This window comes from Eubalaena glacialis, chromosome 10, assembly GCF_028564815.1.
Source record: "Eubalaena glacialis isolate mEubGla1 chromosome 10, mEubGla1.1.hap2.+ XY, whole genome shotgun sequence".
Taxonomy (NCBI): domain Eukaryota; kingdom Metazoa; phylum Chordata; class Mammalia; order Artiodactyla; family Balaenidae; genus Eubalaena; species Eubalaena glacialis.
This window is the reverse complement of record NC_083725.1, coordinates 20,882,651-21,026,829: the sequence shown is the minus strand read 5'-3', so window position 1 is coordinate 21,026,829 and position 144,179 is coordinate 20,882,651. Positions and strand designations below refer to the sequence as shown.

The window sequence follows — 144,179 nt, the reverse complement described above, 5'->3', positions numbered from 1 at the left end:
TTAATTCTAGGAAACAAAACAAATGCAAGAAAGTAAAAGTAATTTTAGTATACTACAAGGCTCAACTGAGAATAATGTCTACATTGTCATACTAATGTAAGTACTGAATGCTGGTTTAATCATAACTTGTTACAATCATTTCAGAAAAATGAGGCACAAATACAGTGGAGAGCTAAATCCTCATCTTCCATAGAACCATAATCATTAATACCAAAACCCCCCTAAATTAAAAAGTGGTCCAATAATCATGTTACTTATAGATGTGGAGGTAAATAGTGAAATAAACAACCAAACAAATTTAGAGTGGTTGCCCCTGGGAGCAGGAAATGGGCAAAGTGTTGGGCAGATGACAGCTGTTTTGTTTAGTTTAATTTTGTTTCAATAATAATAATTATGGAAATTTTGAATTTTTAAACTGTGTGCATTTATAGCTCTGATAAAAATAAACATTAAGTTAAAAAAAGATTAGAAAGAATAAGGACTAGCCCAGAATAGATAAGTCTCTAGCAAATAGTAATATGATAACCTGGGTTTAAAGGAGACTGACAGTATTTGGGGGCAGTTTTATAGGACCTATCCACATTCAAGAAGTGGAGATTAATTACTTTAAGGATTCTCAGACACAGGTGCTAAATGATAAAATGATAATCAATAAGCCAGATGTACATTTATGTTCTTGTTTCATCAAGTGCAAGAGTCATTCTGATAGGAGGGGTTATGTTTACTACTAATCCAGCATGCTCTCCTCTACTCTTCTTCAGCACATCCAGCAATCCTCATCTAAGAAGAGCACATGGGAGAGGCAGAGTAAGGAACATCTTCCGTGGTATGAGCCCTCACTGGAATACATCCACCATAATAAGCAGAGACTTTGCTCATTGCTAAGAACAAGATTCTTTAATCTACCCTATTTATAGAGTCTTTGTCATTAGCCATATGAATCAAGAGAAGTCTAAGGTGTTGTCAAGTTTAGAAATCCTGGCAATGTGTAATTTATTTGGAAAACAAATAGTCTGAATCTTATATAGTTAGAATGCTGGCTTTGTAAGCATTTTAGAGATGTAGATGGAAATGGAGATAAGGAACACACAATATATTAGAATGATTTCATTAACTTCTTGACACATTAAGCAAGAAATAAAATTTGTCCCTAGCCAAAGGGGCTGATTAAGATAAGGTTAAGTGATTAACTAGAGGAAATGTGCTCCATGTGCTTTAAATATTCTTCTAAGGCTCAGCAAACACATTGGTCAGCAAACATCATGAACCTGTGAATGCAGGATGTATATAATAGATTCAAGGGGTGTCTATATAGACAGGATGTATGTATAGGAGGGGTGAGGTGAGAGTGGGGGCTGAGAAGGTAATAAAATCATTATCCAGGTTTTAAATATACTTTCAAAGGTATTTTACTATATAAATTGTGATTCTGGAGATTGGTTCAAGATGGCGGAGTAGAAGGACGTGCATTCACTCACTCTTGAAAGAGCACCAGAATCACAACTGACTGCTGAACAATTGACAGGAAGACACTGGAACTCACCAAAAAAGATACCCCGCATCCAAAGACAAAGGAGAAACTGCAATGAGATGGTAGGAGGGGTGCAATCACGAAAAAATCAAATCCCATAACCACTGAGTGGCGACTCACAAACTGTAGAACAATTATAGCACAGAAATCCACCCACTGGAGTGAAGGTTCTGAGCCCCACGTCAGGCTTCCCAACCTGGGGGTCTGGCAATAGGAGGAGGAATCCCAGGAGAATCAGACTTTGAAGGCCAGCGGGATTGGATTGCAGGACTTTGACAGGACGGGGGAAAACAGGGACTCCACTCTTGGAGGGTACACACAAAGTAGTGTGTGCATCAGGACCCAGGGGGAAGGAGCAGTGACCCCATAGGAAACTGAACCAGACCTACCTGCTAGTGTTGGAGGGTCTCCTGCAGAGGTGGACAAGGACATTTGCAGCAGAAGTTATAGGAAGTACTCATTGGCATGAGCCCTCCCAGAGTCTGCCATTAGCCCCACCAAAGAGCCTGTAGCCTCCAGTGCTGGGTTGCCTCAAGCTAAACAACCAACAGGGAGGGAACTCAGCCCCACCCATCAGCAGACAAGCAGATTAAAGTTTTACTGATCTCTGCCCACCAGAGCAAAACCTTGCTCTATCCACCACCAGTCCCTCCCATCAGGAAACTTGCACAAGCCTCTTAGATAGCTCATCCACCAGACAGCAGAAAGCAGAAACAAGAAGTACAATCCTGCAGCCTGCAGAACAAAAACTACAATCACAGAAAGACAGACAAAATGAAAAGGCAGAGGACTATGTCCCAGATGATGGAATGAGATAAAATTCCAGAAAAACAATTAAATGAAGTGGAGATAGGCAACCTTCCAGAAAAAGAATTCAGAATAATGATAGTGAAGATGATGCAAGACCTCGGATAAAGGATGGAGGCAAAGATAGAGAAGATGCAAGAAATGTTTAAAAAAGACCTAGAAGAATTAAAGAACAAAAAAACAGAGAAGAACAATACAATAACTGAAATGAAAAATACACTAGAAGTAATCAATAGCAGAATAACTGAGGCAGAAGAACGGATAAGTAACCTGGAAGACAGAATGGTGGAAGTCACTGCCACAGAACAGAATAAAGAGAAAAGAATGAAAAGAAATGAAGACAACCTAAGAGACATCTGGGACAACATTAAACACACAAACGTTCGCATTATAGGGGTCCGAGAAGGAGAAGAGAGAAAGGACCCAAGAAAATATTTGAAGAGATTATAGTTGAAAACTTCCTTAATTTGGGAAAGGAAATAACCAGCCAAGTCCAGGAAGCACAGAGAGTTCCAGGCAGGATAAACCCAAGGAGAAACATGCCAAGACACATATTAATCAAACTATCAAAAATTAAATACAAAGAAAAAATATTACAAGCAGAAAGGGAAAAACAACAAATAACATACAAGGGAATCCCCATGAGGTTAACAGCTGATCGTTCAGCAGAAACTCTGCAAGCCAGAAGGGAGTGGCAGGACATATTTAAAACAATGAAAGGGAAGACCCTACAAGAAAGCATACTCTACCCAGCAAGGATCATATTCAGATTCAATGGAGAAATGAAAAGCTTTACAAACAAGCAAAAGATAAGAGAATTCAGCACCACCAAACTGGCTCTACAACAAATGCTAAAGGAACTTCTCTAAGTAGGAAACACAAGAGAAGAAAAGGACCTACAAAAACAAACCCCAAACAATTAAGAAAATGATAATAGGAACATACATATTGAGAATTACCTTAAATGTGAATGGATTAAACCATCCAACCAAAAGACACAGACTGGCTGAATGGATACAAAAACAAGACCTGTATATAAGCTGTCTACAAGAGACCCACTTCACATCTAGGGACACATACAGACTGAAAGTGAGAGGATGGAAAAAGATATTCTATGCAAATGGAAATCAAAAGAAAGCTGGAGAAGCAATACTCATACCAGAAAAAATAGACTTTAAAATAAAGAATGTTACAAGAGACAAGGAAGGACACTGCAAAATGATCAAGGGATCAATCCAAGAAGAAGATATAACAATTATAAATATATATGCACCCAACATAGGAGCACCTCAATACATAAGGCAAATGATAAGAGCTATAAAAGAGGAAATCAACAGTAACACAATAATAGTGGAGGACTTTAACACCTCACTTACACCAATGGACAGATCATCCAGACAGAAAATTAATAAGGAAACACAAGCTTTAAATGACACAGTAGACCAGAGAGATATATGTTACATATATACAATGGAATATTACTCAGCCATAAAAAGGAATGAAATTCTTCGTTCGGGTCATTTGTAAGGACATGGATGGATCTAGAGACTGTCATACAGAGTGAAGTAAGTCAGAAAGAGAAAAACAAATATCGTATATTAATGCATATATGTGGAATTTAGAAAAATGGTATAGATGAACCGGTTTGCAAGGCAACAATAAAGACACAGATATAGAGACCAAACATATGGACACCAAGGGGGGAAAGCAGCAGGGGGGGTGGGATGAACTGGGAGATTGGGATTGACATGTATACACGAATATGTATAAAATAGATAACTAATAAGAACCTGCTGTATAGCACAGGGAACTCCACTTCACTGTACAGTAGAAACTAACACAACATTGTAAAGTCACTATACCCCAATTAAAAAAAAAATTGTGATTCTACCACGTCTAAACTAGATACAGTGAATTCCAATACATAGTCAAAATCATCTGAGAGTGAAATATTTCATTTCTTCAGGTAAGTGGTAAGTAAGTATGGGTTGGGGTTTGAAGTTAGCTTTGTAATATAGCAAAGAGTAGAACAATTGTATCAATTTTAATAGACTTAACCTGCTATTTTAAATAATACTAGTCCTCTTTAATCTTGGAATAACCATATGAGTGAATACTAGCTCAGGAGCCAGATAACTGTTCCTCCTGGGAGAAGTCTCATTCCCTAATGCCAACCTCTGATTTTCAAACCATCTTATTTGACTTCAATCAATATCTCAGATTTGGCCAGTATTTTTAAAGTGCACACATTCTGGTATTGCTTGGAAGCTTTTCTTAGCTACTAATCCTTCTTGGAACCTTTATTTATTTCACATTTTGAAAATGATACACAAGATAAACTCACAGGGACCATCCCATTTATTTGTTGAAACATTTTATTAGCTTCATATCAAATGTCTTTCAATTAAAACACTTGTGATAGAGCCATTTTCCTCCTCAAAGTTACAGATCAAAAATAATTTTAATTGTCTGTAGATCTTTTTCTATACTGTGATGCCAGTTCACTGAAGGGATAAAGGATAGGACAAGGAAATATATACGTATATTTAATGTTAGTGATAAACTGAGTGGCTCTGCTGAGGAGAAGAAGAGAAGACAATAGTATAGCCAAAGAATTCCTTCTCTTGACAAGAAAGAATATCCAGGCAGATGGTTGTCATGGAATGAAATTGCATCTTTTCTTTAACTGAATCTCAGGTGGAGAAAATATTCAAAGACCTTCCCTCCAGTGGCAGCATCTTCCCCCAGCAGTTTATTGTAGGCTGCTATGAATTTTGTAAACCGTTCCTACCCCACAACTTCCTCTACAATTGCCCCTGACCCAACAGAAATCAGACCCAAATGTTGATTAGAATTCAGCTCTCAGGACGAAGGAGGATTCATGAGGGAATTATAATTTAGGATGGTAGGTATCTTGTATTTTAGCTGATAATAAGGAATCATTTTTTTGTACTAAGAAAACCATTTGTAGGTTTTCAGACTTGAAAGGGAATATATAATTCCTTCAGTTCCCTTTCCCTTTCACCCTACCTTAATAAACTCCCTTTCATATCTTTTTCAGATCAGGCTCACTTGGATGCTTGAAATGTCAGGGTGTTCCTTCCACTGGTAGCCTGTTTATTCACTTGGCTCCCAAAAGTGGATTCAGAATTCAGCAGATGAAGTCTTTCTATTGTGCTCTCCAGATAGTGAGAGTAGCAGGCGGGGCATCCTTTTTTTTTTTTTTTTATAAATTTATTTATTTATTTTTGGCTGCGTTGGGTCTTCATTGTTGCACGTGGGCTTTCTCCAGTTGCGGTGAGTGGGAGCCACTCTTCATTGTGGTGGGCGGGCCTCATTGAGGTGGCCCCTCCTTGTTGCGGAGCATGGGCTCCAGGCACGTGGGCTTCAGTAGTTGTGGCACACGAGCTCAGCCGCCCCATGGCACGTGGGATCCTCCCAGACCAGGGCTCAAACCCGTGTCCCCTGCATTGGCAGGCAGATTCTTAACCACTGCACCACCAGGGAAGTCCCCAGGCCAGACATCCTTACAGTTTCAACTAATGAGGAAACAAAATCGAAGAAGTAGCAATTCACTCAAAATAGAACAAGATTAAGGTAAGTAGAAAATATCTATATATTTAAGTTTTATGTCCCTAAATCCATTCCTTACTGGAACTAACCCCTTCCTCATCTCCTTATGGTTCTATGGAGTTATTAATCAAGGGATCTTACCATTCTTACCACAATGGTAGATACGTGACCTAGGCTTGCCAATCAGAATATCCCATCAAAGTTTGGATAGGATTGGTCAAAGATAGGCACATAACCCAATCAGCATCCTTTTGGGGTATTGATATAGATATTGGGAAAGAATAAATCTGTGGAAGCCCAGAGCTTTCAAGGTCCACCTTTGCTACTCCTTAGGGATAACCTTCCAGAAACGGAAACTGATCAGAGAAAAACAGCCAAGGGAAGAAGAAATAAAGTCCTGTGTGAGTGCTTGGATCTGGCTGTGCTTTCCATTAAATAAGCCAATACATTATCTTGTTTTAAGTTACTGTACATTTTTCCCTTAAGGGTTTCATTTCCTCTCTAGGGCATGTGTTGTAGTCTAGATTGCCTTATAACTCCCAAGATGAAACACATATCTTAAAAGAATAATGAGAGGCAAGTACCACTGAAAATAAATATTATGCTAAAATATCCAGTGAAACCTATTATACTTCTAAGTGGGGTCTCAGACAAAAAAAATCAGATAGACTAATTCTTACAAGACTTCAAAACAAGACTAGACAGCTCTCTAGAAAGAAAATCAACAGGGAACCCTAGTCTCAGCAGGGGGAAATGGGATAAATGAACAAATCTCTTCAGTCTCTGCTTACAATAATTCTATAATAATTGTTTGAAGCTGTTCTTAATTAGATTCAATTATGGGATTAGTCTGAATTATATTATGAGACACTGATTTACAGAATATAACCACTGAAGACCTAGGTGCTGAATGCAGTAAATGTGTTACAATCCTGTGTAACGAAATTACAGCAGGGACCAGAGGGATTATTGATCTATTTATAATGAATTTATGTCCAAATTGCTTTTTATTTCCAGTTAATAAATCTAACGTGGGTAGGGAAGAATTTATTTAGAAGTGGTGCCCATTCATTAAGAAGGGACAGAGAAATGTGCTGGGGAAATCCAGTTGCAGGAGCCTCTGAACTTGCAGGTTTCTGGAAAGGCAGTCTTAGAGGAGAGAACTGGAGAAGTAATATTCACCACTTACTTCATGAATTTAGTATAAAAATTTCTACAATCTTTCTTTGAGGAGTTTCTCAAAATGACATATGTGATAAAGTGCAAGGAGACATAAATATGGTATAATCTGGAAAGCAAATCAGATTCATTTCAAAAGCCATGGCTAATTCCTAGGGTGTATGTTAGTGATACTCCAATGTTGAAAAGCTGAAGGAGGTATTATGAGGGCATTTATTTCAACCTAACCCAAGAAGAAATAATATTGATAACAGTTAACTTTTGTCAAATGGTTACTATGTGCCAAGCTGTGGGCTAAACAATATACTCCTCTTAATAATATCATTATTAGCCATATATTGTAGACAAAGAGGTTGATAAAGTAAAGATGGCTAATCTTCTGGGACATAAATTTTACATCCAGTTGCAGGGAAAAATGAGTTATTTGCCTATGTATTTAAAACATGTTTATACTCATGGTGGATTGCATTAATGGCTACGATTCTTCACCATCCTGCAGCCATGATCTTTGCTAGTGATTTTGCAATTACTTTCACTGAAAAGATGTAGTATATTACTTTGCCCTGACTTTGGATTTAGCCATGTGACTTATTTTGACCAAAGAAATGTTAGTGGACTGGACATGAGCAAAAGCTTAAAGACTACTTACATGATGGGACTTACTTTCTTGGATCCCAGTTATTGTTCTTCTTCCTCACTGGTCACAAGAGGAAGATGAGAGACAGGTGGATTCCAGCTGAGCTGCCCCAGCCAAGTCCTGACCATGTCGGTCAACTCCTATCTACCTGGGAGTCCCTTAGTCCAATCAAGTTGACACATAAAATTAACTATTATAGGGTTAGATTACAAAATTTGGTGTCAGAGAGACTTGGATTCAATTCTTTTCTCTATCACTTTTTAAACTGTGGGAACTTCTGCAAATCACTTGAATTGTTGTTTCCCCATCTGAAAAAAAGGGGCTCCATCTCCCTCATGCTCTAGCTGGAAGGAGTAAATGAGTTACATGTGTGAACTGTTTAGGCTGAGATTAACACATAACTATTTTGATAATTTATAGTTATTATCATTATCCTCATTATTTCTGGAATAAGCATAAAATCTATACCCATGCTGTCCCATCATCAAATTTCTTACACCTGTTGGGATGTTAAACATACACCCTAAGAGTTAGTTATAGATCTTGCAATACCACTCCTGGGCATATATCCAGAGAAAACCATAATTTGAAAAGACACATGCACCCCAATGTTCACTACAGCACTATTTACAATAGCCAAGACATGGAAGCAACCTAAATGTCCATTGATAGATGAATGGATAAAGAAGATGTGGTGTATATATATATATATATATATATATATAATGTAATACTACTCAGCCATAAAAAAAGAATGAAAAATAATGCCATTTGCCACAACATGGATGGACCTAGAGATTATTATACTAAGAGATTTCTATACTAAGTCAAGTAATCCAAACAGAGAAAGACAAATATCATAATATCTCACCTATATGTGGAATCTAAAACAAGATACAAATGAATTTATTTACAAAACAAAAAGAGACTCACAGACATAGAAAACAAACTTATGGTTAACAAGGAGAAAGGGCAGTGGGGGGAGGGATAAATTAGAAGGTTGGGATTAACATATACACACTACTACATATAAAGTCGATAACCAACAAAGCCCTACTGTATAAAACAGGAAACTATTCTCTATTTTGTAATAACCTAAAGCTATTAGGGAAAAGAATCTAAAAAGTCATATATATATATATATATATATATATATATATATATATGACTGAATCACTGTGCTGTACACGTGAAACTACCATGATATTATAAATTAAGTATACTTCAATTTTTTAAAAAGTAGCCTCTGAGAAGAGAACTGGGATATAAAGAAGACGTTGTATGCTTTTAAAAATACTGATTTAAGGGGGCACCTTCAAGATGGTGGAGGAGTAAGATGTGGAGATCAACTTCCTCCCCACAAATATATCAAAACTACATCTAAATGTGGAACAATTCCTACAGAACACCTACTGAATGCTGGCAGAAGACCTCAGACTTCCCAAAAGGCAAGAAACTCCCCCACATACCTGGGTAGGGCAAAAGAAAAAAGGAACAACAAAGACAAAAGAATAAGGATGGGACCTGCACCTCAGGGAAGGAGCTGTGAAGGAGGAAAAGTTACCACACACCAGGAAGCCTCTTCACTGGCAGAGATGGAGGGGTGGACAGGGCGGAAGCTTTGGAACCATGGAGGAAAGCACAGCAACAGGGGTGCAGAGGGCAAAACGAAGAGATTCCTGGACAGAGGATTGGTGAAGACCAGCACTCACCAGCCTGAAAGGCTTGTCTGCTCACCTGCCAGGGTGGGTGGGGGCTGGGAGTTGAGGCTAGGGCTTCGAAGGTCAGATCCCAGGGAGAGAACTGGGGTTGGCTGAGTGAACATAGCCTGAAGGGGGCTAGTGCACCACAGCTAGCTAGGAGGGTGTCCAGGAAAAAGTCTGGACCTGGCTAAGAAGCAAGAGACCATTGTTTTGGGGTGCACGAGGAGAGGGGATTCAGAGCACCACCTAAATAAACTCCAGAGATGGGCGTGAGCCTTAGCTATCAGCGCAAACCCCAGAGACAGGCATGAGATGCTAAGGCTGCTGCTCTAGGCACCAAGAAGCCTGTGTGCAAGCACAGGTCACTATCCACATCTCCCCTCCCAGGAACCTGTGCAGCCCGCCACTGCAAGGTTCTGTAATCCAGGGACAGCTTCCCTGGGAGAATACACATTGTACCTCAGGCTGGTGCAACATCACGCTGGCCTCTGCCACTGCAGTCTCGCCCCGCATTCCATACCTCTCCATCCCCCCGACCTGAGAGAGCCAGAGCCCCCTAATCAACTGCTCCTTTAACCCTGTCCTTTCTGGGCAGGGAACAGATGCCCTCAGGCGACCTACATGCAGAGGCGGGGCCAAATCCAAAGCTGAGCCCCAGAGCTGTGCAAACAAACAAGAGAAATGGAAATTTCTCCCAGCAGCCTCAGGAGCAGGGGATTAAACCTCCACAATCAACTCAATGTACCCTGAATCTGTGGAATACCTGAATAGACAATGAATCATCCCAAAATTGAGGCAGTGGACTTTGGGAGCAACTGTAAACTTGAGGTTTGCTTTCTGCATCTAATTTGTCTCTGTTTTTGTTTATCTTAGTTTAGTATTTAGAGTTTATTATCATTGGTAGATTTGTTTATTGATTTGGTTGCTCTCTTCCTTTTTTTAAAATATATATATATATTTTTTTTTTTCCTTTTTCTCTTTTTGTGAGTGTGTATGTGTATGGTTCTTTGTGTGATTTTGTATGTACAGCTTTGCTTTTGCTATTTCTCCTACGGTACTGACTGTCGGGTATTTTTTGTTTCTTTTTTTTTAGTATAGTTTTTAGCGCTTATTATCATTGGTGGATTGTTTTTTGGCTTGGTTGCTCTCTTCTTTCTTTCTCTCTTTCTTTTTTTTAATTACTTTTTTATTTTCAATAATTTTTTTCTATTTTAAAAACTTTATTTTCTTTCTTTCTTCCTTTCTTCTTTCCTTCCTTCCTTCCTTCCTTTCTTTCTTTCTTTCTTTCTTTCTTTCTTTCTTTCTTTCTTTCTTTCTTTCTTTCTTTCTTTCTTTCTTTCTTTCTTTCTTTCTTTCTTTCTTTCTTTCTCTTTCTTATTTTCTCACTTTGCTTCTGAGCCGTGTGGCTGACAGTGTTTAGGTGCTCCGGCCAGGTGTCAGGCATGTGTCCCTGAGGTGGGAGAGCCGAATTCAGGACATTGGTCCACCAGAGACCTCCTGGCTCCATGTACTATCAAACGGCGAAAGCTCTCCCAGAGATCTCCAATTCAACACTAAGACCCAGCTCCACTGAACGACCAGCAAGCTACAGTGCTGGACACCCTATGCCAAACAACTAGCAAGAAAGGAACACAACGCCACCCATTAGCAGAGAGGCTGCCTAAAATAATAATAAGTTCACAGACACCCCAAAACATACCACCAGACGTGGTCCTGCCCAAGAGAAAGGCAAGATTTAGCTTCACCCACCAGAACACAGACACCAGTCCCATCCACCGGGAAGCCTACACAACCCACTTAACCACCTGAACCCACTGGGAGCAGACACCAAAAACAATGGGAACGATGACCCAGCAGCCTGTGAAATGGAGACCCAAATACAGTAAGTTAAGCAAAATAAGAAGACAGAGAAATACACAGCAGATGAAGTAGCAAGGTAAAAACCCACCAGACCAAAAATATGAAGAGGAAATAGGCAGTCTCCCTGAAAAAGAATTCAGAGTAATTATAGTAAAGATGACCCAAAATCTTGGAAATAGAATGGAGAAAATACAAGAAACGTTCAACAAGGACCTAGAAGAACTAAAGAGCAAACAGACAATGATGAACAACACAATAACTGAAATTAAAAATTCTCTAGAAGGAATCAATAGCAGAATAACCAAGGCAGAAGAACGCATAAGTGACCTGGAAGATAAAATAGTGGAAATAACTATCACAGAGTAGAATAAAGAAAAAAGAATGAAAAGAATTGAGGACAATCTCAGAGACCTCTGGGACAACACTGAATACACCAACATTCAAATTATAGGGGTCCCAGAAGAAGAAGAGAAAAAAAAAGGGACTGAGAAAATATTTGAAGAGATTATACTTGAAAACTTCCCTGATATAGGAAAGGAAATAGTCAAGCAAGTCCAGGAAGCACAGAGAGTCCCATACAGGATAAATCCAAGGAGAAACACGCCAAGACACATATTAATCAAACTATCAAAAATTAAATACAAAGAAAAATTATTAAAAGCAACAAGGGAAAAGCAACAAATAATACACAAGGGAATGCCCTTAAGGTTAACAGCTGATCTTTCAGCAGAAACTCTTCAAGCCAGAAGGGAATGGCAGGACATATTTAAAGTGATGAAAGGGAAAAACCTACAACCAAGATTATTCTACTCAGCAAGGATCTCATTCAGATTTGACAGAGAAATTAAAACCTTTACAGACAAGCAAAAGCTAAGAGAATTCAGCACCACCAAACCAGCTTTACGACAAATGATAAAGGAACTTCTCTAGGCAGGAAACACAAGAAAAGGAAAAGACCTACAATAACAAACCCAAAACAATTAAGAAAATGGTAATAGGAACATACATATTGATAACTACCTAAAATGTAAATGGATTAAATGCTCCAACCAAAAGACATAGGTTGACTGAATGGATACAAAAACAAGACCCGTATATATGCTGTCTACAAGAAACCCACTTCAGACCTAGGGACACATACAGATTGAAAGTGAGGGGATGGAAAAAGATATTCCATGCAAATGGAAATCAAAAGAAAGGTGGAGTAGCAATTCTCATATCAGACAAAATAGACTTTAAAACAAAGACTATTACAAGAGACAAAAAAGGACACTACATAATGATCAAAGGATCAATCCAAGAAGATATAACAATTGTAAATATTTATGCACCCAAAATAGGAGCACCTCAATACATAAGGCAAATACTAACAGCCATAAAAGGGGAAATCAAGAGTAACACAAACATAGTATGGGACTTTAACACTCCACTTTCACCTATGGACAGATCATCCAAAATGAAAATAAATAAGGAAACACAAGCTTTAAATGATATATTAAACAAGATGGACTTAATTGATATTTATAGGACATTCCATCCAAAAACACCAGATTACACTTCTCAAGTGTACACAGAACATTCTCCAGGATAGATCACATCTTGGGTCACAAACCAAGCCTTGGTAAATTTAAGAAAATTGAAATTGTGTCAAGAATCTCCTCCTACCACAACGCTCTGAGACAAGAAATAAATTACAGGAAAAAAAATGTAAAAAACACAAACACATGGAGGCTAAACACTACACTAATAAATAACCAAGAGATCACAGAGAAATCAAAGAGAAAATCAAAAAATACCAAGAGACAAATGACAGTGAAAACACAATGATCCAAAACCTATGGGATGCAGCAAAAGCAGTTTTAAGAGGGAAGTTTATAGCAATACAAGCCTACCTCAAGAAACAAGGAACATCTCAAATAAACCACCTAACCTTACACCTAAAGCAATTAGAGAAAGGAGAACAAAAAAACCCTAAAGTTAGTAGAAGGAAAGAAATCAGAAACATCAGATCAGAAATAAATGAAAAGGAAATGAAGGAAATGATAGCAAAGATCATTAAAACAAAAAGCAGGTTCTTTGAGAAGATAAACAAAATTGATAAAGCATTTGCCAGACTAATCCAGAAACAAAGGGAGAAGACTCAAATCAATAGAATTAGAAATGTAAAAGGAGAAGTAACAACTGACACTGCAGAAATACAAAGGATCATGAGAGATTACTACAAGCAACTACATGCCAATAAAATGGACAACCTGGAAGAAATGGACAAATTCTTTGAAAAGCACAAACTTCTGAGTTTGAACAAGGAAGAAATAGAAAATATAAACAGACCAATCACAAGCACTGAAACTGAAACTGTGATTAAAAATCTTCCAAGAAAAAAAAGCCCAGGACCAGATGGCTTCACAGGCAAATTCTATCAGACATTTAGAGAAGAGCTAACACCTATCCTTCTCAAACTCTTCCAAAATATAGCAGAGGGGGGAACACTCCCAAACTCATTCTATGAGGCCACCATCACTCCTATACCAAAACCAGACAAAGATGTCACAAGAAAAAGAAAACTACAGGCCAATATCACTGATGAACATAGATGCAAAAATCCTTAACAAAACACTAGCAAACAGAATCCAACAGCACATTAAAAGGATCATACACCATGATCAAGTGAGGTTTATCCCAGGAATGCAAGGATTCTTCAATATATGCAAATTAATCAATGTTATAAACCATATTAACAAATCGAAGGGAAAAAACCATATGATCATCTCAATAGATGCAGAAAAAGCTTTTAACAAAATTCAACACCCATTTATGATAAAAACCCGCCAGAAAGTAGGCATAGAGGGAACTTACCTCAACATAATAAAGGCCATATATGAAAACCCACAACCAACATCCTTCTCAATGGTGAAAAACTGAAACCATTTCCACTAAGATCAGGAACAAGACAAGGTTGCCCACTCTCGCTACTATTATTCAACATAGTTTGGGGAGTTTTAGCCACAGCAATCAGAGAAGAAAAAGAAGTAAAAGGAATCCAAATCAGAAAAGAAGAAGTAAAACTGTCACTGTTTGCAGATGACATGTCACTATATATAGAGAATCCTAAAGATGTTACCAGAAAACTACTAGAGCTAATCAATGAATTTGGTAAGGTAGCAGGATACAAAATTAATGCGCAGAAATCTCTTGCATTGCTATACACTAATGATGAAAAATCTGAAAAAGAAATTAAGGAAACACTCCCATTTACCATTGCAACAAAAAGAATAAAATACCTAGCAATAAACCTACCTAAGGAGACAAAAGACCTGTATGCAGAAAACTATAAGACACTGATGAAAGATATTAAAGATGATACAAACAGATGGAGAGATATACCATGTTCTTGGATTGGAAGAATCAACATTGTGCAAATGACTATACTACCCAAAGCAATCTACAGATTCAGTGCAATCCCTATCAAACTACCAATGGCATTTTCATAGAACTAGTGCAAAAAATTTCACAATTTGTATGGAAACAAAAAAGACCCCAAATAGCCAAAGCAATCTTGAGACAGAAAAACAGAGCAGGATGAATCTGGCTCCTGGACTTCAGACTATACTACAAAGCTACAGTAATCAAGGCAGTCTGGTACTGGCACAAAAACAGAAATATAGATCAATGGAATAGGATAGAAAGCCCAGAGATAAACCTATGCACATATGGTCACTTTGTCTTTGATAAAGGAGGCAAGAATATACAATGCAGAAAAGACAGCCTCTTCAATAAGTGGTGCTGGGAAAACTGGGCAGCTACATGTAAAAGGATGAAATTAGAACACTCCCTGACACAATACACAAAAATAAACTCAAAATGGATTAAAGACTTAAATGTAAGGCCAGACACTATAGAACTCTTAGAGGAAAACATAAGCAGAACATTCCATGACATAAATCATAGCAAGATACTATTTGAATCACCTCCTAGGGAAATGGAAATAAAAACAAAAATAAACAAATGGGACCTAATGAAACTTAATAGCTTTTGCACAGCAAAGGAAACCATAAACCAGATGAAAAGACAACCCTCAGAATGGGAGAAAATATTTGCAAATGAAGCAACTGACAAAGGATTAATCTCTAAAATATACAGGCAGCTCATGCAGCTCGATATCAAAAAAAATAAAAAACGCAATCCAAAAATGGGCAGAAGACCTAAATAGACTTTTCTCCAAAGAAGATATACAGATTGCCAACAAACACATGAAAGGATGCTCAACATCACTAATCATTAGAGAAATTCAAATCAAAACTACAATGAGGTATCACCTCACACAGGTCAGAATGGCCATCTTAAAAAAATCTACAGACAATAAATGCTGGAGAGGGTGTGGAGAAAAGGGAACCCTCATGCACTGTTGGAGGGAATGTAAATTGATACAGCCACTATGGAGAACAGTATGGAGGTTCCTTAAAAAACTTAAACTCGAACTACCATATGACCCAGATTTCACTACTGGGCATATACCCTAAGAAAACTATAATTCAAAAGGAGTCATGTATCACAATGTTCATTGCAGCTTTATTTACAATAGCTAGGACATAGAAGCAACCTAAGTGTCCATCGACAGATTAATGGATAAAGAAGATGTGGCACATATATACAGTGGAATATTACTCAGCCATAAAAAGAAATGAAATTGAGTTATTTGTAGTGAGGTGGATGGACCTAGAGACTGTCATACAGAGTAAAGAAGTCAGAAAGGGAAAAACAAATACCATATGCTAACACATATATATGGAATCTAAAATAAAAAAAAAAGGTTCTGAAGAACCTAGGGGCAAGACAGGAATAAAGACCCAGATGTAGAGAATGGACTTGAGGACACGGGGTGGGGGAAGGGTAAGCTGGGACAAAGTGAGAGAGTGGCATGGACATATATGCACTACCAAATGTAACATAGATAGCTATGTTATGGGAAGCTGCCGCATAGCCCAGGGAGATCAGCTGGGTGCTTTGTGTCCACCTAGAGGGGTGGGATAGGGAGGGCGGGAGGGAGATGCAAGAGGGAGGAGATATGGGGATATATGTATATGTATAGCTGATCCAGTTTGGTATACAGCAAAAACTAACACACCATTGTAAAGCAATTATACTCCACTAAAGATGTTAAAAACAATATTTATTAAAAACAAAACCCTATGAATGTTAAAAAAAAAAAGAGTTAGTTACAGCCCATACTAAGGTTACCAATGTGTTTTCCTAGAATATACATTGTAACAGGCCAAATTCTAATATTTTTGCCTTCTCACCCTGAGTATATGTAGGACACTATATGATCATTCTTGAGTATTGTTTCCACGGAAAGGGAGAAATTAGAAAATCACTTTGCCTAGGTCATTTTTTTTTTTTAGGTAGCAAAGCAGCCAAGAGGGGGAACAACTGTCCCCTACTCTCCAAATCTATGTCTCCTATAGACAATTTCTCTGAGAAATAAACCAAGGCCCTTTGTCTCACGTCTGTCATACCTTTTAACTAAGGTTTACAAAATAATATTTTCAATGCCCTTGAAGGTGTGATCTTCTCTCTCATATGCCAAGCACATCTGTTGAATACAAAGGGACCTGATTGCTTTCCCAAAGTTGACTCAGCAAGAGCACTCAGAACTCAGTTAAGGCCCCAGGAAGGCAAGTGTCGGGAGTTCATGCTTTGCCCTTGGGAAGAAATCTCCTCCTGCTTACATTATTAGAAAATAATTCCTAACTGGAAAAGCAGTAAAAGGGCCTCAGGAGCCCAATCCTCCTCCATCTTGAGAAAAGAGGTTGGAATGAAATCAATGCTAATGTTACAATAAAGTTGTTATTCAATAGAAGAAAAATTGGAAGTTTGAATAACGAGTATTACAGCCGCTGCCTGTTCCTAAAAGCATGTTCATACAGGGCAGATACTGATTACAGCATGCTGTATTTATGTAATCTAACAGAAATAAGTTAATTTATTGACAGAGAGAAGAGAATGGATCTCAGAAAACAAGAGCCAGTGACATGTTACAACTTTTCTTTCTTTCTCTTGGTTTAACATATTTGTAAGCTGCCACTCGTTATAATAATTGACAAAACTGTGCAGACGTTTTGCTTTCTGGAAAGTTGGATGTCATATGTCATGCTTAAGATCCATCAGTAATGAGTTAAATTGCGCTATTGGACTTGTGGAGGCACTTCTGTTCTTAGCCTAATGATTTGTTTATTTAACCATTTTTGTTAGAGACAGCCCATAAAAAAGGAGATTTGATTTTAAAAATTAATCTTGAGAATTAAAAGTGTAAATACAAATACAGTGTTTTGTGGCCAATTCAGTTCTCAATCAATACCATTTTGAAATGCTAACTGTAATGAAGACAATGGACACTAATTAAATAAGCAAGATACACATCATCATGAAAAGGCCAACTTAACAGACCCAGCTTATTAATTTTCTGATGGTTATATTTAGAACAATAGCAACAAAATAAGTCTTTTGCATCCATCGAACCTCTGCGCAGGCTTTCAGTACTAGATGTTATAAAATAGACAAATCTTCTAAACATGCCAGTCAATCGGAGGTATATTTACAAGATGATTAACTCTCAGGTCTTTATAAGGTCTTTGGAAGCCTTCAGAAATTAGCTTCCCCCTATGTTTTCTTATAAGACATTGCTTAAAATAATCTCACCCACTAATAATTAATATTTCTTGACCCTTCTATGCCTAAAGTTAGATAGCCCAGGGTTCAAGTGCAAAGTCTCCCACTTGTTAGCTGTGTGATTCTGATATCTTTTATACCTCTGTAAGCTTGGCACAAATAAGTATTAACATCTATTAGCTTCTATTATTATATTATTATTATTACTATAACAGCCATCCATGCTGGCTGTTCAATGATGGTTTCATCACTTCTTGTTCTACTCTGATCCCTCTATCTGACCATGCATGTGCATTCAATCTTACTTTAGTTTGTGCACTTACTCAGTGCTTATGCTTGGGTCAGAGTGTGCCTTGCCACTCTGCACTTCAACCTTGTCACTTGGTAGATGGAAGATTGCAGAGGGTAAAAAGGGTCATCGTTATTTTGTGAGCCCATTATACAGCAGACATCTCACTAACCATGTAGCAAATGTTATCTTATCATCATTTAACTCTTATAGAACTGTTAGGTAGGTGTTATTACCTCCATTTTTAAAATGAAGAAATTGAAATTTTAAAATGGCAAGGTAACTTGCCCCAAGTCACAAAGGAACAATTGGTAAGATTCTGACTCAAGTCAAAGTCTCCACATCATGAAAACTTACTTTATGATGTCAGACTGTTTTCAGATGTCAGGAGCTCAGTCCATTAACTAACTCAGTGCCTAAGATAACACTAAATGTTTAGTAAATAATATTTCTGATGGCTGTTACAGTAATAATAATGATATAATAATAGAAGCTAATAGATATTAACACTTATTTGTGCCAAGCTTACAGAGGTAAAAAAGATATCAGAATCACACAGCTAATAAGTGGGAGAATTTGCACTTGAACCCTGGGCTATCTAACTCTGAAAACCATATCTTAAATTCCTATGTCATAGTACTCCCCTAAAGCCTTAGCAGTATAAATTAACATCCTCAGAAGGAAGGCTGATGGGAAGGCCAACACGCTTTAAAAATAAGCTTTATTTTGCTAAGGTCCTTGAGGATCTGTATATTTCATAATTGGAACCGCATCTGCACTCCCTGTGACTGGTTTTCAGTGAGTGTAAAGGTTGCTAGTCCTGTTCGTATCCTGACGTTGTTTGTTCATGATTACACATTCCATTTAGGTTGATTTCTCAACACTCAGCATCCTGTGGGTGCTCTATTGGAACTACCAACTGACTTACAAATACAGAAATTTCTGTTGGTTTTGTGATTTTCTTTATTCACAGACATATTTTGGTCACATTTTAGCCACTTACTCCTTAGCCTCTGCTTGCATAATTACTCCTCCTTATATATAGGACCTTGCAATTTTTTTTTTTCTGCTACGTATCTTTATTTATTTATTTTTTATTTATTTTTCTTCCATAACTGAGATTTTATTGGTTGTTTTGAGAATCAGTACTCAGACATTTCAATTTGTACACAATTCTTTTTTTTAAAGTTAATTAATTAAATAATTTATTTTTGGCTGTGCTGGGTCTTTGTTGTGGTGCCTGGGCTTCTCATTGTGGTGGTTTCTCTTTGTTGCAGACCACTGTCTCTAGGCACGTGGGCTTCAGTAGTTGCAGCATGTGGCTCCGTAGTTGTGGCACACGGACTTAGTTGCTCTGCGGCATGTGGGATCTTCCCGGACCAGGGCTCGAATTCCTGTCCCCTGCATTGGCAGGCGTATTCGTAACCACTGCACCACCAGGGAAGTCCCTGTACACAATTCTTAGCATACGTACCAAAAATCTAAAAAATCATGTAGTTATGGTTCTTTTCTGAACAGTTATTGCAGTGACTTTCCAGCTTAAAATTTGGAGGCAAATTTTCCTTAACAGGATAGCAAGTACCAATATCTTCAAATATTGATATGCTGTTCCATCATAAGTCCCACTAACTCACAATTTAATATCATATACTGTACATACTCAAATTGTCAATCGTTCACAGTACATTAACAAAGTTACTAGAACTGTACTACCGCGACCAAAGATGTTACAGAGCACACAAAATTCTGACCAGGAGAACCAAGATCAAGGAGTGAGTGGTTTGCTTTAGGAAGAATTCTACCAAAAACAATATGGGAAGAGAAGTAATTTAAAGTTGGGGGTGGGAGGATGGGATGAATTGGGAGATTGGGATTGACATATATACACTACTGATACTATGTATAAAATAGATAGCTAATGAGAACCTACCGCACAGCACAGGGAACTCTATAACCAGTGTTCCGTGGTGACCTAAATTAGAAGGAAATCCAAAAAAGAGGGGATGCATGAATATGTACAGCTGATTCACCTTGCCGCACAGTGTAAACCAACACAACACTGTAAAGCAACCACACTCCAACAAAAATTAAAAAAGAAAAAAAGTGTTCAAGACATTAAATGCACAACTGACTCCAAACTGCCATTCAGTATGCTTTGTATTATAGGATATAAAAGCTACCCCCATTTGTGGAATGTTAAGCTGACACCGAAGACAATCAAAGCCTCCCATATTCAATATCCCACTATTTTCTGGTTGTACCAAAAAATAAACAACTAGCAAATGATTTCACCTCTTAAAAAAAAAAAAATTTACCCTTAAAAAAATTTTAAGGGTAAAAAATTTGGGATGAGGGGGGATTCCCTCCTTTTTAAAAATGTTTCTAGAGCTACTAAAAAACTGGCAAAATAAACTCAAAATGGATTAAAGACCTAAGTGTAAGGCCAGACACTATCAAACTCTTAGAGGAAAACATAGGCAGAACACTGTATGACATAAGTCACAGCAAGATCCTTTTTGACCCAGGTCCTAGAGAAATGGAAATAAAAACACAAATAAACAAATGGGACCTAATGAAACTTAAAAGCTTTTGCACAGCAAAGGAAACCATAAACAAGACCAAAAGACAACCCTCAGAATGGGAGAAAATATTTGCAAATGAAGCAACGGACAAAGGATTAATCTCCAAGATTTACAAGCAGCTCATGCAGCTCAATAACAAAAAAACAAACAACCCAATCCAAAAATGGGCAGAAGACCTAAATAGACATTTCTCCAAAGAAGAGATACAGATTGCCAACAGACACATGAAAGAATGCTCAACATCTTTAATCATTAGAGAAATGCAAATCAAAACTACAATGTGGTATCACCTCACACTGGTCAGAATGGCCATCATCAAAAAATCTAGAAACAATAAATGCTGGAGAGGGTGTGGAGAAAAGGGAACACTCTTGCACTGTTGGTGGGAATGTAAATTGATACAGCCACTATGGAGAACAGTATGGAGGTTCCTTAAAAAACTAAAAATAGAACTACCATATGACCAGCAATCCCACTACTGGGCATATACCCTGAGAAAACCATAATTCAGAAAGAGTCATGTACCAAAATATTCATTGCAGCTCTGTTTACAATAGCCAGGACATGGAAGCAACCTAGGTGTCCATCATCGGATGAATGGATAAAGAAGATGTGGCACATATATACAATGGAATATTACTCAGCCATAAAAAGAAATGAAATGGAGGTGTTTGTAATGAGGTGGATGGAGTTAGAGTCTGTCATACAGAGTGAAGTAAGTCAGAAAGAGAAAAACAAATACAGTATGCTAACACATATATATGGAATCTAAGGGAAAAAAAAAAAAAAAAAAAAGAGGTCATGAAGAACCTAGTGGCAAGATGGGAATAAAGACACAGACCTACTAGAGAATGGACTTGAGGATATGGGGAGGGGGAGGGGTGAGATGTGACAGGGTGAGAGAGTGTCATGGACATATATACACTACCAAATGTAAAATAGATAACTAGTGGGAAGCAGCCGCATAGCACAGGGAGATCAGCTCGGTGCTTTGTGACCACCTAGAGGGGTGGGATAGGGAGGGTGGGAGGGAGGGAGATGCAAGAGGGAAGAGATATGGCAACATATGTATATGTGTAACTGATTCACTTTGTTGTAAAGCAGAAGCTAGCACACCATTGTAAAGCAATTATACTTCAATAAAGATGTTTAAAAAAAAAAAAACTGGCATTTACAAAATAGTTGATAAAAATATTCCTCTGGATTGTGCAAGAGAGACAGGGACCACTGATAAGACCAGGTGTGTGATATTAATCAGACATGGCTTCTTTCTTTCCGGCTTCATGAGAAGCTGGGCTCTCCTCGTTTTTAGTTTCTCCATTTTTGCAGGTACCTCTTCTTTAGTCTCTTGGTTAGCCGCTTCAGCCTGTTTTCCCTTTGCTCCCCTTTTCCCTTTTGTTTGCACGTTTGTCTGAAGATTTATTCTTTCCTGCCGCCTTTTTGGGCTTCGTTTCCTCTTTTGCAGGAGCCGGTTTAGCTGACAACCTCGCCGATCTCCTCTTGGGCTCCTCCTTCGCCGCCCCATCGGCAGAGCTGAGCTTCCTCTCGGGCACCGTGGCGGCGGTGAAGCTGCCGCTTCCCGCCGCCCTGCTGCATATCGCGGCTGCCGGGCGACTCGGCGGAGAATGCCGGCGGGGACAAGAGCTGCTGCGGCCGAGGGGGTGGCCCGGCCCACCCAACCTGACAAAACCCGCCGGCCCAGACCTTGCACTTTCCTTCTTCTTCTCTCCGGTCATCTTTTATGTTGGTCAGATCATCATGGTCACACACAAGCGGTCACTGGTGTTATGACCTTTAGCATCAGAAGAGTCATTCAGGGGCAGTAAAAGTAAAAGTTAAAAATCACTTGCCACTTTCAGTAAAGGAAGAAAAATGTAGCTTAAAAAGACGTTTATGAAGTAAGCTAAGCTTTTAAAAATTTCTGTATGGTTCAGACTGGGATGGTGTAAATATACTGTACATCCATGGGCAATTATAAATTAAACCTGAGCTGTGAAATGTGACCTCTTTACCTACCTGATCATGAACAAACGTGAGAAAGAAAAACACTTAGATTTGAATTTCTTTTTTAATTCTTCTACATCTCACAGTTTGGCAGAATTGCTAATAAGGAGTGAAATGTCCAAAGAGGTTGCCTCAGAAAGGCAGAGAAGCAAAGAGTCTGTATGATCCACACTGAATAATTATCTCTCAAGAAATCAGATGTGCGATGTGCTGCCTAATTATAGGAAATGGCAAATTGAGAAAAACACTGTAGTCATGAAAAGTCCCCAGAAGATATCTGACAATGTCCCAGAAATCTGTTTCCATTCCAAATGCTGCCAATTCTTAATGTGGGGGAAATGGGAGAAGAAAATCAAACTTTGAATCTCCTTGTAAGTCATGAAATCAAACTCAATGGACAAAAGGTTGCTCTTGCCTGGGTTATGACACCAGCTGTCTGAAGGGACTGTTCTAATTATCGCTAGTCCTATTCGTTCCAAGGTTATTTTTTTTGCTTAAACGTGACCATATATGGACATGTTCCCCTGAGAACTGCAGTTAATGCGTTTTCTTTCCCTAGGTACACAGCTGATATTAAGAAAGTATGCTGTGTTCCCTGCTAGAATCAAAAGGATAAGAGGGCATTGAGAATAGTGATAGAAATTTTATATAACCTAAGGGAGTGTTTTGGAGTCTGAGGCACAAAGGTCCCTGATTAAGCACTGAATTAAGAGCATGCCCTAGACAATTACTACTTGAAGGAATGGGCAGAACATCTGCAGAATGGGGGTCACTGTAGCAGGTTAGCCCATGAGAGCTTCAATATCCAATGACTAAAAGCAGTTCTGAGATTGAGGACCAACCGTGTTTGCACAATAGAATCTTCTAGGGAATTTTTTTTTAAAGTACTTATGCTTAAACTTCACCCCAGATCAATTATATCATAGTTTTTGAAGTGGTACCCATATATTTTAAAAACTGTCTAATATGCAGTCAAAGTCATGAACTATTGGATGAAAGTCTACAATAAAAAGATGCAATGATTTCTTAACTCTTTTTGAAATTCTGATGAAAGTCATAGATTATTCATCTTACCAGACCAAATTAACATAGGGAGATATATGGTTAGATAGATAAAACTAGGATTCATGAATACTATGAAAGATCACTCATAAACCTTGTAGGAGCCAATGAACCTCAGACTAATAACCACTGGTTAGAGTTCTAGCAAAGCTAGAGGCTCAGGTGGCATAATTTACCCATCAGCCAATGTGTTTATTGTTTATTTTCTTCGTTAAACACATTGGCCTGGAAACCCTTGGAGTAGGGTTCAAAAATTACATTTAACGGATCTTTAAAGGGTTCACTACCTACTGTGGGACATAGGACATCCACACAAATACTTCACTACAAGGGAGTAAAAAGCACCCAGATGGTTAGCACAGATTAGATCTGCTCCAGTAGTTTAAAAGAACAAGCAAGTCCTTCCATCTGGGAAAATGAGGGAGAATTCCATCAAGAAGGCAGAATGATCATCTCAGAAGGGAAATATCAAATGCACTGGAATTATAGACTTCCCTCACTGTAAAGACTCTCTTCCAGAAAAGCGTGCTGACTCAAGGTGGGAAAGAGGTCTGGCACAGTTAACACTTTATGCCTTTCAGACAAATCTAGTTTTGCATGATTATTTTTTATCATTTGCACATTCTTCCTCACCCTACCCCATCCCCAAACAAACAAAAATGCTTGATCATATCTCTAAGCATTTTTGAAATAAAGTGATAACTAGTATTGATGGACAGTTTTTATTTTTTGATCCTGAATCTACACCTCTTCAAGCAGAGCATGAATTTGAGAGCCCACCCATAGTATGGCACATCCATAGCAGATAAAACTACTGCCCCCATCTCTTCTAGTCTAACACTGTAGGTATGAAGTCTTCACAGTACTTCTAAATGTGGTTAATGTTTTTCACAAGTGTCCCTTAAAAAATGAAATAGTACTATCATTTTGTGTGTTTAAATGCATTTGCATTTCATTCAAGGGAAATGAGTTTTCCATTTTAATTTCATCTCAGTTCCACTTAAAGCCTAGCTCATTTTGTCATTGAACACTTTCTTAAGTGTTAGTTTTGCTAAATCACTCAATGTGAATTTGAAATTTGGGTAAGATTTTTCAAGCTATGAATAAATTTGCATCTGCTGCTGATTCTCAAATCTATAGATTCCCTTCTCCACCCCTAAGTTAATATTAATGCTTTGTATTTCTCAAGGTAAATTTTCATACATTATTTCACATGATTTTTGCAATAACTCTACAAGGCAAATAAATCAAGTCCCATTATCTGTATTTTACAAACAGAATACTGATATTCAGACTTACCTGAATTGGATGTAGGTTTGCCACTAAATTAGAGTTAGAACCAGATCTTCTGTTTACTAGTCCAGTGCATTTTAAATGTATTGTTCTCTCTTTCCTTGCATCCATTTTGTTAAGAAAATATGCAAATTTATCATTTCTCGACACTGAAAAAATATCTTATAATTTGGTTGCCATATATATTAGGAGATTCAAGCTGAATTCTGATGATTCTAATGCCTATCGTGTGACAAGCACTGGGGCATGTGCTTACCAATATTATTTCTAATCTTCATCTTCATCTTCATTTTACAGAAGAAAAAATGAAGCTCGCAGACACTAAGTAACTTGTTAAAGTCACATACCTGCTAAATTTCTGTCCTTCTTGGTTCTCCCTCAGACTATGGTTGACTTGGCAAATCCATCTAGCCTAGCCTCTACTCGAGAACCCATGGCCAGATGTCTTACCAGATTCCCCCAAATATCCTCTAACAACATTATTATTGTTGTCATTGTCAAGACAAATACTTTACTGTTTATATCTAGAAAACACTTCCTTAGACACTAAAACAGAAATATGAGTGCAGTGTTTGCCTTCTAGAAGTTTAACATCCAAAAAAGGGATATAGTGCATACATAACAGCACAAAAATCAAACAATAGAACAACAGGGGGTCGCATTTCCCAGGTATAAGATAAAAGTTTCAAACTTTAGGCTGTAAATACATCAAAATAGAAAGGGGATCAATGTAGACTAAGATAATAGAATCTCTCAGAAAGGAGATAATATTTAACAAAAGATGGAATTCAGATAAGAGGAGAGAAATGAGAGGGAATTATATGTAGGAATTATATGTATCATTTTTATATTCTAAAAAGATTAAGGAAGTCAGGAAATATAGTATGTTCAGTGGATTCTAAGATGATTCCTTTGGTTGATTTATCTGTTAGATTGGATATGGCTGCAAGTAACTGAAACCTCCATTTACAGTGGCTTAAGCAAACAAGGGTTTGTTTTTCTTATATAACAAGATGTATAACCATTAGAAGGTGGTTGCTGGAACTGTTTCAGCTGCTCAATGATGCTGTCATTTAGCATGTTAGCTTTCATTGTTTATGTCTGCAGCATCATGGTCATGTGAAAGCTGCCGCCATTTGACATATCTGTTCTTATTTGAGGCAGGAAAAGTGTGGTGAGAGAGAACACATCGGCAGCATCTGCTCTTTTCCTCTGGGAGAGGCTGTGACATAGGGAACCAGATTGCTGTGCTTGATTTGGATCATAGAAGCACATAACTGTCCCAACTAAAGCCAGGGTTTCAATAGTAGGGAAAAAGGGGAAATTAACATTGAGTAGCTAAATAACAGTGTCTGTAGCACTTGATTATCAATAATAGAAATGTACTCAGTTCCTTCAGTTAGTGGCATTTTTTTGCACAAAATCATGAAGCAGTAGAAAGCCAGGGTAACAGTCTCAACAGAGCATAGAGTTCCTAAGGAACTGGGATGTTATTAGGGGTACCACAGCATCCTTTTCACATAGCAGCAGCTCTACTGGTTGGGTCATCTTTTAGTTCCTCCAGGAATAGGTGACGATAGCTTCCTATTTATGAATTCCATCCATTTTCTCATCTCTGTCTCTTCTCCTATTACTTCTGCTGTTTTTTTCTCTATTACCGTGTAACTTTCTACATTAAGCTCCAATCTGGCTAGAGTTGCCAGATGAAATACAGGACACTCAGTGAAATTTGAATTTCTGATAAACAGCAACTATACTTTTGTATAAATATGGCCCATGCAAATTTGTGACGGACTTACACTAAACAATACTGTGTTATCTGTCTGAAATTCAAATTTAATTGGGAGTCCTGTATTTTCTTTTGCTAAATCCAATAGTCCTAAAGCAGATCTATTTCACTAATCACCAGTTAAGACTGTCTCTGGTGGAATACTTCTAATATCATTCCACCTGATAGACCTCTGGCTAGCACATAGATAGCAGCCTCTGGCTTAGAAATCTATCCTTAGCACAGTCATCTTAGATCACTATGGTAGGCTCATGTGGGCAATGCATGGAAACATATACTTAAGGAATTTCTTGATTCTTCAGCTCAGTCAAGCCAGTCTGTGGGAACAGAGTTCCCAGAGTACTGAGTCTTGTTCAACAAAAAAACATATTTTTACCCTATGCTGTTTCTTTTAGATAGAAGATACGTGGGTTCAGGTGTGCTGGTTTCCCTCCATCTCTTTCACATTTGTTTGTATCAGTCGAAGATTCCATAACATCTTTTTTTCTAGGCACAAAATCAGCTTATATTCCAGCAGGCATTTGTTGACCTCTACAATGGGTAGGGTGTGCATAGAATAAAATGTTTTCTTTTGCATTATGCACATAATTCCCTCTAATTTCTCTCCATTTATCTGAATTCTGTCTTTTGTTAAGTTTTATCTCCTTTCTGAGAGATCCAACAATACCTTCTCTGTGCCAAGAATACATGGTAGATGCTGGACTGGACAAGTAGAAGAAAAAGACATAATCACTAAGCTCAAGGAACCCTAAAATCTACCCTAACTGATTTCAGTTTTATAATCTAATTACACAATCTAATTGTCTAATCTTGTCATTGTCCCTCCTGTTTCTGTTTTTTGCTTTGATCTAGAAGTATAGATTTCTTTTTTGTTGTTGTTAACAAACAAACCATTGTAATCAAATTTGCTGTGATAAAAAATAAAAATTAAATTAAAAATACGAACAAGAAGTAATGAGACATAAACTTAAAGGGCTTTTTCCTGGCCCACATTCCATTCTTTTTTTTTTTTTTAATCAGTCATCAATTTTATACATATCAGTGTACACATGTCAATCCCAATCGCCCAATTCAGCACACCACCATCCCCACCCCACCACGGTTTTCCCCCCTTGGTGTCCATACATTTGTTCTCTACATCTGTGTCTCAACTTCTGCCCTGCAAACCGGTTCATCTGTACCATTTTTCTAGGTTCCACATACATGCGTTAATATACGATATTTGTTTTTCTCTTTCTGACTTACTAGAAGTATAGATTTCTAAACCGTTGATTCTTAGGTTTCAAAACTATCTAATGTAAGAAGGCAGCATCTTTAGAAATCCCATTTCTGACTGGCCTTCCAGACTAGATCAGTCTTTTACTCATGTTCTTTTTGGTGTTCATTTCTCTGCATCATCTCTCTTTTTGCTCCAGGACTGCTGATACCGATAATACTTCTACACCAAAAGCAAAAAACCTTAGATCCCACAGAATTATAATCATAGAATCAAAGAATAATGGTGGGTGCTACAATGAGTTCAACTCATCCTATTCTCTGCCCAGTACAGAAGTTCCCTTTCAGTCTCTCAGACAGGATTGTTAAACCTCTGTGTCAACAACATATCATGTAGCCTATTAGGTTTGGAAATATTATCAAATTACAATAAATCATTTCTTATGGTGGGCTGACATTTTCCTTTTTCTAACAGTTATCCATTCATCCTCAGAATGTGTGCAATCTTTCTGTCCTATATAAGCCCTTCTTATATTAAAGATGCTCATCAAGCTCCTTGATCAGGACTCCTCCATTTCCTCCCTTTCTTTGACTTTTCCTTATGTCAAAATGTCCAGATTCTTCCCCATCCTGGTCACCCTTCTTCAAAATGACCTTCAATGTTATTTATCGAGCCCCCAAATGTAGAATACAAGAAAGTCTATCACTACATACTCTGCCGCAGGAGTGTCACCTTAGAATTGCAACTCTTACAATTGTTTATAATGAGGCAAGCAATGAGTCTAGTTTTTCTTATGTGTTAGCATGATATAGAGGAGAGAAAATGGCTTCTAGAACTAGTCTGATCTGTGGTAGTATTTGAACTCTATTTTCTTGAGACCATGTACACGTTTCTTTACCACTTATAACTTCAGTTTCCTCTTCTGTAAAATGGAAGTAATAAAACCTATCTCCTATGAGAATAAAGAAAAGTATGCTAAGTGCCTTGAAAAACACTAAGTTGGGGCTTTGTAAATAATTCTTGCTTCGTCCACTTGGGGACCACAGAATAAAATGGCATACCCATAGAACATCATGGGAAAAAACACCCTAGCTTCTCCTATATTTCTGATCTTGATGGGAAAGTTCATGGTTAAGGATTTTCTGCCCATTCTGCTGATTTTCGGAGCCTTAAAAGGCAGGTTTGTGGGTCTAGTAGTCCCCTATGATTGTGGTCCCCGCTTCTTATTCATGTCCATTAATGCAATGTGCCCTATTTGGCCTGGGATGCAGCTATTCTCCAGTCCTGCAGAAAATCACAGAAGGAATTATTTTCCGTAGCTCATCTCTTTACTTCCCCCCACATGACTGGTTTCAGCAGGCATTAGCCACAAGGAAGAAGAATGATTGTCATTTCCCCTCTCACTTGAGGAAGCAGTATATGCTGCTGCCATGAGAACTGGTCACTACAGGTAATAGAGGTAGCATACCAGTAACTAAATAGTAATGGGATGACAGCCTCAGCTTTTTAAATGACTGTGAGAGCCACCCTGGTTATTTTCTTAAAGGAGGTGAGATGTAAATATTCTAGCACATGTTTTGCATAACTGTGCTGAATCCAATCCATTTTTAAACTCAAACAATTTCTTTTTATTTTTTTTTAAATTGGGCCGGAGGGCAAAAACTCAGGACCTGGTGAGGAAGTTTTTTTTTTTTAATTAATTAATTAATTTACTTATTTTTGGCTGCATTGGGTCTTCATTGCTGCGTGCGGGCTTTCTCTAGTTGTGGCGAGCGGGGGCTTCTCATTGCATTGGCTCCTCTTGTTGCGGAGCACAGGTTCTAGGCTCATGGGCTTCAGTATTTGTGGTCAAGCCATTTCTTATTGTATATTTTAGTGAATCAAAGTCTCATTTTTTCCCCAGAGATAACATATCTTTAAACAATTGTGCATTATGTAAAAGGAAACCCTATTATTCTATGCATGTCATCGTGGAGCATGGTGAAAATTATCCCAGAGTCTGTGTTAAAGAAACAGTATCTGAAATGTGCCTAAATTCCCTAGTGATGAAATTTGTGGCTATATTTTGATAATATCAGTGAAATTTATTTGCTCTCCATGATCTCTTCCTCTGGGGAACAATGTAGAACTCCCTTTTCCAATTCAGAACAGATCCTGCTTTCACTATGCCAGAATGGAAAGAGTTTGAGGGCTGTGGTGGCCACATGGTGGCTCTGGGATTTGTGCCAAAGCTGTGCCTGGCATGGGGCTATGACAAAACCCTGTTCATTTGGGATTCAGAACACAGGAGCAAGAAGATACATTTACCCTCAGGCTGTTCCTATGTGGCACTAAAACAGCTAGTCAATCCAGTCAAAAATATAGCCCTGATGCTTACTTGGCAACAGGTCGTCCAAGCCCCTGTCACATTAGAGCTGGAGTTGGAAGATACTCAAAACTTGCGTATGAACTATTGGGCACAGGAGACTATTTTCTGGTTGAATATATTGTCCTAATGACTTGAGTGTCTTGGTAATGATCAATTTAAAATTGTGTGCAGACTGCTAAACACTGCATGCATATTTTCTCTTGCCTGTTTTGTCTTCTATGTGTGAGGCAGCATGGGTTATGGACAGAATTATGTCTGAATCCTGACTTTAGTTTTGCCACTAAAAGGCTATAGGCAACTTGCTTAATCTGTCTGAACATAATTTTCTTAATCTGTAACATGGACATAATGATATCTTTATGACACCTTTCTCTTAGGTTTTGAGGATAATATATATTATATATAAAAGATGTATATATGATAATAGCTAATAAAGAATAGTGTTTATATATAGAATAATAATATATAATATATAGGATAAAATATGTGTAAGAATATATATAACATGCATATATATGTATGTGTATATATGTGTGTGTGTGTGTGTGTATATATACATATATATATATATGCAAAACGCATAACAATATGCCTAGCACACATTTAAGGTACTCAATAAATTTTATTTCCCTTCCAAATTCCCTTCTCAGATATCCATAAATGAACTATAGTGGACTCATGTCATATGTGCAGTTTATTTAACTGACCGCAGCTATAAGCACTCAGAAAAAGGAGAGGGGGAGAGAGAGAGAGACAGACAGACAGACTGTCATTTGCCAGTTTTCATTTTACTTCTTTTAATGCAAGGCACGAACATGCACCACTGAAAATACTTGATTTCACATTTTCTCTAGCAGCAAGGGAACGGCCATGTTCTGTTTAATACGATCTCTGAAAAAGTCCTTGGGGAGGGCATCTACACAGCCTCTCTGGAAAAGGTACTTTTTCCTCTTAACCTTTTTGCCCTTCTTCCTTTTCTGCCTAAGTGTGAACGTGAGGCCTGAGCCCATGTCATCTTTAGCGTACGTGGCTCTAAGAATAAGGACAAAGGTCAATGTGCTAAGGACAGTGGAGTGAAGAGTTAAAAACCAGGTCTCTGGTTGTGTGGCTGAGCCCCACAAAACCAGCTCTAGACTTCCTATGGAGCTCTTCTTATCACATGGAGAAAGTCAGTTCCCATTTGCTTACGCCACTGGAGTATCTTTGTCTTGTGTTGTTCTAAGTTGAGGCAAACACAATCCTAACAGAAACATGTAGATGATTTCACCTGCCAGTCCTTTCAGTGATCATTTGCTCTGCATGATAGGAGATAGGAGAGAGGCAGATCTGACTCTGCCTTTCGTAGTATATGCATCTCACTAGGCTGCTGTGAGTCTAGTTTTTAGGTCTCGTATTTTTCATATAGCTTGACCCTCAACACAAGCCATGGTTTCCTGGGGTGCTCATCTGAGAGCAGAATCTGTTCTGATACTGGAGGAAAACCTGCTGTGTTGGACTTGCTGAGCGGTGCAAGTTGCCTTCCCAAGGGAATTTTCATGGATAGTTTTCCCCATAGGGAATTCTGGAATCATGCCCTGAGCCTAAATCTAACTCTTGGGTAAGAGGTGGAAACAGTGCATTGAACTGGGGAGCTGAGTTGGCAGTGGATGAAAGCAGAGAACAAAGCTGAGGTGTGTGTGCATTTGTGTACTTATCTGAATCCATCCAACCCTAGATGTGTGTAATTCCAAAATACTACAGTAAAGTAAATTTTTCTTACAAGAAAAAAAGGAAAAAGTGGAAGATATACTGTAAAAAGATTTTAAAACCCAGTTTATGTTCTTTTATGTATTAACATAAAAAGTAAACATTTTCAGGAGGTGGCACATGGGATTATATAATGATGTATCCTGAAATAAACAAAAAAATGTTACCAAAAATGCCCAGTGGTATTGCAGAAAGCATTAGTATATAATCTTCAGTTCGCTGTACAGTAGAAACTAACACAACACTGTAAAACAGCTATACTCCAATTAAAAAAAAAAAAAAAACTTCAACAGTGTTGTTCTCTACTTTCTGCATTACAAGAGTCCCTGATTAGTTCAATATATATGGAATCCTCATATTCAATGTGTTTGAAAATTTTCACTCTTCTAAACCTAAAATTTCTTTAAATTCTTTAAAAAATATTTTATTGAAAATGATGTCCCCATATAGTTGCTTCTTCTAGAGCAATGTTTTTCAGATGGCAAGTTGTACCACATTAAACATGAAATATTCAGATGGTTGTGATTCTCACTTAAGAATTAAATAGAATGTAAAATTGCATGTAATAAGGGTATTATTTTGTGATGTTTGTTTTGGTTTTATATATGCATGTATATATTTAATGGGTCACAGTGTTAAGTATATTCTTAATTGTAGATTTCCCTCAAAGTTTGAAAGCCACACTGTTCCAGAGGGTCAGTACACACCCAGGTATGAAGAGCCCTCTAGAGGTGGTGCCCAGCTTGAATAAGATAGTAATTTGGCGCTGTCCAAACACAGAGGATATTTGAGGAGGCAAGAAGCATCACGGATACTATAAGAGCATCTAGTAGCTGATCCTACCTAGAGCAGTTGGGATTGCCACATTCTGGGAGTTACTATGGACATGAACAGCTATATCTAGAATATCAGACCTAAAGCCTCCTTACTCTTTGGCCTCTTACCTTTCAGACAACTCAGAATAAGTTATTAGTTAGGGAGAGAGAGAGAGATCAGGCTCTGTATCTGTTTATTATCTGGGAAACATTTGTTATTTTCTATCCAATTACGTATCACAGATAGGGAACCACTAATTGCCCAGGGGATTTGATTCATTTAGCTCCTCAACACACAATACTTTTAATACTACATTGTAGTTTATCCAAAAATCTAAGTTAAATTTATAAAATCATTAAAAAGGTAAAATAAAATAATTGAAGTAAACTTAAAAACTCCAGCTCTATTAGATAATGAAATGAACTCGTAACATCAAGGCCTGGTATCTAAGCTTCTTGGCTTAGTCCAAAATTGTGCTTCTGTGATTTTTTAAACTTAAGCTATATCAGGAAATCATAGTATTATTGACTATAATGCTAACTCATAATTAAGTGGATGGAAAAGGTAAGCCATTTAAAGTGACTAAATGGTGACTCAATCCTCAAATTTCCAACAGAAAATAATCCAGGACACTGTTGTCACATAAGGGGTACTCAGTAAATATTGATTAATAATAGTACATTATCATATGGAGTATAAAACTGTTTTCTATCCAAAACATCCAAAACATATTTTTGCCTTTAATGCTAAGTTAGCGTTAGAGGCAATGATATTATCATGTCATGGGATAGCTTATTTTTAAAAAAACCATACAATATATTTTTTGACTAAACCATGAAGTCTAGATACCAAAACGATGTTAGGATTCTATTTTGTTATCTAGTATCTATTTTGTTATCTAATATCCTTGTTCCACTTTACCTCCAATAATTTATTTTACCTTTTTTATGATTTTATAAATTTAGTCTGGATCTGTTAAATCATTTTGGATAATTATGCTATGAGGTAGTATTAAATGTATTAGGATTAGGATCAGAATGTCTGCTTTTTTTTTCCTGAGCATTGCTTCATTCTTCCTCAGTGACTTTGAGACAGATACTTTTCTGGGCTCTGTTTCCTCCTCTGTAAAATAATGCTAGTGGGATTCTTTATATCTAAGGTTTTTACTTTCTGGCTCAAAAAACTCACTAACTTAAGAGAAAAACTTCATTTTATCATATTAATGATTAATTGAGACAGAGCAGGGATTTCATAGCCAACTGCAGATCATAAATGCTTTTTTAATCAAGGTGAACTATCGAAATTTTAAACATGTGATTTAATGTTTTGATAAAAGTATACACGAATATAACCAACACCTCCATACTCAAGATATAGAGTATTCTCATAATTCTCAGAAATTTTCCTCCTTGTCACTTCCAGGCAACTCCCACAACCCATGGGCAACTACACTTCTGATTGCTACCACCATTAATTAATTTAGCATAGCCTTGAACTTTATATAGATAGAATCATTAAGAATATAATATTTTGTATGTGAATTCTTTCACATTAAATGATTTTTTGAGATTGGCCTACGTTATTGTATGTATCAGCAGTTCATGTTTTTATTGCTGAGTGCTATTCCATTATAACAATTTATACTAAAATTGTTAATGTTACCCTGTGCATGGGCATTAGGTTATATCCTCTTGTAGTCTATTATGAATAGACTATTATGAATAGACTGCTGCTATAATATTATTTATACAAATGATTTTGAGGACATATATTTTCATTTCTCTTAGGTAGCTATCTAAGAGTGAAATTGCAGGACCACTAGGGAGGAGAAATTTTAACATTATAAAAAACTGCCAAACAGTTTTCCAAAGTAATTTTGATGTTTTACACATCTTCGAAAGATATATGAGTTCCAGTTGACTCATATACTTGCCAAATATGTGTTGTTGTTATTTTTAATTTTAGCCATCACAGTGTGAATAGTGATACCTCATTGTGATCATAATTTGAATTTCCCTGATAACTAGTGATGCTGTACATCTTTTCATTCCTTATTTGTCATGGATATATCCTCTTTACTGACCTATCTGTTCAAACCTTTTGCCCATTTTTATTCAGTTTTTATCTTTTGTTATTAATAGCTAGAAGTTATTTTATACATTCTGGATAGAAATTCATATGCATATATTTTCCCTTTGAACTTGGTGCTTGCTTTGTATTTTTGAATGGTGTTCCTTAAAAGCAGAAGTTTTAAAATTTTTAATTTTTAAAATTTTAAAAATGTTTTCTTTTTTTTTTTTCATTGACATATAAACACTACCAAATATAAGGTAGATGGCTGGTGGGAAGCAGCTGCATAGCACAGGGAGATCAGCTTGGTGCTTTGTGACCACCTAGAGGGGTGGGATAGGGAGGGTGGGAGGGAGATGCAAGAGGGAGGGGATATGGAGATATATGTATACATACAGCTGATTCACTTTATTATACAGCAGAAACTCACACAACAATATAAAACAATTATACTCCAATAAAGATGTTAAAAAATAAAAATAAAAAATAAAAGAAAGCATTAAAAGTTAAAAAAAAGTTTTCTTTCATTATTATTGTTTTTCGTGTTTTCTCTAAGAAATCTTTGTCTCTAAGCTTTCTTCTATAGTTTTAGCTTCTATTTTTAGGTATTAATTTTTGTTTATCATGAGAAATTAATTGAAAATATTTACTTTCCCATTGAAATTTCTTGGTTCATTTGTTGAAAATCAATTGACCATATACTTGTAGATGTATTCTGGAATCTCTATTCTGTTCCATTGATCTATTTTCTATCCTTATGCAAATATGGCATAAGGACATGCCAGTATTAATCATAGTAATTTTATAGTTATGTTTATGATTATGTTTACATTGCTTTGAAAGTAGTTATTGTAAATCCTCCTACTCTGTTTTTTTCAAGATTATTTTGACTCTTCTACATCCTTCATTTTTCCATATCAGTTTTAGAATTAGCTTATAATTTCTGCAAAAAAAATCCTAATTTTTATTGTAATTGTATCAACTCTACAAGTCACTAAAAGGAGAATTGACATCATTGACATTATTGTGTCTTCCAATCAATGAATATGATATATCTTACTGGTTGGAACTTCTTTAAATTTTCTCAACAATGCTTTGTAATTTTCAGTGTAGAGATATTGCATATCTTCTGTTAAATTGATTATTAAGTATTTTGAGTTTGATAAAATTGTGACAAGCTGCTTTTTCCTTAAATTTCATTTTCTAAATGTTATCTTTGTATTATAAATACAGTCGATTTTAGTATATTAATCTTGTATCTTGTGACCTTACTTATTATTTCTAGTAGCTTTTTTTTTGTAATCTACATGAGCAATCGTGTGGCCCACAAATAAAGATGGTTTTACTTCTACCTTTTACACGTATTCCATTCTTCTCCTTGTATTATTGCACAGGCTAGGATTCTCATTACAATGTTGAATAGAAGTAGTAATTGATCTTGATCTTGATCTTAGGAGAAAAGTGTTTACGTTTCACCATTAAGTATGAGGGTAGCTGTGGGTTTTTCATAGATGTCCTTTATCACATTGAAGAAATTTCCTTCTCATCCTACTTTGTTTGATCATTGTTGAGCATTTTATCATGCAAGGGTGACAAATTTTGTCAAATGCTGCTTCTGCGTCCATTGATAATCATTGGTTTTTATCCTTTATTCTAGTAATGGGTTCAATTACATTGATTACTTTATAAATGTTAAACTAACTTGCATTACAGAGATAAAATCCCCCTTTAGGCATGGCTTTTCATCCTTTAATACATTGCTACATTTGATTTTTTACATTTTGTTAACATTTTTTGCAATTATGTTAATGGAGGCCATTGATCTGTAATTATTTTTACCTATAATATCTTCTTCAGGTTTTGATAATAGGGTTATGCTGACGTTATAAAATATGTTGGGTTGTGTTCCCTCTTCAGCTTCGGATCCATAACCCAACTTCCTGTCAGGAACTACCTGTAGGCAGAAATCTAGGGCAAATAAGGGGATCACCTCACATGTTCCTTCTCTCAAATATCATGTTCTTATACTGCTTATTGTTCAATGATTGAAAGCATACATATCTATCTACCTATCTATCTATCTAGATATTTCCAGTTTTATAATGGTTTACAGCAGGGGTAAGTCCAGTGTTAGTTACTCTATCATGTCTAAAAGCAGAATACACGTTGTGGATTCTTGTTTAAAAAACAAGATTTTTAAATTTCTAGGTATAGTCAGTTTTATTTGTAACTCTGAATTAGTGAAACCATATTTTTTACAGTTTAATAAAGAAAGTTCAGAAATATTGTTGTGACAGAAGGATCTGTACATAGAAGAAACTGCAGTGTAAATAATAGATACTAGAAAATAATGAATGCTAGGAAAAGGAGTGAGATAGGAATAGAATTTCTGATTGGAGTTGGTCATTTAACTCAATAAATACTTACTGAGTAAGTATTATATAGAAAACATTATACCATTCTCTTTGGTTTGGTTTATAGGAAGAAGAGCTATGGAGAGACAAAGGAATTAGGGAGATGTGAAAAGGGAATAAGACTTGCATATATGTTAGTATCCTATATGTTTACATTTATCAAGTGCCTAGAGATTAATTCATTGGTTTGTCTATTAATTTAGTAAATACTTTTTGAACATTGACTTTGTGTCATGCACTCTGCTAGATGTTGGAGACACAGTAGTAGATGTTAATGAACAGGACTTTACACATGTACTGAATAATGCAAAAACCTGTAGCAACTAGAAAACATTGAATGTTTCCCACCTCATTCACATTTGATGCAGTTATTATTTCTTTTATTTTTTATTGTGAAATGGCTTCCATACCACAAAACCTATTACACAGACTTTCTGTTCAAGTTTTGTAACTAAAGGTTGAGAAAAAGAGAGTTTAGGCTGAAATTATTTATACATTCATCATATATTTCATGTGACTTTGAATCCTGACAAACATATATAAAATAAGTAGATGAGACTTCCAGATAGGATGTAGTAGATTAGAACAGAACAAAACTCTAATTATAAAACTAGAAAAATTCAGTTGATTTGCAAAGTCATATTTTTAAAGATATCTAAGGACTGTGGAAGCAATGAGGAGTACAAAAGCTAAAATTATAGAATGGTGAGAACTGTTCTAAGTCTTTTAGGGTTGAGGAAACAATGGTTCTTCAAGGTTCTCAATAAAAGTCCAGGATGGCCATGCACAAAGAACAGGGATGAATCAGAAGTATACAGAGTTTTACTGAAGTCTCAATCCACTCTTAGGTCAATTCTTGATTGGATTGAGGTTATCGAACTCTACTGAAGGAAAAAGCAAATTATCTCTACTAGAAGATAACATCATATGTGACAATCTATGGTTAATTAATAATGACTTACACTACAATAAAAAATTAGCAAACATACAAGAGCCAAAAATATGTGGTTGATAATCAAGGTAAAATTGTACATCAAAAGCAGAGATACATATAAGTCAGATGTGATAAATATGGTCAAGAAAATAGTGGAAAAGGGAAAGACAACAAATGAATAACTAGATACTTAAACTGAGAATAGGAATTTTGAAAAAAGAATTAAATAGACATTAAGTAATTAAAAGTTTACAATATATTAAATCAAAACTCCTTAAGTTAAAAACCAGACTGTACATCGTTGAAGACATGATTAATGAATTCAAACACAGACATAGAAAAAACCACATCATAGCACAGAGAGAACTTGAATGGACGAAATCGAAGAGAGCTTGAGAAACATGTGGGACACAGTCAAAAAGTCTAAGATGTGTGTAATTAGAGCCCCAGAAGGACAGCGAAGAGAAAATGGGGAGAAAGGTATATTTGAAGAGACAATAGACAGCATTTTCTGTAAGCAATAAAAAATATTATAGCTGACTTATCAACAAAAATGATGGAAGCCAAAGACAATAAAAAGACATAGTTAAAGTAAATGAAAAAGAACTGCTTACCTAGAATTTATAGATAGCAAAAAATCCTTTTAGAATAAAGGGAAAGTAAAAGCATTTTTAGGGTAAAAACCTGAAATTTTATCACCAGAATATCTATTATTCAGACTGAACAAAAAATGATTCAAGGTGGAACTACAAAATTACTGAAAAAAATAAAGATTACTAGAATAATTAAACCTGTGAGTTGATATAAAAGAATGCTGACTATTTACAAGAAAAAAAAATAATGTCTTCTGGGTTTATAACATATGTAGAAATTATGATAACAATATCACAAACACTAAAAACAAAGAAATGGAGTTAATTTTTCTTTAACTGTTTGAGCAATGGTAAAAGTAATAAGAAGGTAGACTGCAGTAAATCAGTGATGTATTCTGTAATTTCTAGAATGACCATTAAAATAATCATACAGGAATGTAAACCTAAGGTTTAATAGAGGAGAAATAATGAATAAGACATACTTGATTGATCCAAAAGAAAAGGCAAGAACACAGAAAAACATGGAAAATTTTAAGAAAATTTTTCTAAAAATTTGGTACACTTAAATCCAAATGTCAGTATTTACACTGAAGTTTAATTACACATATCAGTTGGTTGTCTATTGAAAAAAAATGTATAACATCTACAATTAAAGACAAAGTGAGAATTATGCTTATAAATATTATATACAGTAATAAGGATTGAGCTTAACCTCTAAACATAAACAACTAGAAAACAATTATTTTCAGACATTAATCAGGCAATGCAGAACTGTGAGTGAGAGGAAGGAAATACATAAAATGAATCTTTTGATTACCTTGGATTTCTGCATTGAGGAAATTTCTGGACCATGGCACAGGGAGGGAGAACATAACTATAAACTGATTTGTTTGTTTGTTTGTTTGTTTTCTTAATAATATTGGTTTTTGAATGTTAAACCAGCCTTGCATTCCTAGGATAAAACTTGTTTGGTCACAATGAATTATCATATATATATGTATAGTCCTTCTTAAAGAAACAGTTACTTTTATTTTTTTCCATTTTCTATTTAGTTTTAATTGGCTTTTATTTTTCTAGGTTCTTAAAGTTTATAGTATACATCTTTAACATATCAAAGTTTGTTCAAATGATAATATACCACATTCATTACAGAGTAAAATCCTTACAATAGTTATACTTCTAATTCTTTCCTTCCAGCCTATGTGCTATTGATTTGACACATTTAATTTTTATACATACTATAAATCCCACACTATGCTCATTGTTGTTATTTTAGTCAATTATCTTTTAAAGATATATAAACAAAATAATACATTGTGTATATTTCTTAGTAGTTATTATTTCCAGTGTTCTTTATTTCTTTATACAGATTTATAATTCCACTTGGTATAATTTTCCTTCTGTCTGAAGGACTTCCTTTAACATTACTTGTGGTGTAGTTCTGTCAGTGATGAATATTTTCTACTTTCTTATGTCTGGAAAATTCTTTATTTCACTCTCACTTCTGAATGATATTTTTGCTGGTTAAAGAATTCTTTTTGTCTTTCAGATTTTTTCAAATCAATTTTTTTCACTCAGTATTTTAAAGATATTGCTCCACTGTTTTCTTGTTTATATTATTTGCAGTGAGAAATATGCTGTCATCTTAAAATTGTTCCTTAGCACATAATGTCTTTTTTTCCTAGGGCTACTTTTAAGATATTTTTCTTTGTTATTAGTTTTTAGCAATTTGATTATGATGTGCTTTGGTGTAGATTTTTTTTTTCAAGATTATATCAATCAGTTTCATTTTATTTATTTTAAATATTCCTGTTCCCTGTTTTTGGAATTATTGGGCCTGTGGAGTTATAGTTTTCAACAAGTTTGTAAAACTTTTAGCTATTCTATATATTTTTTCAAATATTTTTTTCTATCCTCCACCTTTCCCCTCTTCTTTGGGACTCCACTTACCTATATGTTAGGTCAATTGAAGTTGTTCTACAGGTCACCAATGTACTGTTTGATTAGAAACCTTTTTTTCACTCTTGTTTTATTTAGGATAGCTTCTCTTGATATGTCTTCAAGTTCACTAATATTTTCTTCTGCAGTGTAAAATCTGCATTTTTAAAATCTCTGACTTTGTAGTTTTCATCTACAAAAGTTTTATTTAGGTTCTATAATCTCTCTTTACTTAAATTTTCAAATATATGCAATAAAGTTATTCCATAATGTCCTTGTCTGCTAAGTCTAAACTCTGTGTCACTGCTGGGTTAGTTTCACTGAATTGATTGTTTTCATTGAGAGTCTTATTTCCTGCTTCTTTGTGTATCTGTCAATTTTTATTGGAGGCCAAACATTATGGATTTTAGCTTGTTACATGGTGGATGTTTTTGTATTCCTATAAATATTCTTTAGATTTATTCTGAAATGCAGCTAAGTTACTTAAAACAATTTGATCCTTTCACATCTTTTTAAGATTTATTAAGAAGAACCATAGCATTTCTCAGACCAGGACTAACTGTTTTCCACTCTTGAGACAGGACCCTTCTGTGCATTCTATACCATGCCCCATGAGTCAAAAAGATTTCCAGTCTGGCTGTGGTAATAGGCACTAGTCCTAGCCATATGTGAGCACTGGACACAGTTATTCCTATTCCTTTCAGGTGGTTCCTTCCCCAGTCACAGATTGTTTTTCACAGGTATGCATAAATAAGTGCTCTGCTGAATACTTGAAGGGGACCTTCTGTAGATCTCTAGGTGTCTCTGATTTCTGATATGCTGTCCTATGAATTCTAACCATCTTGGCCTTTCTGGACTTTCAGCTTCATTTTGCCAACTCAGGGAGTTTTCCAGGTTCTTCCTGACTTCCCCTTTTTTTTTTTTTTTTTTTTAAACATCTTTATTGAAGTATAATTGCTTTACAATGGTGTGTTACTTTCTGCTTTATAACAAAGTGAATCAGTTAGACATATACATATGTTCCCATATCTCTTCCCTCTTGCATCTCCCTCCCTCCCACCCTCCCTATCCCACACCTCTAGGTGGTCACAAAGCACCGAGCTGATCTCCCTGTGCTATGCGGCTGCTTCCCACTAGCTATCTATTTTACATTTGGTAGTGTATATATGTCCATGACACTCTCTCACCCTGTCACATCTCACCCCTCCCCCTCCCCATATCCTCAAGTCCATTCTCTAGTAGGTCTCTGTCTTTATTCCCATCTTGCCACTAGGTTCTTCATGACCTTTTTTTTTCCCCTTAGATTCCATATATATGTGTTAGCATACTGTATTTCTTTTTCACTTTCTGACTTACTTCACTCTGTATGACAGACTCTAACTCCATCCACCTCATTACAAACACCTCCATTTCATTTCTTTTTATGGCTGAGTAATATTCCATTGTATATATGTGCCACATCTTCTTTATCCATTCATCCAATGATGGACACCTAGGTTGCTTCCATGTCCTGGCTATTGTAAACAGAGCTGCAATGAATATTTTGGTACATAACTCTTTCTGAATTATGGTTTTCTCAGGGTATATGCCCAGTAGTGGGATTGCTGGGTCGTATGGTAGTTCTATTTGTAGATTTTTAAGGAACCTCCATACTGTTCTCCATAGTGGCTGTATCAATTTACATTCCCACCAACAGTGCAAGAGTGTTCCCTTTTCTCCACACCCTCTCCAGCATTTATTGTTTCTAGATTTTTTGATGATGGCCATTCTGACTGGTGTGAGATGATACCTCATTGTAGTTTTGATTTGCATTTCTCTAATGATTAATGATGTTGAGCATTCTTTCATGTGTCTGTTGGCAATCTGTATCTCTTCTTTGGAGAAATGTCTATTTAGGTCTTCTGCCCATTGTTGGATTGGGTTGTTCGTTTTTTTGTTATTGAGCTGCATGAGTTGCTTGTAAATCTTGGAGATTAATCCTTTGTCCGTTGCTTCATTTGCAAATATTTTCTCCCATTCTGAGGGTTGTCTTTTGGTCTTGTTTATGGTTTCCTTTGCTGTGCAAAAGCTTTTAAGTTTCATTAGGTCCCATTTGTTTATTTGTATTTTTATTTCCATTTCTCTAGGAGCTGGGTCAAAAAGGATCTTGCTGTGATTTATGTCATAGAGTGTTCTGCCTATGTTTTCCTCTAAGAGTTTGATAGTGTCTGGCCTTACACTTAGGTCTTTAATCCATTTTGAGTTTATTTTTGTGTATTGTGTCAGGGAGTGTTCTAATTTCATACTTTTACATGTACCTGTCCAATTTTCCCAGCACCACTTATTGAAGAGGCTGTCTTTTCTCCACTGTATATGCTTGCCTCCTTTATCAAAGATAAGGTGACCATATGTGCGTGGGCTTATCTCTGGGCTTTCTATCCTGTTCCATTGATCTATATTTCTGTTTTGGTGCCAGTACCAAACTGTCTTGATTACTGTAGCTTTGTAATATAGTCTGAAGTCAGGGAGCCTGATTCCTCCACCTCCATTTTTCGTTCTCAAGATTGCTTTGGCTATTCGGGGTCTTTTGTGTTTCCATACAAATTGTGAAATTTTTTGTTCTAGTTCTGTGAAAAATGCCAGTGGTAGTTTGATAGGGATTGCATTGAATCTGTAGATTGCTTTGGGTAGCAGAGTCATTTTCACAATGTTGATTCTTCCAATCCAAGAACATGGTATATCTCTCCATCTATTGGTATCATCTTTAATTTCTTTCATCAGTGTCTTATAATTTTCTGCATACAGGTCTTTTGTCTCCTTAGGTAGGTTTATTCCTAGATATTTTATTCTTTTTGTTGCAATGGTAAACGGGAGTGTTTTCTTAATTTCACTTTCAGATTTTTCATCATTAGTATATAGGAATGAAAGAGATTTCTGTGCATTAATTTTGTATCCTGCTACTTTACCAAATTCATTGATTAGCTCTAGTAGTTTTCTGGTAGCATCTTTTGGATTCTCTATGTATAGTATCATGTCATCTGCAAACAGTGACAGCTTTACTTCTTCTTTTCCGATTTGGATTCCTTTTATTTCTTTTTCTTCTCTGATTGCTGTGGCCAACACTTCCAAAACTATGTTGAATAATAGTGGTGAGAGTGGGCAACCTTGTCTTGTTCCTGATCTTAGTGGAAATGGTTTCAGTTTTTCACCATTGAGGACAATGTTGGCTGTGGGTTTGTCATATATATGGCCTTTATTATGTTGAGGAAAGTTCCCTCTATGCCTACTTTCTGCAGGGCTTTTATCATAAATGGGTGTTGAATTTTGTCAAAAGCTTTCTCTGCATCTATTGAGATGATCATATGGTTTTTCTCCTTCAGTTTGTTAATATGATGTATCACGTTGATTGATTTGCATATATTGAAGAATCCTTGCTTTCCTGGAATAAACCCCACTTGATCATGGTGTATAATCCTTTTAATGTGCTGTTGGATTCTGTTTGCTAGTATTTTGTTGAGGATTTTTGCATCTATGTTCATCAGTGATATCGGCCTGTAGTTTTCTTTCTTTGTGACATCTTTGTCTGGTTTTGGTATCAGGGTGATGGTGGCCTCGTAGAATGAGTTGGGGAGTGTTCCTCCCTCTGCAATATTTTGGAAGAGTTTGAGAAGGATAGGTGTTAGTTCTTCTCTAAATGTTTGATAGAACTCGCCTGTGAAGCCATCTGGTCCTGGGCTTTTGTGTGTTGGAAGATTTTTAATCACAGTTTCAATTTCAGTGCTTGTGATTGGTCTGTTCATATTTTCTATTTCTTCCTGGTTCAGTCTCGGCAGGTTGTGCATTTCTAAGAATCTGTCCATTTCTTCCAGGTTGTCCATTTTATTGGTATAGAGTTGCTTGTAGTAATCTCTCATGATCGTTTGTATTTCTGCAGTGTCGGTGGTTACGTCTCCTTTTTCATTTCTAATTCTATTGATTTGAGTCTTCTCCCTTTTTCTCTTGATGAGTCTGGCTAATGGTTTATCAATTTTCTTTATCTTCTCAAAGAACCAGCTTTTAGTTTCATTGATTTTTGCTATTGTTTTCTTCATTTCTTTTTCATGTATTTCTGATCTGATCTTTATGATTTCTTTCCTTCTGCTAGCTTTGAGGTGTTTTTGTTCTTCTTTCTCTAATTGCTTTAGGTGCAAGGTTAGGTTGTTTATTCGAGATGTTTCCTGTTTCTTGATGTAGGCTTGTATTGCTATAAACTTCCCTCTTAGAACTGCTTTTGCTGCATCCCATAGGTTTTGGATCGTCGTGTCTCCATTGTCATTTGTTTCTAGGTATTTTTTGATTTCCCCTTTGATTTCTTCAGTGATCACTTCGTTATTAAGTAGTGTATTGTGTAGCCTCCATGTGTTTGTATTTTTTACAGATCTTTTCCTGTAATTGATATCTAGTCTCATAGTGTTGTGGTCGGAAAAGATATTTGATACGATTTCAATTTTTTTAAATTTACCAAGACTTGATTTGTGACCCAAGATATGATCTATCCTGGAGAATGTTCCATGAGCACTTGAGAAAAATGTGTATTCTGTTGTTTTTGGGTGGAATGTCCTATAAATATCAATTAAGTCCACCTTGTTTAATATATCATTTAAAGCTTGTGTTTCCTTATTTATTTTCATTTTGGATGATCTGTCCATTGGTGAAAGTGGGGTGTTAAAGTCCCCTACTATGATTGTGTTACTGTCGATTTCCCCTTTTATGGCTGTTAGTATTTGCCTTATATATTGAGGTGCTCCTATGTTGGGTGCATAAATATTTACAATTGTTATACCTTCCTCTTGGATCGATCCCTTGATCATTATATAGTGTCCTTCTTTGTCTCTTGTAATAGTCTTTATTTTAAAGTCTATTTTGTCTGATATGAGAATTGCTACTCCAGCTTTCTTTTGATTTCCATTTGCATGGAATATCTTTTTCCATCCCCTCACTTTCAGTCTGTATGTGTCTCTAGGTCTGAAGTGGGTCTCTTGTAGACAGCATATATATGGGTCTTGTTTTTGTATCCATTCAGCCAGTCTGTGTCTTTTGGTGGGAGCATTTAATCCATTTACATTTAAGGTAATTATCGATATGTATGTTCCTATTCCCATTTTCTTAAATGTTTTGGGTTTGTTATTGTAGGTGTTTTCTTTCTCTTGTGTTTCTTGCCTAGAGAAGTTCCTTTAGCATTTGTTGTAAAGCTGGTTTGGTGGTGCTGAACTCTCTCAGCTTTTGCTTGTCTGTAAAGGTTTTAATTTCTCCATCAAATCTGAATGAGATCCTTGCTGGGTAGAGTAATCTTTGTTGTAGGTTTTTCTTCTTCATCACTTTAAGTATATCCTGCCACTCTCTTCTGGCTTGCAGAGTTTCTGCTGAAAGATCAGCTGTTAACCTTATGGGGATGCCCTTGTGTGTTATTTGTTGTTTTTCCCTTGCTGCTTTTAATATGTTTTCTTTATATTTAATTTTTGATAGTTTGATTAATATGTGACTTGGTGTGTTTCTCCTTGGATTTATCCTGTATGGGACTCTCTGTGCTTCCAGGACTTGATTAACTATTTCCTTTCCCATATTAGGGAAGTTTTCAACTATAATCTCTTCAAATATTTTCTCAGTCCCTTTCTTTTTCTCTTCTTCTTCTGGGACCCCTATAATTCGAATGTTGGTACATTTAATGTTGTCCCAGAGGTCTCTGAGACTGTCCTCAGTTCTTTTCATTCTTTTTTCTTTATTCTGCTCTGAGGTAGTTATTTCCACTATTTTATCTTCCAGGTCACTTATCTGTTCTTCTGCCTCAGTTATTCTGCTATTGATCCCATCTAGAGTATTTTTAATTTCATTTATTGTGCTTTTCATCGTTGCTTGCTTCCTCTTTAGTTCTTCTACGTCCTTGTTAAATGTTTCTTGCATTTTGTCTATTCTATTTCCAAGATTTTGGATCATCCTTACTATCATTATTCTGAATTCTTTTTCAGGTAGACTACCTATTTCCTCTTCATTTGTTAGGTCTGGTGTGTTTTGACCCTGCTCCTTCATCTGCTGTGTGTTTTTCTGTCTTCTCATTTTGCTTATCTTACTGTGTTTGGGGTCTCCTTTTCACAGGCTGCAGGTTCGTAGTTCCCGTTGTTTTTGGTATCTGTCCCCAGTGGCTAAGGTTGGTTCAGTGGGTTGTGTAGGTTTCCTGGTGGAGGGGACTAGTGCCTGTGTTCTGGTGGATGAGGCTGGATCTTGTCTTTCTGGTGGGCTCGTCCACATCTGGTGGTGTGTTTTGGGGTGTCTGTGGCCTTATTATGATTTTAGGCAGCCTCTCTGTTAATGGATGGGGCTGTGTTCCTGTCTTGCTAGTTGTTTGGCATAGGGTTTCCAGCACTGTAGCTTGCTGGTCGTTGAGTGAAGCTGGGTCTTGATGTTGAGATGGAGATCTCTGAGAGATTTTTGCCGTTTGGTATTACGTGGAGCTGGGAGGTCTCTTGTGGACCAGTGTGCTGAAGTTGGCTCTCCCACCTCAGAGGCACAGCCCTGATGCCTGGCTGGAGCACCAAGAGCCTTTCATCCACACGGCTCAGAATAAAAGGGAGAAAAAATAGAAAGAAAGAAAGAAAGAGGATAAAATAAAATAAAATAAAGCTATTATAATAAAAAATAAGAAAAAAATTATTAAGAATAAATTTATTAAGAAAAAAATTTTTTAATTTTTTAAAATAAAAAATATGAAAAAACTTATTAAAAATTTTTTTTAATTTTTCAAAAATAGAAAATAAGGAAAATATTATTAAGAAAACATTTATTAGGGGGAAAAATTTTTTTTAAGTTAAAAACAAAAAACAAAAAAACGGACGGACCTAACCCTAGGACTAAGGGTGAGAGCAAAGCTATACAGACAAAATCTCACCCAGAAGCATACACATATACACTCACAAAAAAAGGAAAAGGGGAAAGATTAATATATCCTGCTCCCAAAGTCCACCTCCTAAATTTGGGATGATTCGTTGTCTATTCAGGTATTCAACAGATGCAGGCACATCAAGTTGTTTGTGGAGCTTTAATCTGCTGCTTCTGAGGCTGCTGGGAGAGATTTCCCTTTCTCTTCTTTGTTCGTACAGCTCCCGGGGTTCAGCTTTGGATTTGGACCCGCCTCTGCATGTAGGTCGCCTGAGGGCGTCTGTTCCCCGCCCAGACAGAACGGGGTTAAAGGAGCAGCTGATTCGGGGGCTCTGGCTCAGTAAGGCCGGGGGGAGGGAGCGGTACGGAGGAGGCGGGGCGAGCCTGCGGCGGCAGAAGCCGGCGTGACGTTGCAGCAGCCTGAGGGGCGTCGTGCGTTCTCCCGGGGAAGTTGTCCCGGGATCACGGGAGCCTGGCCGTGGCGGGCTGCACTGGCTCCCGGGAGGGGCGGTGTGGAGAGTGACCTGTGCTCGCACACAGGCTTTTTGGTGGCAGCAGCAGCAGCCTTAGCGTCTCATGCCCGTCTCTGGGGTCCGCGCTGATAGCCGCGGCTCGCGCCCGTCTCTGGAGTTCGTTTAAGCGGCGCTCTGAATCCCCTCTCCTTGCGCGCCGCGAAGCAAAGAGGCAAGAAAAAGTCTCTTGCCTCTTCGGCAGCTGCAGACTTTTTCTCGGGCTCCCTCCCGGCTAGCCGTGGTGCGCTAGCCCCTTCAGGCTGTGTTCACGCCGCCAACCCCAGTCCTCTCCCTGCGATCCGACCGAAGCCCAAGCCTCAGCTCCCAGCCCCCGCCCGCCCCGGCGGGTGAGCAGACAAGCCTCTCGGGCTGGTGAGTGCTGCTTGGCGCCGAGCCTCTCAGCGGGAATCTCTCCGTTTTTCTCTCTGCGCCCCTGTTGCTGTGGGATCCGCGCTGATAGCCGCGGCTCGCGCCCGTCTCTGGAGCTCGTTTAGGCGGCGCTCTGAATCCCCTCTCCTTGCGCGCCACGAAACTAAGAGGCAAGAAAAAGTCTTTTGCCTCTTCGGCAGCTGCAGTCTTTTTCCCGGACTCCCTCCCGGCTAGCACCGAAGCCCGAGCCTCAGCTCCCAGCCCCCGCCCGCCCCGGCGGCTGAGCAGACAAGCCTCTCGGGCTGGTGAGTGCTGGTCGGCGCCGAGCCTCTGTGCGGGAATCTCTCCGCTTTGCCCTCCGCACCCCTGTGGCTGCGCTCTCCTCCGTGGCTCTGAAGCTTCCCCCCTCTGCCACCCGCAGTCTCCGCCCACGAAGGGGCTTCCTAGTGTGTGGAAACCTTTCCTCCTTCACAGCTCCCTCCCACTGGTGCAGGTCCCGTCCCTATTCTTTTGTCTCTGTTATTTCTTTTTTCTTTTGTCCTACCCAAGTACGTGGGGATTTTCTTGCCTTTTGGGAGGTCTGACGTCTTCTGCCAGCGTTCAGTGGGTGTTCTGTAGGAGCAGTTCCACGCGGAGATGTATTTCTACTGTATCTGTGGGAAGGAAGGTGATCTCCGCGTCTTACTCTTCCGCCATCTTGCCCCTCCCTCCTGACTTCCCCTTCTTGATGCTGCAGTCTGGAAATTCTCTCAAGGCATTAAGATGAGGCAATTATAGGTCTCACCTCATATGTTTCCCATCTCACAGGGATGACTATCCTTTATTGTCTGATGTCCAGCGTCTTCAAACCATTGTGTGATTTGTATTGTCCATATTTTTGGTTTATTCAAGAGGGTATTTATGATCCCTCTATCTTGTATGTAAATGGAAGTCTTCTCTTTGTTAGATTTTTCTATTACCACAATGCTTAGTGCAGCGCTCATTAAATGTTTGTTAAATGAAAGAGTTTATGATGAAAGCATTGTCTTTTTATTTCCAATGTCAACAGTATGAGATATTTCACTAAGAAGGAACTATTGGAACTAAAAATACTATTAATTTGCAGAATAAGACCCAAGAGCTAAGAATTGCTTATACCAGTTGGTGCAATATTCAGATCTCATTAGGTAGGGGAACTTCATAGAAACTTGTAAAGAATATTTCTGTATGCAAGATGGGGAGAAATCCTTTTACTCCTCTTAGGGAAATTTTTATGGGAAAATGAGATGCACTAGTATTGCTTTTCCTCCCTGTTTCATGTTAATAGCAGTTATACATCTCGAAAAAAAGGAAGCAGAGCTGAATGAATTTTCCCAGGATCTAGCGCACAAAAAATATAAAAGATAGCAAAATGGGATTAGGCTTTATTCATTTTCTGCACCATATTCTTCAGATACATGAAAGTCAGCCTATAAGAAGTACCAGCTCTCTTTAATGCTATCTCTTCTCTCAACCTTAGCAGCCTTTTCTAACTATGTAAGGTGTCACTTTCAACGTGTTAAAATATAAAAGATATGTGAGATTTTATGTATTTATATAACCTGAATTAAAATTATGGCTTTATCTTCTAATACATCTTTCTTTTCATAAGGGTCTGAGGTCAGTAGGTATGTTAATTTTGACTAAACTCAACCTTACACAGTGAAGCTTCAGCAAGCCTGGTTATGAGCTGGGAAGCAGATCTGCAACCATGTCCTGCATTTTGGTAGTAATAAGTATAGTGTTTACTTAGTTAGACCCTATAGGGACTTTGGCCTCATATTACTAGAGACATAATTAATGCTAATATTTGCAAAAAGATTCCAAGTTTTACTTCTTGTTGTTACTTTTCTATATCTGGTCTCATACTTTGAGGAAGAAAGATATTTTATTACAACTCTTTGGCTTTGAGCAAATAATAGAAAAGGTTGTTTTAGAGTGTGTTGGGGGAATGGCTAGTTACATGCCCACGGCAGGGCAAAACAGCTGTTACTTTTTTTTTTTTTTAATTAAAATTCTGTAAGCCTCTTAGCTTTGAAAGATCTTGGGGCTTTACATCTCTGGAAGGCTTATGGTACCACAGTATGACTGTCTCGGGACTTGTAGTTAGTCCAGTCATAATTCTCTTAAGTTGTCAGTTACCTTTCTGGTTTGCTATTACAGACTCAGCTGAAAACAGCTTGTTGGTTTGACTGAACCATAAGACTTTAAGATGTTCATTTCTTATACCTTCCATAGGTCATCCAGGAAACCCAGAGGCATTGTTCAGAGAAACTAGTTAACTGGCAAAATAAAATTAATCATTCTTTCTTTGGAATGATCTTCCATTAAAGGAGATCCCACCTTCTGACCTCAGAATCTTCTGAGAATTGATCATAAAAATGCTCAAGGAGAATCGTCTCTGAGAGCGGTGATGGGAATTTTTGGATAAAGGAAAATGTTGACAATTGTTGAGCTTACTCCTTTCTTGGGCTTCCAGCTACAACTGCAAAGCTTTTCTCAATTCGTTAGTTGTATGAATATTTTTTGAGTACTTTCTATGTGGTAAAGACTTACTTGGTGCTGGGGATCATGGCAGCAACACAGACCTGGTCCCTGCCTTTATTAAGCTTACAATCTAATGGGAGTGATAGATAGTTTTAAAAAATTAATCAATTCCAGTTGTGACAAGTATTGTGAAGGAGAGGTGTAGGGTGTTGTGTAGTCTGAAAAAGGGGGAACCAACACACTCTGGTAGGGACTGGAGTGGGTGGTGGTCACAGTCTCTCTGAAGAAATGCCATTTTGGTTGAATATTGTACAATGAGTAGGAGTCAGCCATATGACAAAGACTGAGGTCTTCCTTCCTTTCCCTCCAGTGCTGCTGGCAGAAGTTGTCTGAAAAAAATTAGTTGCCATTCAACCATAAAAGGAGTTTCATGTACAAGGAAAGGATGGGGCCTGAGAATCTGATGCCATGGTCAGCCTCATTAGTTGAGTGCAAGCCTAAGGCTAAGCTCCATACTAAGCAAGAGAAGCCGGGAACAAAGGGATATACGAATTAGCTGTGTACTCAGCACAAAAGTGGAGCTCATATAAGTTTTCTCATTAATAATAACAAAAAAGTATAAAGCAGATAGAATTATCTTCATTTGATCTGTGAGAGAAGTAAAGCATAGAGAGTTAAAGCCCTTGCTTCATATTCACAGATAGTAAGTGAGATAGGATTCAAACCCAGATCTCTGGTTATTCCATGTTGCCTTTCAAGACTGCAAAGGAAATAGGGTATCATGTTAGGTCCTGGATGTGATCGACTTAGTTAAAACCCTTAAAAGAGCATGATAGTCAAACATTGTGTATTTATTTATTGTGTTTCCTTCACTAGACTGAAAGTTCTATCAGGGCAGGATCATGTCTTCCTTTGTTCACTGTTCTTTACCCTGTGCCTTGAACATTGTATGGCAAGTAGTAGACATTCCATAAATATTTTTGTATAAATAGATGTAAGGACAAATAAGACAGTCTAGAAGTGGAGAAACATCTGTAAACAAGTAACTGTGATATAAGGTAGAAGATGATAAGACTGGTAAGAGAAATTCATCTATAGCACTCTGGGAGTTCAGAAAAGGGAGGCATCTCTCTGACTGGAGGAATCAGGACATTCTTCCTGGCATGTGACTCAGTCTTGAAAATGAGTAAGACTTAGGAGAATACAGATAGGAACAAGAGTGCACAACAAAGAGATAGGATGATCAAGCATACAAAGACTGGGAATCTAAGATCAAACATAGAGAGCAGCAGAAATTTAGTTTGACTGAAATACAGCATAGTATGAAAGAATGTTCTGGAAGTTTAGACTGAAAAAGCTCCAGACTCTAAGGAACCTAGAGTCTGGCTGGGAAGAGATGTGACTGTGAATTCACATAGCAAAGGAGAAGATAAGATAGGTGTTGTTCTAAGTATCCATTGCAGCATAACACACCACCCCAAAACTTAGTCTTACAACAACAATGATGATTTATTTAGCTCCTGAATCTGCAATTTGAGCAGGGTTTAGCAGAGAAAGTCTGTTTTATGATCATTAACCAGTAGAGTGGTTCAAGAGTGGGAGGGAGGGGTTGGAATCAATTAACAGTGATTCATTTACATGTCTGAGGAGGTTGATGTGAGCTCATAACTGGGACCTCAATTCCTCCTCTGGGGCTGTCAGTGGAAATGCTTACCTATGACCTCTCCATGTGACTTAGGCTTCCTCACAACATGGTGGCTGATTTTCAAGTGCAAGCATCCAAAGAGGACCAGGTGGAAGGCATAGTGCCATTTTACAACTTAGCCACAGAAGTCACATAGTGTCACTTTGCTTGTAGTTACAGGCCCACTCAGAATCAAAGGGAGGACACAAGACCCTACTTCTCAATGGGAGGAGGGTCAACATCACTTTGTAAGCAGAGCATCTGGGACGGAATATATTGGTTCAGCCATCTTTGGAAAATACAATTTAAAGGTGTGTTCTATTGCAAATCTGCTGGTACTAAGGGGTAAATGGAGGTACAAAAATATTTGCCCTTGCCTCAGAGGAATATACAATAGAATGTATTGGTGGCAGGGAATGGGATGGGTGTATGTGTGTGTTGGGGGGTTGGGTGGGGAGAAAGCCACACATACAATACCAGTAAGAATCCATATGTAGGAAGTGCTGGTTCAGGTCTGCACTGGTCATGCTCTTGAGAGGAAGAATTCACTCGCGTTTACTCACTGAACTTGCACAAACAAGCCTGCACATGTAAGACACTCAATCCAAGATTTAGAGAACAATAAAATCTGTTGTGGAAACAAAGAAGGCATAGATCTGTATCAGTCAAGTTTTAAGAACACTTTGGGCGAGTGCTACTTGGTATTCAGTAGACCAGATTCAGTTCTGCCAAACTTTTGGAATGCCAGGCCGACATCCCTAACCTCGCTTGTACTCCAGAGTCAGACAGAAGGTGCAGCGAAATCTTTCCATTAGTTGCTTATATAGGTGCTCAAATATCTGAGCACAACTGTTTTCAAATATTTCCCCTGTAGCTTCAAATCCTGCATGATACGTGACTATTTTCCTGTGATAAAGTCCAGTCCAACGTATGTGAAATTCATAACCCTACCTAGGTTACTTAGTTCCCTTAATGTCCATATTATCCCCAAATTTCTTTTTCTCTCTCTCATGCTCTCTCTTAACTCATTCTAATGTAAACGGAGCTGACAGCCAGAGGAATCAGAAGAATCCTCACAGGTCTGGTAGAAATCAAACTAATGAAAGGAAAAAGCAACTGAATGAGCATGTGTGTCAGGTGTGGACAGAACTGGGGCAGAGGTGCATATGAAGGTGAGCAGCAGACCAAGGGAGACTGTGTTGGTAAGAGGAGTCTGTGGGGAGGAGGAATCTCTGAGCTTAACATGAAGTGTCCAGTTCCTTGACAGCCTGAGTCTCTGCACTGGAGCAGATTTAAAACAAGTGTATGAGAAAAATCCCAGCCTTGTGGGTGGATACACACTTGGCTCACCACAGAGCTCAGGTGGGCTCACCTTCTATTCAGGCCTTGTCTTTGTTACTGTCCTCAGCTTTCACCCAATAATTGAAGCTTCTCTCCTGGCTGGATGGTCTGGTTCAGGTGGCTGTACTCAGCTGGCACCACCAACTAGCTGCTCTCTAGGAGCTTACCCTACAATATACAAGCGTCACAGGAATCACTAGTCCTCCCACCTGAGTAGAGACTGGCCTCTACACAATGATCTCTTTCTTCTCTTTGCACATGACCCCTTCTTGACCTTATGCCTGAAACTCCAGATTCTACCTTTAGTGTCTCCTCACGACATGGTTCCTGATTCCTCTCTTCTGTGGTCACTGGCCACCTCACTCCTACTGCCCTGGGTATAACCATTTGCATTCCCTCACTTTATCTCATCGGAACATGGCAGGAGAGAAGGGAACCAGGAGGAAATATGATTCCTGTCCCCAGTAGAGGTGGAAACGAACTGCATATGCAAAGGAAAGTAAAGGAATGTTTTGCATTGCCTTTTGACTCCACATATGTTCTTGGTTAGATAATATCATAAATCCTTCCAGTAAGGGGCAGTATCTGCACACTCTTCCACTGTTGAGGGCGTAAATTAGGAGTTATCTACCAATCAGATGCCTCTGGCCTCCTAGCTGAACTCCCCATCTCTAGTTTCCTTATTCCAATCCTTCCCCACAATGTTTCCAGAATGACCTGCCCATAATAGAGATCTCACATTATTCACCCAGTTCAGACATTTGAATGGATCTCGACTGCCCTCAGAATAAGCTCCAGAGCACTAAATGGAGCTAGAAGGTCTTTCATAACCTGGCCTCTGGTACTATGTCAACCTTAACTATTGCTGACAACCATGTATTCTCTGTTTCTTCTCTGTGTCTATATATGCAAGTCTATGTTATGTACTTCTTGTATTAGAGCCATTAACAAGCTAAATCATAATATACTATTTAGTTGTCTTAGTACTAGATGAAGTAAGTTCCCTGAAGATAAGGACTATGCCAAGTTCTTGTTCACCATAGTATACCAGCTCTAAGGACAGCACTTGCACATAAGGAGGTTCTCAACAACACATTGTTGCTGAATGGATGGATGACTTAGACACTGCAAAGTCAAACTTTATATGGAGATTAAGTATGGTTTAATATTCTAATATACGTTGGAGATGTGTATAGGTGTTAAGTTGACAAGGGGTGGTCTTGTGATAGCTATTTTATGTGTCAACTTGACTGGGCTAAGGGATACCTAGATAGCTGGTAAAACATTTCTGGGTGTGTCTGTGAGGGTGTTTCTGGACGAGATTAGCATTTGATTCAGTAGACTGAGTGAAGAAAGCTGCCTTCACCATTTGGGCAGTTATCATCCCATCCACTGGGGGCCTGAATGGAACAAAAATTTGAAGGAAAGGTGAATTCTCTCTCCTTGAGCTGAGATATCTATCTTCTCTTGCCCTCAGACATGAATATAGGCATTCCTGATTCTCAGTTTGGTCTTGGGCTGAGAGTTGCACCATTAAGTTTCCCTGGTTCTCGGGCCCTCAGACTCAAACTGAATTATATCACTGTCTTTTCTGGTTCCCTAGTTTACAGACAGCAGATTGTGGGACTTCTAAGCCTCCATAACGGCATGAGCTAATTCCAATAATAAATCTCCTCTTATATCTATCTATGTATTCTAGTGGTTCTGCTTCTCCCAAAATCCTAATACACTAATCATCTCTCCCACAGCCAATAATGTCAGACACCAAAAAGATAGATTCCAAGGCAGACTCAAGACTCAAATCCCGGTGTATCTTACAACAAATCTCATCACTTAACCCCAATCTGTGAGAGGAGACACAGGAGATTGTGCCTAACTACCTAACTACCCATGTTCATGTGTTCCTTGGTCTTTGTGATTTGGGAAATATCATCTCTGTTTCTGCAGTGTAGTCTTCCAAAGCCAATCCCACTCCAGTACAAACATATTTTGAGTTTAGTGTCATCATTAGGAAGGCTGACAAAAAGAAGTTAAGACAGAACCAGAGTCAAAATACTGGTGGCTTAAAATAGAGAGTTTATGTCTCTCTTACACAGTGATCTGTACGCAGGCAGGCCAGGACTGACATGGAGGCTCTATGATATCAGGGACTCAGGCTTCTAGTAGAGATTTGTTATCATCAACATGCAGCTTCCACCGTTGGTCTAAGATGACTTCGCAAGTTCCCACCTTTATCCCAGAGAGTGAGTGGAAAGGAGGAAAAAGAAGTGGACGACACAACTGATAGTTGTAAACATCACTTCTCTTCTTAATCCATTAGTCAGAATTTAGCCGCATGGCTACACGTAGCTGAAAGGGAAGCTGGAAATGCAAATGTCAAGCAAAACCCTGAGGTTCTATTACTAAAGGACAGGGAGGTTAGATATGGGGAGATCACATGCTATCTCTGCCACAGACAATAAAATTAATGAATATTAAATTTGACCAAGCATGGATGTGTCTTAAAGGTTCAGAAGAGGGTGAGCATTGATAAGACAAGGACAGTAAATTTATCTATTCATTTTCTCACACAGGTTAAGACTGGTCACCATTAGAACCAGGCTGTTTTTATCTCAGAACTTCAGTCTTCCATGTTACTTTTTATATAAAATTTTTTTAATTTAAATTTTAAAATATCAAAATGTATACATTTATGTTTATATTTCAGTTGAAGGAAGTGTTAGATGTTCATACAATAACAGTTTTTGGCAAATGCCTACCACATATGTGGTAACATACAAACACATAGGCAATCATTTATTTAGTAATAATAGCAACATATATGTGTTTATACATACACACAGCAATGTGTATATATTATATGTAATTATATACTAATACTTATGATATATTAATATTTATTTTTATTTTACTATGAAAATGGCAAATATAAGGTAATACAAGAATCTAATATATTTGCAGAAGTAGAAACTGGGGCTACCACATTATTGAAAATAAAATCTTCACATTTATAATTTTTTCTCAGGATATAGAATTCATTATATCTGAAATGTGAAACATTTCACAATGTTTTCTTTATATTTTATCCCATTTCACATTACTTCAGCTGAAGAGGAAAGACTTTTCAAAGAGTGTATTGCATGGATGTGCTCTCATTCTAAAGAATTTAGCCTATATGACTCTGGTTATAGAAACCTAAGAAGTTAAGAATAGAGGAAAAAAAGATGAAAATCTAAGCAGAGTGGACTTCTAAATCTATATCTATGCAACCAGACTTTTAAAAAATAACATTTTCTAAATTAGGGCAGATATGAAAAAGTCACAGCATGCAAAGGTCCTTGATGTGCCATGCATTCTTTAATTATTTAATTAGGCATGCCTTTAACACTAGACTAAGAGGCACCAGTACCTCATCCATGCCCACGTCAAGCATTAGTAACCAACCACTGCACTACACAGTCTGTTTCTAGCCAGACACTTTCAGCTGATGAGAATTAATATGTAAAATTACATCTATTTATCATCTGTCTTTTCATGCAAGCCTTTAGTCTAAACTCATTTAACGGATACATTAGTATACTGGAGTTGTAGAGATAAACAGTTATTTCCCTCAGGAGGAAACTAGGAACAAGGGTAAATATAACACAGTTTGATAAGATGGTTAGAGATGAGCATGGGATACTATGGGAACCCAGAGGAAAGCAGAGGGGAGGGCAGAAGTGACACAGGGAAGATTTCATGGAAGAGGAAGCCATTAAGCTCATATACTCAGGATAACAATTTCTGACACAGAAACACAAGTCACGTGTGTGGTTGTTTTCTCTGACCCACTCTACACAGTGAATTTGACAGTGACGGTTGTGAATTATTGCCCCACCTGACACACCTTCTCTTGCAGCTATGAATGAATCACTATGCCTGAGAGAACCTCTACAATCAAAAACTGACCTCCAGCACTACTGAGGGCAGAGAATTTCCATGGGAATCAAGTGATAACGACACAAATTTTGAAAGCTCAGCAAAATAATCATCATCTTGAAAAATTTCTCTCTTACACAAAGTGGAAACAAAACTTAGTGTGCAGGGCTGGATAATTCCTGGGTCAAAGCAACCACACTATGATGAGTTCATCCCTGTCCCCACCTCATAAAATGGCACGTGGTTTGTGGGCTCATAGAATAAATGATGAACATATGGTCTGGCTCCAGAGGGAGAGAAAAGAGCCAGCTACCTCCGACTTCAATGACTGCAGTGATCGGGAACCACACTCTGCCCCAGAGCTTCTTGGGAAGCTACTGAAGCATTTAGGATACGGGAGGAAGTGGAATGGAGAGGGGGAAGAAACCTACATGATAATTCATAGTGGCAGTAAGGCTTAAAATAATATTAAATACTTCAAATAATGTAAACTGCAATTTCCTAAGGATGCTCTATCAAAAGGCAAAAAGAAAAAAATTTCCGCATGAATAGTTTATTACACTCATTCTCCCTAAAATCATTTCCCTCCAATCCCATTGTGACTGCAGGGGAAGACATTGGGGTCTGGCTCCTGACCTTGGCAGGGTTGGCCTAACTTACATGAAGGAGCCATTTACTAGAACCAAAGCAATTAGAGTCTGTTAAAAAGCAATGCCCCTGGAGGGGAACTTCAAGATGGTGGAGGAGTAAGACGTGGAGATCAGCTGCCTCCCCACAAATACATCAGAAATACATCTACATGTGGAACAACTCCTACAGAACAGCTACTAAACACTGGCAGAAGACCTTAGACTTCCCAAAAGGCAAGAAACTCCCCACGTACCTGGGTAGGCAAAAGAAAAAAGAAAAAAACGGAGACAAAGAATAGGGACGGGACCTGCACCTCTGGGAGGGAGCTGTGAAGGAGGAAAAGTTTCCACACACTAGGAAGCCCCTTCACTGGTGGAAACGGGGTGTTGGGGGGGGAAGCTTCAGAGCAAGCCACGAAGGAGAGCGCAGCCACAGGGGTGCGGAGGGCAAAGCGGAGAGATTCCCGCACAGAGGATCGGTGCCGACCAGCACTTACCAGCCTGAGAGGCTTGTCTGCTCACCCGCCGCGACAGGTGGGGGCTGGGAGCTGGGGCTCAGGCTTCGGAGATCAGATCCCAGGGAGAGGACTGGGGTTGGCTGCGTGAACACAGCTATAAGGGGGCTAGTGCACCACAGCTAGCCGGGAGGAAGTTCAGGAAAAAGTCTGGAACTGCCTAAGAGTCAAGAGAGCATGGTTTCAGGGTGCACAAGGAGAGGAGATTCAGAACACCACCTAAACAGCTTCAGAGACGAGTGCGAGCCGTGGCTATCAGCGCGGACCCCAGAGACGGGCATGAGACGCTAAGGCTGCTGCTGCAACCAACAAGAATCCTGTGTGCACGCACAGGTCACTATCCACACCTCATCTCCCAGGAGCCTGTGCAACTGGCCACTGCCAGGGTCCCATGATCCAGGGACAACTTCCCCAGGAGAACACACAGTGTGCCCCAGGCTGTTGCAATGTCATACTGGCCTCTGCTGCCACAGACTCGGCCCGCATTCTGTACCCCTTCCTCCTTTCGGCCTCAGTGAGTCAGAGCCGCCAAAATAGCTGCTCCTTTAACCCACTCCTGTCTGGGCAAAGAACAGATGCCAGAGGGGAACCTATATGCAGAGGCGGGGCCAAATCCAAAGCTGAATCACAGCAGCTGTGCGAACAAAGAAGAGAAAGGGAAATTTCTCTGTGCTGCCTCAGAAGCAGTGGATTAAATCTCCACAATCAACTTGATGTACCCTGCATCTGTGAAATACCTGAATACACAACGAATCATCCCAAAATTGAGGTGGTGGACTTTGGGAGCAACTGTAGACTTGGGGTTCGCTGTGTGTGACTGACTAATTTCTGATTGTTATGTTTATCTTAGTATAGTTTTTAATGCTTGTTATCATTGGTGGATTTGTTTATTGGTTTGGTAGCTTTTTTTTTTTTTTTGCTTATTTTTTTATATTTTAATATTTTAAATTTTTTATCTTAATAAATTTTTATTTTATTTTATTTTTATTTCCTTTAATTTCTCCCTTTTCTTCTGAGCCATATGGCTGACAGGGTGTGGGTGCTCTGGCTGGGTGTCAGGCCAGAGCATCTGAGGTGGGAGAGCCGAGTTCAGAACACTGGACCACCAGAGACCTCCAGGCCCCATGTAATATCAAACGATGAAAGCTCTCCCAGAGATCTCCATCTCAATGCTACGACCCAGCTTCACTCAATGACCAGCAAGCTCCAATTCTGGAAACCCTATGCCAAACAACTAGCGAGATAGGAGCACAATCCCATCCAATAGCAGAGAGGCTGCCTAAAACCATAATAAATTCACAGACACCCCAAACACACTAGCGGCTGTGGTCCTACCACCAGAAACACAAGATCCAGCCTCATCCACCAGAACACAGGCACCATTCCCCTCCACCAGGAACCCTACACAAACCACTGAACCAACCTCACCCACTGGGGGCAGACACCAAAAACAACAGGAACTACCAACATGCAGCCTGCAAAAAGGAGACCCCAAATGCAGTAAGGTAAGCAAAATGAGAAGACAGAGTAATACGCAGCAGATGAAGGAGCAAAGTAAAAACCCACCTGACCAAACACATGAAGAGGAAATAGGCAGTCTACCTGGAAAGGAATTCAGAGTAATGACAGTAAAGATGATCCAAAATCTTGGAAATAGAATGGAGAAAATACGAGAAATGTTTAACAAGGACCTAGAAGAACTAAAGAGCAAACAAACAATGATGAACAACACAATAAATAAAATTAAAAACTCTCTAGAAGGAATCAATACCAGAATAACTGAGGCAGAAGAAAGGATAAGTGACCTGGAAGATGAAATAGTGGAAATAACTACTGTAGAGCAGAATAAAGAAAAAAGAATGAAAAGAACTGAAGACAGTCTTAGAGACCTCTGGGCCAACATTAAACGCACCAACATTCGAATTATAGGGGTCCCAGGAAAAGAAGAGGAAAAGAAAAGGACTGAGAAAATATTTGAAGAGATTATAGTTGAAAACTTCCCTAACATGGGAAAGGAAATAGTTAATCAAGTCCAGGAAGAACAGAGAGTACCATACAAGTTAAATACAAGGAGAAACACTCCAAGACACATATTAAGCAAAATATCAAAAATTAAATACAAAGAAAAAATATTAAAAGCAGCAAGGGAAAAACAACAAATAACACACAAGGGAATCTCCATAAGGTTAACAGCTGATCTTTCAGCAGAAATTCTGCAAGCCAGAAGGGAGTGGCAGCATATATTTAAAGTGATGAAAGGGAAAAACCTACAACCAAGATTACTCTACCCAGCAAGGATCTCATTCAGATTCGACAGATAAATTAAAACCTATACAGACAAGCAAAAGAGAATTCAGCACCAACAAACCAGCTTTACAACAAATGCTAAAGGAACTTCTCTACACAGGAAACACAAGAGAAGAAAAAGACCTACAATAAAAAACCCAAAACAATTAAGAAAATGGTAATAGGAACATACATATCGATAATTATCTTAAATTAAATGAATTAAATGCTGCAACCAAAAGACATAGACTAGTGGAATGGATACAGAAACAAGACCTGTATGTATGTTGTCTACAATAGACCCACTTCAGACCTAGGGACACATACAGACTGAAAGTGAGGGGATGGAAAAAGATATTCCATGCAAATGGAAATCAAAAGAAAGCTGGAGTAGCAATTCTCATATCAGACAAAACAGACTTTAAAATAAAGACTAGTACAAGAGACAAAGAGGAACACTACATAATGATCAAGGGATCAATCCAAGAAGAAGATAGAACAATTGGAAATACTTATGCATCCAACATACGAGCACCTCAATACATAAGGCAAATGCTAACAGCCATAAAAGGGGAAAATGACATTAACACAATAATAGTAGGGGACTTTAACACCCCACATTCACCAATGGACAGATCATCCAAATTTAGAAATAAATAAGGAAACACAAGCTTTAAATGAAACATTAAACAAGATGGACTTAATTGATATTTATAGGAAATTCCATTCAAAAACAGCAGAATACACTTTCTTCTCAAGTGCTCATGGAACATTCTCCAGGATAGATCATATCTTGGGCCACAAATCAAGCCATGGAAAATGTAAGAAAATTGAAATTGTATCAATTATCTTTTCCTACCACAATGCTCTGAGACTAGATATCAATTACAGGAAAAAATCTACAAAAAATGCAAACACATGGAGGATAAACAATACACAACTAAATAACCAAGACATCACTGAAGAAATCAAAGAGGAAACCAAAAAATACCTAGAAACAAATGAAAATGAAAACAGAATGATGCAAACCTATGGGATACAGCAAAAGCAGTTCTAAGGGGGAAGTTTATAGCAATACAATCCTACCTCAAGAAACAAGAAGCATCTTAAATGAACAACCTAACCTTACACCTAAAGCAATTAGAGAAAGAAGAACAAAAAAACCCCAAAGTTAGCAGAAGGAAAGAAATCATAAAGATCAGATCAGAAATAAATGAAAAAGAAATGAAGGAAACAATAGCAAAGATCAATAAAGCTAAAAGATGGTTCTCTGAGAAGAAAAACAAAATTAATAAACCATTAGCCACACTCATCAATAAAAAAAGGGAAAAGACTCAAATCAACAGAATTAGAAATGAAAAACAAGTAACATATGACACTGCAGAACTACAAAGTTTCATGAGAGATTACTACAAGCAACTATATGCCAATAAAATGGACAACCTGGAAGAAATGGACACATTCTTTGAAAAGCACAGCCTTCCGAGACTGAACCAGGAAGAAATAGAAAATATAAACAGACCAATCACAAGCACTGAAATTGAAACTGTGATTAAAAATCTTTCAACACACAAAAGCCCAGGACCAGATGGTTTCACAGGTGACTAATATCAAACATTTAGAGAAGAGCTAACACTTATCCTTCTCAAACTCTTCCAAAATACAGCAGAGGGAGGAACACTCCCAAACTCATTCTATCAGGCCACCATCACCCTCATACCAAAACCAGACAAAGATGTCACAAAAAAAGAAAACTACAGGCCAATATCACTGATGAACATAGACGTAAAAATCCTCAACAAAATACTAGGAAACAGAATCCAACAGCACACTAAAAGGATCATACACCATGATCAAGTGGGTTCTACCCCAGGAATGCAAGAATTCATCAATATATGCAAATCAATCAATGTGATACACCATATTAACAAATTGAAGGAGAAAAACCATATGATCCTCTCAATAGATGTAGAAAAAGCTTTCGACAAAATTCTACACCCATTTATGATAAAAACCCCCCAGAAAGTAGTAGTAGAGAGAACTTACCCCAACATAATAAAGGCCATATATGGCAAACACACAGCCAACATCATTCTCAATGGTGAAAAACTGAACCATTTCCACTAAGATAAGGAACAAGACAAGGCTGCCAACTCTCACCACTATTTTTCAACACAATTTAGGAAGTTTTAGCCACAGCAATCAGAGAAGAAAAAGAAATAAATGGAATCCAAGTTGGAAAAGAAGATGTAAAATTGTCACTGTTTGCAGATGACATGATACTATACATAGAAAATCCTAAAGATGCTACCAGAAAACTACTAGAGCTAATCAATGAATCTGGTAAAGTAGCAGGATACAAAATTAATGCACAGAAATCTCTTGCATTCCTAAAAACTAACGATGAAAAATCTGAAAGAGCAATTAAGGAAACACTCCCATTTACCATAGCAACAAAAAGACAAAAAGAATAAAATACGTAGGAATGAACCTACCTAAGGAGATAAAAGACTTGTATGCAGAAAACTATAAGACACTGATGAAAGAAATTAAAGATGATACAAACAGATGGAGAGATATACCATGTCCTTGGATTGGAAGAATCAACATTGTGCAAATGACTATACTACCCAAAGCAATATATGGATTTAATGCAATCCCTATCAAACTACCAATGGCATTTTCCACAGAACTACAAGAAAAAATTTCACAATTTGTATGGAAATACAAAAGACCCCCAATAGCCAAAGCAATCTTGAGAAAGACAAACGGAACTGGAGGAATCAAGTTCCCTGACTTCAGACAATACTACAAAGCTACAGTCATCAAGACAGTATGGTACAGGCACAAAAACAGAAATATAGATTAATGGAACAGGATAGAAAACCCAGAGATAAACCCATGCACATATGGTAAACTTATCTTTGATAAAGAAGGCAAGGATATACAATGGAGAAAAGACAGCCTCTTCAATAAGTGGTGCTGGGAAAACTGGACAGCTACATGTAAAAGAATGAAATTAGAACAGTCCCTAATACCATATACAAAAATAAACTCAAAGTGGATTAAAGACCTAAATGTAAGGCCAGACACTACCAGTCTCCTAGAGGAAAACATAGGCAGAACACTCTATGACATAAATCACAGCAAAATCCGTTTTGACACATCTCCTAGAGAAATGGAAATAAAAACACAAATAAACAAATGGGACCTAATGAAACTTAAAAGCTTTTGCACAGTAAAAGAAACCATAAACAAGACGAAAAGACAACCCTCAGAATGGGAGAAAATATTTGCAAATGAAGCAACTGACAAAGGATTAATCTCTGAAATATACAAGCAGCTCATGCAGCTCAATATCAAAAAAACAAACAACCCAATCCAAAAATGGGTAGAAGCCCTAAATAGACATTTCTCCAAAGAAGATATACAGATTGCCAACAAACACATGAAAGGATGCTCAACATCACTAATCATTAGAGAAATGCAAATCAAAACTACAATTAGATATCATCTCACACCAGTCAGAATGGCCATCATCAAAAAATCTACAAACAATAAATGCTGGAAAGGATGTGGAGAAAAGGGAACCCTCTTGCACCGTTGGTGGGAATGTAAATTGATACAGCCACTATGGAGAACAGTATGGAGGTTCCTTAAAAAACTAAAAGCAGAACTGCCATAAGACCCAGCAATCCCACTCCTGGGCATATACTCTGAGAAAACCATAATTCAAAAAGAGTCATGTACCACAATGTTCATTGCAGCACTATTTTCAATAGACAGGACATGGGAGCAACCTAAGTGCCCATCAACAGATGAATGGATAAAGAAGATGTGGCATATATATACAATGGAATATTACTCAGCCATAAAAAGAAACAAAATTGATTTATTTGTCATGAGATGGATGGACCTAGAGTCTGTTATAGAGTGAAGTAAGTCAGAAAGAGAAAAACAAATACTGTATGCTAACACATATATATGGAATCTAAAAAAAAAATGGTTCTGAAGAACCTAGGGGCAGGACAGGAATAAATACACAGTCATAGTGAATGGACTTGAGGACACAGTGAGGGGAAAGGGTAAGCTGGGACGAAGTGAGAGAGTGGCATGGACATATATACACTACCAAATATAAAACCGATAGCTGGTAGAAAGTAGCCACATAGCCCAGGGAGATCAGCTCAGTGCTTTGTGACCACCTAGTGGGGTGGGATAGGGAGGGTGGGAGGGAGACACAAGAGGGAGGAGATATGGGGATATATGTATATGTATGGCTGATTCACTCTGTTATAAAGCAGAAACTAACACAACATTGTAAGGCAATTATACTCCAATAAAGATGTTAAAAAACAAAACAAAACAATTTCCATGTCCTGGGATCCATTAATTCTTTAGGCTCTATAAACACGTTTAGAAGAATAAACTTCTTAGATAGCTTTGTCTGAACAGAGACCAGAAAGAAAGGGATGAGAACAGATGAATTAAAATGGTAGAAATTGGAGGAAAATAAGGACTCAGAGGAAGGGTCCTTTGGAGGGATGGCAGACAGATCAGAAAATGGCATTCAAATACAGAATCCTTCCCAGGGAGCATCGGGAGGGCTCTGCTCTCCAAAGCAGGGGAGACCCTGTTAGTCAGAGAGGTTGACCAAGGCAAAGCTGAAAGTTTACCAAATGCAGATTCAACTGGATATAAGTCTGGCCTTGGCCGCTTGAATACAGTACCTCAATACCAAGGAGACAGGCCAGGGAGTGCAAAAGAACAATGCAATCAGAGGTGAGAAAACTTTCATCCCATCTCCTCTAGTTACTAGCCAAGTGGGCTGGAATGGCTGGGTCTGTTTCCTTTTCTGATCAGGAATTTCCTCATCGTGCTCTCTCTACCTTCTCCTCTGATCATAAGACTTCAGCGGCAGTGCACAGGAAAGCTTTTTGTGTAAACTATAAAATGATGTGTGAGGAAGGCACTGACACTAATATCATTATCCACTATTTCTACAAAAAGACACCTCAAATGTAGGATGATGGGTCAACAGTTTAATCTTCCTATACTCTATTCAAAGCAAAATCTGACATTTAATTTGAGATACATTTTTTCTTTCCTTAATGGAAAGAAAGGGGAAAAAATGAGGAGGATTGTTCTTTTGAAAGATTTGCCTGTACTCTTAACTAATTTGAAACACCAGCTTCAAAAGCAGTGAGTTGTTTTATTTAATCAGCAAGAAAACATATCCCGCAAAAGGCAGCTCCCTGAAGGGGAATCTGCTCAAACACTGTTTCCATGGCTGCTGCTGTAACAATATTTTTTACTGAACTAAGCATTGCTAATTTTAGCCACGGATTATCTGGAAAGCAAGGAAGAAATAGTTGAAAGGCAATTTTTACCTGAGCCACACTGAGCCTCTGAGAACTTTTACTAAGAAAAAGATGCTGCTAGAAAAAGCAACTACGTGACTCCAATGCCTTGGGGACATTTGTCAACTGCTCTCCATCAGCCTCTGCAAGAAGGAGGGAGGTACCATTTTTCTAATTTAGGAAGAAATTGAAACTCAGTGGTGAAATGATTTGATTCAGATCACTACAGCCTATATAAGAAAGCAGAGTATCACCCCAGCAACCTTAATTCCCAGCCTGGCCTCTGGTCTCAGGCCTTTCTGTTAATGGCATGACATTTGCTTAGAGAGCTAAGCTATTTTGGATGCTGGTTTCAGTAAGCTGCCTCATGAAGGGACTTGAAAAAAAGAGAACTGCATTAAATCGACTGGAAGTAATATCTGCAACTGGTTACTTTGATTTTGAACAAGACATTAAGGTAAACAATAGTAATAGATAGATTGTCCCATTCATGAAGAGTCAGAGATTGCTTAAATAAGTGACCTTAAATTACCTGCAAAGGAGTCATAGAGAGGCAGATACATTCCTTATGATCTTAGCTGCTGTATCTTCCACAAGCAACAAATCCTCCAGGCAACAGTGAATATTTTTCAGACTGCATTTGGAGGTGTCTAGCTCCAGGTGTGGGGTACAGAAGTAGTTCTTGTGTGATCTCTGAATGAGGAGGAATGGGGCCTAGATAGCCAAGTCAGGTCCCAGTGGGTACTGACCAGCTGCTTTTACAGAAAGTGAAGGCAAAAGTGTAGGGATTGCCCTTGTGGCCTAGTAGAAATCCTGGTGGGTTTCCAAGCCCAGGTTCCCCCACGCTCACACCTCTGGGGTTGGTGGTTGCAACTCTGAGGTTTAGATGTAGTCAGGGAAGGATTTTGGAAATTTCAGAATGCTCTGTTGTTTTCCTTCACTGAATACTTCTTTCAGACCCTCATTCATACTAAGGAATAGAGAACTAATAAAAGCAGTATTAACCTGCAGGGAATTTGTTTTTCTCACTAATCTAAGCCAGAAGCTAAAGAGAACTATTGGCAATCACAGCAGCATGGAAGAAAATTTTTGAAAAGTTTTCTAAGACATTGGCTGACTTCTGCACCAGTAAACTTGGCAGGCTATTGGGGGAGATGGGCAAAAAGAGACAGTCAAAAGCTGCCCTCCCCCCAGGGATCTCTCATGATCCAGGGAAATTGTGATCCAAGATTCCTATGGGATTCCACAAGATCACTCAAGAGTAGAACTAGACTCCATAAAACAAGCCTGTGGAATATTCAAATATGATGTCTAGGCTGGCCTTATCCCTGAATGGATTTATTCCCAACGTGCGAGGGGTCCCCAAGCTTTTTTCTTGTCCTTGGGTGCCATGTGATGACGCAGATGGTGCTCATATACCCAGTTCAGAGTGTGGTGGAATCCAAGAAAAAACTCTTCCTGGAGGAAATAATTTCTGCATAGGGTCTTAAAGAATTAACAGGTTAATCTGGGGAAAAGGAAAGAGAAAGCATTCCGGGAAAGAGGACTATCAAAAACTAGGGTACAGGAGAATACTATTCAGCCATAAAAAAAAAAAATGAGATCCTGCCATTTGCAAGGATGAACGTTGAGAGCATTATCCTAAGTGAAATAAGTCAGACAGAGAAAGAAAAATACCATATGATCTCACTTATATGTGGAATTAAAAAAAAACAAAACAAGCTCATAGACAGAAGAGATTGGCTGTTGCTTAAGGTGATGGGGGTTGGGTATGGGGTTGGGTGGGGGGGTGAGTGAAATGGCTGAAAGGGGTCAAAAGGTACAAACTTCCAGTTATAAAATAAGTCATGGCAATGTAATGTACAGCATGGTGACTGTGGTTAACAATATTGTATTGCATATTTGAAAGTTGCTAAGAGAGTAGATCTTAAAAATTTTCATCACACACACAAAATTTTTTTTAGCTATGTACGGTGATGGATGTTAATTAGACTTATTGTGATGATCATTTTGCAATATATACAAATATTCAATCATTATGTTGTACACCTGAAACTAATATAATGTTTATGCCAATTAAATTTCAATTAAAAAAAAAACTAGAGTATGGGAAATAGTGTGGTAGGGAGCCTTAAATTTTTCTTCAAGGTGACTATAGGGCATCCAAGCATGACTATAGCTGGGTCACAGAGAGCATGTAGTGTGCCCTGCAGACGATAATATCCTATAGGAAACAGGAGCCACTGGGAGTTGTGAGCAAAGGGATAGCATAGTTGCTTTCATATTAGAGAGAGAACTCTAGCTGTGGTGTGGAGGACGATTTGAGAGAGCAAAAATGGAAGCAAGTCAACATCGCAGACCTCTTCTTTTCATGTCTCATTGCTTCCTTTACTGTCTTTTTATTGACTTAGCTTTTGTTGTATTAACACTTACATAGAATTTTTAAATAAAATGGATAAATGATTATTATAATATGCTGGTAAGTTAAAAAGCAGGATAAAAAATTGCAGGCACAGTTTGATCTCAACAGTGTACATATGCAAATAAAAATTATTGGAAGGAAATGTATCAAACTTTAATCAAGGGCTAAGAATTTATCTTAAGAAAATAACCAGCTAGATAAAGGAGGCTATGTTTAAGAATGTTCACTTTTATTTATAAATGAAAAAGTAGAAGCAAATTAAATATTTATTAATAAGAGGTTAAGAAAATTATAGTAAATCTAAAATATATATAGACACATATTTTATTATATATTAATAATGTGAAAATATACAATAAATAAAGATAAATGCAAAAGGAAGTTTCCAAAGAATTGCAGAGCTTGATCTAAAACATATATTTACAAACATATATATGTGAGTGTGTACATGTGTGTAATAGTGGGAAGTATTTATATATTATTGTAATTAAGAGCATAAGCTCAAGAGTCACAAACAGTAGCTATGTACCAATGCACAAGTTTCTTACCCCTTCTGTGCCTCAGTTTCTTCATTCATAAAATGAGGATAATAACAGTACCTTCTTCAAAGGATTATTATGAAGATTAAATAAATTAATATGTATAAAGTATATAAGCAGTGCCCAGAATTTTATTATGCTAACAATTATTGCTATTAGTTATACAAAAAAAGTTAGAAAAAAATGCATGCTAAAATATTTTCAACATTCAATCTCCAGGTTATTGGTTTTGAGTGATTTGTATGCATTTTATTTTGTGTTGTAAGTATTCCATAAAAGCCGTAGGTTAATTAATATTCAGGGGAAAGAAAAACAAAAAAATGGAGTGGTCTAAAGGGCCAATGCTTCTGATCCTGACCCCAGATCATTTAATAAATAAGACTTCTAAAGTAGGAATACAGGTGCTGGTTTGTGAAGTCTCATCTCTAAGACATTCCATGAGTGTAATCTTGGACTGACCATAGAACCTCTCTGAGTCTGAGCTTTCCCACCCACTGGATGTGAATAACCATGTCTCTTCTAACCATCTTAACAGCATTCCTGGCAGATACAAGACAATGAATGTGAAAGTTCACTGTGAGCTATAAAACCCAGTACACACGCAAGGATTTCTTAATAAAGCAATTCCTTTACTGACTCTATTTCTCATATCTCCACCTGCAAATTGCAAATCTCCTCAATGCGGGGGATTGTGCTTACAGATTAGGTAATTACTGTAGAGTTTGCAGTCTTTGAAAAAGCAAGGGGCTGTTTGGGATGCATGATAATTTTGCAAATCAGCAGTTCTTGATTTTTCAGGGAAAGTTTGTGTTGTTTGGGGTTATCCATGCCATTTACTTCTCTGCTTCTCTTTCCTGTTGTCTGCCCTTGCTCATTTTATTACTTATTAGTAGCTGGCTGTGAGGTAAGGAGGAAATTATGAAGGGGAATTAAACACAAGACATAATATAATGCAACTTTTTGGGTGAAAATAGCATCAGTCAGGGAAGATGCTGGAACTTGCTGTGTTTTTATGAAGGAGATCCAGTTAATCTGTGACTTTTATTTCTCCTTGATATAATGCCTGGGCAAAGTGTATGCACTCTTCCCACACACTCAGAGATGTGGTGTTGCTACTTAAGGCTCATGAAACATTAGTGTTAAGAATGTGGCCTGCAATTTCAGGTTTCACTTCTCATTGCTATGCTCTGAGTTGAAAACATCTTCTCCCAAAAGAGTGAAAATATCCTCTATGCATGCTGACACTCCATTGTATATCACACCTGTGATCTTATAAGCCTGGTCTGAGTTGCATAACCACCTTTCCATGACACAAGGCTCTCCCCATACCTGACTCTAGTCTTGTATCTCTGACATAGATTGACATTTCCCACTTCAAGTTGAAGATGGAAAAGCCTATTGTCCATGGTTATTCCTCCCGGGGATCATGTGGCATGAGGACTTCTCAAGGTGGTTTCAACCACACAGAAATCCAAATCCTGTTAATGGTCTTCAGAGAGAGAGAGAGAGGTTTGCATGCAGAAATAGAAGAATGTGGTGTCACTGTATTACATGATGACAGTCCAGGCTACCTTAGTCAGGTCTTTAGTTCCAAGTAACAAAAAGCCAATTCATATTAGCTTAAGGAAAATATGGACTCACTGAAGGATAGGAGCTCCAGGGACTTGTACCCCTTCAGGACATTCTCTCTCTTCCACATCTCCTTTATCAACTCCATTCTCTTTGGCTGGTTGTCCTTACACCCCATGGCAACGAACATCACCAGACTTTATCTTTCAAGCCTTATAACCAGAGGAGAGGGCTCTTGCCTCTCTAAAGGAATAATTCTTTTCCAGAGGGGGGTTTGTTTGTCAGTATGGCTGTTGGCTTTCAAAGAACCAGGACTTTAAGATATGTCCTATTTTCTCCATGATTTTCCTAATGCATATGAACACAGGTGTGTGATACATATGTAAATAGATACATATAAATGATTAAAGAACAAAAATTTAGGAAGGCAGCAGGAGGAGAGACTTCAGCCTCACTTACTGCCCATGAGGGGCTGGGAAAATTTTTGAGTGAGACACAGAATTCTGTCTCTCCAATTTCCTTGAGGAATGACAGGTAATAAAGAAACATACTGAAGTCCTATCTGACAATTATCTATACTTGTTTCATATGTGTATTTGAAAATTTAAATGAACCATTTTATAAAAATTCTTCCAAAGCACAAGATCAGTAATTCTTAACTAATTCTGATGTTGAATGTATAAAAGTGTAATTTAAATAAACTCATTCAGGAGAGTACCTGAGCCAGGTGAGTGCAGCTAATATTTAAATTTCTGTACTCACAGAATACAGTGTGAATGACACATGGAGTTGTACAGCATGGCAGCCTTGTGTGTGTTGGGGGGTGTATGTGTGTGCAGATGAGGTAGAAACTGCAAGTTGCCTACCCAATGTCCATTCCACCTTTCTTCCCTACTAATAGAATGCTCCTTTTCCTTCTGGGTTATACAATGCCCAGCTAAAAAGTTACATTTTCCTGGTAGCTTGGTGTCAGTGGGATATAAGCAGAAGTTGTTGGTGGAACATTTAGGAAAACTCCTTTGCTCTCCCTCCCTTCTTCTTTCCTCAATATGGATATGATAGCTGGAGCTCCAGCAGCCTATCTGAACGACTAACAGACATGGGAAGCATGGCAGAGAACAAAGATAGAAAGTGCCTGGGTCATGAAGACCATGGAATGGAGTGGTTATACCTGCCCTAAACTGTCTAACCTCTACACAATTTTTAAAAAGTAAGATCTGCTTTTTTTATGTAAAGCCATGGATGGTTTCAATTTTCTCATTTATCTAGCCAGTTAAAGAGTGACCCTTATAGAACAGGTGTAGGGCAGGACATTTGGATGGATAATCAGCACAGCTCAGGAAGGTCCTCATGAGGCTAAATTCTTTGAGATTTCTGGAATTTTTATGTGACATGACTTCTAGACATGAATGATATCCTAGGTTTCTCCAGAGTTAGGAATAGAGGGAAGGCAGAAATAGAATGCAGATATCCTGGCCACTGCTTTCTCTACAATCTCCATACCCAGGTATAAAAACAAGTTGACCTGTCAAATCAGAAAAGTGCATTCTTGTGCTTCCCAGCCACAGTGCTGGTCCAAGAACTACATGTGTTATGGGACAGTAAGAATAATAAAGTGTGTACACCCGGGTTCAAACTTCCATTCTTCCATCCACTAACTATATGGCTTTAGACAAGTTATTAACCTCTCTGAGACATTTTCCACATCTGAATATGGAGATAATAAAAGCTTTCATTGGGTTTTCAAGTGGACAAAAATCCTAGATTTTATGAACATCGGAGGTGAGACTTTGGACTGCTGTGCAGACAGTAAGTGAGCCACTAGCACTGAGAACCAGGACTACCTCTCAGTTATTGAGCACACAAAGTCCAAAGAGTAAGTCAGAGAGAATTTAAAAGCCCAAGGTTCTGAGGCCACTTTTGTGCAAAACTATAAACACATAAACTCAGTACAATGGAAAAACCCAGACCATTAGACACCAGGCTCTAGTCATTTCACAAATTAGAGCACTCTTCTCCCATAGAGAGAAGTCAGTGAGAGAGAGGAGAAAAAAAAAAGACAAGCAATTTCCCCACAATTCTGAGAATTCTGAGAGGTCAAAAGTTCTTATTTTTTGGGCCCAGGCAGAAAAGCAAGAAGAGCTAGATACTTCTTTACCCTACATCCGGCTTTCAGGGTTGGAATGAGGATTAGATTATATAATCAAGTATATTTTCTAAAAAATCCATGTATTTTTATAACACAGAAATCCTGAAAAGCAATTTGACTGTAGCAAAAATAGAAGAATGCATCATTGTCTTCTGGGCTATGCTGTCGCTTGGCTTCCCTTCATCCAGGAACAATCCACCTGCCTTTCTCATAGCCTACTTTCACCTTGAAAGTTGCACAGGGGAAAAGGTAGAGAAAAGCAGGGGAGGTGAGAAGAATGGAAAGGCTGCAGACTGGCTTCTTCAAGTTCACTTCTTAATCTCCTGTGTGGATGCTCATTGTTGGGAAGAAATAAAAGTAGTGAAGGCCATTGCTTTACCTTAATCTTAAATCTTATATTAGAAAAGCTTTCAGATGGAAAAAAGAAAGACTTAAATAAAATCCCTTGCCAAAAAGAGTTGCACTGAAGCTTGAAAATGGAACTTATATCTAGTAATATATTTGGGGTTATAACAAGAGTCCTGAGATACAAATTCATTCATTTTATCTTCCAGTGTCTCACATTCATGTAAATGGCTCAGGGCACATATTTGAAAATTCTCATGGAAAAAAAGTCACATTCTAAAGTACACCCAGATTATGGTTATAAAACTAACTTTTTTTAAAAGGGGGGATGACCAAGCATTCCAGGTTTAAAGTGGAAATGAGATCAAAATATTTGGAGAACAAAGTGTGATTGCATTCCTGAATAAGTAAATTAGGTCTTTAAAAATAACTGAGACTAACAAATACCCCAAATCCAAGCTGATCTCAAGAACTAATGAACATAAGATGATACAGGGAACTTCAGTTGAAAACATTGAAAACTAATAGGATTTGAAATGTAAATACCTGGGATTTTTGTGCACTGCTTGGTTTATTTTTTAGTGAGAACAAAAAGTACAGCTTCTAATTTATTTAATATTCCTAAAACATTTGTTTGTTAGCTATCAACAAAACAAAAAGGCAACCTACTGAATGGGAAAAATATCTGCAAATCATATATCTGATAAGGGGTTAATATCCAAAATACATAAAGAACTCATACAACTCAGTAACAAAAAAAACCCAATCTGATTAAAAATTGGGCAGAGGGTCTAAATAGACATTTTCCAAAGAAGACATACAGATGGCCAAAAAGCACATGAAAAGATGCTCAACATCATTAATAATCAGAGAAAGGCAAATTAAAACATGTAAAGGTGCTCAACATCACTAATGATTAGGGAAATGCAAATCAAAACCACAGTGAGATATCACCTCCCACCTGTCAGAATGGCTACTATCAAAAAGACAAGAAATAATAAATTTTGGCAAGGATGTGGAGAAAATGAACACTTGTGCACTAATGGTGGGAATGTAAATTGGTGTAATCACTATGGAAAACAGTATGGAGGTTCCTCAAAAAATTAAAAATGGAACTACTATATGATCTGTAATTCCACTTCTGGGTATTTATTCAAAGAAAATTAAAATGCTAATTCAAAAAGATATATGCACCTTCATGTTCATTGCAGCATTATTATAATAGCCAAGATATGGAAACAACATAAGTGCCCATCAATGGATGAATGGGTAAAGAAGATGTGGTATATACATATGTGTATATATATATATATATATATATATATATATATATATATATATATATATATATATATATATTTACAATGGAATATTACTCATCCATAAAAAAGAATGAAATTTTGCATTTGTGACAACATGAATGGACCTCGAGGGCATTATGCTAAGTGAAATAAGTCAGAGGAAGACAAATATCATATGACCTCTCTTATATAAGGAATCTAAAAAACAAAAACAAAGATACAAACAAACAAATCCAAGCTCACAGATACAGAAAACAGATTGGTGGTTGCAAGAGGTGGGAGGTGGGGAGTGGAACAAAAGGATAAACTGTTTTTTTAGTTTAAATAAATTGAAGAAAATTTTTCTAAATAAAATAAAAACTAATTAGTTTATATTGTGCATTTAAAGAATATATAACTGGATTCACTTGCTCTCTCTTTCAATTTTAAAAATAAACATAATACTGACTGGAAGGGTGTGGATAGGAAGACTCTTTTTTTCTCTAGCTATTGGAAATACTTATTATAACGCCTTGTGAAATATAACCTAAGCTACATTTTAATCAGACTTTAATGTTTTCCTTCTGAGGAGAGCATCTTGGAGAATAATTTGGCTTCATTTCCCACAATAAAATGGCCTTTTGTGGATTATTTCAAAATGCACCTCGCAAACATTAGAAAGAGTAACCAAGTTATCAGCTTCCGAAGTTGCCTGTGGTCATCAAATGAGGGAGATTCATTCTTAGTGGAACCATCCATATCAACTATCAAGATGAGACTATATCTGTATGACATGAATAAAGCTTTCCTGGTCTATTTTGACAAAGTCTTCAATGGTAATTTATATAACTGGCTGTCAAAATCCTGACTTTTGTTGCAAACAGAATGAACCAGATTGGGGGCAGGATAGGAGTCTACACCCCCACATGGCATGCCACTTCCTTTTCTCAAAATATTCAAGGCTTTCCCATTGCTAATGGGTAGAGATCAGACTTCCTACCTGTATGATCTGGGCTCCAACCCGCTTCTCTCTCATTTCTCATTTTCTCAAGCTTGTTTTTGACTAGCTTCAAATGTGCCATGTTCTCTTTCTCTCATCCCCTGGCCTTCAATCTAGTTTTTCTGCTTGATATAATCTCTCTTTACCCCTTCTCTCATCTTTTGCCAGTTGTCTGGCTTAATCTTCTGGTGTAGGTTTAAATGTCACTTCCTTCAGGATGTTTTCTGTCATACCCAAAGTTCATGTCAGTTTTTCCCTAAATGCTTCCATAGCACCCACACACCCAGCATATCCCTTACCACAGCTCTTTCACACTGTTGTAATAGCCATCTCCTTGCCTGCATGTCCCACTAGATGAGAAATACTGTGATCATGATGTCCTGTATCTTATACAATATTTTGTCCAAAGTGCCTACCATAGACACTCAATAAATTTTTTTTTTGAATGAACAAATTTCCAATCGTGTGAGGTGGTACCAATATTAGGGAATTAGAAACAAAAATGGACAGGTGGAGTGTTAAGGAGGGCTAAGCAGAGGTTTGACCCAAAACATAGTGTATATTGGGTAGATATTTTAGTGGTGCCAGCTAAGGGCTGTAGGTAGGTGTCCCTGAGACAAGCAACGCCTGCATCAGGAGTCTGGCTTTGGGTTTCAAGTACCTCATATGGGAATTAGCATTCAGAGCCCAGATTCAGGTCCTCAAGAAGATTGCCCAATGCAAGAGAGAAGTCTAGTCCTGAAGGAACCTGTCTGGGTCAAGATACTAAGCTAAGGTAGGGATCCAATTACTGGAATTAGTGTTTAACACAAATGTTTGGGCATTAAGAACAAAGTGAGAACACATGTATTATGCCTGCAGCACAAGGTCAGAACAGGGCTAGAACAAGACCAGTGATACAGAACCTAGGAATCCTGTACTTCCTAAAATTCATGAAAATAATTGGCTCTAGAGTCTGAGGAAAAGCTAGGCCTGCAGATGGAAGTGAAAGGATATGACAATCTGAGGGATTTGAGGACAAGGACTGAGGAATTCGTTACACCTGTCAGGGAATTCAATCATCAGGAAGACCAAACTGACTTAAAGCCAGGCTGCATATAGTGGTTACTTCGCACAGACTATCCACTGAGCAATCCACATTATGACTGGCAAGGGAAGTCAGGCAAGAACAGACTCCCAAGTCTGCAGTGTGCACTGTATTTATTATTCACTCTGAGGATTGTCTACTTATTCTAGGACAAAGTTGCAAAGAACTCTTGTCCTTCTCAGGCGTGTGTGATGGTACTCTTGCCAAACAATATTTTTAAGGTGCATCCCATGTCCGATTCAGTCTGAGTCATCACAACTTTAGGAGAGCTATCTCATGGTCAGAGAACTTCAGAGGAGTAGAATCTGTTCATGGTACTTCACTAGATGCCATCCTGGTCGCTACCATTTTAGGCAAGCCTCCACTAAAAAGCTCCCTGGATAAGCCAGAAAGGAATCATTTTAACTCAGACCAACCAGAAAATATATTAGCCTTAAGACAAAATAAGGCAAAGCAACCAAAAATATTGTCAAACATGTAATAGAATTAGGGCATTCATAATGATAACCTTATGGAGAGATTTGCCAAGAAATCAATACTTCCTAACATTGTATTTAAGACCTGGAATTGGATCTAATTCAAACTTCACAAATTTTTCTGTAATGTTGACATATTTTTCTTTCAACATGAAAATAAAGGAAGGGGACTCAACAGTAGTGAGCCAATGCATTCTAAGAGACTGGAACAGTCAAAGAGTTTCTTGATTTAAGAAATCCAGAGAGGACGTTCAAGATGATGGAGGAGTAAGATGTGGGGATCAGCTTCCTCCCCACAAATACATAAAAATACATCTACATGTGGAAAAACTCCTACAGAACACCTACTGAATGCTGGCAGAAGACCTCAGACTTCCCAAAAAGCAAGAAACTCTCCACGTACCTGGGTAGGGCAAAAGAAGAAAGAGAAAACAGAGACAAAACAACAGGGATGGGACCTGTACATCTGGGAGGGAGCTGTAAAGGAGGAAAAGTTTCCACACACTAGGAAGCCCCTTCACTGGTGGAGAACGGGGGCGGCAGGGGGAAAGCTTCAGAGCCATGGAAGAGAGAGCAGCAACAGGGGTGCAAAGGGCAAAGTGGAGAGATTCCCGCACAGAGGATCGTTGCTGACCAGCACTCACCAGCCCAAGAGGCTTGTCTGCTCACCCTCTGGGGCGGGTGGGTGCTGGGAGCTGAGGCTTGGGCTTCAGAGGGCAGATCCCAGGGAGAGGACTGGGGTTGGCTGTGTGAACACAGCCTGAAGGGAGCTAATGCACCACAGCTAACCAGGAAGGAGTCCAGAAAAAAGTCTGCAACTGCCTAAGAGTGAAGAGACCATGGTTTTGGGTGTGTGAAGAGAGGAGATTCAGAACACCACCTAAACAGCTTCAGAGATGGGTGTGAGCCACGGCTTACAATGTGGACACCAGAGATGGGCATGAAATGCTAAGGCTGCAGCTACAGTCACAAAGAAGCCTGTGTGCAAGCACAGGTCACTCTCCACACCACCCCTCCTGGGAGCCTGTGCAGCCCGTCACTGCCAGGGTGCCATGATCCACAGACAACTTCCCTGGGAGAACACATGGCACACCTTAAGATGTTGCAACATCATGCTGGCCTCTGCTGCCACAGGATTGCCCCGCATCCCATACCCTTCCCTCCCCCCGACCTGAGTGAGCCAGAGCCCCCTAATCAGCCACACTTTTAACCCCCTCCTTTATGGGTGAAGAACAGATGCCAGAGGGTGACCTAGATGCAGAGGCAGGGCCAAATCCAAAGCTGGACCCCAGGAGCTGAGAAAGGGAAATTTCTCCTTGCAGCCTCAGGAGCAGTGGATTAAATCTCCACAATCAACTTGATTTACCCTGCACCTGTGGAATAGGTGAATAGACAATGAATCATCCTAAAATTGAGGCACTGGACATTGGGAGCAACTGTAGACTTGGGGTTTGCTGTATGTGACAGACTAGTTTCTGATTTTTATGTTTATCTCAGTATAGTTCTAAGCAATTGTTATCATTGGTGGATTTGTTTATTGGTTTGGTTGCTCTCTTCTTTTTTTTTATTACTTTTTTATATTATTAATAATTTTTCATTTTTTATTTTAATAATTTTATTCCATTTTATCTTATTTTTCTCTCTCTTTTTTTTCTCATTTTTCTTCTGAGGCATGTGGCTGACAGGGTCTTGGTGTCTGCCTGGGTGTCAGGCCTGAGCCTCTGAGGTGAGAGAGCTAAGTTCAGGACACTGGACCACCAGAGATCTCCCAGCCCCACGTAATAACAATTGATGAGAGCTCTCCCAGAGATCTCCATCTGAATGCTAAGACACAGCTCCACTCAACGACCAGCAAGCTCCAGTGCTGGACACCCCATGCCAAACAACTAGCAAGATGGGAACACAACCCCACCCATTAGCAGAGAGGCTGTCTAAAATCATAATAAGTTCACAGACACCCCAAAACACACCACTGGATGCAGTCATGCCAATCAGAAAGACAAGATCCAGCATCATCCAACAGAACACAGGCACCAGTCAGTCACCTACGCCAGGAAGCCTACACAACCCACTGAATCAACCTCACCCACTGGGGGCAGACACCAAAAACAACAGGAAATGTGAACATGCAGCCTGCAAAAAGGAGACCCCAGACATAGTAAGTCAAGCAAAATGAGAAGACAGAGAAATATGCAGCAGATGAAGTAGCAAAGTAAAAACCCACCAGACCAAAGAAATAAAGAGGAAATAGGAAGTCTACTTGAAAAAGAATTCAGAGTAATGATAGTAAAGATGATCCAAAATCTTGGAAATAGAATGGAGAAAATACGAGAAACAATTAACAAGGACCTAGAAGAACTAAAGAGCAAACAAACAATGATGAACAACACAATAAATGAAATTAAAAGTTCTCTAGAAGGAATCAATAGCAGAATAACTGAGGCAGAAGAACGGATAAGTGACCTGGAAGATAAAATAGTGGAAATAACTACCTCAGAGCAGAATAAAGAAAAAAAGAATGAAAAGAATTGAGGACAGTCTCAGGCGCCTCTGGGACAACATTAAATGCACCAACATTCGAATTATACGGGTCCCTGAAGAAGAAGAGAAAAGGAAGGGGATTGAGAAAGTATCCGAAGAGATTTTAGTTGAAAGCTTTCCTAATATGGGAAAGGAAATAGTCAATCAAGTCCAGGAAGAGCAGAGAGTCCCATACAGGATAAATAAAAGGAGAAACATGCCAAGACACATATTAATCAAACTATCAAAAATTAAATATAAAGAAAAAATATTAAAAGCAGCAAGGGAAAAGCAACAAAAAACATACAAGGGAATCTCCATAAGGTTAACAGCTGATCTTTCAGCAAAAACTCTGCAAGCCAGAAAGGAGAGGCAGGACATATTTAAAGTGATGAAAGGGAACAACCTACAACCAAGATTACTCTAACCAGTGAGGATCTCATTTAGATTCGATGGAGAAATTAAAACCTTCACAGACAAGCAAAAGCTAAGAGAATTCAGCACCACCAAGCCAGCTTTACAACAAATGCTAAAGGAACTTCTCTAGGCAGGAAACACAAGAGAAGGAAAAGACCTACAATAACAAACCCAAAACAATTAAGAAAATGGTAATAGGAACATACATATTGATAATTACCTAAATTTAAATGGATTAAATGCTCCAACCAAAAGACATTGACTGGCTGAACGGATACAAAAACAAGACCTGTATATATGCTGTCTACAAGAGACCCATTTCGGACGTAGGGACACATACAGGCTGAAAGTGAGGGGATGGAAAAAGATATTCCATGCAAATGGAAATCAAAAGAAAGCTGGAGTACCAATTCTCATATCACACAAAATAGACATTAAAATTAAGACTATTACAACAGACAAAGAGGGACACTTCATAATGATCAAGGGATCATTCCAAGAAGAACATAGAACAATTGGAAATATTTATGCACCCAACATAGGAGCACTTCAATACATAAGGTATATGCTAACAGCCACAAAAGGGGAAATCGACAGTAACACAATAATAGTAGGGGATTTTAACACCCCACTTTTACCAATGGACAGATCAACCAAAATGAAAATAAATAAGTAAACACAAGCTTTAAATGACACATTAAACAAGGTGGACTTACCTGATATTTATAGGACATGCCATCCAAAAAACAACAGAGTACACTCTCTTCTCAAGTGCTTATAGAACATTCTTCAGGATAGATCATATCTTGGGTCACAAATCAAGCCTTGGTAAATTTAAGAAAATTGAAATTCTATCAAGTATATTCTCCGACCACTACACTATGAGACTAGATAACAATTATAGGAAAAGAACTGTAAAAAAAACTAACACATGGAGGTTAAACAATACACTACTAAATAACCAAGAGATCACTGAAGAAATCAAAGAGGAAAATTTAAAAAAGCTAGAAACAAATGACAATGAAAACAGGATGACCCAAAACCTATGTGATGCAGCAAAAGCAGTTCTAAGAGGGAGGTTTATAGCACTACAATCCTACCTCAAGAAACAAGAAACATCTCAAATAAACAACCTAACCTTACACCTAAAGCAATTAGAGAAGAAGAACAAAACATACCCAAAGTTAGCAGAAGGAAAGAAATCATAAAGATCAGATCAGAAATAAATGAAAAAGAAATGAAGGAAACAATAGCAAATATCAATAAAATTAAAAGCTGGTTCTTTGAGAAGATAAAGAAAATTGATAAACCATTAGCCAGACTCATCAAGAAAAAAAGGGAGAAGACTCAAATCAAAAGAATTAGAAATGAAAAAGGAGAAGTAACATATGACACTGCAGAAATACAAAGTTTCATGAGAGATTACTACAAGCTACTATATGCCAATAAAATGGACAACCTGGGAGAAATGGACAAATTCTTAGAAAAGCACAACCTTCTGAAACTGAACCAGGAAGAAATAGAAAATTTAAACAGACCAACCAGAAGCACTAAAACTGAAACTGTGATTAAAAATCTTCCAACAAACAAAAGCCCAGGACCAGATGGCTTCACAGGTGACTTCTATCAAACATTGAGAGAAGAGCTAATACCTATCCTTCTCAAACTCTTCCAAAATATAGCAGTGGGAAGAACACTCCCAAACTCATTCTATGAGGCCGCCATCACCCTGATACCAAAACCAGACAAAGATGTCACAAAAAAGAGAAAACTACAGGTCATTATCACTGATGAACATAGATGCAAAAATCCTCAACAAAATACTAGCAAATAGAATCCAAGAGCACATTAAAAGGATCATACACCATGATCAAGTGGAGTTCATCCAAGGAATGCAAGGATTCTTCAATATACTCAAATCAGTCAATGTGATAAAGCATATTAACAAATTGAAGGATAAAAACTATATAATAATCTCAATAGATGCAGAAAAAGCTTTTGACAAAATTCAACACCCATTTATGATAAAAACTCTCCAGAAATTAGGCATAGAGGGAACTTACCCCAACATAATAAAGGCCATATATGGCAAACCCACAGCCAACATCATTCCCAATGGTGAAACACTGAAACCATTTCCACTAAGATCAGGAACAAGACAAGGTTGCCTAGTCTCACCACTATTATGCAACATAGTTTTAGAAGTTTTAGCCACAGCAATCAGAGAAGAAAAAGAAATAAAAGGAATCCAAATTGGAAAAGAAGTAAAGCTGTCACTGTTTGCAGATGACATGACACTTTACATACAGAATCCTAGAGAGGCTACCAGAAAACTACTAGTGCTAATCAATGAATTTGGAAAAGTAGCAGGATACAAAATTGATGCACAGAAATCTCTTGCATTCCTATACACTAATGATGAAAAATCTGAAAGAGAAATTAAGGAAACACTCCCATTTACCATTGCAACAAAAAGAATAAAATACCTAGGAATAAACCTACCTAAGGAGACAAAAGACCTGTACGCAGAAAACTATAAGACACTGATGAAAGAAATTAAAGATGATACAAACAGATGGAGAGATATACCATGTTCCTGGTTTGGAAGAATCAACTTTGTGAAAATGACTATACTATCCAAAGAAATCTACAGATTCAATGCCATCCTTATTAAACTACCAATGGCATTTTTCACAGAACTAGAACAAAAAATTTCACAATTTCTATGGAAACACAAAAGACCCTGAATAGCCAAAGCAATCTTGAGAAAGAAAAACAGAGCTGGAGTGAACAGGTTCCCAGATTTCAGACTATACTACAAAGCTACAGTAATCAAGACAGTATGGTGCTGACACCAAAACAGAGACATAGATAAATGGAACAGGATAGAAAGCCCAGAGATAAACCCATGCACACCTTATCTTTGATAAAGGAGGCAAGAATGTACAATGGAGAAAAGACAGTCTCTTGAATAAGTGGTGATGGGAAAACTGGACAGCTACATGTAAAAGAATGAAATTAGAACAGTCCCTAACACTATGCACAAAAATAAACTCAAAGTGGATTAAAGACCTAAATGTAAGGCCAGACACTTCAAACTCTTAGGGGAAAACATAGGAAGAACACTTTATGACATGAATCACAGCAAGATCCTTTTTGACCCACCTCCTAGAGTAATGGAAACAAAAACAAAAATAAACAAGTTGGACCTAATGAAACTTAAAAGCCTTTGCACAGCAAAGGAAACCATAAACAAGATGAAAAGACAACCCTCAGAATGAGAGAAAATATTCGCAAATGAAGCAACTGACAAAGGATTAATCTCCAAAATATACAAGCAGCTCATGCAGCTCAATATCAAAAAAACAAAAAAATCCAATCCAGAAATGGGCAGAAGACCTAAATAGACATTTCTCCAAAGAAGATATCCAGATTGCCAACAAACACATGAAAGGATACTCAACATCACTAATCATTAGAGAAATGCAAATCAAAACTATAAAGAGGTATCACCTCACACCGGTCAGAATGGCCATCATCAAAAAATCTAGAAACAATAAATGCTGGAAAGGATGTGGAGAAAAGGGAACCCTCTTGCACTGTTGGTGGGAATGTAAATTGATACAGCCACTATGGAGAACAGTATGGAGATTCCTTAAAAAACCTAAAATAGAACTACCATACGACCCAGCAATCCCACTCCTGGACATATACTCTGAGAAAACCATAATTCCAAAAGAGTCACGTACCACAATTTTCATTACAGCACTATTTCCAATAGCCAGGACATGGAAGCAACCTAAGTGTCCATTGACAGATGAATGGATAAAGAAGATGTGGCACATATATACAATGGAATATTAGTCATAAAAGGAAGCGAAATTCAGTTGTTTGTAGTGAGGTGGATGGATCTAGAGTCTGTCATACAGAGTGAAGTAAGTCAGAAAGAGAAAAACAAATACCGTATGCTAGCACACATATATGGCATCTAAAAAAAAAAAAAAAAATGTTTCTGATGAACCTAGGGGCAGGACAGGAATAAAGACACAGATGTAAAGAATGGACTTGAGGACATAGGGAGGGGGAAGGGGAAGCTGGGACGAAGTGAGAGAGTGGCATGGACATATATACACTACCAAATGTAAAATAGATAGCTAGTGGGAAGCAGCCGCATAGCACAGGGAGATCAGCTCGGTGCTTTGTGACTACCTAGAGGGGTGGGATAGAGAGGGTGGGAGGGAGACACAAGAGGGAGGGGATATGGGGATATATGTATATGTATAACTGATTCACTTTGTTATACAGCAGAAACTAGCACCACGTTGTAAAGAAATTATACTCCAATAAAGATGTTAAAAAAAAAAAGGAATGGCACTTCTAAATTTTAAAAATTTATGTATATTATGACAGCAAACAGGGTATAATTTGTGCCATGGAGAACTTTTGTAGTGCAAGATTTTAACAACAGCATACACCCATCACCTCCATGTGAGCTGTTTTTCTTTTCAGTGTGACTTGCAGGAATAAACTATGGTCCAACATTCAAAAAAAAAAAAAAAGAATTTCAGAAGGATTTTCTTCTAGATGTTCAACAATTTGAATGTAGCCTCAGCTTTTGCATGTTTGGTGTTAATGTTCTGTCTCTTTACCAGCAGTTGTGATGGCAGAGTTTTTTAAAAAAAGAAGCAGGAAAAAGCTATATAGAGAAAGGGGTGAGTGTTTGTTTGTTTTGCTTGTTAACAGCCTTCATTATTCTGCTGAGGTCTGTAGAAGCATCTCCCTATTTCAATAAACCCTGAACTTTCTCAGAATAGGGTCTGCATTTCATTCACCTCTTTAACTTATGTGCGACCCAGAGAGCAGGTATCCAATAAATAGTTGTTGAACAATTGAATGAATGAACGAAGGCATCAGTTTTCAAGTGACAATTCCCCTAGAAGCACTATCAGGAAGCTATTCCCTTTCCTACGCGAGGAGAAAAAGATAAATCCACCTAGCCAACATGCGAAAAGCAGAACCACTCAGAAACAGGTCCACCAAGAGGAAAACTGGTCTGAGCATCTTACAGGGAAGCTTATTAGCCTTGAGGGAACTGTTTGTTCTCTGTGACACCTCCCCAAATGCCTTCAGTCTTCTCTTTACACTCCCCCTGACTACTCCTCTGCATTTATCATAGCCCTTTCTCATTGCAGACTTAGATGTATTGGGCCTTTGAAGAGGATGAAATGAGAACAGAGAATAAGGACACTTCTTGAGACCAAGCCTGTACCTTATGGCCAGCACACAGCTTTACTTATACGGTCTTGTCTAATCCTCAAGCGATCATTAAAAAATGGGTATTAGCGCTCTTACCATTAGGCAGTTAGAGGAAACTGAGGTATAGAGAGGGTATAAAAAGTTACACAGCTAACCAATGGGGATTCTGATCCCAGAGTCTCCGTCTTTAGTGCCCACAGAGAAACGTGGCTGTCTTCACAATTTTGCCTCATCTCAGAACTGTCACCTCGTCACTTTGTTGCCAGAGGGGAGAAAAATATTTTCCAAATAGACGGTATTTTAGAAAACTCATTGCAGTTGTTTCACTGAGTCCTCCTGCTATTCTAAAGACATGTAAGTTCAAGTGCATGGGGCAGAGGTAGGGCAAACGGGAATATGAAGGTGATCTCGAAGCATTTTCAAGCCAGCCAGAGCTGAATTAACAGGCGTGTCAAAGGGCTGGAAAGCCGAGCTTGGGGGAAGGCAGGGAGCCTGCCAGCTTTCATCTTCCTGCCTTTTCACTGTCACAGACCTCCTTGCCACCAGTCATTTCCAGCTCTAGTGGCCTCCCACGTGTCACAGGGTCTCCATCCCCCTTACCGTAATGAGCAATTTGCTCTAATCCATGAGTAGAAATGGGAATTTAATTCATTTTAGTGACATTTCAAGACGGGAGATGCTTAAAAAGCTGTCTGGTGTCCTCTATATTGCTATTGAAGGTTAATCGCTCCCCAATATGCATACTTGAGCTCCAAACTATGTTCTTGAGAAAATAGATTAATTAAACTACAAATGGCAATTACTTATATTTTAGTGGGTTTCTTGCTGTAGCAACATTACTAAGTAATATCTTTTCTAAGTTAACATCCAGCTCTTAAATTTCTATTTTCAAATGTGTGTGCTATCTATTAATTTCTGCTAATTTTTTTCCCTATTGAAAATGGAAAGAGGTTGTCATCTGACTGACATCTGAAGTTGGTATTTTGTACTATGGTTTATTCTCCTGATAGAACTCTTGCTTCAGAAATTTGTCTCCACTTGAATGTATTCTAAACATATAAACACAGTGTTATTAGAAACATTTCTGAATTTATTCTAGAAATGTGGCTCTGATATGTCCATGTAGACTGAATATTTCACAGCCACTCAAAATTCTATATTTACTGACATGTGAAAATGTTCATAATATAATATGAGTGGGAAATAGATTACACTTTATGTAGAGAATGAGCAACATTTTCAAAATATAATTCTATATGTTCACAGATATACACATAGGAAAAACTATTAGAAAGAAATATGTCAGATACCTCAGGATGGTGGATTTTAGATAGTTTTAATTTTTTAAACTTTTCTGTATTTTCTGAGTTTTGTAATGGTTACATATTACTTTCATACTTTACTATGTTTATGAATAGTTTATAGAATACAAGAAGTGTCTTATTTAAAACTCAAACTCTACAGATAGAGCTGAAATACTCTTTAAATATTTAACCATTTCAGTCCCTCACCAGAGATTAACATTGTTACTAATTTTGATGAATAGCAGGGTACCTCAACAGTGGCACTGTGGACATTTTGGGCCTTGTAAGGTATTTTGTAGCATCCTTGGCCTCTATCCACTAGATGCCAATAGCACCCACCTCTTAGTCATGACCACCAAAAATGTCTCCAAATGTTATCAAATGACCGCAGGGGACAAAATCACTCCCTGGTTGAGAACACTGGTGTATAGCCTCCAAGGCCTTTTTTATCTGCATTGGCATACGTATTAACTCATTTAGAAATATATCATTAAAATGAGGTATGATGTTATTCTGTACATATTTTTAACTTGCTTTTTAAAAATTCAATATTACGCCTTAGTGGCCTTTATAAATTTATCTATGTAGATCTCACGTATTACATTTATAATCAGAAAATGAAAAGAATGTAATAAAAACAAAGAAGTGTATGCAATCATAATCCAGTCAAGGATCTTTATGAAACCATCAGTCTACATAAATATAGTGTGGAAAGTTACACCGGGGCATGTTCAACCCTCTAATGAAAGGAAAAGCCCCCGAAAGCCACCATGACTGAGAACCGAATTAAAAGAAAGGAATGGAATCATAGGATGTCCTATTTAGGGAGAATGTGGGGAAAAAAAGATGTGACCATTGAATTCCAGGAGCAGCAGTGTGCCAGTACCCAGAACAAAGCTGGCCAAAGGATCCCCCTGCATTGTCTTCTCATTGGTTACTGTAATCCAACAGCAGCCAATCCTGTGTCCACTTTTCTCCAGCAAAATTTACTTCTACAAACCTTCTTTTTTGATGAAAATAGAGATTCCAGGACCCACATTAAGGTAATATTTAACCTTTGAGTTCAGAACCAAATTTTAAAAACAAGATATAGGTTCGTTCCTCTCCCCCAAAGTATAACAGTTAACTTCTTCAAGAAACAGAGCAGTCAGACTTCCCTGGCCGTCCAGTGGTTAAGACTTCACCTTCCAATGTAGGGGGTGTGGGTTCGATACCTGATTAGGGAGCTTAGATCCCACATGCTTTGCAGCCAAAAAAACCAAAACACAGAACAGAAGCAATGTTGTAACAAATTCAATAAAGACTTTAAAAAACAAACAAGGAAGAAACAGAGCACTGACAGATCTCCAGAAGCTCCCAACCCCAGGTGGCTTTTCCTTATTCCAACTCCAATCCTTCTTCCAGAGGTAATGACTATACTGCCTTTCTAGGTGGTCATATTCCTTTCTTTATGGTTTACTACCCATGTATGCATTCCTCCACAATATGGCAGCTTGGCCTATTTTAAACCTTACTTAAATAAAATAGCATTGTATTTTCTTCCTTGTTTGGTTCTTCCACTCATTGTTATTTTTGTTTGTGAGAATTGTCTACAGTGTTGGCCAAAGTTGCAATTTGGTCATGTTCACTACTGTAGGTATACTGTTTTATACAATTTATTTATATATTCTATTTTTTATGGATATTTGGATTTTTCCAATATTAATTTTTACAATTCTGTAATACATGTATTTCTCTTCAGGAATCCTGGGCATATGAGTATAAGTTTTTCTAGGGTGTGTACCTAGGAGTGGATTAACCATGTCAGAGGATCTGAATGTGATTTAAACTCCTGAGAACTCAGAAGAAAAATTCCATTGCTCCACAACCCCACCAACAATTTGATGTCCAAAGCCATTAAAATGCTGTTGCAGCTCTTGCCTTTTAATACTGTACAATGGAATATAAACACCCACGAATAAGATAGGTGGATGACATAAAGGCTTCTGTCTTAGGTTAGGCTGCTATAACAAAATACCATAGACTGGGTGACTAATAAACAACAGGAATTTATTTCTCACACTTCTGGAGGCTGGGAAGTCCAAGATCAAAGGTGTCAGCAGATTCAATGTCTGGTGAGGACCTGCTTTCTGGTTCACAGCCGCCTGTCTTCTTGCTGTGTCCTCACATGGTAGAAAGAGAAAGAGAACTCTCTAGGACTCTTACAAAAGCCATTTATAAGGGCTCCATCCTGATGACTTAGTCACCTCCCAAAGGGTTCACTTCCTGATACCATCACATTGGGGGTTAGGATTTCAACATACACATTTTTAGGGTACACAAACATTCAGTCCATGACAGCCTCTAAACTGAAAGAACACTAGAAGAAGTTATCTGAATGATCTCCTCCCCATTCCTGGGTGAGGTGAGGCCAGTGCCTTATCAATTTCTCCATCTTCCCCTTGACAGAAACTTGTGAGAGGTGGTGAAAATGGAGCTACCAATGAGAGAGTCTGGAGAGTGCGAGGATCCAAGCTAGAGAACATTTCAAATGCGCAGTCACCAAATCCAAGAGGTTAGCTGAAAAGTATGTACCAAACACTTAAATAAAATTATCAAATCCAACTGACCAAGGCAACAAAACAAAACAAAACAAAAAGAAAACAAGAACTTAGTTAAGAGCTCAAACACTGGACTGGAATGGAACTCATCCAATTTCCTCCCCGCACACATCTGCTCCTTCAAGAGTGTTCCCTTTCTCAGGAAATGACACCACCATCCACTCTGTGGTCCAAATCAGAGAAAGAATCTTTTTATGGAATCACCCCCTCCTTCACCACCCACACTTAATAACTTTTTCTCAAGTATGTCCACTTCTCTCTATCCCCATCTCCAATACCTTAATGTGTCCTTCAGATTTCTAGCTTTGATAGCCCTCCTTGACCCATCACATCAGAGTTAGGTGCCCACCTGTGTGTTCCTATAACAAATACCTTTCATTGCCCGATAATGGTAAAGGTTACCCTGAATTATTCTTACTTATCTGATGTTGATTACAGTGCTTCCAAAACTTTAATGTGCATTTGATTCACCCAGGAGTCTCATTCAGGTGCAGATTCTGATTCAGTAGGTCTGAAATGACATCTGAAATTCTTCATTTCTAAGAAGACCCCAGGTGATATTGATGCTGTGAGGTGAGCCCTGCACACCACAATTTGAGTAGCAAGGATCTGTCTCATCCCCTGAGCATAAACTTCTCTGAGGACAGGGAGCATATTTATTTTCTGGTTGTGGAATCTCCTGAACCTATAAAGACAAGTTATTAGTCAGAAAAATCAAAGAATGAAATCCTCTAGGCAGGCAAGGGGGAACAAGCTGAAACAATTTCTGAATCTGAGGGTAAGGAGCTGTGAGCAGCTTTTCCTCTACTCTGGTGAAGGGGGGCAGGTAATAGTTTGTGTCACAAGCAGATATATAAAGTGGACACAATAAAATAGAGATGACTGATTTGACAATGACACAGTGAGGTAGTTTATGAAGAGGTGGTTATGGGGTTGCAGATTCAAAGGATAGAGACTGGAAGAAATAATCAGTTCGTTTCCTAATATGGAGGAGATGGGATTTCAAGGATGGTAAAAAGGAGACATTGTGGCTGTTACTATTTGAAAGGCTAGAGATGAAGTATTTTGAGGGTTCTAGATTCAAGTTTCTAGAAGATGTTGAATAGTTGTTATGATAATTTTGCTTATTAGCATGAAAGACTTTCCCCTCTTCAAATGTCCATTTACAGACAAAATATTGCACAGAAGAGAAATGAACAAACTAGGTGTGTGTGTTTCTGTGTGTGTGTGCACACGTGCATGTGTGCGCCTTAGGAAAACTCAGCAGTGGGTGCAGAACATTCCCATGTTCTTAATACTGGTAGGCATTTAAGCCTCAGGGAGAAGAATACATTGGGCCCAGACTCTTTAAGAAGTGGAGAGTGATTGTGGAAGAACTGGCCTGATTGAGAAACCAGGGTTTTTGCTATTTATGCCAGCCAATAAACACTGCCCTTGGACAAGTCATTTCTGATTCAGACTGTAGTTTCCTCAACCCTAAATTAGTGTTTCCAGATTTATATCCATGAATCCTTCAAGCCCTATGTCTCTTGTATGGGGAGTGTTTCCATGGCTCTCCTCTCTCCCTCTCTCTCTCTCTCTCTCTCTCTCTCGCTCTCTCTCTCTTTCCCTTCCTCCTTTAGAGGAGCCCAGGATCCAAATGCCTTTTCCCATAACTGTGTCTTGCCATCAGGAATAGTCTCATAAACACAAGAGATGACTTTCCTTCTCAGTACCACCAATTCTGCTTCAGAATACGTGTCCATAATGCATATGCTTTGTTTGCAAGTAAAATAATCAGTAACTTTTAAATTTGCTTTTAAAAATAAGCTTCTGCTCCAGAAATGACACACAAAGAATCCGTCACCCTGATTTTCTTGGCAGTACACTAAAGTGCATGTAGCTAGTTCCTAGACTGGCCCAAAGGCTGCGTATGGCTGGCATCACAGTGCGGGGTGCGGGGGGTTACTTTGGAGGCTTACTTAATGTGTAGGATAGAATAGCCACTGAAAACATCCATCAGTCAAGATAGGAAAGGATTTCAACTGTGATTGTCCTTTTGGCCAGTCTCTCCCTCTCCCCTTCCCTCCATATCTCTGTTTCCTCTCTCTCCTCTCTCACCTTCTCTCTCATATGCACTCTCACTCTCTTTTCTTCAGTCACTATCTTCTGTTTCTGTTGAGTATCAAAAATAACTTAGGAGTGTTTACTTTGTTGGCAAGTGGGAAAGAGATCCTGTATCATCATCTCCCCCTCCTCCTCCTCCTTTTTTTGTTTTAAATATTATAAGATGAAAACAGAGCATTCTTGAAACCACAAAAACTTTTTCAAAGAAAGAGCCTGTTTAGCTTCCATGTGGTCTGAAAGAAAGGAAAGGTTGTTTGCTCTTTTCCTTGGGGTTATAGGCCCTTTAAAGAGGCTGGGAAGGGGCTAGCAATTAGGGAAACCATCCCACTTTTCTTCCCCTATAGACCCTTCGGCAGCCGGTGTTCCCAGGAGCCTCTCTGACCCTGCTTTCTATTCCTTTCACTGCTCTCTTTACCTGTACTTCACTCCTGGAAGTCTTAGTTTTTCCCACCTACAGGGCTTTTTGATGAAGATGAAAATTACTGAGAGCTCTTTAGAATCAATTGATATGAAAACAATATACATTGATCAGAAACATCTTAGGAAATAGTTCAAATTGCAGAGTTGAAACATTATTCAGACATGATGATTGGGGATATTTATGAGAACTGGGAACGCTTTTCAACACATCATTAAAAGGAAGAAAAAGTGTTCAAATAGTTTTCTGCATTTTACTCAACCTGATAGCTCAAAGCCAATAAATAGTACATAGTTATGAAACTCGATTTGATAGAGTTGGCACCATCTTAAGGTTGCTTCCTCATGGAGCTATTATTTTGTAGCTTATCCCTTTACAAAGAAAACTCAAGGGTTGCTGTGTATATCCAACATGCAGAACCAAAGCATGTATTTGCTTCAAGTTTGTGAGCAAAAAGAATCTTAGTATATGAATTTTGAACTTTAATTTTTTCCACAATATTGCTTTCCTTTGAGCCTTTCAGATACAGTTTCTTAATGACCTGGACAAAACAACAAGGATTAGGTTGGATTAAGGAACAGGATAACAGGGTAGCAATTTATTACTGTACACAGTCTACTTCTGTCCAGGATGATTTTTATTTTATTTTATTTTTGTTTTATTTTTCTATTTTATTATTTTTTATAAAGAAGGTTCTTATTAGTTATCTACTTTATACATATTAGTGTATGTATGTCAGTCTCAATCTCCCAATTCATCCCACCATCACCACCTCACTTCCCCGCTTTCCCTGTTGGTGCCATACGTTTGTTCTCTACATCTGTGTCTCTATTTCTGCCTTGCAAAGCAGTTCATCAGTACCATTTTTCTAGATTCCACATATATGAGTTAATATACAATATTTGTTTATCAGTTTTGTTTATCTTCTCAAAGAACCAGCTTTTAGTTTTATTGATCTTTGCTATTGTTTTCTTTGTTTCTACTTCATTTATTTCTGCTCTGATCTTTATGATTTCTTTCCTTCTACTAACTTTGGGTTTTGTTTGTTCTTCTTTCCCTAGTTCTTTTAGGTATAACTTTAGATTGTTTATTTGAGATGTTTCTTGTTTCTTGAAGTAGGATTGTATTGCTATAAACTTCCCTTTTACAACTGCTTTTGCTGCATCCCATGGGTTTTGGATCATCATGTTTTCATTGTTATTTGTCTCTAGGTGTTTTTTGATTTCCTCTTTGATTTCTTCAGTGATCTCTTGGTTATTTAGTAATGTATTGTTTAGCCTCCATGTGTTTGTGTTTTTTCATTTTTTTCCCTGTTATTGATTTCTAATCTCATAGTGTTGTGGTTGGAAAAGATGCTTGATATGATTTCAATTTTCTTAAATCTACCAAGGCTTGATTTGTGACCCAAGATGTGATCTATCCTGGAGAATGTTCCATGTGCACTTGAGAAGAAAGTGTAATCTGCTGTTTTCCGATGGAATGTCATATAAATATCAATTAAATCTATATGGTCTATTGTGTCATTTAAAGCTTGTGTTTCCGTATTAATTTTCTGTCTGGATGATCTGTCCATTGGTGTAAGTGAGGTGTTAAAGTCCCCCATTATTACTGTGTTACTGTCAATTTCCTCTTTTATAGCTGTTAGCATTCATCTTATGTATTGTGGTGCTTCTATGTTGGGTGCATATATATTTATAATTGTTATATCTTCTTCTTGGATTGATCCCTTAATCATTATGTAGTGTCCTTCCTTGTCTCTTGTAACATTCTTTGTTTTAAAGTGTATTTTATCTCGTATGAGTATTGCTCCTTCAGCTTTCTTTTGATTTCCATTTGCATGGAATATCTTTTGCCATCCCCCAGGATGATTTTAAAGCCCAGTCAGAAATTTATCATAACTGCAGAAACCATTTCATTCTAATGCTCAGAAGTTTTCAGAATATAATTCATTTTTTCCAAAGTAAGACTTAACATTTAAAATGAAATATACAAGGGTGGTGGTGGTGGTGGTGGTGGGATGAATTGGGAGATTGGGATTGACAAATATACACTAATATGTATAAAGTAGATAACTAATAAGAACCTGGTCTATAAAAAAATTAAATTAAATTAAAAAAAAATATATAAATATTTACACCAGTGTCAATCATGCCTATGTTGTGATGAATGTGCAAACTGTAGTAAATTAAAACAAACTACTGTTACTACTTCTGTTACCTGCATAATAAAATGAAATCCTTCATAGCTAACATTTACTGAAATGTTACTCTATATCAAGTCCCATGCCAAGGGTTTCCTACCTAACATTCAGCCAGAACTCTGATGCAAATTTCTGTTAGCATCTCCATTTAACAAATGCAGAAATGAAGAAATGAAGTTTCACAAAGTTTAAGTGTCATAGTCAATGTCGCTCAGCCTTTATACAGCAGGGCCAATGCTTGAACCTTTGTCTGTCCACCTCTAAGCCCATGCCCACACTCAGCATAAAGATTAAGCTCAAGAATTCTGGAATCAGAATGTCTAGGTTTAAATTTCAACTCCACATTTCCTAGCTCAAGGTCTAGTTGAGGACACTTCTTAATCTTTCTGTGCCTCCATTGCCTCTCTGTGCCTCATAGCTACTTGTGAAATTGTTAAAATGATTAAATGAGATAAAATATATAAATCACTTAACAAACCAAATGGTATTTAGTAAGTGCTCAATAAATGTTAGTTATTATCTTTTATTGTCCCTATTTTCCCTGCAGACCAACCCTCCCAGAAAAACCTTGAAGTCTTTTTTGTTTTATGCTTTACTTCTCTTCCTCAGTAGAGCCCAATAATGGTAATTTAAAAATAAGCTTTAGTTAGGGAGGGAGGATTAAATAAAATCCTAACAACAACAGGTGGATTACTAGCAGGCTTCGCTAACTGTATTTTGATGCTCAACCTTCCCTACAATGAAGACAGACAATAGTAAAGTTAACCAGGTTCAAACTGACCAATGCCATATGTCATCTCCATGCTGTGCTGTGAATGTTTACCTGGCCACGCCGATGAGCAGTCCCGGAGCTGAGAGGTCCTTCCTATGTTGGGGGCTTTGACTGGGTGTTGCCCTGGGATGATGGTAAAGGGAGCAGAGCTGAGAGTCTGAGAGAGGCTGAAGGAAATGGGAATAGATAGGCAAATAGGGAACAAAGTTGGTGGAGAAACTATTTCATTTGATCCTAATGATAACATCCATCTTACCCCCTCCCTCCTTCCCTTCCTCCTTCCCTCTTTCCCTCCCTCCCTCCTCTCATTTCCTTTCCCTCCCCCATCTCTCACAGTTTCTTTCTCTCTCCTCCCCTTCCTCCCTCCCTTCTTTCCTTCCTTCCTTCCTTTATATTGTTTAAGCCCCTATTTTAATTTATACTCATTTTGCTATTGAAGAAATTGAGTCTAAAAACGCAATAACTTGCTCTAGGTTACATGGTGTGTTTGTGATGGAGATTTGTACCATGTTCATTTTGGTTCATAAGCTGTTGCTCTTTCTCCTATACTTTTCTACCTACAAAGAGGACAGGGGGCACGTAAGAGGAGGGGGACGCATCTATCTAGGAAGACGGAGAAGGAGTTGAAGTGCCTCCAGTAATAGCCTGGGGGCCCACCCAGTGTCTTTTGGGGCGTAGTTGCACTAGCCTATTCTAGAACTTTGTTTATTCTTACTTTCCACTTCAGGAAAATACTGTATTGACTATCACCTGGGCCACTGATGACCTTTTCTTCTTGTCTGCCAGACAAGAAAAATCTCAGCTATATCTTTACCAGTTCTTGGACATTTGAATTCTCAGAGAGTAATATTCTGTTGCCTCTTTGACGGTTGGGCTTTTTCCCTCATTGCTAAGCTGCACAGTTTGCTGCATTTTGCTGGATTTGCAAATTATGAAGATGGGAACAACCTCCTTGGGGACTGATTATATTTTTCAAAAATCTGCATTTTGTATTATTAACTCTCAAGAAGACAAAAAAAGACTTCCTTCCATTAAATGAATACTGCTCTGTGCTTGGTAGGTAAAATTAGGCTGCTAGAATAATAAAGTCCTTTAGGCATTTCCATTATACCTTTTGGACAAGCAGGTATACAAGTTTGAGTTAAAATTTATAAAGTACAAGTTCTGTTTTATACAAGGGAGGGCTTTCTAAATGCCCTATTCTTGTCTTACTTTCCCTTAAAATACATTTGCCTTGTCATTTTTTCTGAGGACGACAAAAGTGTTTTCAAATGCCAGCAAGTCTACCATGCCTCAGTGCTGGTTATTTCTGTCTATTAATAGTTGCAACTATTTTGCACAGATGGTGTTTATGTGTTTGTTTAAAATGCTAAATATTTTTTATAATTTGATAAATAAAACATTAGCAAACAGCTATGGAAAAATCTATAAGAAGACTGAGTGAGATAATTAAAGATGATCAATCAGTGATGGATGTATACAGTATACATGATGATTTATCAAATAAACACTTAGAGGCAATGGCAGGAACCATTGGGATGGGATGCTAGCCTTCCTGTTAGTACTCAAAAGCCTTAATAGCCCTCCTGAACACTGAAGGAGGAAGCACATCTTAGTTATGGCCAAGAAAGGGAACATTTACAAAGCAATTTCTCCTGATTGATGATTTGAAGCAGTGAGGTGTTTCTGATTTAAAAAGAAAAATCCAACAAGCTTGTCAGTACAATGTTGGAAGGAACAAAGTTTCTCATATGATTTCATTGACTTAATACATCCTGGGAATAACAAGTACCCTGATATTCCCCAAACATGGAGAAGTCAGATGCATGCAGAATAGCAGCTTAATAGAAGCACTGTCATTTGTTAAAAGAAATGTCTGCTCACATTTCCTTGGGCTCTTTAGGAGTGGGAATAAACCAAGCATAACCGTATTTGTTTCTGTAGTACAGCTGCAATGCCATAAACAACCAAGGTAGAAGTAAATATGTTTCTGCTTTTCAACAGGAACACATTTCTCTTTAGTTCCCTGTTTTTACAAATATACTGTTCCTGGGTTGGGTTTCTTAGGGACATCTTTACCTTTTCCCCTTAATCAGAAAGGAAGGGACCAATAATGATTCCAGTGAGTCTAAGCACTGCTGCAGTGACCCTGCTGGAGAAGCTGCTGATTGCTTGACTTATGTGTACTAAGTGGTCATGAATATTCATCTCGGTCTGTTTTTTCCAGTGTTTGAATAAGTGCTGCACTTTACTAGAGCTATTTATGATACCTTGTAGGATTCCAGAGTAATCTATAAAAGAAGCAGAATTTAGGTTCAATGTGAAGATGATATAGGTAGGTTTGAGGAAGGGTAGTTCAAAAGGTTAACATGTCTCAATCCTGGGAGATTAAATCTCCAGGGCAGATTTTAAAACATACTCCATAGGAATTAAATCAGAGTCTTTGGAGGTGGGGTTATGATGTCATATTTTTTGAAACTCCCTAGATGAGTTTAATGTACAACCAGGATGAAAGCCACTGTTCTGCATGTTCAAGCCCCTAAGTATGATTTTACAACCCGTAAGAGAACGGATTTCATTGGGAAAAGAACCTGAAGAAGCAGTTTACTAAAGAAGACATAGAAATGGCCAATAAACATTTTTTTTAATATATTAAACCTCAATAGTATTCAAAAAAATGCAAAGAAAAACAGCAATGGAATGCCATTTTTGTCTATCATATTGGTCAAGTTTTAAAACTGACAATATTTAACAAGATGTAAAGGACCTAGTGGTTGCCGTGCCAATGCCCATTACATACCTTGGCTGTCGTGAGCAACAAAATGGCAAGGTGGACCTGACACTCACTCTGCCTCTGGGCTGCTCTCTGAGTAGTAGTGCCCATCAGGGTAACAGGATGCCCCCTAGCTCCATTGTTTGGTGTTCCTAGCCCAACCTGGCCAGTCAGAATGTCTTTTATTAATAGTTGTGGGACTTTCTCCTTTAGTTGTAAAAGAAGCAGCACATCACTAGCAGCCATCTTGTAACTGCAAAGAAATCAGACTGAGGATGAAACTATCTGGGGGAAAGAAGAATGAAGCTGTGACCCTCCATTTACATGAGCCAATAAATCTCCTTTCTGCTTAAGCCAGTTTGAGCTAGTTATTATTATTATTACTTGTAACTGAAAGCATATTGATTGCTTCATCTAATAAGGCTGCAATGGGCACTAACTAACTCGGCAGTTGGAGTTGCAAATTAGGAGCAAAACAGCAATATATATATCAGAAACCTTAAAAATAATCACACCTTTCACTCTATAATCCCACTTCTAAGAGTTTATCCTAAGGAGATAATGACAGACAGTCAAAGACTTTTGTTAAAGAATAGTCATAAGAAAGATATTTTAATAGCTAAAAATTAGAAATCACCAAAATGATCAATTTAATAATCTTATATAAGTACGACTGTGCACATTTACATGGAGCAAACATTAAAGTCAAGTTTTTCCTAGAGTCTGTCATACAAAGTGAAGTAAGTCAGAAAGAGAAAAACAAATACTGTATGCTAACACATATATATGGAATCCAAAAAAAAAAAAAAAAGGTTCTGACGAACCTAGGGACAGGACAGGAATAAAGACACAGACGTAGAGAATTGACTTGAGGACATGGGGAGTGGGAAGGGTAAGCTGGGACGAAGTGAGAGAGTGGCATGGACCTATATACACTACCAAATGTAAAATAGATAGCTAGTGGGAAGCAGCCGCATAGCACAGGGAGATCAGCTTGATGCTTTGTGACCACCTAGAGGGGTGGGATAGGGAGGGTGGGAGGGAGATGCAAGAGGGAGGGGATATGGGGATATATGTATACGTATATTCACTTTGTTATACAGCAGAAACTAACACACCATTGTAAAGCAGTTATACTCCGATAAAGATGTTTAAAAAAAATTATGTTTTTGACAATATTTACTAATGAACATGAACGATATTAAGTGAAAAAAAAGTGTATATTTGAAAAGAAATATAACCCAATATATAATTATTCTGGCTAATGGGGTTACAGGCCACTTTGATTTCCTCTATGGACCTTTTCGTGTTTTCCAAATTTTCTACAACAGAACACATATTAGTTTTATAACCAAGGAAAAAATTGTTCTTAACATACATGATGATGAAGTCCTCTCCAAACCCTATATCTTATCTGTCTTTCCCAGAGGATATCTCACTCCCAAGAACCACTCTAATCATTCCAGGGCCCAGTGAAGGAAGCACTGAGAGTCAAGTCACGTCATGCAGAATTCTCTCTCCCTGGATTTCTAGCCTTTTCTAGCTGAGCCATGTGAGCACTAGTCCCAGCAGCCCTGGGAGCCAACCTTCATGCTCCTGGGTCATCATGGGCCTGCCTCCCAGCTCGAAGTCCTTCTGTGGCCTCTGATCAGGGCTGTGATGAGGGAGGAGTTATGGAGTGGGGTCTGGGAAACTCATCTGTTCTGCTGACCATTGACAGCATCTCTAAATCATAGAATTCCTCAAAAAATTAAAAGTGATCTGGGCTTCCCTGGTGGCGCAGCGGTTGAGAATCTGCCTGCCAATGCAGGGGACGGGGGTTCGAGCCCTGGTCTGGGAAGATCCCACATGCCGCGGAGCAACTAGGCCAGTGAGCCACAACTACTGAGCCTGCGCGTCTGGAGCTGGTGCTCCGCAACAAGAGAGCCCACGACAATGAGAGCCCGCGACAATGAGAGGCCCACGCACCGCGATGAAGAGTGGCCCCCGCTTGCCGCAACTAGAGAAAGCCCTCGCACAGAAACGAAGACCCAACACAACCAAAAATAAATATTTATATATATATATAAATTTTTTTTAAAAAAGTGATCTATTGCCATTGATTGACCAGCACCAGGGACAGCTTGCCCTCCTATTTTCACCCACCTCAATGCAACTTAAAAGCATTATATTAAAGATATACTTGAAATCTCTCTTTTACCAGAGTTAAAGACCCAGTGCCCCTCTGTTACTACCTTAAATGAATGAATTCCCCTTCTCTGCCACACTTTGTGGTGCCACACTTTAAATAGCAGGGGCCCAGATCTATGAAATGGATGAGGCTTGGATCTCAGCTGTGGGGCTGCAGATTCTCGAAGGAATCCAGCATGGCGAGGGTTTATGGGGAGCTGGAACTTCCAGGGAGCTTTGTCACCAGTGATAGGGAACAGGGACAATGAAAACTGCACAGAAGCAGGAGAGCCCAGCACAACATAGTGTAAGTAGTTAAAAGCATCATTTTTGGAGTTGGAATCCTTATATCTTTCAATATAGTCATATCTTCATCAGATTACTGAACACCTCTTAGTCTTAGTTTCCTTCTCTGTAAAATGGGATAATGACTCCAAGAGTTTTGTGTGAGATAACATGTGAAATATTTGATATAGTCAATACAAAGGCAGTGGCAAAAATGTAGCAGTTGTTAATAAGATTATTATCTTCAGCATTATGGCCACGTTTGGGGCATGATTATATATAAATTGATATAGCTATATAAAAAAGAGGCTTCCAGGGTTAAAAGATTACACCACTAGAAATGTGTCCCCATGCTTTCCTTGATCCATGATGCCAGTAGACACCTTTTAGATCCAAAGTGCCTCTTTGTTGTCTTGGAAGTTGTAATTAAGTATGCCTTTTATTGGAAGAGTGTGATATCCTGTCTCGATCTGTGCATAAAAGAGTGGGAAATACCTGCCCTGGAGAGAGGAGCCGGTAGTATTTCTAGAGATGCCCACAGAGTGTTGGTTTTACTCTAAGGAAACCATTTTTGTAATGACTTTTGAGTGAAGGGCATGAGATTTGAGTGAAGGGTGGGGGTGGGGGATTGAAGGATTACCATTCATTGAAATCCTATGACTTCTGGGTACTTTACATACTTGCATATCTTATCTTATTTAATATGGCAACTCTATGCGGCAAGTAGAAATGAGACAATTAAAAATGCAAGAACAGAGATGCCAAGCAAATTTCCAGGTTCTCACAACACAAAGTAATGAAGCTGGAACTCAAATACAAATCTTTCTGAATTATGTTTTACATTAAGACCTTCCTGACGTCAAATGCCTCTTGCCTAGTATCTGGCACTCTCATTATTTGGGTCCTTTTGAAAACAAATACTCTTTGTTGACTGTGAAGCGTTCCATGTTTGCTAGATGGTGTCATTCAGACCATAGCTGAATAAATGAGAGATCATAGCTAGGAAGGTACAAATAGCAATGGGGATACTTGAAATGAGTCTGCAGAAAGTTCTACTGCTGACAAAGAAAGAAGATGGTGATCAGAGAAGAAATCTTTGGACAGTCTGAGGGCAGCATCCAGATGGAGAGAAGCGAGGAAGCCAAGAATACCAGCTGACCTCTCAATTTCTCCCAGGATTCTTCCTAACCAAGCCCTTGCCAATACCTTGGGGCCCAGTCCTCAAAGCTTCTCTGCTCACAGGAGTTCTGGGACTCACTCAGAATTCCAGGGATCCTTAAGGCCAGACTATACCATCAGCTCCAAAGGGAATTAAGTGGGCCTCAAACTCCAAAAAATTTAATCAGAACAAAAAAGGCTCTAGGACTTGACTCCACTAGCTTTTATCTGGGATGGCTGTATTGGGCCCATGAAAAAGTGACCAGGGAAAGCTGGTCTTCAGAGAGAAAAAATGAAGCATATATGCAGAGAGAAGCAAACATAAAAGGCCATGTGACTCCAAGGACTGATGTGGAGACAAGCTGACAAGCAGTCAGGCTGCCTTGGCTCTTGTCCAGCCTCTGGTTCCAGCCACCTGTGAGGCTGGCTATCCTCCTTGCTCTGAAAAGCAACCTGTTTCTTAGCAATTAATGCCTCATTTGTATTAAAGTAACTTTCAGTGGGTTTCTGTTACTGGTGACTAAGCAATTCCTGACCAAGGTAACCACAATCTCACTTGGCCAACTTTAGCCCATGAAGGTCGTTTCTGCTTCCCTGTTCCATTTTCCACACACAGAGAGCAGCTCTGCAGCTGAAACCACACAGTTGATTTCAGTCAGCTACTGCTCACCAGCAGATAGTCCCCAGCAAATGGGTTTTTCATTAGAATGTTCCATAGCTCTAAAGGGCAATCCCACCTAGCTGGTCAATTTTAATCAAATTCTTTTCCCACAAAGTCAGAAGGGTGTAGGCTTAACTTGGTCCCATGGAAATTGTTCTCAGCTAATAAAAGGTATTTTATTTAAATTGTTAACAGTGTATATTTTGTGCAAATCTATTTCAATTACAAGAAGCTAAAGGAGAACTCCGACTATCAAATCCCTCTGCCGTAACGTCAATGCATTAAATCAGAACAATTTATCTTCCATCTATCTCATTCATGAATGCAATAATGAGGTGGGAAACAATAAAGACAAAGAATAATTCAATTTAAAGAAATCGTGAGCTACAATTCTAATTAAATCTCCTCACATTCCTGGTAAAATAAACTTCGATCTTCTGTACTGTAGATTTTAAATGAGATTCATGTGCAAAATAAGCAAATGAATTAGAATTCCATGCAAGATCTCAGCCTGTTAAGGATATTTCTACTGGTCACTTCCTTCATATTAGTTCCAAGGAACATCTATTCCTTAGCTGGCACATTAAAAATTCCACGTTTTCAAGGGGCCATCGGTACATAATCAAGTACAGTGACCTATGTTCTAGGCTCAACACATTGGTAGTTGTACAAGCATATTTTCATTTTCACTTTCAGTGTAGTCTTGATGACTGACTCACAGTACTCCAAAAATACTACCACATTTTCTAAAGCCTATATAATCCAATGTTCCCTGTTAGGTCTGGCACTGGAGAGTACCTGGGAATTTGCTTTTAGTTTGAAGCATCCCAAGATTTATTGTTTACTCCAAGGGCTATAGAACTTCTGAGAGCCAGGGATTCTTTGAAGTGGCCCAAGAATGTAACTAGATCTTGTGATTCTAGGTGACCCAATACCAAAGGCTCTCAAAACCAAGGGAAGTAACTAAAAACTCTGAATACCCTGGTATGTTTAAACTATCTTATATTGCATTTAGAAATTTAAGAATACTTATAAGAATGATGATAACTAAGGTTTGTATTTTAGAATGCATGGCATTCTAGAGTTTTTAAAACACTATATTCACTATCTATTTTTTTATATGCACTATCCCATTTGTTCTTCTCAAGAACTATGCAAAGTAGCACTTATCATTTTGTTCATTTTAAAGATGAGGAAATTAGGGCTCAGCCTACCTAAGTGACTTTCCACTATTCCCAAATCTATAAGTGGCAGAGTTAGAACCAAAATCTAGTTATTCTGATTCCTAGATGTATGTTTTCCACCATTATACTTTTATTCATTTGTTTGAATCCATTTTTCCTTAAGTTATTAAAGTTTCACTTTTCCAAAGGTAGAGTTTAGTTGAAATTCATCACCATATTCTTTTAAAATGCCCATATAGTGTTGTGGCATCGTGGAAATTAGTTTGGTTTCCTGGGTTGGTTCAACCCACCTCTAACTATAGGGCCTTCCCATACCTTCTTCCCCTCCTCTATCCTACACAGACCCAAGAGGACAGTATATCACCCCCCTCTCTGAGCTACTGGGTCAAGACATATGAAAGGTCCTCTTGCATTCTATGAGAATTTTTTCCCTCACCTTTTCTTTTTAGTCCCTCAAGACTGTGGTTTCTTAGATGACAAACTCTCCCACGTTACCTTGTAAATAAAACAGGCTTCAGTTCCCCACTGGGTATACATGGAAAGAATATGATCCCTACATTCAGCAATGTCTGTACTGTAGAGCTCTGACTTCTTGAGCAACTTAACCCCAGTTTCCTTTTCTGTAAAAAGGGAATGACCATCCCTACTCCACATAGCTATGGTGAGATTTAAGAAGAGATTGTACCTAGAGGTCCCTGGCCCATAAATTGTCAGTCCCTTTCCCTTCCCCTCGCTACAAATGACACTAAGCCCTGGGGAAGCTTAGAGTTCGTCATATTCCTCTTAGATGCCTCTATGGAGCTTGGCGTGCAGAAGGTGCTCTCTGAGTACATACTGAATGAATCAGAGTTGTTGGGCATTAATTCTTTCTTTCAGCTGCAGACTGAATGGGAAAGAGACAGTTTTAACCTCACCATTTACCAGCTAAATTAGCAGATTTTTCTTATAATGTTTGTTTTTTTGTGGAAAATTAACATATAAACTAATACAGATGTCTGTTTTTTAGACATTGGCAGGGTATTCTCCCAGATTGAAATGAGCCTGAGACATAGCAGAATGGGCCCTTCCTTACTTAGAACCGTAATAGCTGGTTTCTAGTCCTGGACCTGTTTAACTGGTTTTCTGATCTCAGTTATGTCATTTTAATCTCTGGTTGAAGTTACCAATTGATAAAATGTGCACATGAAGTTAAATCATCTTCAAAGTTAATTTTACCTCTATATTTTGTGATTTTTTCCAAGCATAATCCTTATATTAAACATGAAGTCTTAAACAATCAAAATTTCATAATTTGGCCACCAAATTGTTATATTAATTATTAAACTGACAATGTTCTTGTAAGAGTAAATCAATATTACTTTTGAATCTTTACTTTGGTTTCCAATTTTCAGGCTCATGATTTTACAGTTTGGTTTAAGTCGAACTATTCTGATTGATACCTTGGCTAGATTAAGGAAAATTTTCTTCTGAAAGAATCCTATCTCTGGCAACATTTAACTTCTTATAGAGGAGCACAACGATATAGGTACCCACATTTTAGTCTATGCTTACAATGGGCATGTAGTTGTTATTCCTCCAATAAAGATAATGAAGTTATACAGATTGTGGGGATATAATATTTTTATCTTCTTACAAATAAACAAAAAACCAATACCATACTCTCTAACTTCAGTTCCATTTCTCTGATTGCTTTAAAGAAAATTCTTTAGAAGAGTTGTGTATACTTACTGTATCCAATTTCTCTGCTCTTGTTCTCTCTCAAACCAATCTAATCAGGCTTTCTTTCCCATTGCTCCACAGTGAAAATGGTCCCTATCAAGTCACCAATGATTGCTATGATGCTAAGTGCAATGATCAATTCTCCGTAGTCATTCACCTTGATCCACTGCAGTATTTGATACAGCTGACGGCTCCTTTGGTAACCTCTTTTGCTTGGCTTCCAGCACACCACACAGTCCTGGTTTCTCTACTACCTCACTGGTCACTCTTTCTTAGACTCCCTTGCTAGTTCCTTCTCCTATTCACAGCCTCTAAGTATCGTGGCACTCCAGGACTCTCTTTTCTATTTAAACTTGTTTCTTTGGTGATCTCATCCAGTCTCATGACTTTAGATACTGTCTACAAGCTGACGACTCAAAAATTTATGTCTGCAGCATGGATTTCTCCCTCTAACTTCTAGTCTCTAATACCCATCCTACTTAAATGTTCAATAAATATCTCAAATATAACATGTCCAAAACTTGATCTTTCCTCAGAAATTGCTTCTCCCATAGTCTTCCCCATCTCAGTTAATGGCAAATAGACAGGTCAAAACCATGGAGTCATCTTTTACTTTTCCCTTTCTCTCCTGTCAAAAATCTCATCCATCAGCAAATCATGTTGACTTTTTCTTCATACTATATTCAGATTCTGACCTCTTCTCATTACTATCTACCACTACCATCCTGGACCAAGCCACATCATTTCTCACCTGGATTACAAAAAACCATCTCCTAACTGTTCTCTCTAATTCTACCCTTGCTCCCCCAAAGAATATACTCAATACAGAAGCCTAGGTTATCCCATTGAAATGTAAGACAGATCATGCTTTAAAGTGTCAATGGTTCCCCATGTCACTCAGAGTTAACGGTAACATACTTACAAAAATGTGAAAGCTCTACAGAGTCTGTCCCCAGTTACCTCACTAATCTCATATTCTTCCCCTCATTTACTCCATTCCAGCCACTTTGGCCTCCTTGATGTTCCTTAACTGGGCCAAGCATAGTCCCACCTCTAGGCATTTGTACATGCTGTTTACTCAATGTGGAATTCTCTTCTCCTGCATATTTACATTGCTTGAGCCTTCATCTCTTTCACATTTTGGCTTGATTGCCTCCTTCTGAGTGAGACCTTTTCTAATCAGCCTATTTAAAAATGCAACTTCTTACCCCCACCCAATACTCCCTACCTCCCTTCTCTGTTTCTGTTTTATTTTTCTCCATAGAACTTTCCCTTTCTAATGTACTATATAATTTACCTATTTATTTGCTTACTGTTGATTTCCTCCTGCTAGAACGTAAGCTTTAGGAGGGTAATGATTTGTGTCAGTTTTGCTCATTGCTACAGCCCTCAGCTCCTGTCATGGTACCTGGCACAGAGTAGGTTCTCAATAAATGTGTTGAATAAGGTATTAGTTATGTAGAGATTTCGCTTACTAATGTACAACGAGACATAGCTATACACCACTTTTCTGAAAGTCTCAAATGCAGAGCAAGTCTTTTTTTGTTATGAGCTCTTTGGAATCCCACACAGTGGCAGAGATGAGGCCTCTTTTCTGCAAGAGCAGGCCACAATGATCTCAACACAATTTCAGGTCATTTCACAGTAATTTCTTCAAATAACAGATCATTTGTTTCCTTAAATTAGATCCTATTCCAGTCATTGAAGGTCAAAATTTCCAGTTCTGATTTAGCTCCAGGCACTTTAAACTAGTGGTCTTTTCATGCCTTGGGACATATTTGCTGCCAATAGCAGAAAAAAGCAAATGTAAGTAGGTTGGTTTCACTTACTTATCTTTTAAGCGTTGGTTCAAACCTTTCATCTTCTCTGAGGTTTTTCTTGAACCCACATTTCCCCTCATAAATAAATTAGGAATCTTTCCCTCATTTTTGCCATCCCAATAATATTCATATTATAGCACCTGAAATATGTCATTGTACATGTTTGTTTTTAAGTCTGTTTCTTCCATTAGAATGTAAGTTCTGGAGTTCAGAACTTCTTTGTCTTCATAACCCTATTACCTAGATAGGGCTTAGCCTGTAGTAGACTCTCCAGAAATATTCTGAGTCAAATGAGTGAATACAATTGAACAGATAAATTATCAATGACCAACTGGAAAGAACAGTGATCACAGCCATGGAAAGAACACCAGTGAGGGTCACAGCCATGGAAAGAACACCAATGAGGTTAATTAGAGATTTTATTGTAAGTATTGCTATCATCACCACCATCATATCACCATCATCATCATCAGACAACTGTGTACCTGTTTGAGTCAGGTACTGTGCGAGGTTATGGTGCCTCTGCATGAGGACATTAACAGTCAAACTGAAGAGGTAAGCATGAGCATAAAAGGTAAATGACAGTAAAAGAGAGCATAGGATAAATGCCCAGGAAGCTGGATACAAAAGAATAGTAGATGTTCAGACTAGGGTGATCAGGGAGGGCTTTATGGAAGATAAGAGTGTTGAATTCTGTCATGAAAGACCAGTGACTGAGCTGCTTGTACAGAAGAGGGAGTGCATCTCAGGCAGGTTTGACCAGGGCACAGACTGGATATCTCCACTCGTTGGGGAGGCATATTAGAAAAGAAGTTACTAAAAAATGGGGATGTTTTCGTTAGACTCAAATTCTTAATTATCAAAGAACATGAATTCTTGATTTAGACAAAATAAATGAGATATGATAGAAAACTGAGAACCAAAAGAACTAGAGTTTCAGTTCGAGCTCTTTCACATTTGAGATTTTGATCTTGAGAACATTCCTGTTTCTTTGAGAACAACTTCTTTGTACAATGCAGAACTAGACATGCCTTTGCAGATTATATAAATGTGTGTGTTAAGTAAAGCAGACCATAAGGAAGTGAATGTTTTAAAAATGATAAGTACAATTTATCTATAGATTTTTGTAAAGATTAGATAAGATTACACAGTTAAGATATTTGTTAGCAATGATGAGCTGCCTGCCTTCCTACAAACTCCATCTACTTGTTAGCTTTATATGACTCATATGATATAACCAAGATAGGTACTTCTACAATGCTGCTGGGAAATATAACTATAGCTTAGATTCACAGAGTATTTATTGCATGCTAGGTATATTTCTAAGCACTTTACATGGTCATTTCACTTAATCCTCTCATACTTATTATTATTATTATCTGTTTCACAGATAGGGAAACTGAAACTCAAGTGGTATAAGCCTGCCATACTGTCCCCAAAGCCATTCTCTTAAGCACCGTGCTTAATCAGTCTGAAAAGGCACTAAACAAGTAAAGTCATGACCCTAATAAAAGCTATGGGGTCTTAACTTTGATATCAACAAAACTGGCATAGAAAAAAAAAAAAAACAAAACTCTTCTGCTGGTTTAAAATCACACAACAAATACAATGAAAACAAAAACACAAAGTCATTTTTGAACATCAGATAAGAGTTTTTGCAGCTAAAATACAGGTAAAATCAAAACCTAAAGAGAGGTTGCATGTCACAGGGCCCACTACATTGGTATCCAAAAGTGAACTTATCACTACGTTGTGTGAGAAAGTATGATCAGAGAGAAAGGACAGATGAGGTGTCAGAAGGGAATAATTCCAGAAATTTTACTTTAGTAAAATAAATCCTCTAATGTTATCAGCAGAGAATGCATACATAGTTCATGAGTAAAGAATGTTAACAACTGAAAAGAATTTGCCACAGTTTGTTCTTTGGTGTCAAGTGTGTTATTGGGCATGCAGTTTTAATAGATTAAAGATTCCTTAAAATCATGAACAAATGATATATCATGAATGCTCCCCTGCCCCCAAATGAGAAATGAATCTCTAAAAATGATAGAGACTAATCTCTTTCCTTACGGCAAGGCCTTTTTATGCTAATCAATTATGCCTGTTTTTTTCATGAGAGATATGAGCAGCTCCTTGAAAGAAAATAGGACTCAGCTCATTTGTGTTTGTTAATCTCAGTATCTAGCACCTAGCCTGACACTTAGCCAGTTTTCAATGGAAGTTTGATGAATACAAGGAAGAAAGAGAGAAAGAGAGATTTATTTTTGACAATGAAGACAGCCTTTATCTCCTAGCCTGATAATGTCTCATCAAAACTGAAGATCAGACAACTCTCTCCCATTTGGTCTTTAAATTTAGGGGGAGTCCTTTTAAACTTAACACCATCATTTTCTAACTGACTGTCAGGGTTGGAGTTTTATTGTCATTCATAGACTCACAGTCAATAAATTAAAGCTATAACATAATAAAATTTGAGTCTGCAGAGTTATATTCAAAAATTTTTCAGATGAGAAAAGAGTTTTTGTTTTTATTTTTACATGCAACAAACCCATCTATCAGTCAGGTTCCATAAGCATGGAATTGGCTTATGCAATTGTAGGGGCTGGCTAGGCAAATCTAAAATCTGCAGGGTAGACCATCAAGAGAGGCAGTCTGGAACTCCCGCACATGAGCTGAAACTGCAATCAGCAGGTAGAATTTCTTCTTCAGGGAAGCCTCAGTTCTGCTTTTTAAGGCCTTTAACTGCTGGAATCAGGCCCACCCAGATTATTTAGGATAATCTCCTTACTTAGAGGCAACTGCTAATGAATGTTAATCATGTCTACAAAATGCCTTCAAAGTAACACCTAAATTTGTATTTAATTGGATAAGTGAGGACTGTAAACTTGCCAAGTTGACACATAAAACTGCCTATTGTTTCCTTTTCCAAAGTCAGATTAACATCCCTGAAGTTTTGAACTTCTCTTATCAGCTAAACATTCTAGCAAAATAGGCCTTTACACTGGGAGATCCCTTGGACTTGACTCTCTCCATCTCATATTCCCAGATGCTCCTGCTCAGTATTTAGGAAATCTCATTGACATTTTCTTTCAGCCTGAGTTACTTCTACAGATCGTTTAAGTGCCATGGTTATATCTTAGACTGTTCTCATCCTTTCATTGAGTTTTAACTGGCAAATACTTCCCGGGGCCAACTTCCAAGGTTAATTTATTTTTTAATTAAACTTTTTATTTTAGGTTAATTGTAGATTTACGTGCAATTGTAGCAAATAATACAGAGAGATCCCCTGTGCCCTTTACCTTGTTTCCCCTAATGGTAATGTTTTGTAAAGCTATACTATAATATCAACTACCAGGATAATGACATTGATAAAACCAAGATGCAGAATGCTTCCATCACCACAACAGTCCTACTTGTTGCCCTGATATAGTCATACCCACTTCCCTCCCACACCTCCCTTCCCCATTCTTAACCCTAGTGATTAATCAATCACTAATCTATTTCCCATTTCTATAATTTTGTCATTGCAATAATGTTATATAGATGGAATTACATAGTATGTAAGCTCTGGGGATTGGCTCTTTTTTTTTTCACTAGGTATAATTCTCTGGCATTTCGCCAGGTGGTTGATGATATCAATAGTTTGTTCTTTTTATTGCTAGTAATATTCCATGGTATGAAAACACCACAGTGAATGGATTAACCATTCACCCATGGAAGAACAACTGTGTTGTTTTCAGTCTTGGCTATTAGAATATTGGTAGTTGCATATGTAGGTTCTTTTTTTTTGAGATATAATTCATATCATAACATTCATCCTTTTAAAGTATATTCAGTGTTTTTTTTAACATATACACAAGGTTGTACAACCATCCGCACTATAGAATATTCCAGAACATTTTTATCCCCTCTACAATAAACCCCATACCCATTAGCAGTCGATGTCCATTTTCCTTCCCCCCATCCACTGTCAACCACTAATCTATTTTCTGTCTCTATGGCTTTTCCTACTCTGGATATTTCATACAATATATGACCTTTTGTGTCTAGCTTTTTCCAATTAGCATTATGCTTTCAAGATTCATTCATGCTATATAACATGTATCTGCATACTTCCCTTCGTTAAAGCACATGTCTGGTTTGAGGCAAAACTTCTTGTGGAATGGAGAGGAGGGTCCAGTAAGCTCCAACATTTGACAAATGAAAAATAAAAAGATAAATCTCACAAGAAAAGAGCTGAAACCTGACATTATCTAAATATTTATTGTGCAGTATTATTTGATATAGTGACTAAATTTGAAATGAAACCTTTTGACTGATCTCTAAGTACCTCTGGGCTCCTGAAATCTCCTCCTTATGGCTCATTTAGGCCATCCAGAGAACTTTGATTTTTGGCAAATGCCTAAAACTCATGGCATTGGGTAGGTGGGAGGGATAGTATGAATTGGGGCCATCATTTAGGTGAGGGTCAGATTATTAGGGATCTTGTATGCTATTTAAAAATTTAGGACTTCATCTTTTAAGCAGTGAAAACTAGAGAAGGATTATATTTCATTAGCACAACTAGGGCAGTATATAGATGGAGTTTAGAAGAAAAGGCCAGAGGTAAGAACACTAATTAAATTATTAAAATTATTCAGGCAAGAGAGAACACTGACCTTTGTCCTCTGCACCATGAGGTATGACGTCCTCTTCATGGGTATGCTGAAAGCAAAAGTAACAATCCCAATCCTCATCACTTAAACAAGAGAATATTTCTGACTTTTAACTAAAAAGACAAGCAGTTAGAACAGCAATATCAAGCAAAGATGAGATATGAGTGTCACCTTGGTGGATTCTTAAGCTTTCTCTGAGCATCCCTGTTCCTTTGTGTGCTGCATGGACTTTTAAAATTCTACAGTGGACCTTGGGATTGGGAAGAACATCAGAGGCTGGTGCCCTGTGAGTGAAGTGGCATGAGGAGCTCTTGGCTCTGACACTGACAACTGTAAGATGATTCTTTTGTTAGGGTCAGTTTCATGGTTTCAGTAGAACTAGGAGGCTGTCCCTCAAAATGACTTCTGACTACATATTTATTAGTCAGTCTAACTGCACATTATAGTTGTTCCTCAAATCACTAGAGGGTAAGGAGGGGTAGAAGTAAACTATTAGTTGGTCCTCAAAGGGCAGGAAAAGTGAAGGATTAGCAGCTGCCATTGCAACATTAGTTTGTGTCACAGGTGGCATGTGAAATAACAGGGAGCTGTGATTACAAACATTGTCCAGAGAAGAGAAAAGTCTAAATAATTCAACATTTCTTTATAGTTGTTTTTAATATCTTATTCTTTTCTATTTCAGAACCAGAATTATCTTCCTGGATATAGAGATCCCCTTGTTTAAAAAAAATGGAATTGTCATAGCATTTAAAATGGCAAATATCAAGCCTGAGCATAGGTGCGTGTGTGTACGTGTCTGTGTGTGTGAAGTGATTGAACAATGCACTGCAAGTCATTAATAATGAATGCTAGAAGGAAAGCAGAGTCATTAGTGGTAAAAGGAGAGATCAGATTTGACAGATATCTTCAGAACAGAAACAACTGATTGTCAGTTTGAGGAAAAGAAAAAAAAAAATCAAATCTGACTCTGAGATTTGCTATTTGGGTAAGTGTTTAGTTGATGATGCTATTTAATAAAATGGGGAACATAAGAAGAGAAGATATTTGAGGGATTAGTTAATGACTTTGGTTTGTGATATATTGAGGGGAAAAGCTAAAAGGAAACATCCAATAGGAGATTTAAACAGAAGGTATTTAGCTGTGTTTTCAAATACAGTAGTCACTAGCCACATGTGGCTATTGAAATTGAAAATAAACTTAAAAAAACCAAAAATTCAATCCATCACACTAGCCACTTGTCAAGTGTTCAATAGCCACATATGGCAGGAGGCTACTGTATCACACAGCGTAGAAAAACATTTCCATCATTGCAGAAAGCAGTATTGGTCTAGAGTTCAGGAGAGAGGGAAAGACTATATAGATATAAATTTGGGAGTTGTGTGAGCATTTGAAGATAGGTGAATTCACTAATGAAGATAAAGGATCCCAGGAAGAATTTATGAAATTAGAATGAAAAGAAGGCCTAGGACAGAAATCTGAGGAACACTAGCAGTAAGGAATAGAGAAATGGGATTTCATTAAAATGACTTAGAAGCAAGTAATCAGAGAGGGAGAAGAACCAGAAAGCATTTGATCTCTGGGACATAATATGAGAGTGTCAGGAAAGGGGTCAGAGGCTTGAGAGGCCAAGTAGTAGGACACTAAGAAGAGGTCAATGGATTGGCAGTTGGGAGGCCATTAATGACCTTTCCCAAGTATTTTAAACAGCAAGGTGGGCCCTAAACCAATTGGATGAAGGAGAGAAAAATGGTAAGGAAAAAATAGAAGGTAGTGTTCTCTTTCACAAAGTTTTACAGTAAAAGGGGAATGGTGGAGTAGAGTGCAATAACTTGAGAGAAAAGGAGGGCCAAGTAAGAAATTTTTCTTAGCAGGGGAGAGCTTAAATATATTTGTAGACTGAAGAGATGAAGCATTGGAAGAGAAGTTAAAAATATTGCAGAGATGGGTTAAATGATGGATGAGTGCCTGGAGGAGGTGATACAAATTGGGATCAAAAACACAGCTGGGAGGGAAGAGGAACATTTCTCTTTGAGGTGAGAGACATGAAAGTTTGAAGGTGGAGGGGAAGAAGTTCATGATTGAGAAGGCTGAATTTCTGCTGCATTTACTGAATATCCAAGCCTGATGACTAAAATTTATGCAGGCTGAAAATTTATACCTTTGGTTTTCCATTTAAGAAATGTCTAACCGTTCAGCAGGGAGCCATCAGCTCTGTCACAATGGCATAAGTTTTGAGGACATCTCATTAACACCTGAAAGCCATTGATCTCTCTGTCTACCAGCGAAGACGTGACCTCACTAACATTCCACAACTTCTGCTGTCAGGGATTCAGGGAGCACAGACTGGGGCAGAAGTTATATCTCCACACCTTCAAAAAAGGAAAAAAATAATAATAAGCAAAACCAAACAGTCAGTTAGAGATACGATGTAAGCATGTCAGTATGGCTATCAAGAGATCCTCCAAATGCAACAGCTGCTTGATTACAAATGATGAGCATAACTGCTAGCTCCTCTAAACGTGTAGAGAAGTTAAAAAAGGAAACAGAATCACAAAACTACCCAGGAGAAATTAGTCAGGAAGGAAGTGCAGCCAGTAATACAAAGTCCATTCTGGAAATCCAAATCATTATCTTCTTCACTCCTGGAAATTTGGTTTCCACCCCTGTCACTCAACTGATAACTACAGTTGCAAAGGTCACCAGTGACCTGCTAATGACCAGTTTCAGTAGACTTCTCATTTCACATTTTCCTCAAGTTTTTTTTGCAACTCTAGCCACCATTAAATGCCTGTTTTTTTGAGGGGTGGGAAGATCTGTCTGTTGGTTTCTAGTAGGCTCTGCAACGCTGTTTTCTGGCAGTTCTGTTTTTTCTCTTTTTTTTGTAATTGTAGACTTCTCCAAGGCCAGAGCTATCCTTCTGTCTTTTCCTCAACTCGTGTTCAAGGCAATGTATGGGGTGGGGCAGAGAATGGACAGGGTTGGCTTAATGCTGATGAGCACAGAACAAAGATGGGACTGAAATGAAATTTCAGGAGGAAAATTTCAGGAGGAATAGCAACATGGGACCCAGGTAGACAACATGACAAAGCATATTATGATTAGCTTTTTTTGTAAAGGGTCAGATAGTAAATGCTCTAGGGATTGAAAACTAGTCTCTGTGACAACTATTTAACTCTGCCATTGTAGCATAAAAGCAAGAAGCCACAGATAGATGTGAACAAATGAGCATGGCTGTAGTCTAATAAAATTTTATTTATAAAAAATAGGCAGCAGTTTGGGCACTGACCTTTGCTGAGCACAATTCCACTGAAGGCTAATGAGGAGGAAAAATTAAAGCCAAGACCTAAGGCTTGCAGGCAGGGGGCCATAAATGTATCATGTGGATCTTGACCCAGATGATGAATACTGGGTAGAACTGGAGAGATTTTCTGAGAATATGACTGGAACTCTTTTTATAGGTGGAAAAGGAGCCAAAAGAGGTACCAATTTGGTTAAGAACATCTATCTCGTAGAAATGCATTTGTTCCAATATTTAGGCCTTAATTGACCTAGAGCCCATATACATGGTGCAATGGAGAGAGTTCCATATATGGATTCAGTGGCACCCCATAGCTTATAATACGTGACCATACAGAAGCTAATTCACTATTCTGAGCTTCAGTTACCAAATGTGTAACCAAGATTCCCTGAAAGGAGTTTTTAAGAAGCTTGCCTTAGCCAGCATGAGCAAAAATTCTAACACAGCGTCTAGAATATAGTGAGTACTTGGTAAGTGCTCTTGTCTTTCCATTCTATAGAGTTCTTAGGTGCATAAAATAAAAATAAATACGACAGTTTAAGAAACCATGCTGGAAACTGTAAAGCAGCATGCAGATACCAGTTACCATTCTTGACTGTATGCTAAGCCTGAACTGAGCTCTCTCCTAAGCTCTAGAACCTTATCTCAGTAAGTCATGACAGCTTCCAGCCTCTTGTCACTCCAATCCAGCCTTCAAAACCACTTGCATGGAGACTTGTCCTTATGATAATATATTTTCAAATAATGTTTGTTGAATAGAACAGAATAAAATAAAATTGTAACTTATGTGTGGTGATGGATGTTAACTAAACTTACTGTGTAATCATTTTGCATTATATTCATATATCAAATCATTGTTGTACACCTAAAACTAATACAGTGTTCTATGTCAATTATCTCATTTTAAAAAAGAAATAGGCACCACATTCTACTGTTTAATTTTTAAATTCTTAATGAGAGAGATTAATATTTTTTCCATGGGCTTTCTGGTCATACCTGTTCCTTTGTGAATTGACTATTCTTGTACTTTTCAATTTTTTACTGACTTTTTATTTTTATCGATTTGGAAGAGCTTTATATATACATGATATTATCTTTTTACTGTGAGACACATTGCAAATTAAACATATTTTTCTTATTAAAAAAAAAGAGTTGACTGCCACTCTCCTGTCAAAAAATTTCAAAGACTTTCAAATTCTATAGCCATCACTCAGACCCTCAAAAATTGAAAACTTGTTCTAAATGAAAATAATTTGCAGTTTAAGCTCATTTTTCCAGGCAACCTTATGGCCCTGTTATTCAGAGACCTTCCTGTCCTCCATTCTAAGATCAGCCCCTGGTCTTTCTCACCATCCTCAACAGGCTGAGCTGGGAATTTGGTTTCCCTAAAACAATACAAGCTCATGTCACTGCATACCTCCTTCAGCTCCCTGCATCCTGGGAGTTACCTCAGGTCTAACGTTAGGAACTCAGCTTTGGAGTGAGTTAGCTGATGTTAAATCTGAGCTCTACCACTTACTACCTGGGTTGCCATGAGCAGTTTCCTTAACCTTTTCATGCCTTGATTGCCTCATCTGGGAAAAAAGTACAAATAATAGCAGAATTGTTATGAAGATGAAATAAGATAATTTATGAAAAATGCTTAGAGTTGTACGTAACCAATAATAAGTTCTTAAATGTTGCTATTACATTAAGTCAAATTAAGTTGTCTTTTGTTTTCTGATTTCTTCTGTTATTACAGCAGAAATAAGAGAAAAGTTAACAGAAAATCCTATAGGAATTTAAAGTGAGATACAGAAAAGTAAATATTAAAAAAATCAAAATTATCCATAATACTGTCAGCCAAAAATTTAAAAGAACACATTATTAATGTTTTGATATGTTTCTTTCTGGGCTTACTTTATGTGTGTGCATATACATACCTTTTGAGACGTGTGTATTTAATTGAGTTGCTCCTGTTTGCTCTTACCCTTTTCTCAGTTAATAAATATCCTACAAAAATATGATTTTGTAAATCTCTCATAATGTTCCTTTGAATTAATGGATGATAATGTATTTTACCATTCTTCTATTACAAGTGAATTTTTAAAATTATCCTAGCTGTAATTTCATGAACTATTCCAGTAACAACTATGACTAATTTGAAAAGAACAACAGCAAACACTTAAAAGCACACACATTACTTCTGTTTTCTCCTAAATATCTAAATCTTTGTCATTGCAATTACTTTTAAACCTTGTGGTCAATGCTGTGAAAAGACAATGAAAGCCAAAATGCCTTTGTATGTCTCATCTCTCTTTCACTGCCTTCTAAGACTTTGAAGTTTCAGGCTTCTTCCTCTTCCGACAGGCATTATGCAAGATAAGTTAAGCTCCGAGTCCAGAGTTGAGTGTGGAATGAGGTCTGGAAAGAAAAATGTCAAATTATCTCTGTGGCATGTCTTTGTTATCAACAGAGCTGTGCAAAATCCATGTAGAATGACATCCTCATAAAATGTGGCTCACTGCAAATATTCCTTGTTATAGCTTCAAGACAACATGAATCTCTCGTTTTAACCTTGCTAATGATTTAGAGAACATGTACCAGGTACACTGCCTATTTCATTTGCCCTCCTCACCAATCTTTGAGGTTCTGGGAAAAGGCAAGTCCATTTTAGTTGCAAAAACTGTTTGGTTTCATTTCATTCCATTTAAATAAACATCATTGAGTTCCTCCTACTTGCCAGTTGCTCACTGGGTGCTGTGAGGAGGAAGGAGAAAATACAAAGATAAAAGAGTCAGATCTCTCTGCCCTTGAAGAGTTTAAAATCTACTAGAAAGTAATAAGATGTGTGCACAAATAACTCTAATTCCAGGCAGAATGGAATAAAGCTAAACAAAGGAACATACATTGTGCTGAGTGATTGCAAAGGAAACTATTTTAACAAAAAAGAGGTCATATTTGAGGTAAGCCTGGAAGGATATCTAGGATTTTAATAAAGGGAAAAGACAGAAAAAGCCAGCCAAACCACTGAGGAGCTCCTGCTAGCATTTTCCCTTTGGAATCAGGGATTACACTAAGGGATTCTGTGTATACGGGTTTATTTAATCTTAGAAAACAACACTTTGACTAGGTCTTATTATCATTTTTTTATTATTGAGGAATCCAATCTAATCAAGGTCATACCTCTAAAATAGAATTGGAACTTGACCTAAAACTGATTGCAATTCTGTATCAAGATTTTCTAAACTGAGAGGACAACACAAGAATGAGCATAGAAGGATAAAAAGGCATGGTGGGTTCAGAAAATTGCTTATAGGGTCTGCCACATAGTAGATGGTCGGCAAAATCCTCACATGGGAACAATATCTCTTTTCCTAAGAAAGTACGCACACATATATTTCAGGTTAGTAACAAATAAACCCCACAATTTCAGTAGCGTAATATAGAAACATTCAATGCTTGCTCATGAGAACCCACTGCAGGTCCAGCGGCTCTCTGGGCAGTGATGCAGGCATCCTGCAGCTACAGTATCTAGATCATCTACAGAATTTAAATCACCTGCATCATACAGGGAGCCACAGAAAGAAAGAGGAAATGCATAGAACTCACATTTTTTTGCTTTTCTATGTTTTGGCCTTAAACAAACACACATCACATCTGCTTATATGACCCTGGGCAGATCTAGTCACAAGGCCCACCCTAAATAACATTGTCTTTTTATGTGCCCAGGAAGAGGAAAATGAAAAAATATTTTGTGAATGCAAAGCATGATTTCTGGCACATGAGGCATGCAGGATGTATGTAAATTTATGAATTTAATATATAAAATATAAATTTATATTATATTAGTTATAATATATGATATAATAAAACATTATAATGTATATTAGATGTAAAGTACTATATACTGTATATGTAATAATGTATGCATAATATGTATACTATACATGTGTATATGCATAATATAATAAATAATATATAATAAATAATGTATAAATTAATACATAAATAAATGGGGGGAAAGCAGGAAGTTGAGAGAGTCCATGTCCTATAGCTTCTTTTTTCTCTGTGGCTATTCAGAAAATATTTGTCATAATTTCATACAACAATTTAACAAAAGCAAATGTCTGTGATTTTGGAAGAGCTATTGATTGAATTAGGCAAGAAGGCTGTCCAAGGATACGTAATATTAATTGTAGAAGACATTAAGGGTGTCATCAATTCCCACTTTACTGAGGCTTTTTCCATCTTCACTCAACAGGTAGAAGAGGAGAGGGGTTTTGAGAGTGTTAACCAGAGAGTGACTGGGGTGATTGGCTGAGGACTCCAGGCAGAGGTGGGGAAAGAGAAAGCAGGTGCAGGTATACGGGTCCCTGATAGACAAGGAGGAAACAGGTGGGTCCAGGCACTTAAGGACATTGAAGTAAAGGGGAGAAAACAAAACACCAGGCAGAGTGAATGTGCAAGATAAAAACTCAGGGTGCCATGGTTAGAAAATAAGGGAGCAGAGTATGGGATCTCAAAGGAGGGGCATTTAATGTGGTGATGAGGCCCAAAGAGGAGCCATGGTAGTGGGATATGGACAATAAGTGTAAACATCTGCAAGAAAAAGAGAAAAAAAGTCTGAAAATCAGTGTAGAGAACTCAAAAAATTCTTAACCTCTCTACTTCTGATTGCAAGGTAAGAGATATGGATGAAGACAAAGCCCTCGATTTTAGAGAGCCACAAAGCAAATGGCATCCCTGGGGAGGGCCAAAGATTGGTCAAATTGGAGAAGACTTTTTAGAAAGCATACCAGAAAACGGTAGTAGGAAGGGTCCCCACCAGAACCACCTGAGTTGGTTGACAACACTAGATGACAGGTGACCCTGTGGGGGTGGCGGGCTTTGACAATTACCCAAGGAGGGTAGAGATAGAGGGCATAGGTGCCATTAACTCACTTAGGTTTTCAAGGGCATTTAAGCCTAAGCAACACAAGGCCCCTGATACCAGTAAGATTTCCATCTGCTCAGGGCTCATCCTTAAGATTTATGTTTCTGGAATCTGGGAAGAAAGAGGTATCTCCTATCTTGTCCCCTAATGGGGCAAGCATTAGCAGGAATCGCCCCTGAAGGCTTCAGTTGCCACATCCAAGGAGGGGATTGGGTGGGGATGAAGTATGGCAGTCACTGGCTCTGGAGTGACAAGGCAGAGAGCTAGACTGCAGTACATGGATGGCAGAGGAGACTAGGGAGAATTTGGAATAGATAACCTAAAATAAGTAGAACTCAAAAGTCAAATACCATAGAAGAATCCAGGTCCTCAGTTCTTTTTTCTGTGGTAGGCTGTCTCTTGTGATGACAAGGTCTGTGGACAGATGATATTTATATTAATGAAAGAACAAATATTAGCAGGTTTCTTAACCTTGTGGGCTCCTTGCTGGGCTGAGCAATGCCCACAGGCTGCCACTGGCATTAGAAACAGGAACAGAGAGGAGAATGGGAGAAAGGAAAAAAGGAATGGAGCAGAGAGAGGGGTAAGGAAGAACAATAACAGAAAATAAAATAAAAATGGGAGTGAAAAATTTTTACAAACTTCCTTCAGTGCCCAGAGCCCACTGGAACTGGAACTAACATATGTACACTTTTGCCATCTCAAAAGTATTGTATTGATGGACTAAACCTGATAAAGAAAGCATTTCTAGAAGAACAAGAAGCAGAAGCCTTTATAAAGGAAAATAAGGGAGGCCCGCTCACGGCGCTGCTGATATGGTTGAATAGTGTTCACTGCACAAAGTACTGTCATAGGTCTGGATCCCTAGAAGCAGAGCCCGAGACAGGGATTCTGGTGCAGGTGATTTACTGAGGGCATGTTCCTTGTGGCAAACCTGTGGACAGGGGAGGGAAGCAGGATAGCGCAGGAGAAGGAGCCATGGATGTGGCCTCAGGTAAAGTCTAGCTTAGGTCTGATTCACGGTGGGGGATGCTGAAGCGTGTACTACATCGTAGATGGTCTCCATCTCAAGGCAAGAGGACAGGCAGGCTGTTTGTAACTAGCAGTTATGCATCGGCAGTGGGTGGTCTTGCAATGGGGGCACAGACCCACTCCCTGCCCCTTTTCCCCAGGGAGATCCTATCACCTGAGGGCACATCTCTGGAGAAGGGGCAGCTGTAACTCTTTAGCAGTTGTGATAAGCTTGGCTAAGCTATGGTCCCCAGTTATCCAATTAAACACTGGTTGTTGCGGTAAAGGTATTTGTAGATGTGATTTAAGTTCTATAATCAGTTTACTCTAAATAAGAGAAATTATCCTAGATATCTGGCTGGACCTGATACAAGAAGTTGAAAGGCTTTAAAAGCAGACCTGAGTCTTCCCTGAAGAAGAAAGAATTCTCCCCGTGGACAGCAGTTTCAACCTGAGATTCCAGCCTGCCTTTCCTGATGGCCTGCCTTACGGATTTCAGACTTCCCCAGCCATCTCTCACTATCCTGTGAGCCAAACCTTGCAATAAATCTCTCTCTCTCTGTCAAACTATCTGTTTACCTATCTATATCTATCTATTTATCTCTCTATCTATCATCTATCTATGTCCCATCGACTCTATTTCTCTGGTAGAACCCTGATGGATACCGCAGGCATTGTTCAAAGCAGCAGGTGACCAGTGCATTGTTTGGTAAAGGGAATCTCTGACACCCTCTACTAATGCCTCCGGGCCAAAGGGGAGGGTGGGGGCAGAAATGCAGCCCACTCAGCATATGTTAAGCCACGGGTCACCATTGCAGGAGGAATGTTTGCCAAGAGGAAGGAGCGACCTTGTCTTCTCACAAAAGCACAGAGACTTTAAAAAATTTTTGTCTTTCTAAAGACAATTAGCACTGACATCTAAACATTTAAACCTTAACCCAAAGTATTGCTCATTTATCAGCAGCTGACCTTATATTACACACTAGGTGGAAAAAAAAAAGATTGCCAGTAACTTCCCAGTATTGTCACAACCTTAGAACAAAGCAGTAATTCCTCCATGCTTTCTACACCTGTTAATGTAGTTGAACAGACACCACCACAAGTAATGCAAAACGATGTGACTTTTTTTTCTGCTAGGGATCTAGCTTGAATAGTTGGAAGTTGAAAAGTTCAATGTGTCATCTGGGGAAGAAAGTGTTTTCTGGTTGCATCATTGCCAAACCAGAAAACACAGCTGGATATCATGTGGTATGAATGCAGTGCAAAGCAGATTCAATAATGTATCTCTACCCTCTGAACTGCCGTTAGCGCTAAGTAACAATACAGGCACAGCTAAGCCAAAGGACACAGACACAACCCAAAGGGAAGGAGCAGAAGAAATTAAGAAAAAGAGAGAGGTGGGAAGAAAAAGAAAGGATAAAGTGAGGGAAAGTCTTCATATTGTACATTAAGATAAGGCAGAACTAGAGAGGAATTTCTTTATCTTTGCTTTTATTTCTTTGATTCTAACTGGCAAGAAAAATAGCTTTAAAGGTTGGAATTTTATTGAAAGGAAGTCGAAAATCATGGCACGTTTCATTGTCTGAGGGTTGGAGAAAAACAGTGTTGAAGGAAGAGAGAGAAGCAAAGTGGAAATAGAATGAAAAGCAGAATCCAGGAAATTCAAACTTTCAAGAACTCATCTTTAATTTGAAACCAAAGGAATTTGGAAACTCACCTCCTCACATACTATTTGTTAAGTTTCTAAGGAAACTAAGTGGTAGCGTTACCTCTGGATGAGGACAGGAGGTCAATCTATTGACCAGAGGACACAGAGGCTAGACTGTGGCCCAGGCCTGATCACAGGTCACAGCATTCTCTAAAAAGCTACCACTGTTGGCTGTGTATAACACAGCCTGTTGCTCTGCCTTACCTTGTACAACTCCTTCCCTTTAAAAAACTGCACAACTTAGCCAGCCAACAACATGTTGAAGGCACCGAATCTGGTCTGGGAGTAATTACAAAACACACAGAGCACAGTCCCTGCTGTCATTGCAGAGATAATCAAGTCCAAAAAGAGAAGGAAATTGATTCATGAGGGCATGTCATCTGCAGGAAAGAATAGTTAGCAGAACCTTTGTTACAGTCTATTTTCATATAAGTTATTTGTGGTTTATAATAGCCTATTTGGCTTTTACTTTTTCACTTACAGGAATTAAGTACACCAGATATATTTAACTCCTTCAACTGGTTTGGATATCTCAGGATGGGCAACTAAGATCAGTTATCATTTTAGATGGAAACCCCTCCAAGTCTAAGTTAAAATGTGGGCATCCCCAAAGTACAACAGAGTCAGTACTAAAAAGTGCCAGGTCTCTTGGGTGTGATCTGTCAGAGTCCAGTGCTTCTCCTCTGTTTATTCCTACTTCCCTTTGAAGCTGTGTGATATAGACCATTCTACCCCATCTCCACCAATCTCCCATTCCCACCACTGTGATTCTGGTACCTGATTACGATGTGTGTGGTTTTTTTTCACACCATTGAGCAATTCTCTGATGCCAGCTGGGTGTCCTACAATTCAGCTCAACTCTGACACTATCTATCTGGAGATAGGATCAGATCCCACAGCTTGAGGCCTCAGTCCTGCAAGACGGCTCTCCCCCCACTTCAGATGCCAATCACAAGTCCAAGCTGTCACCTGTGCTTCTGACCGACAGGCTATAGACCAGAGGTTCCAACAACCCCCTTCTTGGGTTCAATTAATTTGCTAGAGCAGCTCATAGAACTCATAGCAACATTTTACTTACCATTTATTTTAAAAAGAATACAACTCAGGAATAGCCAGCTGAAAGAGATGCATAGAGCAAGATATGCGGAAAAGGGTGAACAAATTCCACACTCTCTGAATGCACAACTCTCCCTGCATCTCCACGTGTTCACCAACCCATAAGCTCTCCAAACCCCATTCTTTTGGGTTTTAATGTAGGATTCATTACACATGTACTGTGGTTTAAATCATAGGCCGTTGGTGATTGAACTTAATCTTCAGCCCCTCCCCCTTCCCTGGAGGTTGAGGGGTGGGACTGAAAGCTTTAACTTTCTAGTCACATGGTTATTTCCCCTGGCAACCAGCCCTAATCCTTAGGTGCTTTTCAAAAGTAATCTCATTAACATAGCAAAAGACACTATTATGGCTCTCAATACCTAAGAAATTCCAAGGGTTTAAGAGCTATGTGCTAGGAATAGTGAATGAAGACCAAACATATGTTTCTTACTATAAATGACAATATCACACCACCTAAAACATGCCTTTGTAAAACTTATTTTAACTGTTGGAAGATCTGATATTGACAGAGCCAATGTGAAGATACCCACAGAAATAATAATGCAGGACAGAGAAAAGGCAGTCAATGAGAAAGGCAGTCAGGACGACCAGGTGAGAGACTAAATATACAAATAGACAACAGCCAAACCATGTATAAAAACAGAATTCTGACCCACAACCTACAGCAACCTGCCCAGGAAACCTACCCCCTTATATACAATACTCAGTGCCTACTTAAATAACCTTGAGCTTATGTCATTTTCCAAGGTCCCAGGTCTTAATTCTCAACATAACTATTCCTTATGCCAGAGATCACAAACACAAACATAATCCTTATTGAATTAGAGGTCACCTAAATAAGTGGCTCAGATGCCATCAGGAATATGAAGAACTAGAGAGCTGTGCCTCATCTAAAGAGGTCAATTAGCAACTTCAGCCAATTTTGCTGAGGAAAATTATAGACGTGGTGAGCGGGCTCACACTGGTTTGCAAGAGCAGATTGCATGCATCTCTTCTCAACTCCACTTGAGTAATGTCACCTTGGCAGCTTGAAATCAGTCATGGTAGAAGTATTTACACCACAGAAATCTGCAAATGCTACAAATCAGGATTTTTTGAGAGAGAAAAGCAGGATGTTAAACATCTACCAGTATACCACTGAATATAAACCAAGTGTTCCCAGGTCCCCCAATATTTCAAGAGAAGCAGAAAGTCAGATATTTCTGTGAACACTCTCAATTTTTAAGTGTTGGCAAATCAAATAATGTTGAAATATCATGTTGGTAAAATAAAACATCGCTGCGAGCCACCTGCTCACAACATCTGCCTTATGCCGATGCATCATAGCCTTGCTTATGGCTTCAGGTCTCTAAATTACACCAACAAAAATTGAGCAACAGAGTCTTGAAGGAGCCTGAGTACATTTATTAAGTCCCCAATGATTAATATTTATCACAGGTGATTACTTTAACATCTTCGAATGTGCACAAATATTTATTATCTTATGCTAAGGAGTCATTGTAAACATGAAAAAGTCAGTTTTAAGGCTAAAAAAAAAAAGAATCATTCCATCTGTTAAACTAAAGTGATCCATAGGTATTAATGACATATCCCTTTCTTAAATAATAATATATCTTGAAAGTAGTTGAAAGAGGTAAAGTTTACTGTGATATACATGTGAGTATATACATGTATGTGTATACACACCCATGTATATATATGTATCACACATTCATACATACACATGAACACAAATAAAGAAATAAAAACAGTACCTAGATAATAGAATGGCCGTTATATGAGCAGTAAGGGAAGGCAAAAATTGAAACATTATGATCAATGTTACCTGAATCAGAAGGGATTACTAACTGCTGACCTGAGGTGAACACAAGGACATTGTTGGACCCAGCTGATGTCAGAGTTTGACATCAGAGGAGATAAACATTCTATCTTGTAAAGGTCCCTTGATATCCTTGTCAGAAACATTTTGTTAAATCTTCCTCCGCATCTTCTGAGCACGTGCCCAAATATCTGGAACCATTATACAAATCCATTATACTAATAACATGTGGTCACTAAAATTTCAGACAGTTTATTTTGCATTTCCAAATTGAACTTTTGGCCAATATCTATGGTGATAATTCCTCATCAATAAGGCTTACAGATTGTTATCAGGGTTTGTATTGTAGTGTAGGCAGGTTATAAAAATAAGAACATCTCCTCATGTTAATCACTGCTACAGTGAAATACTGGGATGGTATTTAGTCCAGAACCTATAATATAATTGGGAGCTATAATACCGTGCTTACTGTGCTTCAGTGACTTATTCTCCAAATGAGGTAGGAGTTTTATAAATTTTAATAATTTTTTTTTAAATTAAGAGCAAGATACCACATACAGGAATGTCTAAAATGCAGTGACATTTTAAAGACTGAAATTTAATCGTGCTGGGTCCCCACTCCACAATCTCTCTTCATGTATCGTTCTCTTTGAAATGCATAGTAAGTGTTTCTCATTCTTCTTTGTTTATGGTACAAATGAAAAATTCAACAGCTAGGTCACACCATAATCTGCCTTGCATACCCTTATAAATTTTCTATATTTATTGCCAGCAGGACAATGTCCTCATCAACTTTGAAATGGAAAGCAGTCCAGGATAGACATTTTTATCCTTTTACATTAGTTATCCTGTTAAAATAATCTTAAAATCACCTTGACAGTGTGTTTCCTTTATTAGCGGACCAAGCTCCAAAATAAAGATGACACCAAATTTCTAAATTGTCATTGTAATTTAATAGATAAGTATGCTAGTCCTCATTAACATTCTGAATGCATAACTGCTCTAATAATCAATTTAAAGTACAGCTGAGGCAGATAGGAGGGAAAAAAAGGGATCTCAGTATATTGGGTACTTTGAGATAAGCAGGTTATCGAGCAGGTGCAGAGTTTTACATAATGCACTTACAGGGCAATTTGGAAACCGTTCATCCTCAAGGTTCGTTCATGGAAACCAAACAGTGCTGGAACTCTCATGACACTGTATACTTAGGTTTAAAAAAAACAAAAGTCCACCTTACTCAAAATAAGATGCAAGTTCTTTCTAAAATAAAAACTAAAACAATGGTACTGCGTGGGGCACGGGTTCGATCCCTGGTCGGGGAACTAGGATCCCTCAAGACACACTGCATGGACAAAAGAAAAAAACTAAAACTAAACAATGGCTAATATAATGATAATGCAGATAGTGGGGATGGCAACGATGGACAGTGAGGAAGCTAATGAGAATCCAATTAGATTATCTAGCACTCTAATGCTAGATTCTAATGCTAGATGCTAAGATTCTCAAGCGGTAAGACTCTAGTCACAAACTCCACAGCTTTGCTTAGGATAAAAGCTAAAATCAGTTTTTCCTACTCATCCTTAGGTCTCACTTTAAAGGTAATTTCATCTGGGAAGGCTTTTGCCAGCTAAGGCTTGTAGAGTACCCTTCAGTTCCCTACTAAGCCACTTATCACATTTTGTTATAATTGCTCATTTAATTGCCTCCTCTGACAGCCCCATGCAGACAGGGATCTTTTTTCTTGCACAATATTGTATTCACAGACCCAAAACAGGGCAGGGCACATTGGGGTATTAAATAAATATTTATAGAATGAATATAAAGGTTAATATATCAGTCCTGGCCCTCACTGCTCCAAACTATCTGAAGCATATTAACGTCTACTTTTATTTTGGTTAAATTTTAATGTCATGTATACTTACAAGAGATTTGACTTTTATTTATGGCCCCCCACTATTTGGGTCATTATAGCAAGGAACTTGCTTTTTAAACTGTATTTTCCTCATTTGCAAAATATGGGTTGGTACTCGATGATCCTTTTCAATCTTAAACAAAGATGCATTCAACAACCATTGACTGAGACCCAAATACATATAAGGAATTAGAGCCTGTTGAGGCATATTCATTCATTCAACAAATATTTATTGAGCATCTACCACATGCCAAACAGTGTCGAGACCCTAGAGATACAAGAGTGAACAAAACAAAGATACTTCTCCTTGCAGAATTATATGCTGGTGAAGGGAGACAGTCCACAGAAAAATATGTAAAAAAAATTTAAAAATCAGAAGATCATAAATAAAAATAAAACAAGAAAGAAAAGGGTGCAAGAGGGTGGCAAGGCAGGGGCAGGGGTCCTGTCATTTCTAATAGCATGGTCAGAAAAATTCCTCCCTAAGAAAGTAACTACTTTTGAGTAAAGGCTTACAGGTAGTGGGTGAGTTGTCTACATACTTGTCTGGAGGGTAAGCATAACAAGTAGAAGATATAGCAACTGCTAAGTCCCAAGCAGTGAGCCTGAGGAATGACCCCTAAGTTTTGTGCCTGGAAACTGGAAGAATAAAATTGTCATTTACTGAGTGGAGAAGACTGTGGAAAGAGCAGCTTTGTGTGGGCTGAAGTATGGTGGGGGTAGATCATAGGCTGGGTTTTTAGACAGAAATTTTGGAATGGCTAACAGATATCTACATTGATAAGTAGGTATTTGGACAAATGATTGGGAGTTCAGGGGTAAGATCTGAGTGCCAGGGGGAAAAAGGTAGTTACCAGGACATGAGACTATTCAAAGACTTAGTCTTGGGGTATTGCAAAGTTTGGAAGTCAGAACAATGAGGAAGAGCCAGTAAAACAAACAACCAAAGGAACAAACAAAATAACTAAGAAGGAACAGTCAGTGAGGCAGACCAAAAACAAAGAGAGTGTGGAGTTCTAGAAGCTAAGAAAGAATAGTGTTTAAGAAGAAGACTATGTAAAAGGCAGCTGATAGACCCAGTAAGATGTAGACTATGAATTAACCACTAGACATCACAGCATCAAGGACATGAATGGCAACTTTGACAAGAGTAAATTCAATAGATAAGTGAGAGGCAAAGGTCTAAATTGTGTGGATGCAAGAGAGAATAGAAGAAGAGGAATTAGAGATAGCAAATATAGACAAATATTTTTAAATGTTTGCTATAAAGGGGAACAGAGAAATGGGGTAGTAGCCAGAAGAGAGATTAGGTTCAAAAAAGGCTTTATTTCAGATAGGAGAAATAAATCTTTATAAACTAAGATTATGATTAAACAGAGATAGCAAAACTGATGATTCATGAGAGAAGAGGGAATTACTATCAATATGTCCTGGGGTCAGTGAAAGGGAATGAGACCTAGTGTACATGTGGAGGGGCTAGTCCTAACTAGAAGGGTAAGTTCATCCATAATAACAGGCAGGAAGGCATAAACATGGGCACAAATGCAAGCATGTAGTTAGTTGTGGTGGTGATCACCTTTGGAATTTTTTTTTTTTTTTTTTACTTCTACTTTCTCAGTGAAATAGAAGCAAGACCATCAGCTGAGATTTAGGAGGGGGAAGATTTAGGAGAGGGAAGATGTCGAAGGCTTAAGAGTATAGCATACAATTATGTAAAAGAGTAGAAGAATAAAAGAGCTAGAAAAATATATTAGGATTGCAGAGCCATACTAAGGGCTTATTTGAGACTAGTAGTTATAAATTTAAAGTTCAATTATCATCATTGTTTTAGTCAACTCAAGCTGCCATAACAAAATACCATAGAATGGGTGGCTTATAAACAACAGAAGTTTATCTCACAGTTCTGAAGGCTGGGAAGTCCAAGATCAAGACACAGGCAGATTCAGTGTTTAGTGAGGGCCCACTTCCTGGTTCACAGATGGCCATCTTTTCACTGTGTCCTCACATGGGGGAAGGGGCAAGGGTCTTGGGTCTCACTAGGGTCTCTTCTATAAGAAAACTAATCAAATTTATGATGGTTCCACCCTCATGAGCTAATCACCTCCCAAAGGCCCAACCTCCAAATACAATCTCACTGGAGATTAAGTTTCGACATATGAATTTGAGGGGATACAAACATTCAGTCCATAGAAATACTGTTTATGAGTTTCTTTGACCATGTTTAGTTACTGGGGAACGATACAAAATAGGCAGAAGATTGGATTTAACCAAGGCCAGGATTTTGCTAAGCAGTATGATAAATATAGAGAGGTGCCAGAGACATGAGAATGTATGCAAAAGACAGTGTTTAATGATGAGCCATGGAATTTAAACTGAGTAAGGGGAATAGTAAGGTCATGAAGGGGTTAGGGACAGTGAAATAGTTTTGACATTAATGGATTATAGGTCCTGGAAATTAAAAGACAGTTGGATATGGGGTACTTTAGGAGGTGAACTAGAACTAAAAGGTCCTTGAAATTAAGTTAATAGAGAAGTTGAAGTTATAACAAGACATAAGTATAACTATGAGAGTGGATTACTAGTATATGGGGGGTACAAGATTATTGAAGGTGAGGTGATCCAGTAACTGACATTCCAGGATGTTAGGAGGATTATCTTTATGAAAATTGACATCTCCCCAAATGATGATAAGAGTAGTATTGGAAAGAGCTAAAATTTAAAAGTGAATGAGTGTTTAGGGTGAGGTGTTAGTAAATAACTACAAGGTAGCATAGTCTGATAATATGCCATTCACTGGTGATAATTCCAGTTTGGAAGTGGTAAAGTAACACATGTTCATAACCTGTGGTATGTGGAATGTGAGAGATAAAATGCTACCACTACAGAGGAAGCAGAAACCTCAGGGAAAACCCAGCCATGTTTTAATTGAGCAGGGAAAGAATATTTAGAGATGATGTTAAAGAAATAGGAAATTTTGCTGAAGACTGACTACGAATCCTGAAGGACATGGTGGGAATATTTTAGGAGTTGCTGTGTTGATGTTCAATTTTGATGGGGATGGCAGGGAGGTCTTGAGCACTAGGAGGTGAGGTTTCAGGGGGTGGAATGAAGAATGACCCAGGAATTCTGGACTTCTAGAGACTGCTGTCTAAGTCAGTCAGAGAGATAAAAAGCATAATGCGATTACAGTGGTAGTCATGAATATTGCTGAAAGGAAAGGAAAGTGAGGAATATGCAGGGTTCTGGATCCACTCCTGATGCCAGCTAATTGAGATATGGAAGTGAAGGAGTTGTGGTCTTTTTCAGAATGCCTCCCGATGTTCTAGCTGCTCTAGGGTTCATTTTTGACTCCTTGTTGAAACACGCTCTGCTATTGACTCCTTTGACACACTCACATTTTCTTCTACCTACTGATGGTTCTTTTCCAGTCTCCCTCGTTGGCACCATTTCTGATTGACTTCTAAATATTGGAGACGTCTTTTCCTATCTCTCTTCTATTCCCCATCTACAGTATATCCACAGGAAAATGAATCCACCTCCATTGTTTTAAATATCATGTACAGACTTTTGACTCCTAATTCTTTGTCTCCAACTTGGATTGCTTTCCTGAGATACATTTTTTAATCCATTTATTTGCTTAATACTTTCACTTGGATGTCTAATCAGCATCTCAAACTTAAAGTACCTAAAATAGGACTTCTGATTTATCCTCTCCTTCCCTTACCCCCAGTCTTTCCAATTTCACCTAGTGGTTTAGGTCAAGAACATAGAGTCATCCTTGATCCATTGTTTTCTTTCAATCCCCAAACCAAAAGCCCTAGTAAGGACCACTGGTTCTACCTTCAAACTATATTATAAATCCAACCAATTCTCACCACTTCTCCACTTAACACCACTGTCAGAATTCAATCAGAGACAATCCTCTAGGGTGTGAGTGTGAGTATGAAGGTCAATGTGTGTGTGTGTGTGTGTGTGTGTGAAAGAGAGATATCTATTGCAGGGATTAAATCTTACTCAGTTGAGGTAACTGGTTAAACAGTTTTTCTAAAGCTGTTGTCTTTGCATCTGACACAAGAGCTTGAAGTCTATAGTTTAGTCAGTAGGAAAGAAGGAAAGAGATATGAAATGGGTGAGCATGAGAGACTTCACAAGGATGAAAGGGTACCCATGTCTGTTCCTTCTTCCTTCAACCTTGATGATGTGAGTATCCTGCAGGAAAAGCTGGTGCCCTTTATCACAGACCAAACTATATACCCGGCCCACCAGTTAGAGAAGTTGAAGGAAATTACAGGGGAAAGTTGAGTAGTCGTAGGCCTTGTTGCTGCATATTACAAAGCCATCATAGTACACACCTTGCCAGCTCGGCACCCATACACACCTCTTAAAAACACAGCTATACTAATTGCAAAATAAAGACAATAGCAAAATCATGCTCCCATCTAACATGAGGCAGCTATTCCATATACAAATGGAAACATCTAGCCCTTTGCCCAAAGAAGGCTGCAAAGACCATTTTTAGTGTTTGGGTAATATTCATTCTTTAGCTACTCACATTCCTGTTACTTAACTCTTGAGTTTAAATATTATTAAACATTACATCTCAGATGGTACTGAAATGGGAGATATGAAGAAAACAAGAATATTTGGTTAATATATACATAAACATATCAAATTAAGGAAGAAATACTCATAACTATAACATTCTTCCTTTCTATATTTGGTCACATTTTTGTAACTGGTATTTATAACTACCTTCCTCTACTACTCATGCCATATTCATTTTACCCTCAGTGAGCACCTAAGCTGTTCCTGGTTCCTTATCTGTATTGGTTATCTATTGTAGCATTACAAATTACCCTAAAGCTCCAATAAACATTTATTACCTCACAGTTTTTGTGGGTCAGAAATCTGGCAATGGTCTAGCTTGGTGATTCTGGCTCAGGGTCTCATGTTGTTGCTGACAAGATATCAGCCAGGGTTGCCGTAATCTGAAGGTTTGACTGGGGCTGGAGTGTTTACTTTCAAAATGGCTTATTTACATGACTTTTAGGAGAAGCATCAGTTCCTCACTGTAGAGCTTGTATGTTCTTGTAACATCTCATCTGACACCCTTTTCCCCAGAGACTGGGCAAAAAGGAAGGTGCAATGTCTTTTACTATCTAATCTCAGAAATCAAACTGTCATTTCCACCATATTCTATTTATTAAACACAAGCCACTAAGTCTGTCCCACACACGGGAAGGGGAATTAAGCTCCACCTCCTGAAGGGAGGAATACCAAAGAATTTAATATTTTAACAACTTCATGGTTGTCATGATTAGCTCACATGGATTATTTTAGTAACCTTCTTACTTTTCTTTCTGATCCCTGTGACATTAGCTGCAGTTCATCTATACCCAACAGCTAAAGTGATTATTTAAAATGCAAATCAGATAATTTGGCTTCCCTGATTGAAGCTTTCCGATGGCTTCCCGTTACACATAGAATGAAATCCAAATGGTTACCAATGCCAACAGAGCCAGCTTCTGCCAACCTCAGTGATTTCAATTCCAACTGATTTCACTCTCATCCTCTAACCCAGAGTTTCTCACTCTCAGCACTACTGACATATTTGGCCAGGCAATTCTTTGTCCTGGGAGGTCTGTCCTGCACATAGTAGGATGTAGAGGTGCCAGTAGCACCTCTCCAGTTGTGGCAACTCAGAATGTCTCCACACATTTGCTAAATGTTCTAGCTGCTTAGTTCATGTCTATACTCCTAGAATATGACAATTTTCCTTACCATATTTTTTATTATGTTAACTTGACTACACATTTATTTGTTTAAGTTTGTTGTTTACCTCCTCTTTTCTGAATACAAATATCATAAGAATAGGGCTTTATCTCTCTTCTTCATTCTGATATCCTGTGTGCCCAGAATGGTGCTGTCATATACTAACAGATCAAAGAATCTTTTTAAGAAATGAATGAACACTTACCTCAATTTGGAATTCATGAATATCCCTGCCTTCCCTTCTTCCATTGAATGTTTTACCTTAAAAGCCCAACTCAAATATCACCTGCCCCAGGAATCCTTAAGAAAATATTGTTTATATTGCTTTTCAATACATATTTTATTTTACCCTGTTTGTATATGTATGTTCTTTTCTGGCCTATAAGCAACTTGTATCTCATGCACATTCCTCTTACTCTGGAAACGATTTACACAGATACACACATAATTTATGGTTAACAAAATATTATAATCTAAAAATTGAAGCCACAAAGGAAGAGGAGGTAAATATGTTGCCCATAAAATTAGTATGCTTACAGCACTAGACAACAAATTAGACTATGAGCTTCTTGGAATTCAGGACAAAAAAAAAGGAATCTTAACAATTTATATAACATACATCAAAAAGTTTACTTATTATTTAAGAGAAATACCTTTTTTTTCCAATATGAAATTCAAAATTGCATTTGTCATGTATAGAAATATGTATCGGGAGACAATATCCTCAAATTAGGGTTTACAAGAAATATAGAAACAGTTTCCAAGGGCCACTGTAGTTGGCTAAATAATGGGCCCAAAAGATATTTACTTCTTAATCCCTGGAACCTGTGATTATTGCCTTATATGACAAAAGATTGAACATTGCCTTACATGGCAAAAGATGTTAAATTAAGGCTCTTGATGTGGGGAAATTATCCAGAATTATCTGGGTGAGCCCTAAATGTAATCACAAGCATCTATATAAGAGGTAGGCAGAGGAAGATCACAGGAGAAGGTGATATTACAGAAGCAAGGAGAAAGATCTGAAGGTTGGATGCTGCTGACTTTTAAGATGGAGGAAGTGGCCATAAACTAAGGAACACAAGGAATATAGCTCTAGAAGCTGGAAAAGGAGTCTCTCCTATAGCCACCTTGTCCTGTCAACACCTTGACTTCAGCCCAATGATATGATTTCTGAATTCTGACCTCTAGAACCATAAGAGAATACATTTATGTGGTTTTAAGCCACTAACTTTGGGGTAATTTGTTATATCAGTCATAGGAAACTAACACAAGCTCTTTATTATAATTACCTATAATAAATGATGATATCAAAGTACAACATTATAAATAAATAATTTTGAAAAGAAGATCATTTCGTAGAAGGATAGGTAACTTGCCAAATTTCTAAATCAATGCAAATATAGGTCTTTTAACCTAGAGGTGAGAATTAATCTCTGTCCTTTATAATACCTCTTCTTCATATAGATTTGGGGTAGAAGAAACTATTTAGTCATGAAGAATAGGAAGTATAACTAGCAGACCTGCTCACAGTGAATTAAATCAACAATATGAAATTGTAACTAACTGTATCTATACTTGAACTAAGAGACTACCTAAACAGACTTTATCTGGAAAATAGGAGAGATACTTGACTTCAAGCATGGCCATATCTGGGGGTTTACATGTCACTGGTACTCTCTTTTTATATCTCAGTCTGCTTTCTCTGAGAAACGACTGTTATAAAATGCAGAACACCAAAGTCCTGATAACAGATCTACAAAAATGTGACCATCAGGCCAGTTATTCTGCCGTTCGTTGAGGCTAATGAAACAGTCCTGCTTATTGATCTTGTTCTTGCATTAAGCAGAAAGCCCCCCAAGGACAGATGCAGAGCAAAGAGGAACCAAACCAAGCATGGAAGCAAATGAGGGACATGTAAATAAAACTTGTCATCTCAGCATCTGGACACAGTAATTAAACATCTTGGGATTTGGGGATTCAGTCTTTACTGGCATCAGTTCAACAAAGGTATTTATTTATGCTTATCACATAACTCAGAGATATTTCTTTTTGATATCAAGAGGGAAATGGATTTTGACAATATATTATTGTGTTAAAATAGAAGATGCTGAGAATGAAAATCTAATAATGATAAATGATGTACTGGACATAGGAGGAGGTATCCTGCAGTCTTTGACAACAGGATATTGGATCCAGGTGGATTTGCATTTGAGTCCAAGATTTAGCACTTGCTGTTTGTGCTAACTTAGGCAAGTCATTGGCTCTCCCTCAGCATCAGATTTTTAATGTAAAAAATGTGGCTCACGGTAATAATGATGATACCTCTTCATAGGTTTGTTTGGAGGATTAAATAAGAAAACAAATGTAAACTGCTTAACACAATTCCTGGCACATGAGAAATATTCAATAAGTAATTATTAGTAGTATAAATCAAATGGTTAACATTAATAGATAAAATTTTCTTATCTCTAAGAAATTAGAAATTGGACTATACAGTAAGTCCCCTACATACAAACCAAGTTGCGAACTTTCAAAAATGTGAACATGTGTTTGCCTGTCCAATCATGTAAGTTAGTTCACGTGTCTGGCGTACATTATCACATGCGTGCATCCTCTGCAAGTGGTTGTGCTTTTGTGTACATTACTGTACAGTACCATTGCTGTGCAACATGAGAAGCTTACTAATTGAAGACTTGATGGAATTGGAGGCCTAGAGAAAGGACAAAGAGAGACAAGAGGAAGAAGTAACTGAAGAACCAAAGAGATTCACGATGCAGGAAATGGGAAGGGGATTTTCTTTGTTTGAGGAAGCACTGTTAGTTTTTGAGGCACAGGACCTGAATGTAGAATGGTACACGAAGGTTGCATCTGCCGTTCAGAATGCAATCCAGTGCTACTGTGTCATCTATGACGAGAAAAAAGGAGTTACTACCCAGACATCACTGGATCATTTTTTCAAGAGGGTAGATAGAATTGAATCCAGCAAGGAACCAGAAACGGTGCCATCAATGTCAGGAGTGAGTGAAATTGCAGCTTGCCTTCCATCTCCTATTGCTGACCATTCTTCAGCTCTACAATCTCCCACCTCCTCTCCCTCCTCCAGTCAGTAACTCTTCTTGCTCGTTCACTTGATGCCAGCCCCTGGATGCCAGCTGTTGTACTATACTACTGTACTTTTCAAGATACTGTGCTGTAAGATTTAAAATGTTTTCTTTATTTTTTGTGTATGTTTGTTTTTTATGTATTATTTGTGTGAAAAGTATTATAAAACTATTACATTATAGTACTATATAGCCGATTGTGTTAGTTGGGTACCTAGGCTAACTTTGCTGGACTTACGAACAAATTGGACTTACGAATGCGGTCTCCGAACGTAACTCATTTGTATATAGGGGGCTTACTGTATGTTATCAGAAGCTCCCTCAAGCACTAGCATTTTGTGTCTCTGCAACTTTAATAGTCTCCAGGTCCTCCATTTCCAAGCAGATAGGAGCTGACAAAAGACTGGAACTGTGTATGACTTCATTAGTAGATAATGCCTGCTTAACATATTCAGATGGTGGAGAACCATTGCTTCCCTATCTCCCATCCCCTAGGATGTGGAAGAGAGCAAGTTGTGTCTCTCTTCTGCTCAGGCTCTACCCCTAGAGATTGACTGGTAGTCATTGCTCTGCTTACTAAACTGGTTTCTTTTCTCCTTCCAGGCACAGGGAAATCTGAATTCCATGGTTCTTTGATGATTGGATGATGTCATATGACTAATCTGGGTCAATGAGTTGTGAGCAGAAGTGACATGTGTCCATTTGAGATTGAAATATTTAATTGCTTGTGTGAAACTTCCCAGAGCACATTTTCACTCTTCAAAGACAAATTTCAAGATGATGGCTTCTCCATCAGTATGTCATTACAGAAAGATCATGCCAAGAAAACTCCCAGCAAAACTGTGATGGATATACTATAAGCATGATTAAGAAATAAACCTGCTATTTTAAGCCCCTGAAAATTTCAAAGTTGCTCCCATCTTATACATTGGCAAAACATTTGGTAGAACTGATGTCTGCAATAACTTGGAAGGTCAATATGCCCTTAATGGACTTTTAGCAACAGGGAAGAGGTTGAAAAAACAGAATGATAGTAGTATGCATTATTATGTTATTATGCTGTGTTCAGCAAGGTATCAGTAAAAAAGAATAGAGCAGAGAAAAGAATTGACCAGATTTTAAGAAAGAATGAAAGAAAATAGGGATGGCTGGCAATTTCAGAAACTTGTAAGTATAGAGGAGACAAATGTCTCTCAACCTTAAATAGTGAAAGATAAAATTGAAAAATGAGTAACAAAAGTTTAAAATTCAAATTATTAACAAGAATCAAATCAAGGGTATGACTACTACGCTGACTGTTTAAAAACCTCTAAATGGATTAAGGTAGCTCCAGTAAATCCTTTCAGTTGGAAAAAATGACTCGGGGGTGGGGGGGGGGAAATGACTCAGTTCAGCTTTCTCACCAAAGCCTCATAGGCTCAAAACACCATCTACTAAATGGAGAGAAGAAGGCATGGAGTAAGCAGGAAAATAAATATACCAGACATGAGAATGGTTCTTGAAAATGATTTTAATGTGGCTATTGACAAATGGAACAGAGTAGAATCAAATATTTATAAGAAACCTTAAATTTTTTAAAGTGTTCTTTGCCAAAAATATTATTGGTCTAGACTAAAGGAGACTTTGGTTGCTGAAGACCTAAAATAACCCATGGGCTCTCCACCTTCCCTGGGAAAAAGCAGGCTAAGAAATTTACTCAGTCTTCAAGGAGGGTGTAGCCCCAACTCCTACTTTAAATCTGACGAAAATGGATAACTTAAAATGAAAGAGATTCCAGAATGTGGAGACATGGTTCATGCAGGAAACAGACAAGGGAGCCCTTCTTGGGAGTAGAATTAGAGTTTAATCAAGGAATATCCTCCTGCACTGAAGGCCCTTAAAGTGCCTGCTCGATAGGATATCAGAATTGCCACAGATTACAATCTGTTTTGTACTTCCTCTCTTCCCATTTTCAAATGGAGGTGTTTATTACAATTATCCTATTCCTGTTCCACTATTGTCTACTGGGTGCTTGGAGAAGGAGCTGGATAACCTAATGCTGTAATTGGAGGGGACTTTTTGGTGGTTTTCCTTAGGGAGAGGGTGAATATATTTTGCATGTGAGGAGGGGAGTTAACCTTAAGTATTTGGTGACCCTAAACTCTGGTAAATTGTGCTTCTCATTTACAACCAATTTTTCTCTTTGTTTCAGACACATGCGAAACTGAATTTCCTGGCTTCCTAGTTTTTGAGAGGAGTCATGTGACTATTTCCAGCCAATGAGTTGTCAGAAAAAGTGGCATCTATTGTTTCTATGCAGAAGAATTTAGTTATTTGTGCTTTATCCCCCAGAGTTCCATTTCCTTCTGCCACAAAGACTATCAACTTTCAATCAGCCTTGTCCTAGTGTGAGAATGTCACTGAACAGGTGATCATGCCAATCTGTGATGTACATGCAGTATTAGTGAGAAAAATATTGATTCATTGTTTTCAAGCCACTGAGGTTTAGAAATTGTTTGGGTGCCCCACATATATTGCCTTGGCACTTGCAGTTCTTAAGTGTGTTGACAGCTTTCTACTATAAGCACCTGCATATTTCTGCCTGAAGGTTTTTCTGATATGATAGGTCTACACAAGGCAGGCCAGAATATCAGTCAGTTGATTCCCCAGGAGAACTTATCCAATGAAAGATGAGGATTGAATGAACAATACCCATGTCTTGTCACTCTTTCCACACCTCTGTGAAGTGAATTCTATACAATCACCCCAAATTCTCAGCCATATTTGAGCTCCAGTTGCCCACTGGGGTAACCTGCTCATTAATATACCTGGATTGTCTTCATTCTCTTCCCTGTATTACTTCCCAATTCCTACTTCTTGGCATATTTCCTATATAAAATACTTGTAACTCAAATCCTCAACTCAGTGCCTGCTTCTTCAGAAACTCAAATTAAAGACACACTGAAGCCATTTAGGGCCTTAGCTCCCAGAGAGTAATTTCACATACAGATAAAAGAATGAGAAGATTGGCAAAGCCTTTATGTTCTCTGTATGTTAGAAAGCATATTATTTGCCCTAGAAGTTTCCCTTAAAACATAAAAATAAAAGAAGTACAGACATAGCAGTATAATGTTGAATATTTCTTACCTGACACATTTTATCAATGGATGTTCCTTCTAAATATTACCTAAGATTTTTCTTCCCACATTTTTCTGGTTAATGCTGTTCCCTCTCCTGCTCCACCCAACCCCCAAACCATTAATTAAATGTCATTAAATGACTTAGGAGGAAAGAAGACAACATCTAAAAGAACTGTCAATTCCATCTGTGGAATAAAATATCAAAACCATGGTAAAGACAGTCATCTCTTGAAAGATAAGTGATTTTATTGAATACTATGAGTTTGGGTTTGAATAGCAACAAGAAAAAGTCCTGAAGTAAGAGAACACAAAACTTGTGTATAAATAGCACATTGGAAAGAAAATAGTTAAGGAGCCATACAACTCCAAACACGAGGATAGCTGAAAATTTGCATAACTGGTGATGGGAAGGACAAGTGAAAGGGACATAAATGTGAAGTATAGTGAGCCCTCTGTATCCTTGGGTTCTGCTTTTGCATACTAAACCATCTGCTAATCAAAAATTTTGCAAAAAAATTCTAGAAAGTTCCAAAATATCAAACTTGAATTTACCTCACACCTGCAACTACTGACATTGTATTTACAACTATATACATAGCATTTACATGGTATTAGGTATTACAAGTAACCTAGAGATGATTTAAAGTATATGGGAGGATGTGGAGGATATTCATAGGTTATGGGCAAATATATGCCACTTTATATAAGGGACTTGAGCATCCACAGATTTGGTATCCACAGGGTTTCCTGGAACCAATCTCCAACAAATACTGAGAGACAACTGTACTACAAGGAACAGAGAGGAATCAGTGACTAGAGAACCTGAAATCTGCCCACATGGGCATCATTAATCAAAAGTGGCACCAAGCCAATGTACACAGGACTTATGTTGCCATTCAAGTGAGAAATGTGAACCTCCTGCAGGGTAGAGTCCTACAAACCTTTCTATAACCATCCTGTGAGGATCGCCCTCAATATCTGATCCCCAATGGCACATTGATGATTGAGTAGGAATGCCATTTACCTGAGCTAATATTTTGCTCAGCTCTTTCCAAATTAAGGTGACTCAGAACACTGACAAATTCTTCACAACAATGGTTTGATCACTTGGACATGCAAAACAGATGGAGACAATACAGGGAAGCCTCTACCCTCATTTCCTTACTTGAATGGGGACTAAAGAGTATCAGCTCAACATTTCTCTCTGCCCCAGGCCAGGAGAATGGTGAAACCCACCAGTATTATACAGAGGTTGTCTGGCAGTGGGTAAAATATGTTGGCATAAAGATAATACAATAAAGAATTAAAGTATACTGATTGCCAATATTTGTTAGCATAAAATAAGAATGATAAATTTAGGAGCTTCAAGATGGCAGAAGAGTAAGATGTGGACATCACCTTCCTCCCGACAAATACATCAGAAATACATCTACATGTGGAACAACTCCTATAGAACACCTACTGAATGCTGGCAGAAGATCTCAGACCTCCCAAAGGCAAGAAACTCCCCTTGTACCTGGGTAGGGCAAAAGAAAAAAGAAAAAACAGAGACAAAAGAATAGGGACCGGACCTGCGCCAGTGGGAGGGAGCTGTGAAGGAGGAAAGTTTTCTACACACTAGGAAGGCCCTTCGTGAGCGGAGACTGCAGGTGGCGGAGGGGGGAAGCTTTGGAGCCACGGAGGAGAGCGCAGCAAGAGGGGTGCGGAGGGCAAAGTGGAGAGATTCCCGCATGGAGGATCGGTGCCGAGCAGCACTCACCAGCCCGAGAGGCTTGTCTGCTCACCCGCCGGGAAGGGTGGGGGCTGGGAGCTGAGGCTTGGGATTCGGAGGTCAGATCTCAGGGAGAGGACTGGGGTTGGCGGTGTGAACACAGCCTGAAGGGGCTAGTGCGCCATGGCTAGCCGGGAGGGAGCCCGGGAAAAGGTCTGGAACTGCCAAAGAAGCAAGAGACTTTTTCTTGCCACTTTGTTTCCTGGTAAACGCCCCTTAAAGGAGCTCCAGAGACGGGTGTGAGCCGCGGCTATCAGCGCGGACCCCAGGGACAGGCATGAGACGCTAAGGCTGCTGCTACAGCCACCAAGAAGCCTGTGAGCAAGCACAGGTCACTATCCACACCGCCCCTCCCGGGAACCTGTGCAGCCCATCACTGCCAGGGTCCCGTGATCCAGGGACAACTTCCCCGGGAGAACACACAGCTCGCCTCAGGCTGGTGCAACTTCACGCTGGCCTCTGCCGCCGCAGGCTCGCCCCGCACTCCGTACCTCTCCCTCCCCCGGCCTGAGTGAGCCAGAGCCCCCGAAGCAGCTGCACCTTTAACCCCGTCCTGTCTGAGCGGGAACAGACACCCTCAGGCGACCTACACGCAGAGGCAGGAACAAATCCAGCTGAATCCAGGAGCTGTGTGAACAAAGAAGAGAAAGGGAAATCTCTCCCAGCAGCCCCAGGATCAGCAGATTAAATCTCCACAGTCAACTTGATGTACCTGCATCTGTGGAATACCTGAATAGACAACGAATCATCCCAAATTGAGGAGGTGGACGTTGGGAGCAACGATATATATATATTTTTTTCCCTTTTTCTCTTTTTGTGAGTGTGTATGCATATGTTTCTCTGTGTGATTTTGTTTGTATAGCTTTGCTTTTACCATTTATCTTAGGGTCCTGTCTGTCCATTTTGTTGTTGTTGTTGTTGTTTGTTTTTGCCTTTTTTTTAAGTATAGTTTTCAGCACTTGTTATCATTGGTGGATTTGTTTTTTGGTTTGGTTGTCTTTTTTTTAATTATTTAAAAAAAATTTTTTTTAATAATTATTTTTTTATTTTTATTTTAACAACTTTTAAATTTTATTTTATGTTCTCTTTTTCTTTCTTTCTTTCTTTCTTTTTTTCTCCCTTTTCTTCTGAGCCATGTGGACGACGGCCTCTTGGTGCTCCAGCCAGGCATCAGGGCTGTGTCTCTGAGGTGGGAGAGCCAAGTTCAGGACATTGATCCACCAGAAACCTCCCAGCTCCACGTAACATCAAACAGCAAAAATCTCCCAGAGATCTCCATCTCAATGCCAAGACCCAGCTCCAATCAACGACCAGCAAGCTACAGTGCTGGACACCCTATGACAAACAACTAGCAAGACAGGAACACAACCCCACGCATTAGCAGAGAGGCTGCCTAAAATCATAATAAGGTCACAGAAACCCCAAAACACACCACCAGACGTGGACCTGCCCACCAAAAAGGCAAGATCAAGCCTCATACACCAGAACACAGGCACTAGTCCCCTCCACCAGGAAGCCTATACAGCCCACTGAACCAACCTTAGCCACTGGGGACAGACACCAAAAACAACGGGAACTACGAACCTGCAGCCTGCAAAAAGGAGACCCCAAACACAGTAAGTTAAGCAAAATGAGAAGACAAAGAAACACAAAGCAGATGAAGGAGCAAGGTAAAAACCCACCAGACCTAACAAATGAAGAGGAAATAAGCAGTCTACCTGAAAAAGAATTCAGAATAATGATAGTAAAGATGATCCAAGATCTTGGAAATACAATGGAGAAAGTACAAGAAAGGTTTAACAAGGACATAGAAAAACTAAAGAGCAAACAAACAATCATGAACAACACAAAATGAAATTAAAAATTCTCTAGAAAGGATGAATAGAAGAATAACTGAGGCAGAAGAAGGGATAAGTGACCTGGAAGATAAAATAGTGGAAATAACTACTGCAGAACAGAATAAAGAAAAAAGAATGAAAAGAATTGAGGACAGTCTCAGAGACTTCTGAGACAATATTAAACACACCAGCATTCGAATTATAGACGTCCCAGAAGAAGAAGAGAAAAAGAAAGGGACTCAGAAAATATTTGAAGAGATTATAGTTGAAAACTTTGCTAATATGGGAAAGGAAATAATTAATCAAGTCCAGGAAGCACAGAGAGTACCATACAGGATATATCTAAGGAGAAACATGACAAGACACATATTAATTAACCTATCAAAAATTAAATACAAAGAAAAAATATTAAAAGCAGCAAGGGAAAAACAACAAATAATATACAAGGGAATCCCCATAAGGTTAACAGCTGATCTTTCAGCAGAAACTCTGCAATCCAGAAGGGAGTGGCAGGACATATTTAAAGTGATGAAGGAAAAAACCTACAACCAAGATTACGCTATACAGCAAGGATCTCATTCAGCTTTGACGGAGAAATTAAAAGCGTTACAGACAAGCAAAAGATAACAGAATTCAGTACCACCAAACCAGCTTTACAACAAATGCTAACGGAACTTCTCTAGGCAGGAAACACAAGAGAGGGAAAAAACCTACAATAACAAAACCAAAACAGTTAAGAAAATGGTAATAGGAACGTACATATTGAAAATTACCTTAATTGTAAAAGGATTAAATGCTTCAACCAAAAGACATACACTGGCTGAATGGA

The 144,179-nt window shown here is 38.2% G+C and overlaps 1 pseudogene; it reads right to left on the bottom strand.

The window, feature by feature from the left end:
- Nucleotides 1-20,424: 20,424 nt before the first annotated feature.
- LOC133099801 (uncharacterized) lies at nucleotides 20,425-22,566 on the bottom strand (annotated as a pseudogene).
- Nucleotides 22,567-144,179: the final 121,613 nt, after the last annotated feature.